The following is a 121896-nucleotide window of genomic DNA, read 5'->3' on the forward strand; positions in this document are numbered from 1 at the left end:
GCGTTAATACTTTGTAGCGCCACCTTTTGCTCCAATTACAGCTGCAAGTCGCTTGGGGTATGTTTCTATCAGTTTTGCACATCGAGAGACTGACATTCTTGCCCATTCTTCCTTGCAAAACAGCTCGAGCTCAGTGAGGTTGGATGGAGAGTGTTTGTGAACAGCAGTCTTCAGCTCTTTCCACAGATTCTCGATTGGATTCAGGTCTGGACTTTGACTTGGCCATTCTAACACCTGGATACGTTTATTTTTGAACCATTCCATTGTAGATTTGGCTTTGTTTTGGATCATTGTCCTGTTGGAAGATAAATCTCTGTCCCAGTCTCAGGTCTTGTGCAGATACCAACAGGTTTTCTTCCAGAATGTTCCTGTATTTGGCTGCATCCATCTTCCCGTCAATTTTAACCATCTTCCCTGTCCCTGCTGAAGAAAAGCAGGCCCAAACCATGATGCAGCCACCACCATGTTTGACAGTGGGGATGGTGTGTTCAGGGTGATGAGCTGTGTTGCTTTTACGCCAAACATATCGTTTTGCATTGTGGCCAAAAACTTCAATTTTGGTTTCATCTGACCAGAGCACCTTCTTCCACATGTTTGGTGTGTCTCCCAGGTGGCTTGTGGCAAACTTTAAACGAGACTTTTTATGGATATCTTTGAGAAATGGCTTTCTTCTTGCCACTCTTCCATAAAGGCCAGATTTGTGCAGTGTGATTGTTGTCCTTTGGACAGACTCTTCCACCTCAGCTGTAGATCTCTGCAGTTCATCCAGAGTGATCATGGGCCTCTTGGCTGCATCTCTGATCAGTTTTCTCCTTGTTTGAGAAGAAAGTTTGGAAGGACAGCCGGGTCTTGGTAGATTTGCAGTGGTCTGATGCTCCTTCCATTTCAATATGATGGCTTGCACAGTGCTCCTTGAGATGTTTAAAGCTTGGGAAATCTTTATGTATCCAAATCCGGCTTTAAACTTCTCCACAACAGTATCTCGGACCTGCCTGGTGTGTTCCTTGGTTTTCATAATGCTCTCTGCACTTTAAACAGAACCCTGAGACTATCACAGAGCAGGTGCATTTATACGGAGACTTGATTACACACAGGTGGATTCTATTTATCATCATCGGTCATTTAGGACAACATTGGATCATTCAGACATCCTCACTGAACTTCTGGAGTGAGTTTGCTGCACTGAAAGTAAAGGGGCCAAATAATATTGCACGCCCCACTTTTCAGTTTTTTATTTGTTAAAAAAGTTTAAATTATCCAATAAATGTTGTTCCATTTCACGATTGTGTCCCACTTGTTGTTGATTCTTGACAAAAAAATTAAATTTCATATCTTTATGTTTGAAGCCTGAAATGTGGCGAAAGGTTGCAAGATTCAAGGGGGCCGAATACTTTTGCAAGGCACTGTAGTTCCCATGCGCTGTACTCCCTTTTGTAGCCAGGGTTTCAGATATTAATGGCTATATTTTGAGTTATGTAATGACATTTTGGAGGGTAAATGACAAACAGTACTCAATTTGGACATTTAGGGATGTACGTAGTTCCCATGCGGTGTACTCACTTTTGTTGCCAGGGGTTTAGATATCAATGGCTATATTTTGAGTTATTTTGATGGGAAAGTTAATTAACTCTATTAAATAAGCTGCACACAGCCTACTTTTGATTGTGTCAAAGTGTCATTTTGTCAGTGTTGTCCCATGAAAAGGTATACTCAAATATCTGCAGAAATGTGAGGGGTGCATTCACTTATATTTCCGCAGTAAGGTAATTTTATTGCCCTCCCACAAAAGTCAAACTCTGCCTATGCTTTCAACCCTCCCAGTTCTGATGGATTGGACGTCTACAAGTGACAGTTATTTAAATTTATGGCAGAAGTATAAAAGGAGCCACAGTTTGATGGCCTCATTGTCAAGAATACAGAAAGAGTTTTACATAATGTGTCTCCTTTAAAAAACAAACAAACAAACATTATGACGGATGCACCATGTATGGTGTTGCATGTCTTAAGAGCTTATTTTGTACTACCTTACTTAATGAAGCTCTGTTTTGAAGTGATTTAACACATTTCCCCAATTAGTCGAGAAAAAATTGTGTGAGGTAATCTGTACTGTGGTGCCTTATCTGTTTACCCAATTTGCATTTCTGTCACACACAATTTAATGAAAAGTATCAAGTGCCTTTACTAAATTTAATTTATTCTGTTCATTGAAGTGAAACTACATTTGTGAAGCTTCAGCCATTGTTTTGTACAATGATTACACATTCCAAAGAAGAACAACGGTGATATATCATTGACATGACTTTTGACACTTACAGAAACTTGGCTTTGCAATTTTAGTATAATCTTCAATCCTGGCTCGAAATCAACACTGATGGGAAAAAAAAAAAAAAAAAAATATATATATATATATATATATATATATATATATATATATATATATATCTGTGTGATTTTATTTTTCTTCATGTGCCTTAAAACATTTTATCTATCTTTTTGTCCTTCACGAGAGAAGATCAATTCCAAGAAAGTTTACTTTTTGTGCTGATGCCAAACGTGTCAAGAGTGCCATCATGTGGACAACAACTTTCAGTTTCTGAGGGTTTTGTTTTCTACAAATGTGAAATATGCCCTCAAAAATAAATGAAATGAACATCCTTTTTGTTGCTGATTGGAGAAAGTGTGTAATTTGACATCCAATGCCCAATTAAAATGTGTTGATTAGGGAAATAAAGCATTTTGAATTAAGATTTTATTTTATGACCATTATTAGACAAAGACCAAGCTACAATGTAAAGTGTGACAATTAAAAAAATGTGTTTGGTGTCTTATGTGGTTTTGGCAGACTGATAATAGTTTTAAGAGAGTAAATTAGTTGTTAATTAGACACCAGGGAACATAACCTGATAGACTGTTGGATCTATTTGGTTCATTAGTGCTGTTTCTAAAGGCACTATAAGTGCCTTTTTCAAAGTTACCTCATTAACACAATAATGGTGACTCCTGTTGCTGTGAATTGCAACCTCAGAATATATAACGGTAACAAAATATCAATATTTTATTCAAGGCAACAGAGGAATTAGTTTTTTAAATTATACATTTATTCACCCTGCATGTAGTGTTGGTAATCTTACTTTAAAAAATAATTATTTACGGTTACAAATTACTTTTCCCCAAAAAGTAATTGAGCTAGTAACCCAGTTACCTCATTGTAAGAGTAATTAGTTCCTCAGCAAAGTAACTGAAATTACTTTTCATCTTCTTAATGTTATTACATTATACATTCGATAACATCTTTCAAATCAAAGATGCATATAAGTAACTGATTGAAGATTAGAAATACCATATACATTATTTTAGAACATTTGGTATTTATTTCGATGAAATATATTACAGTCTGTTAAGAAAACACAAATGTAAACTCATCATTAACCAGTGCAAATTTCTTAAACTGTATTTTAGACCTATTGCACAATAAGCAGAACGCTGTCCTTAAATATTCCACAAACTAACAATATTAAATATAATTCAAGTTTGAGAACGCTAACAATAAAATTCCCTGTCCCTTTGCCCTTACCACTGTCTTTTTGTGTTTGCCAGAGCATGCACTGAAGCAGGGCATGATCAGCCCACCTAGCCAATCATCAGCAGCAGTCAGCTGATTTGTGACAAAACCAGACAACTCGCGCTTTATGCAACGTAATTGTTGTAACGCGCCCCTTTAGTAAGTAATTAAAAGTAACTAAATTACACACTACTGAAAAAAATAACGCCTTTAGAAACACTGTTATTAACACACTGCCTACAAGAGCTTCACATTCTGAGGTCCTGTGGAATATATCAGTTTAATGACACTTTTTTTTTTTTTTAAACATCTCATTTTTCTCATAAAAAAAAAAAAAAAAAAAAAAAACACAGAAACTTGTCATTCGGAAAGGGGTGTGTAGAATTTATGTGTCATGCAACAATTTCTAACATGATTTTGCCTTTAGCCTTGAGACGTCATTTAGGTTTTCGGCCTTCGACATGGACGGACACGAGTTTATTTATAAGGCTAAGTAGAAGTAGACTTTACCCAAGGCTACATCTCCATGAAAATGCCGCCACAGAAGGATTGCGACATTCCCCTCTAAAACGACCGCGGCCTGATGAAGTGAACTGTCTGACCATGTTTGTCATCTTTAACGATACATACTGTAGGCTTTATTGGGTTATTTGTCACATTCACACAAGGGGATAAATGTGAGATTTTTTTTAGAGTGCTATGGTGATTTGTTTTTGGTGCTCTCATATGTATATTGTTTAATTAAAAATAAATGTGCCTTATGATCTATACTGATGTGGGAATTTATTTCCCATCAGATCATAGTCAACCAGACCAACAGATGAATAATATTATATTAATATGTAATATTAAGAATTAATAATCATCAACAACATCATCATCATAATCATGATCCGTTGTTATATTTATTTTCTTCAAGGGCATTGGTTTGGTCTCAACATTAGTAGGGATGATATAACAACATAGCCTGCATGTACACTTTTTGCTGGGGATAAGACATTAATAAGACCAAACAAATTTGGTAAACGGGGGTCAGGGCTACATTTCCCACGAATATGAACCAAATTAATTGATAGGCTAAATGATCAATGCAAAATAAATCTGTATTGACTTATACAAACTTTCATGTGTATTGGTTCAGGTGATACACAATTCGATTAAAACCATTGTTTTCAAAAACTACAAAAGAAGAAGAAGTGAGAAGGAGACAAAATTAAGACATACAAAGGCAATAAGAGAACAAGCACAACAGGAACATCACAAGTCAGCCATCACCAATCACAACAAAAGCGAAAAACACATTATGGACTGGAAAAAGGCCAGAGTCATTCGCACCGAGGAAAACAAACATCAGCGCTGGATCAGGGAAGCCAATGAGATCCACAAGCAGGAACCGAGGACCATCACCAGGGACGAGGGGGCTTGCACGCATCACACCAACACCAATGACCCTCTGATCAAGGTGGAAGTGTTCGCCGAAACATGTCAGAAAACTAAAACAACCTAAACTTTTGTCTGAGATAAAAGAAAAAGAAACACTAATACAAAAGAATCATTTTGAAAACTTCCAGAATAAAATTTCGGATTTTATTAGCAAATTTAAATTGCAATATTTGAACATAAATCATATTAACATCCAGAACAAATACAAACTTATTAATGATCTCTTAACTATCCAGGAATGCAAAAAAATAAACATTTGTCATAAGACCACTCAACATTGTCTGTGTAAATAAATAAATTAAATACTGACAAGTTTCCTGAGCGAATTATGGGCGGCGCCATCTTGGAAAATGGCTGCCTCGAATTTCCGGTTCAGAAAAAACAAGAATTACGGTTGCAGTAAGCAGTGTTTTGACAAAGTTAAAACTGCAAAATTAAAGCAGGGTAACTCAAGGAATCTCCATAAATTGATTCAGCACGACGTAGATGAGACGTAGATGAGATTGTATGATTGTTCTTATCACTTTGATGATCATTTGTGGACAAAACTTTGACAACCTGTCAGCCTGTATTGACGTGAGGTATATATTGATACGCTGACCATGTGAGTGACCAAAATGAGATGAAATTACACATTATATTATGTTTGCCAAATGCAGAGGGGCTGACACGGATTTTGTTGTTACAAGGAGATACTACAAGGTATGTACCTATAAACAAAAATAGTAAGTCATTCTTTTTTATTGCAGATATTAATCGATATAAAAAACATTTGGACAACATGATTCCATTTCTTGTTTTATTTAAAACGATTGGTGCATGTGCAAAACAGGTCAATAAATCACAATTTATAAAATGATTAGAAAAATATAAACAAAGGTTGAGCTTATGAGGAACGTGTTATCAGACAGCAGAGCTTAAGGGAGCTTCTCCAAACTTTAACCCGACATCACGGAGACCCTCGGTGGTATCCAGATGGACTTTATCTGCTTTATGTCCTCGGTAATTCCAGCTATGCAAATCAACACCCTTGATTTTCTTGATAAATTATTCGATCGGGGGTCAGCAACCCGCAGCTCTAGAGCTGCATGCGGGTCTTTCACGCTGCCCTGAAGCTTTTTCAAAAATGTTTGAAAATGGAAAAAGATGGGGGAGGGAAACATATTTTTTAATTTTAATTTGGTTTATCAAGGAGGAAAAACATAACACAAACATTCTTCTAATTCATTAATATTGTAATGAAGTTAATCTTGAGGCGTCATCGCACAACAGAATAGTCACATGGTGCACCATTCTCTATAGGATTCACTGCAGAGAAAGTATAAGGCGCAGTGGTCGTAGTAGTTGTAGTAGTAGCAGTAGTAGTGGTGGTAGTGGCTGGCAGTGTGTTATGCATCCACAAGGTGGAGCTGAGCTAAACCAAATTTCAAGCCATTATTAACTAATATTGATCCATACTGTATATGAGGCACAACGGATTATAAGGCGCACTGTTGGCATTTGAGAAAATTGAAGGCTTTCAAGTGCGCCTTATAGTGCAGAAAATACGGTAATCATGAAGGCTGCATTTGTAGGCAATTTAGTCATTTTGATAGTGACTAATATACAGGGGTGAAAGTGGGCCAGAACGGTCAGGAACGCAGTTCCGGTAAAAGATTCAGGGCCGGAACGCACTTCCGGTATATGGTGCTTTGATTCTGAAAATATGACGGCAACTGTTAAAATGCTATTTAAAAAAAATTAAAAATACCAAGCTGCCACACATGCATTTCATCTCCAAGAAGAAAACAATCTACCAACATCAGATTTACATACACAAGTGTTAACAACAAGCATAATAAAGTGCTTGTGTGGCGTAATCCTTTTCCACTGATATTTTTTATTCAACGGACGGCATGGAGGTTTCCGCAGCTGCTGCAGTTATCTGAGTCTGACGAGGACGAGTCACGTCAATGTGCGAATGCCCGTAGATAAGCAAAACACCTGGACTCATTTATCCGTTCAATTGCCTGACATACTCACCTGTGATCACCAGAGATAGTTAGCTCTGATTGGTTCAAATGTGCATGTTTTCTGAAACAGCAACAAAAAAAAAAAAAAAAAGGGCAATGCAACAGAAAATTGATCCAATTTTTAAGAGCAAGGAAAGAGTTAAGGAGGCTTATTTATCATATTTAGTTTTATTTGCTCTGAAGAGGAGGTTCAGAACATCTTAGCAGTGAATGTGCACTTTGGACCTCGATTTATTCATTTATGTTGGGCTACTTATTTCCTTATGATTTAAAGAAAGTCAATGTTTGCGCGATCTTCAAAATATATTCCATTTCACTCTGCATAATATAAGTCATTTGCACTTATTTTTCTGAATGTATGTTACTTATATCTTTATGTTAAAAAAACAACAAAAAGTAAATGTTTACATTATCTTCAATTTTAATATACTGTACATCCTATGTTCTTAAGTAGTTAAAATTGAGATTTGGCATTTAGTATGGGAGGAAATGAGGGGAAATAAAAATTAGGAGATGGAGGTTGGGGTTGTAGCTGTTTTATTGTTAACTTTTATTTTGCAAATCATTGAAAAAATACAATTTTGAATGAAAATCAGTTTTTGTATGTGTTATAGTAATGACTGACCAAAACAGTTTCTTTGCATTTCAGTAGTCCCCCCCCCCCCTCAAAAAATAAATAAATGAAAATAAATAACATTTCTGGCTCCGTGGCAACCTTCATGTCGGGGAGTTCGAGCAAGAAATTCTAACCACTTTCACCCCTGCTAATATACAGTAGCTAATATAGATACATACAGTATGTGTTGCCTTGTATAAGACTTTCAATTTTCTGGGGCTCTAGACATTTTGGTTGTTTTGTTTTGTTTTTGTTTTTTTTTTTGCTCCAATATGGCTTTTTCATCATTTTGGTTGGTGACCCACTTGATAGATGATAGATTGATATATGACAAAGATGAACGCGAGGGGCAGCATATTGTATTCGGAGCTTCCAAATTCGCAAACGAAGAAGACAGAAGCCGCAGCATTATAACATAGCAAGGAATTCATCATATTTGCCCATTATACAGTTATTAACTTTTCCAAGGGAGGGATGTCGAATGAAAAAAAGAATAGCGGATCTTCCCCTTTCTGAGAGTGTGCACGGTGTAGGTATGATCACTTCTTTTATTAATAGAAAAACGGAACATAGTACACTGCAGCAGACGCAGCTCCATGCTTGCTAACATAGCTAACTGCGCCGCTGAGTTCAATTGCTAACTTTGTATTGCACCGATTTCCAATAAACACACTCGCACACATCACAACTACCGTGTTGTGTCATTTGAAAATATGTGATCATCGATGAAGAGTTCATGAAAGGTTAGTGATAAATTCATGAGCATCATCAACACGAGGATAACGTGAAGTGGCAGTCATTGTCAAGCCTCTGGTGTCATTTTTGTACATTATGTATATTTTGCTGCATAAATATTTTGTAGATTTATCTAAAAATGTTATGGCAGGGAAATATCTGAAATTTTAATATTTCATACAATCAGTCAGTGATGAGGCGTCATTCAAAAACATGCTTCTTAAGTTCATTGACAACTTGTGGATTGTTTTTTGTGTGTGCGACCCCTCTTGAGCGCATCCTGCCTCACACCATCATGCTCTCATACCATGTGCCGTTTTATTTATGTGCTACAACCTTTAAAATTTTTGAACGTGACTGTTCCCAGACTCTGAGGGCAGCCTGCCATCATGTACGCTGTACACAGGCAGGCCCACACGCCCACCGCTGTGGAGTTCTCGGTCTACTGCAACTTCATTTCCGGCAAGGAGAAGAATCTAGTTGTAGCGGGGACATCGCAGCTTTTTGTCTACAGGATTATCCATGATGTCGAGGTAATTTGTGGAGTTTGTCTTAAAAGAACGAGAAGTTTCATATAATGTGTCATTTGTTTTGGTTTCAGAGTACGTCAAAATCTGAAAAGTCTTCAGGTATGTCTACACAATCTATTCAGAGTACCTTTTTTGAAAGTGATTTATGGTTTTGGTAATGTATCTTAGATGCCAAAGCTCGCAAGGAGAAGCTGGAACAGGTGGCCTGCTTTTCGCTCTTTGGTAACATAATGTCCATGGCCAGCGTGCAGCTCATAGGATCCAGCAGGGATGCATTACTACTCAGTTTTAAAGATGCTAAGGTCAGTGCACAATCAAATGCCATGTAAAAAGCAAGAAGAACTCCTTATCATTTTTTCTCTTACCAGCTGTCTGTCGTGGAGTATGACCCGGGTACACATGACCTGAAGACCTTGTCTCTTCACTACTTTGAAGAGCCAGAGCTCAGAGTACGTAAAAAATGGGCTCTGTCCCTATTCGTGTGATTGCCAGTTCACTTTTACGTCATCCTTCCTTTCAATTTCAGGATGGTTTCGTACAGAACGTCCACATTCCCATTGTTCGCGTGGATCCGGAAAATCGCTGCGCTGTTATGCTGATCTATGGCACCAAGCTGGTGGTGCTTCCTTTCCGTAAAGACACACTGGCTGACGAGCAGGAGGGTGGAGTGGGAGATGGGTAAGTGAGCTGTTTTGCCAATTAAGTGTCCACACAGGTATCTTTTTATTTAGTTAAGGAAAGGCCAGTGTCTAAATACTCCCTGTTTCCCTGCAGACCCAAATCAAGCTTCCTACCAAGTTACATCATCGACGTTCGGGAGCTGGATGAGAAGCTGCTCAACATCATTGACATGAAGTTTCTCCACGGCTACTATGAGCCCACTTTGCTCATCCTGTTTGAGCCTAACCAAACATGGCCCGGGTTAGTTTTACCACCCCTTACTCACTGACTAAAATGGCAATAAAATATGATGCGTAGGCTTTTAAATTCTACTCTGTTCATCCAGGCGTGTCGCCGTGCGACAGGACACATGCAGCATTGTCGCCATCTCTCTGAACATCATGCAAAAGGTTCACCCGGTCATCTGGTCACTCATGAACCTTCCATTTGACTGTACGCAGGTTATGGCGGTTCCCAAGCCCATTGGTGAGTTCGGACTAATTCCTACCCTTTGTACACTACTGTTTCATAGACTTCACTATCAGTCGAAGGGGCTCGGGGCCTTTCCGTAGGGGGACTATTTTCAAAAACTTAAAATTCAAATATTTTGAAAACCAAAGCTGCTAGCGACCTAAAACCAAAACAGGCACCTCCCTTAGGCATATAGGAGTCTCCGTAAGCAGCGACATAAAAAAATTCAGTCGTTCCCTAATAAAATCCCGATTCATTATTTTTTTAATACAAGTATAACAAAACTTAAAATGGCTATAACATTCTCAAATCTTATGATAGATGTACAAAAATCACCAAACACAGAGATAATCACCTATATTTTCAGGCTTAATGGCAATATTTAACATTTAATCATATAGCCGAAAATAGCAACTTAATTGTTTTTTAATTTAGTGCAAATTTTCAACAGCTAATAAATCACTCAATTGTTACATCATAAACTTAGTAGTTGAGAAAAGCATGCAGAATCATCTTAATTTTACTCAACAAAAGCAAAACTTGCATTTTTCTATATACAATCACAATTTATTTAGGTTGAATTCCGATGTTACTATTGCCTCAGCATGGGGGCACATCCTACCAGCAATCTGGCCCTTGTCATTTTAAGATTGAAATGTTATATAAAATAAAACAAGTAAAAAGGCGAATTTTTTTGTATGGATTGGACGCAAAATGTCTATAAATTACTACTTTTTTGCCAAAAAAAAACCGAGCAATTGGCCGAAAAAATGTAAACTTACGCTACTGTGTACAGATACAACATGGCGGCCGTCACAAAACAAAGCTTTTTAAATTGAAAATTTATTGTAAATAAATGCTTAGATTGCGGAATGTCTATAAATATGAACGTAAAACAGTGTAGATTCTTGGTTAAAAGCAAAAAACGGGCAGTTATCGTTCATTTTACGTAAATATTTCAAACAAAAGTTACGGTATAGTGTAATTCAACATGGCGGCAGTCACAAAACAAAGAGCTTCTTAAGTTAAAAATTCTTGTAAATAAACGCTTAAATCGCGGAATTTTTATAGATATTAACTAGGGCTGTCAAAATTATCGCGTTAACGCGCGGTAATTAATTTTTTAAATTAATCACGTTAAAATATTTGACGCAATTAACGCACATGTCCCGCTCAGACAGTAGTCTGCCTTTTGGTAAGTTTACAGCAAGGCTTTTGTGCTGTCTAACAGCGAACTCTTGTGGTCGCTTTGCGACATGGTTTATTTTTTTTCTTGCCAGTTCAATATTACTGCACGTCTTCGGGCTGACGCCTAAGTTGTAATGTTGCGCTTATATGATCCTTGGACAAGATTTGTCCGTAAGTATGGTTGTTGTAAAGAATGTACATATTATGTTAGTAAGCGAAATGTTCTATTTTTTTGTATGAGACGCTTTTTGTTTATGTTTAGTGAACCTGTATAGCGTGCTAAGCTAACGTTGTTGCTAATGCAATGCTTGTGTACTTTTATTTTTGTAGTTTTATGACGGTCTAAAGAGGACAATGGTTTGAGGCTATTTTATTAATAAATCAGATGAAAAAGGAAGAAGTCTGATTATTAAGGCGTCGTTCACTAGCTGTCCAGCTTTGGAAAAAGTAGACACTTCGGAGTGAGGACAGCATAGACAGATTTAAATGACAGTAGAGTGAAATGCCCACTACAGTCCTTATGTACCGTATGTTGAATGTACAGTGGGGAGAACAAGTATTTGATACACTGCCATTGGGAAAACCCATTGGCAGTGTATCAAATACTTGTTCTCCCCACTGTATATATCCATCTTGTGTCTTATCTTTCCATTCCAACAATTTATTTTACAGAATATATATAATATACAGAAAAATATGGCATATTGTATAGATGGTTTGAATTACGATTAATTGCGATTAATTACGATTAATGAATTTTTAAGCTGTAATTAACTCGATTAAAAATTTTAATCGTTTGACAGCCCTAATATTAACGTAAAACAGTAGGTTCTTGGTTGAAAGCAAAATACGGGCAGATGTCGTTAATTTTACTTCAATATTTCAATCAAAAGTTACAATATTGTGTAATCCAACATGGCGGCCGTCACAATTAAAGAGCTTTTTAAGTTGAAAATTCTTTTATACTTTTATAGATATGAACGTAAAAACAGTCGAGGTTCTTGGTTAAAAGCAAAAAAATGGGCCGTCATCATTCATTTTAAATAAATATTTCAAGCAAAAGTTACACAATTGTGTAATTCTACATGGCAGCCATCACAAAACAAAGAGCTTCTTAAGTTAAAAATTCTTGTAAATAAACCCTTAAATCGCGGAATTTTTATAGATATGAACGTAAAACAGTAGGTTCTTGGTTGAAAGCAAAAACGGGCAGGTATCGTTCATTTTCCGTAAATATTTCAAGCAAAAGTTACCATATTGTGTAATTCAACATGGCGGCCGTCACAAAACAAAGAGCTTTTTAAGTTGAAAATTGGTGTAAATAAATGCTTAAATCGCGGAATTTCCATAGATATGAACGTAAAACAGCCTAGGTTCTTGGTTAGAAGCAAAAAAACGGGCAGGTATCGTTCATTTTACATAAATATTTCAAGCCAAAGTTACACTAATTTTATCCATTTTTTTCACAACCTTTCAAAGTGCACGCATGGTGCTATTTCAGATATTAATTACCTTGAATCCTCAACCAAATCACTCTTGAGACACTCATGCCTGCTTTTATGTCGTAAAACCTTCGTCTTATTTCCACCTAAATCCGGCGTAAGAACGCAGCATGTGTTTGAGTTTATCACAGTGAAGCGCCAACTCAACGCTCTGCCTGGGTCGGCCCCCTCCAGGAAGGCATGGCGTAATGTCCGTCGGAGCTGTCTTGTCAACTGATGGTGGAGGCTATGACTGTTTAAAAAAAAATTCAACTTGATATCAATACTCAAAAAATACTGGACATCCAATCATGTGGCTCTTTAAAACTAAAAACCCTTTAAGTGAGTTTATCATAAGTAGACTTTCAATCCATTTGAAGTAAGAGGAAGGCAGCCAATGAGCACTCGGTATTCTTTTCTCGATGTGTAATTTTTTATACTTTTGACAACTGTACCGTACGCTTATTCAAGAATGTCGTTCCAGTTTTTTAGCTAATCCTAATCAAACTCTGATTGCCTCTAGGTGGCGTGGTGGTTTTTGCGGTGAACTCGCTGCTATATCTAAACCAGAGTGTTCCACCGTATGGAGTTTCCCTTAATTCCCAAACAAACGGAACCACGGCATTCCCTCTACGTAAGAACTAAACACAATACAATGCACACACACATGCCCTTGTGATTTTTTGTACTGTATCACAATACACTTTGTGTTTTTTTTAGGCATACAAGAGGAGGTAAAGATCACCCTGGACTGTGCCCAGGCTGACTTTATTGCCAATGACAAGATGGTCATCTCTTTAAAAGGAGGAGAAATGTGAGTCACTCTCTTTAAATTCCCAAAATGTACTCAAGCCTATGTTCATTCAAAAATTAGATAAGTCAGACTTGATCATTTGGATGCGGATATGAATAAAATATGTGTCTTGCTACAGTTATGTGTTGACCCTCATCACTGATGGCATGAGGAGCGTGCGGGACTTTCATTTTGACAAAGCAGCAGCCAGCGTCCTGACAACTTGTGTAAGTAGGACTCGTTTTATAGTGGTACCTTGTTTACAAGTTTAATTCATAAAATCAATAATCTTGTATAGGGCTGCAGCTATTGATTATTTTAGTAGTTGATTAATCGATGAACTAGTTTTCTCAAATAATTGAAAAATTAAAATACCTGAGCTGAGCCTCAAACGGTATAAAAAAACATATAAATGAATGAGGAGCTAAGTACAACAAAAGAACAATTGGCTAACTTACATAGCCAAAGTCCGCTAGCTTAAATGCTATAAAATGCTAATGTTTTTTTTTTCTTTTTTTACAATGCTCCGAACAAATAGTTCAAACATTTTCCCACCCAAAAAAATAGCTTAACTCATTTGCTCCCAAAAACATATAAATACGTTCTATCTTTAATTGCTTCAGTGTCCCAAAAAGGTATTTATACGTCTTTTGCGTTTTTTTTTTTTGACAAGCTGCATCTATAGGTTCCCATGTATCTAAGATAGAATGCACAAAGCTCAAAACCCATTTTAAAGCAATAAAACTGGCCACTGGAGGGCAGTAGCGCATTTGGTAAGACCCCCAACCCGATTCAACCGGTACAGCGTAGTTGAGTCCGTGCTCACCGCTCGCGTCCCCCGCACCCACCATTGTCCCGCACGGAAACGTACACGGCCAAGCCAGTTCCCCCCCAGGAACACAAGTTCCCCAGGCGAACGAGGCAGCGGTCATCACAAAAGAAAGACTAAAAAAAATACATCTTTACGAGTCAGGCGGTGATGAGGGAAAAGTTTAACCCCCTGTCGCGGCCACCAAGCGTCATCTCTCAGTTAGTTATGTGTAAATAAATTGTTACTTTGCTATCAAAAGCCCTATTTGTCTGGTTGTTTATGTTGTTTTGTAAAAGGAAAACTTTATTCAGATGTTACAACCGTAAAATCAATCACGAATGCATTAAAAAAAAAACTTAGCCCAAACAAAACCTTATGTTGGTCTTAACGGTGAGCAGCTGGATTCAGCCATATGAAATGGGTTATGTCATATTCACTGTTGCCACTAGAGGACAGTGTATCCAACCAAATCAATATAACTAAATCCCAACACTTTTAAAACAAAGCATTACAACTAGAGATGACCGATCACGTCATTTTCAAAGTATCGGAATCGGCCTTTTTTTAATATATATATATATTTTTAATTAAATCGTTTCCTAGCTGTATTTAACGTTAGATATAGTATGTTACACTCATCCAGAGTCTTTAGTTTAGGCTTAAGGTAGGGTTATCAAATTCATCATGTTAACAGCTGTAATAAATTTTTTAAAAATTCATCACGTTAAAATATTTAACGCAATTAACGCATGCGCTGCACGACCCACTCACGCATTGTCGCGTTCAATCTATAATGGCGCTGTTTTACCTATATATAGAGCTAAAAGGCAGCGTTAAATGAGTAGAGTGAATTTTGGCAGCCTTTGGAGCCTTTTTTTAATTGGCTAAAGCCTTACAATCCCTCTCCCACTGATTAGAAATATCGTGGGACGCAATTTGGGGACGAAAGGTAGTAAATGATCTTTTTCTTAACACCCTATGTTATTTCCCAACGCAGAGAAGATATATCAATTGGTACCACTACGCACAGTCATGGTTGCACTTCCCATCATGTATTTGGGCAGAATAGTTAAATGGCTACAGTATCATTTACTGAAAGTTCAACAAATACACTTGATGGCAATATTTAGTCACAATATACAAAGCCACATTTATCCTTTAAGAATTACAAGTCTTTCTATCCGTGGATCCCTCTCACAGAAAGAATGTTAATAATGTAAATGCCATCTTGAGGATTTATTGTCATAATAAACAAATACAGTACTTATGTACTGTATGTTGAATGTATATATTCGCTCGAGTTTTATTCATTTTTTTCTTAATGCATTGCCAAAATGTACTGTATATGATCGGGAAAAATTACTGGGAATGATTGGAATTGAATCGGGAGCAAAAAAAAAGCAATCGGATCGGGAAATATCGGGATCGGCAGATACTCAAAGTAAAACGATCGGGATCGGATCGGGAGCAAAAAAACATGATCGGAACAACCCTAATTCCAACATCACTTTAATTAAATGAATACTTGAAGCTAAATTTAATTTGAGTCTTTTTTTTTTTTTCCCAATCGAATTACTTGAGTTAATCGATTTATTGTTGCAGCACTAATCTTGTACCTCTTCCATTTGCTGTATGGAGCTATTTGTGACCTTTTGCCAATAAAATTCATGTTGGCTTTCCCCCTCAGATGGTCACTATGGAGCTTGGCTTCCTCTTCCTGGGCTCCCGCCTGGGCAACTCACTGCTGCTTAAGTACACAGAGAAGCTTCAGGAGGTGCTTCCAGACGAGGTCAAAGAAAAACAGGACAAAGAGACAGAGAAAGACAAGGTGAAATTGCGTAATGATCATCCATAGAAATGATCCAATTGCACTTTCTTTTTACCTAACAAATTCTTATTAAATGCTAGGAGGAGCCACCAAGCAAAAAGAAAAGAGTAGAGTCCTCCACCAACTGGACTGGTATGTTTCAAATTCTGTTTGAAAATGTGGTCTCTGCCATGTTTGTTTCATTTCTGTGCTTCATGTCTTTTTTACAGATGAGGTGGATGAGATCGAAGTGTATGGAAGCGAGGCGCAGTCGGGCACGCAGCTTGCAACGTACTCCTTTGAGGTTGAAAAAGAAAATGACTTCACAAAGCAGAACCTTCCAGTTTCTAGAACTCTGGATGACTTCCAATTTTTTGGATTTTTTAAAACTTTTTACTTTTGCAGGTGTGTGACAGCATACTGAACATTGGGCCGTGTGCTAACGCTTCCATGGGTGAACCTGCATTCTTATCAGAAGAGGTAAAGACATTTGAAATCCGGATTAGTTGGGTCACCATATTTGGACTTTAACAGAAACTTTTTCGACTCGTAGTTCCAGGCCAACACGGAACCTGACCTGGAAGTTGTCGTGTGCTCTGGCTTCGGAAAAAACGGGGCGTTGTCTGTACTTCAGGTGAACGGACTGTTTCTGATTGTTGTGTACGTGAGTGTGTGTGCGCGCTTATTTCAAATGCAACTTTTGTCATGATGTTGCAACAGTGAATACAGAGTAAATAATCAAATCACACTTTATTCAGGCCTGACGCAATAACAAATTTTTGTAGGCGATATAATCTCTCATACATTATTTCCGATATGCAATTTTATTGTCAATTTTTTTTCAATTCATCCACTAATGTTGTGACAATACATTCTAATCAATCACCCATTCAAATGCAATAAGATGTTATTGTTGAATTAAAAAAAAAAAAACTCCATTAAAATTAATATTAAAAAAAATACACAATGCATATTGAATCGTTTGAAAGCTAGCTAAGTGCAGAAAATCAAATAGGGGACAAACCAACGCCATTTTTTATCTCAGCCAATTAGAGCCCATTAAAAGTGTTTTTGATCCAAAACGACAATCATCTTGTCTTGCAACGTGCACATTTTGGCAATTTTAAAGCCATAATATTCATTGCCAATAAGATTTTTCATAATAGGTGTCATTTTAAAGCTATTCTTAGTGTCGAATCTGAAGTATGTGAGATTAACCCCAGAAATCTTTATTTACATGTGAAACATGACGTGCTTTTAATTTGAATTGTTCACTGGAGGTACGTTCGTTAAGCCGCGAACCAAAAGCTTTACACAGTATTTTTCACAATTTTCGTTGTGTGTAGTGTCATGAATAGATTTTTTTTTTTTTAATTTTCCGCATCGTTTGCAAATGCTGTAAACCAGTGAATTTTCACATTTAAATTGTCACCTTTTAACTGCAAGTTTGTGTTTTGGAGAAGACTGCCAACGTATTTTAGCAGGCTAAAATGGTTTGTACATTGTCTTTTTTCCATTAGCCTCAATGCAGCAATGCTAACATTGTTTAATATAGATGTGTTTCCTTATTTTGTATGTCTTAACTTTAATTCTACCATGTGTTAATGACCAGTAAACATCTGTAAAAAGAACTGGAGTGTCATATCCATTCAACACTCACGAGTGCATGTAGCACACACAAACACAAGCATGCAGAAAACTATGCACGCACGTCCACTCGGGGCGATAATTCGCAGCCGTGAAAGATACTGACCTCACTTTTATTTACTGTGCGATTATTGACTTATTGCATATCGCGACGGGCTTATCTTTAATGTGTTTGCAGTAGTTGTACATGGGAATAAAACCTTCTCACCTCCTCCCGTTGTGTTATTTAGAGGAGCATCAGACCCCAAGTTGTCACTACGTTCGAGTTGCCAGGTTGCCATGACATGTGGACCGTGATATCAAGTGAGGTGAAGGAAAAGGTACTATTTTTTTTTATAACCCGAAGGCAAGTTTCAAACTATTTTTCTGTTGTTTTGAAAATTTGTTCTCTTTCCAGATAGGGATTAGTGAGGGGTCAAATGATGGGGGTGAGAATGAAAAGCCTGAGGATAAGGAAGAAGAAGAAAAGGATAAAGAGGAGGGGAAAAAGGAGGAAGAGGAGAAAAAGGATCAACCTCTAGAGGATGACGCCAAGAAGCATGGGTTCCTCATTTTGAGCCGAGAGGATTCCACTATGGTTGGGAATATGTTTTTCAATTTGATCCATGTTTTTTAAATTGGTACTTATAATTAAATGTAACATGTCACTGTAGATTCTGCAGACAGGACAAGAGATAATGGAGCTGGACACGAGTGGTTTTGCCACTCAAGGAACTACAGTCTTTGCGGGGAACATCGGTGACAACAAATACATTATCCAGGTCTCCCCCATGGGCATCAGACTGCTGGAAGGAGGTAAAACAAATTAAACCAGGAAATATTTCACAATAAAGATGAAACTACATTTTTTTAAAACTTTTTTCTCCAGTGAGTCAACTCCACTTCATCCCAGTGGACCTTGGCTCTCCCATAGTGCATTGCTCCGTGGCGGACCCCTACGTGGTCATCATGACCGCCGAGGGAGTGGTCACCATGTTTCTGCTGAAGACAGACTCGTACATGGGGAAGACGCAGAGACTCTCTCTAAGGAAACCTCAGATTTCCACAGTGAGTGACAGTGCCCCCACCACCCTCACAGATTCAAGGAATGTTTGAGTTTAATGGAGATTTCCAAATGTTCTTCCATCAAGCAATCACGGGTGATAGCGCTTTGCGCGTACCGAGACGTCAGCGGAATGTTCACCACAGAGAACAGAGTGAGCTGTGCTGTTATGGAGGATATAAACATGCAGAATAAGTCTGAAGTGGAGACGGTCATCCAGGATCTCAGGTAGAAGTTGATACTTTTCCCCCTCTTATTTATTTTTCCCCAATGGGGTGAAGTAGTGCTGTGCGATTCAGAAAATAATCTATTAAGATAAGGGCCATTTTATATCATGATATCTATTTGCCACAACCTCTGTGAAGTTGACCCCCCAGTCAGATGGAAATTTATATAAAAATGCTGTCATTCATTTGTGCTATATTTGTGCTGTAGAAGGTGTCATTTGTGCTGCTATCGTTTTTGAGATACAGTGGTATGAAAAAGTATCTGAACCTTTTGGCATTTCTCACATTTCTGCATAAAATCCCCATCGAATGTAATCTGATCTTTGTCAAAATCACACAGATGTAAAAACACCTTTAACTAAAACCACCCAAACATTTATAGGTTTTCATATTTTAATGAGGATAGCATGCAAACAATGACAGAAGCGGGAAAAATAAGTAAGTTAGCCCTCTTCCTAAGGAGACATAAAGAGCAATTGAAACCAATTATTACCAATTTAAGTCAGGTGTGTGTCCAATCACTGATGAGTGATTTAAAGCTGCCCTGCCCACTATAAAACACACACCTGGTAAGAATTGTCTCGATGAGAAGCATTGTCTGATGTGCATCATGCCTCAGTCTGTGTGATTTTGACAAAGATCAGATCACATTTGATGGTTATTTTATGCAGAAATGACAGAAAATCTAAAAGGTTCAGATACTTTTTGATACCGCTGTATTTACAATTCTTTTATAGGTCAATCTGAGGTCAACCATCCCCCCATTTTGATCAAAAATGGCTATGAATGGTGTCAATCGTTTATGCTTGGTTTGTGCTGTAAAAATCTTTGTTTGTGCTACTAGCCCTCCATTTACTGCAAAATGGCCCCGATTGTGTGCCATTCGTTCGTGCTATGTTTGCGCTATTTTTTTTTAGACACCCCACTGTTATTGAAAGTTGGTACACTCCGTCAGCCACGACGGAGGGGCTGCGATTGTTATCATGAAATTAATATCTCAATATCTCTAAAATGATAGCTGCACAAAATAAGTTTTTTCCAGCACAAACCTAGTGCAAATGAATGGCACCATTGTGGCATTCTGCCGTAGATGGGGGGTGGCGTGACCTCATCGCTCTAAATTAATATCTCAAAAACAATGGCACAAACGACTGACATCATTTTTATTTGAATTTGCGTCTGATGTGGCGCCAACTTCACGATGGTTTTGCCGCTATGTAATCCATTTGAATAATTAACAGTGCAAATTGGGGGACATCGGGTGGCCAAAATCTGCATTGCAGGAACAGGTCTCTTCATGGAGATAATCACGATAGACATGTAGAATAACGTTAGTTTTATATCATTTTGGCGATGCATATCGTACTGATGGGAAAATATTGTACAGTAATACAGTGGATGATGAGGAGGAAATGCTGTATGGAGACTCGGGCACAAGTACAGCACCCCTAAAGGATGATCTGAATCGCACTCCAGTACAAGTGGGCCCCTCTGGAAATGAGGCTAACCCAGTTAAAGCTGATCCCACCCACTGGTGTATGCTGGTCCGGGAAAATGGTGTCATGGAGGTACTACCGTTTATGCCTAATGTCTTCACAAATTGTTATGTCATTTATTATGTATCGATTTGGCTTTCCTTTCTATTTTTAAAAAAAAAAGATTTACCAGCTCCCAGAGTGGCGATTAGTATTCCTGGTTAAGAACTTCCCTGTCGGTCAGAGAGTGCTAGTGGACAGCAGCTCTGGCCAATCAGCATCACAGGGAGAGGGGAAGAAGGAGGAAGTGACGCGTCAGGGAGACATGCCATTAGTCAAGGAGGTGACTTTGGTGTCGCTCGGGAATAATCGCAGCCGACCGTATTTACTTGTAAGTAGCTTTGTCAAAGTTGATTCATGTTGATTTTCCTTGAGGATTTTTCTACATTTCTCCATGTTGCATCCAAGGTCCACGTGGAACAGGAGCTTCTCATCTATGAAGCCTTCCCCTATGATCAGCAGCAACCGCAAAATAACCTCAAAGTGCGCTTTAAAAAAGTAAGATGGATGCATGTGGGATTGTTTCACATTTGTAAGATATTCATCTTGCTTTCTAAACTTTGTCCCGCATTAGGTTCCTCACAACATCAACTTCCGAGAGAAGAAATCCAAACTTAAGAGGGATAAGAAGGCGGAAGGAGGAGTCGGCGATGACACGACTGTCAAAAGTCGAATTGCGAGGTTTAGATACTTCGAGGACATCTCTGGATACTCCGGGGTAAAAGGAACAAAAGAGATGTAACATGTTCACTAGCATATTTTATTGTGATTAATCCTTTACACGACAAGGCACACATTTTATTCACTGGTTGCACTGAACGTCCACCGTCAATAGCATTGAAACATGACAATTCACAGGCAGTCCTTCTTGTTTACATTAAAAAAATTAAATGATGTAAAAGTGTTTTTTTTTTTATTACCAAAAATAGTCACTTGGCATATAAAAGGTTAAATTGGCTTGCTTTACTCAGGTGTTCATCTGCGGACCCTCTCCTCACTGGATGTTGGTCACGGCTCGGGGTGCCTTGAGACTCCACCCCATGTCCATTGATGGCACTATTGAGTCCTTCTCCCCATTCCACAATATCAACTGTCCTAAAGGTTTTCTGTACTTCAACAAGCAGGTATGCATGAATGAGTCGCACATTTAAGACAACTGATTAAGAAGTTCTGCAACACTTTAGCATATTTGTTCATGCCCGACCTCAGGGGGAGCTGAGAATCAGTGTCCTGCCCACCTACTTATCCTATGACGCCCCGTGGCCAGTGAGAAAGATCCCACTGAGGTGCACCGTCCACTATGTCTCATACCATGTGGAGACTAAGGCAAGTTTCCTCCTCTCATGCCCTGATGAGATGCTGGAAATGTGTTGCATCATTTCATTATGGTCTCTTTAGGTATATGCGGTGTGTACCAGTGTGAAAGAGCCATGTACACGCATCCCTAGGATGACAGGAGAGGAGAAGGAGTATGAACTCATCGAAGGAGGTTAATATCTAAATGCACACTTGCTAGCTACCATAACTTAACATTTCAAGTTCTGCTTACTCGGAAATGTAAGCTCTGCCCCAACACTTGATATTTCAAGTTAGCACAACTCAGCTTATCGAGTTAACTAATACACAGAATAACAAGTTACTGACAAAAACTTCAACATTTTACTTTCGCTTTCTTAAATTTAGAAGTTTTATTTTTTACATTGCAGTTACCTTTTCAAAGATTTCTCCTTTACATCTGTGATAATACACACTGTTTGAAGTTGTGACTATATTCGTATCCGCAGTAGTGTCTTAAAGGGAACCCGGACTTAAAGACTTGTAGGCTCTTATAAGCCACAAGTGTTGTCTTTTACTAGAATATGTTGTTAGAAACACAAAAAATATTGCCATTGATTAAAAAAATCTATGATACAGTGGGGCAAGTAATTATTTAGTCAACTACCAATTGTGCAAGTTCTCCTACTTGAAAAGATTAGAGAGGCCTGTAATTGTCAACATGGGTAAACCTCAACCATGAGAGACAGAATGAGGGGAAAAAAACAGAAAATCACATTCCAAATTAGAGTGGAAAATAAGTATTTAGTCACCTACAAACAAGCAGGATTTCTGGCTGTCAAAGAGGTCTTACTTCTTTTAACGAGGTCTGATGAGGCTCCACTCGTTACCTGTATTAGTGGCACCTGTTTTAACTCAGTATCAGTATAAAAGACATCTGTCCACAACCTCAGTCAGTCACACTCCAAACTCCACTATGGCCAAGACCAAAGAGCTGTCGAAGGACACCAGAGACAAAATTGTAGAGCTGCACCAGGCTGGGAAGACTGAATCTGCAATAGATAAAACGCTTGGTGTAAAGAAATCAACTGTGGGAGCAATTATTAGAAAATTGAAAACATACAAGACAACTGATAATCTCCCTCGATCTGGGGCTGCATGCAAGATCTCACCCCGTGGCGTCAAAATGATAACAAGAACGGTGAGCAAAAATCCCAGCACCACACGGGGGGACCTAGTGAATGACCTACAGAGAGCTGGGACCACAGTAACAAAGGCTCAAATCCTGCACTGCCAGACGTGTCCCCCTGCTGAAGCCAGTACACGTCCAGGCCCGTCTGTGGTTCGCTAGAGAGCATTTGGATGATCCATAATTGTCATGGTCAGATGAAACCAAAATAGAACTTTTTGGTAGAAACACAGGTTCTCGTGTTTAGAGGAGAAAGAATACTGAATTGGATCCGAAGAACACCATACCCACTGTGAAGCATGGGGGCGGAAACATCATGCTTTGAGGCTGTTTTTCTGCAAAGGGACCAGGACGACTGATCTGTGTAAAGGAAAGAATGAATGGGGCCATGCATCGAGAGATTTTGAGTGAAAATCTCCTTCCATCAGCAAGGGCATTGAAGATGAGACGTGGCTGGGTCTTTCAGCATGACAATGATCCCAAACACACAGCCAGGGCAACAAAGGAGTGGCTTCATAAGAAGCATTTCAAGGTCCTGAAGTGGCCTAGCCAGTCTCCAGATCTCAACCCCATAGAAAATCTTTGGAGGGAGTTGAAAGTCCGTGTTGCCCAACGACAGCCCCAAAACATCACTGCTCTAGAGGAGATCTGCATGGAGGAATGGGCCAAAATGCCAGCAACAGTGTGTGAAAAGCTTGTGAAGAGTTACAGACAACGTTTGGCCTCCTTTATTGCCAACAAAGGGTACATAACAAAGTACTGAAATGGGGGGGGGGGGGGGCAGCCCATCCCTCTTCCCGCTGCCCAGCAAAGGGGCCATCGTCACACCTGCGGGATCCAGGGTGGTTCCCCCGGGCCACCCGCGCCCCCATCAACCAGCCTTCAGGGATGGAAAGAGGGAACGCACCAGCAACCCCATTATTTTAACTCATAATAACGTTATCTTTTAAGAACTGCAAGTCTTTCTATTCGTGGATCCCTTTAAGTATCGTCATTTGTCAATTTGCAGACGAACGCTACATTAACCCGCAGCAGGAGAGGTTTTCTATCCAGCTCATCTCGCCGGTCAGTTGGGAGGCCATTCCCAACACACGGTAAGATTGGGCAAAATCATTCAACAGATTTGTGATATCACTAGAAATAGTATTGTAGTAAGGCAGAATACATTTTTCCAAGCCCTGAACCACTTCATGATGTTGACTTGTTTCCTGTCTCTCCACAAGGGTTGATTTGGAGGAGTTTGAACACGTGACTTGCATGAAGACAGTGGCGCTCCGGAGTCAGGAGACTGTGTCGGGCCTGAAAGGCTACATTGCCGCCGGGACCTGTGTCATGCAGGGGGAGGAGGTCACCTGCAGGGGCAGAGTGAGCAACACGCAACCAAAAACGTGTCTTGCTTACTTTCTTCAAAAACAAACCACATGACTTCTATTTTTTAAAAGATTTTGATCCTGGATGTAATTGAAGTTGTGCCCGAACCGGGTCAACCCCTCACAAAGAACAAGTTTAAAATGCTCTACGAGAAGGAGCAGAAAGGACCCGTGACAGCACTATGTCACTGTAACGGATATTTGGTGTCAGCCATTGGACAAAAGGTTTTATTTCAGATTTTGACACTTTAAAACATTACTGTAGACTTTTTAACTAATGTATGGTTGTTCTGTCCCTGCAGATTTTCCTGTGGGTCCTAAAAGACAATGACCTGACAGGCATGGCTTTTATCGACACTCAGCTCTACATCCATCAGATGTTCAGCATCAAGAATTTTATCTTGGCTGCCGACCTGATGAAGAGCATCTCACTGCTGCGCTACCAGGAGAAGAGCAAGACTCTTTCACTTGTTAGCAGGGTGAGGCACATACGGCAAGCTGTTAAGTTGCAAAAAACTCAATAACCGTATCTTTTTAATAATGAAATTGATTTATCACCCAGGCATAGTGAATATGAATATTTTACTTGTAATATCTGTAAAAAAAAAAAAAAAAGTAGCTGTCAAATCGTCATGATACTAAAAGCAAACATTTTATTAAATTGCAAAACTGTAAAGGCAAGACCATTGAGAATCAATGAATCCAAATATGTCTGGACATGTCACAAAAGACTGCAATGTTTAAACAAAATTAATATTATTTCGAAGTAGTCCAGCGGAAAATTATTGCCATCTTACATCATTATTGCATGTGTTTAAAAGAAAGTTCATTCAGAGATATGTTGTCCTGCTTGGTGGCATTGAGTTCTTTTCATCTTGTTTTGGGAACAGGATGCTAAGCCCTTGGAGGTTTACAGCATTGAGTTCATGGTGGATAATAACCAGCTTGGATTTCTGGGTAAATATAAAGATACACTGGTAGGAAGAAAACAACTTTCTTACATTAATTCACATTTTCTTGCAGTGTCGGATCGTGACAAGAACCTCTACGTCTATATGTATTTACCTGAAGGTAAGTCGTGCTGCAGCTATTGATTATTTTACTGGTTGATTAATTGATGGACTAGTTAGGTCGAATAATCGAGTAATCGGATAAGGAACATACAAAATTAAAATACCTGAGTTGAGCCTCAAACGGTATAAAATAAATAAATGAGGATCTAAGTACAACAAAAGAACAATTGGCTAACTTACATAGCAAAAGTCTAGTGCTAGCTTAAATGCTATAAAATGCTTTTTTTTTTTTTTTTTTTAACAATGCTCTTAACAAATGGTTCAAACACATATTCCCACAAAAAAACAGCTAAATATACCAATAAACTAAATTACGAATGCATTAAAAAAAAAAAAAAAAAAAAAACATTAGCTCAAATAAAAACTTAGCTTATGTTGGTCTTAACAGGGAACAGCTGGATTTAGCCATGTGAAATGAGTTATGTCATATTCAATGTTGCCACTAGGGGGCACTGTATCCACCCAAATCAATAAAACTAAATGCAAACCTTTCAAAACAATGCCACTTTTAATTAAACGAATACTCGAAGCCACAAAATTTAACGTGAATATTTTGTCTAATCGAATTACTCGAGTTAATCGATTAATCGTTGCAACACTAAAGGTAGGTCACATTGTCATTTACGTAGTGTTATACACAGGGGTGAAAATGGCTAGAATTTCTTGCCAGAACTCCCTGACATAAAGATCGCCACAGAGCCAGAATTTTTTTATTAATTTGTTTTACACATGCATTAAGCTGGTGCATGTAACAAGGCATACACAAGAAACTGATTTTCACTCAAAATTGTATTTTTTCAATTGTGTGCAAATGGCATAAACCTCTCCTAATATCATTTTTAGAGGTCGACCGATATAGGATTTTCAAATGCTGATTGCTAATACCGAGATCTAAAAACATTTTCAGCCGCTTGCAGATATCCAAAGCTGATTTAGTAGGCTGATATTTGAGGCCGATATACGTTTTTAGATTATGAAAGGCATTTTTTTTTAAAAAAATGCTTCAACAGCTTCAAATTTGCAATGACCTGGCACTTCAAGGATTAATTCGGTCTAGTGCAACCAAACCAACGAATACAGCACTTCTTTTTAGGATTACAAACACTCAGCAAGAACAGTACATTATTTTCAAATAATTAAAACCACCAGGACATCACGACAAAATGTAAACAAGTGAGAGTTTAAGAGGAGGCTCACTATGCTAAAGCTAATGCTAGGAGTTACATTTATGTGATTTTTATGATCTTCATGTGATGTAAAGCACTTTGAATTGCCTTGTGTTGAATTGTGCTATATAAATAAATTTGCCTTGTCTTGCCTTGCCATTTAGACTGTAAGGATCACTCGGTAAACACCTTAAAAGGCTACAGCAACATTGCCTATACTGTAATGCAAGAGACCGTCGGTTAGCGGCGGCCAAAATTGTCCACACTGCCTGAAAAAAAATCCTTTTTTATCGGCTAATTTTTTTGTTATTTGGCTGATGTTGGAAAAAAAAGTCCATATATCGGCCGGTCTCTAACTGTTTTCCCTCATATTTAAATGCAAAACCTGCGTTTGAACTACTTTAGAACATCAGTTAAGAACATAGGATGTACTTTAAAATTGAATATAAACATTGACTTACTTAAAAAATAAAATCAATAAAGTAACATAAGTAAAATACATTAATACAAATACTGTAACTTTTATCATGCACATTGAAATGTTTTAAAATTATATGTATTTATATAAATGTATGAATGTTTTAAATGAGCGCTAAAATCGATTTTTTTTTTTATTATAGGGAAATAAATAAGTAGCCTAACATAAATGAACAAAAATGAAAATCTGTACATCAACATGGAACGTGTTCTAAACCTCCCCATCAGAGCAAATAAAATAAAAGCCTCTTCAACTCAACAAACACTGACCCTTTTACTTAAAGATCTGATCAATTTTTTGTTGCATTGTCCTTTTTTATCGCATTAATTCAAGTTTGTTCGCTCTTTTTTTTTTTGTTGTTGTTCCAGAAAATTCATGTGCAATTTCAACCAATCAGAGCTAACTATCCATGATGATCACATATCTGTCTGTCAACCAATTGAACAGACAACTGAGTCAAGGGTGGTTTGCTTGCGTGTGTGCGCACCTCAACATGACTCGTCAGACTAGACTTCTGTTAGCACTTGTGTATGTAAATCTGACGTTAGTAGATTCTTTTCTTCTTGGAGATGTGTGTGTGGTAGCCAGGCAGTTTTTTTTTTTTTTTAGCATTGGGTTTTGACAGTTGTCATATATTCAGGATCAAAGTACCGTTCCGACCCCGAATCTTTTACTGGAACAGTGTACCGGACAGTTCGGCCCCACTTTCACCTGTGGTCTCACACAAAACTCAACTAATATTATTTGTGCATGCAGCTAAGGAGAGCTTGGGAGGAATGCGTCTGCTCAGGCGAGCCGACTTCAACGTGGGCGCCCACGTGAACACGTTTTGGCGAATGCCGTGCAGAGGAACGATGGATACAAGCAGCAAAAAGGCTCTGACGTGGGACAACAAGCACATCACATGGTTCGGTGAGTGAACCCGTTTTCTTTTGCGAGGTGAATGCGCAAGTGCCCTTCATGTTGTCTTTCCATAGCAACACTGGACGGAGGCATCGGGTTGCTTCTCCCCATGCAGGAGAAGACGTATCGTCGACTTCTCATGTTGCAGAATGCACTCAACACCGTGATGCCTCATCACGCTGGTCTAAACCCAAAAGCTTTCAGGTTTCCTTCTGCTCACAGTGCCGCATTTATTTATTAGAAGGCGGGATACCTATTTTTCATCCCGTTTTGCAGGATGATGCACTTTGAACGACGAGGCCTACAGAATGCCGTGCGAAACATTTTGGATGGGGAACTTCTCAATAAGTTCTTATATCTCAGCATGATGGAGCGCAGCGAGCTTGCTAAAAAGATCGGTACCACTCAAGACATCGTAAGTAACAATCCCATAAATACAGTTTGTTCCATGTTGTGATCAATACTGTATTGGCCCGAATACAAGACGGGTTTTTTTGCATTGAAATTAGATTGAAAAAGAGGGGGTTCGTCTTATATTCGCGGTCTAGACGTTATACCCATTCACGACACTAGATGGCGCCAGATATCAATGAAGCGATGTTCAGTCATGACTAGAGCTGAAATGAATACTCGAGCAACTCGAGTTTAAAAACTGATCCGAGTAATTTTATTCACCTTGAGGAATCGTTTAATTTTGCTAGCTCTAAGCATCACGTTTTGCCCAGACTACTTTTAATGCAGGACAACCCGCTGACGTCACGTGCGTAGAAGAAGCAATAAATATTTTTTTAAATAACTTACTGCAGCCGACAGCCGCTACAAACTACGCCGACGTTGCTAAAAATTACGCCCGCATGATGCTAGTGTAGTTGCAGCTAATGTCCGAGGCGTCTCATAGATATAGCATGCATTTAGAACTAGATGCGAAATGACCAGTGACGTGCGGTGAGGTTCATGGTTGGTGAGGCACTGACTCCTTTAGTGTCAGATTTCCAAATATATAAACCAAAAAGGGCAGCTTATTCAATTGGCTACTGGTTATTTCATATCTCATCAGCATTCTTCACAAAACACGCACACACGGTACATATTATCGATACGTAAAAGTAAGAAAATAACATGCATTTGCTCTACACCCTGGTGTACAAAACCACAGAATTCAATTCTGACCTTTAGTGAAATATTCAGTTGTTTTTAAAACTTTTAATTCTGAAACTTTAATCAATTTATTACATATTGCTAAACAAAAAGTGTGAAAAGAAAAACAAAGAATTAGAATTACTTTTTAAATATTCTATTGTATTTTTCTTGGTCTAAGCTCTTTTTTTTTTTTTTTTTTTTTAAATAAGATTGAAATGAAAACTGTTTGTGGTCTTGCGCCTGTCCTTCACCACAAAAACCGGCGTTACTTTGGAAGGGCATAGGTTTGGTCTCAACATTCGTAGGGACGATATAACAGCATAACCTGCATGTAGGTACACTTTTTGCTGGGGACGGGACATTAATTAGACCAAACAGATTGGATGAAGGGGGCAAAGGGCCACATTTCTCATGTATATGAACCTAATTAATTAATAGGCAAAATGATCAATGCAAAATAAATCCTTATCTACTGATAATAACTTTTACGTGCATTGGTTCAGATGATACTGTTCGATTCAAACCTTTGTTTTCAAAAAATACTAAAGAAACATTTTGAAAACTTCCTGAATAAATGTCTGGTTTTTATTAGCAAACATAAACATAGTGAAAATAATTCACTTAATAATGGTAGGGTCAATTCTATCCTTACAACATATGGAACTATTGAAAGATCTAAATTCTCTATATAACTGAACATTGTATCATGCAAAAAAGGTAAGGTTGCTTAAAAGTTGGTAAGGACAATTTTAGCATGCTGAAAAGTTGGTAGTGTTATGTCCCTCCCGTCCCTATGCAAACCTACGCCCTTTTAGTAAAAGTCCTCCTTATTTTCCTTTACTTTAAAAAAAATCTCTCCGCCTCAATGGAGAGGATTGCTTCAATTAGATCGTTCTGTGTTCTATTTGACAAGCCAGAAAACACAGTGGATGTGTCCAAATGTCTAGCTAACCTTTCATCTTTCGCAGCAAAACCATGTAATCGTTCTACATATATGCCACGTTTAGAAGAGCTACACGCTCATCGTTACCACGAAATGTTAACTCCTGTTTAGCTAGGATGCAGGTTGCATTAATGAGGTCTTTCAAACTCTTTTGTTACCTTAGCTTTGAGGATGCTACCGTTGAGCTTCCGCTGTTCGTCAAAGCCAAATCGATCCTTGAGCTTCCAAAAGTTTTTAAAGCAAACAGGCTTTGAATGTGAGTGGTCGAGCTCTCATGTTTGCTGAGGCTTCGTGGTAGTTTTTTAATGTCACAATATCTCGTGTTAGTCCAGACATTGGCACAAGTTGAGAAGAAAAGGCAGGGAAAGCAGCAAAGGCGATTTTTCGAAGGACAGCCACATTGCCAGTCTTTTCGGGTGTACCAGTCCGTTTGAAAAGCGCGAGTTATCCCCTGTCCCGTAGTTTGAAGCAAACCTTTTAGCTCCGGCGTTGTGTTAACCGCGTCCACTTTTAACGGAAAGTCCAGTTTCACGTATGCCCCCTTGCAGTGCGGCAGAGTACTATCTGCCGCAACCTGCGCCTTTTCACTGCGGTTTTATTTCCCATAAGCAAAACTAAATATGTCGCTAACAAACATTAAACTTTAAGGGTTAAAGACATTAACCAGACTGAGGAAAATCAGGTCAAATAAACGTATCTGGAAACATTATAATGGCGACATGCAGATGTACGGCAACCAGCACGCTCCAATTCCATGTATCAACCCAGTTTGTTAAGGATTGCGCAATCAGAGGTGAGGCTTTACTCGGTGCTGCCGCACCTCTCGTTTCATTTCTTTATTTGAACAGGAAATGGGCAAATTCAGCGATTTTGACTATAGAAAATGTTTGAAATGAGTCATACATAAAGAGCAATGGACAAATATTAATATAAATTTGATGCTATAATTATTTTTTTGTCATGATGACAGGTGAGGCTCTGCCTCACCTGCCTCCCCTGACCGCACGTCACTGGAAATGACAGACTCGGCCGTGTCTGGGCAGCGTTAGTAAACAGCCGTCATCTTTAAGCAGTAGACTTCTCAGCGCTAATAAATATAACATTACTGTCACTCGCTCACGTGACATTAGCCCTTCGGAGGGCTAGGTTCCTATTGATTATGACCACTGTCAATGCGTGGCTAACGTGTTTTACATACAGGCTTTATTTAATCTGTAAAAACAGCGCTGTAGAGTGATGAGGGTGTAAAATTAAGTAGTCATTGCTGAATAAAACACCAAGTAGCACTGGTCCCTAATGTGCTCCAATACAGCAGGTATCATACATTTATTTTGAACACTGCAAAAACTCAAAATCCTATCAGTACTTACAGTTTAGACTAACTTAAAACTTAACTAGAACTTTAAAATAGCTTGACACAAATGGAAATTGAATTGAAACACGTGGGAAAAACACGTAGCTTTCAAGTGATGTGTGTTATCAAGCATAATTACATTTTTAGGTAAGAAATATGTTTTTTTTTTTTAAGAAGATCGAGAAGTTTTTTTGAGTGAAAGCAATGAATTTTTTTTCTAGTCACATCCACGATGCAATTTTTGGCTGTTTTCAACAATGTAAATCGAAAATAAAGACATTGATTGACTGAAAATAGTTCAATATTGGATTAAATGTCTTTTTTTCTCATGTGTATTTATAATTGCTCTTTACCTAAAAAAAAAAAAAGTTTTATCCGATCGATAGAATTTTCAGTCGATTAGTCGATTACTAAAATATTCGATAGCTGCAGCCCTAGTCATGACAGATCTCAGCTACTCTCAAGTTTAACCAGTTTGCATTATTTTATTGCAATGTTTTTCCTTATTCAGATTTGTTTCAAGACTACAGTTATAGTTAAGACTTCACTTTGATGGTTACTGCAATTATTGCAATTTTGTTGTTTTATCACAATAGATTGGTTTATTTACATTTCTAAAACCAGAAGACTTTCATTGACGAATGTTATTGCACTTTAGATTACGTATTTAAATGTTCAGATATTAAGATTTGAATGAGGCAAAATAACATGCTTATTCTCTCAAATATATTGTTATAATCATTTGTTTCGGATATACTGTAATTATTTTCTGTATAAAAATTAATTTGGTGTTCAAAAAGTCTTTTTTTTCAAACTTGAGTCTTGAAAAAGAGGGTGTCGTCTTATAATCAGAGCCGTCTTATATTCGGGCCAATACGGTACATCATATAGTAATTTTAATCCCCTTGGTTTCTTTTCAGATTTTGGATGACCTTCAAGAAATCGACAGAGTAACAGCTCATTTCTAAGAGCCACATTCCCGTGTTTTATCCACTTGATGTTGTTTTTTACCGGATGGAGAAAATCTTTTGATCATGGCCAATTTTGATTGTTTTTCTAGCTATTCAAGAGTTGTTTTTGTTAAAAAAAAAAAAAAAAGTCAGTAAAAGTCATACAAAAAAAGATCAGTTTATATGGTCATTTTTTTTCATCAACTTATTTTTAACAAACGCTGAAAACAAGAGGTAGAATAATTCATTAAACCTAAACATTTTGGTTGTTGCGTTAACCATGGAAGTTCAAAGAGAAAAATCTTGTCATACACACGTTAAATCACAAAGGAACACAATTCAACAAACTAGCATAATCATAATAAAGCAGTGATTCTTAATTTTGAATACAACACATTGACTAATGTATAACACTGCATATTAAAGCTGCTTAAGATGCATGCTGACAATTTATTTTGAAATAGCAGCAGTTTCAAATCTTAAAACCATTATAATGGGCTCTTAAAATATTCCAATTTCTTTAAGCTGTCTAGCACAGTGCAAGTAGTGTAAGCAGACTTTGGCACCCACTGCAATATTAGAGTCCACCCACCCTTCCCGCAGTTCATTGTGACTGGGAAGACTATTTTAGCTAGCTTGGAAGAGTGGCTTCAAAAAAAGTGATGAATAAGGTCCCCATTGCCAGGTGGTTGGCTGCATAGCTTTTGAAGAAAAAAATGATCTACGCCATGAGGTAGGAAAGCCGAGCGCTATCTTAGGTACTCATACATTTCAGAATCCAGAGAGATGACACCCAAGTAGGTCAGCAGGTTAACGAAGGAGCGGGTCACGCTCATCAACGCCATCTCTGATCTGGAAACGGAAGTCATTTTTAGTGTAGGAATTATGAAAAATGTGATGCAAACTTACCTTAAAGCCAGCTCGAACTTGAGGCCTTCCCATCTAGTCCACAACCAGCGGACTACCCAGAATCTATGCAGCATACTGGTTTTCTCTGCATGGATCTTTCCCCAAGATCGCACCGCACTGAAAGCCAAATAATGATCATTTATAGATTAAGTCTTCCTAAACAGGTGCACTTGCACATTAGATTTAAAAATACCAACCTTTTGGCCATCACGAAGTAGCGGTCAACAGGCGCTCCCAGCGTGATGTTGATGCTCCGAACCGTGTTGATGTTCCGGAAGACCAACAACATGGGCCGGGGCATGGATTTGAGCACTTCCATGATGCTGTTGAAGCGGTGGACAGCCATTTGGCGCATGTAGGCCGTCTCCTCTCCACTCAGGATATTGCACAGGCGCAACTCGCGCATGTTGATGGGCCGCTGTAGCAGCATCTCGCAGAAGAGGAAGTATTCTGCAAAGGTGAGATTGTGACTTACTCCTGGTGTTAGTAGGTGAAGGGGTAGTTAAATTCAACCTTACCTTTGACACCTAACGCTTTGGAGTACATTTCCATAGCAGCTTCATCTCGCAGGATGATAGATCTCCATAATTTACACAAAGCCACACGGTCACTAAAAGGTGAAGAGAATGTGTGAAATGAAATGTCAATTGAATGTATACAAGGTTATTCAAAAAGAATGCGCCAAAATCACACATTTATTCATTTTAGAATAATTGAAATAGACTGAATTAGCGATCATTTGATACAGGAATTAACCTTGTTTAACTGGATGTCAATTTCAATTTGTCAGAAAATCATTCGGTTATTTACGCTCAAAATCACAACTCCTCAGCAGAGGGCGTTTTGTGTGCTTGAGTTTGCGCGTATCCTGAAGCGCGTTTTGGAATCCTTTTTAATATCGGCTTGATGTTGTCCGTGCCGCTTGTGACGGTCACATTGAGCACTTGTAAAGCATGAAATAAAAACCTGTTATATACTGTACAATATTTGTATCCAGCTACTTATTGTTTTGTTTTTTTAATACACTGCAAAGGTTTTGGCACATTCTTTTTGAATCACCTTGTATTTTTACATTGTGACTTACTGTTGGCTGAGGTATTCGTACAAGCCATGATCCAAAAGCACCAACTCTGCCTTGTTGTCGGGACCTCGCCTCACAAGAACTGGGAAAAAAAATAATAATAAACCATTAAAAAAAAAACAAGCAGGAGCATGTATTCATTCATTCACTACAAACAGGAGTAATCCAGGAGGACCATTTGTACAAATAACGTTTTTATACTGCAAAGATTGTACCTTCCACAAGCAGTGGTGGATGTACTCTTTTTTTTTTTTTTTACTAAAAGTACAGACACACGTCCAAAAAATTACTTAGTATAAGTACAAGTATCTAAGAAAAAAAATACTCAAAAGTACAAAAAGTACAAAGGTTCTTGTATCTAAGAAAAAAAACACTCAAAAGCACAAAAAGTACAAAAGTACTTGCTTTATAACGTTTGAACCGTAGTGTACATAATGAAAAATCCCATATGATATACTACGATTCAAAAACTTGGGGTCGCTCAGACCCCAAACCTTTGAACGGTAGTGTATATATATTTTTAATATACATACATACAGAGATCTGAGTCAATATTCAAAGTATGAACCAGAAAATTAATTGACTGCTCAGTTTTATTTACAACTGTGAACAGTGAAAAATACAGTAACATTTACTGCACAGTAAACAGAAGCTTAACAAGCTCAAAAACTTCAAAACTTAATGACACATTGCAAACAACGATCAGGTGCATACCGCCACCTACTGTACATGAGTGTGCAGCACCCATCTCAGTGCGCTGCTCTCACTGTTGGTTTTATTGGTCAATATCTTGTCCACCTGCCTAATCTTGCTTGTACACGTGTTGCTGCTTCTAATGCTCAGTTACGGGATTGTTGCATGGGACTTATGGATTGGGGCGGAAGCATGAAAACGACACTCGGTTCACAATGAGAAAAAAATAAAAGCAGCATGTTACGCAGGTGACGATTTGAAAAGTAGTGGAGTAAAAAAGTACAGATACATGCGGTAAAATGTAGTGAAGTAAATGTAAAAAGTACCACTTCACATTTGTACTCAAGTAAAGTACAGCTACACAAAAATGTACTTAAGTACAATAACGAACTACTGTTACTTCATTACATTCCACTGCTGCCCATGAATAGCAGAAATCTTAACATAATTGACACCCTGCCTGTTATTGTAATTGCCGATAGATGCCACAAGATAGACATGAAAGTAATAAACTTACCAATAAACACAAAGCTATGAATGTAAAGCAAGCAAAAAATATTTAGTATTAAAGCACACTTCATTAAAGAATGTACTCCTGTAATTCATTTGTTCACTGACTCACCATTTCCAGGATGTGGATCAGCATGGATAAAACCCGTGTAGAATATTTGCTCAGCAAATGCTCGGATCAGCTTGTCGGCGGCCTGTGAATTATTATCCCCCTGTCAGACTTCTAAACTATGGATATTTCAAGATTCTGGAGTGGACAACTCACATCTTTCAAGCTCAGTCCTTGTCTTTTAATTTCTTCCACATTGTTGATCTTACAACCTTTGCAAAACTCGGCCGTCAACACCCTCTTGAAACGAGAATGAGAAGCTTTTAAATAGATGAGTGTCATCATGTATAGCGTGCTTAACCTCACCTTACTGGTTTGCTCCCAGAACACTTTTGGCACCACAATAAATTTGAAGTGTTTCAGCTCGTCGGCGCACCTCTCCGAGTTCCTGGCCTCGTTCTCGAAGTCGAGCTCTTGTGCCAGAGTCCCCTTCAGATCCTAAATGGCCATTTAGTCAGCATATCATGCTCAGTCTTTATTACAGGAAATTGTCTTTATAATAGATTCTCTACAAATAGCTGTGTCTTTCAAGTGCCTGCCCACGCATGAAGTTAAATTCAAACAACTAAGTTAAGGTTAATGATGCAGGCTTTCTGACCTTGAGTACCCATCGGAATCCAAAGCTCGGGTGCATGAATTTGACAATATCCAGCAGTACCTCCAATGTCCTGATGTCACCATCAAAGCGGTCCCTGAGATCAATGTACTGCACCTAAAATGATGAAATTAGGTTGACTGAATTTGTCTTCAGCTTTGATTTAATATGTGCTCACCTTCACAGCGACGGAAGTTCCATCTAAGAGTTCTGCCTTGTGAACCTGAGCCAAGCTGGCAGCAGCTATAGGCTCATAATCAAAGCTTTTAAACATCTCCTGTGGGCTTTTGTTGAAGTCTTCTTGGAAAAGAGCATCCACCTGACCCAATGACATCAAAATAATCCTGACAAATCTATTCATGTACAGTGGGACAAATAAGTATGTAGTCAACCACTAATTGTGCAAGTTCTCCCACTTGAAAATATTAGAGAGGCCTGTAATTGTCAACACGGGTAAACCTCAAACATGAGAAACAGAATGTGGAAAAAAAAAAAAAAAACAGAAAATTACATTGTTTGATTTTTTAAAAAGAATTTATTTCCAAATTAGAGTGGAAAATAAGTATTTGGTCACCTACAAACAAGCAAGATTTCTGGTTGTCAAAGAGGTCTAACTTCTAACAAGGCTCCACTTGTTACCTGTATTAATGGCACCTGTTTTAACTCATTATCGGTATAAAAGACACCTGTCCACAAGCTCAGTCAGTCACACTCCAAACTCCACTATGGCCAAGACCAAAGAGCTGTCGAAGGACACCAGAGACAAAATTGTAGACCTACACCAGGCTGGGAAGACTGAATCTGCGATAGGTAAAACGCTTGGTGTAAAGAAATCAACTGTGGGAGCAATTATTAGAAAATGGAAGACATACAGGACCACTGATAATCTCCCTCGATCTGGGGCTCCATGCAAGATCTCACCCTGTGGCGTCAAAATGATAACAAGAACAGTGAGCAAAAATCCCAAAACCACACGGGGGGACCTAGTGAATGACCTACAGAGAGCTGGGATCACAGTAACAAAGGCTACTATCAGTAACACAATGCACCGCCAGGGACTCAAATTCTGCACTGCCAGACGTGTCCCCCTGCTGAAGAAAGTACACAACCAGGCCCGTCTGCGTTTGTTAGAGAGCATTTGGATGATACAGAAGACGACTGGGAGAATGTGTTATGGTCAGATGAAACCAAAATAGAACTTTTTGGTAGAAACACTGGTTGTCGTGTTTGGAGGAGAAAGAATACTGAATTGCATCCGAAGAACACCATACCCACTGTGAAGCATGGGGGTGGAAACATGCTTTGGGGCTGTTTTTCTGCAAAGGGACCAGGACGACTGATCAGTGTAAAGGAAAGAATGAATGGGGCCATGTATCGAGAGATTTTGAGTGAAAATCTCCTTCCATCAGCAAGGGCATTGAAGATGAGACGTGGCTGCGTCTTTCAGCATGACAATGATCCCAAACACACAGCCAGGGCAACGAAGGAGTGGCTTCGTAAGAAGCATTTCAAGGTCCTGGAGTTGCCTAGCCAATCTCCAGATCTCAACCCCAAAGAAAATCTGTGGAGGGAGTTGAAAGTCCGTGTTGCCCAACGACAGCCCCAAAACATCACTGCTCTAGAGGAGATCTGCATGGAGGAATGGGCCAAAATACCAGCAACAGTTTGTGAAAAGCTTGTGAAGAGTTACAGAAAGCGTTTGGCCTCTGTTATTGCCAACAAAGGGTACATAACAAAGTATTGAGATGAACTTTTGGTATTGACCAAATACTTATTTTCCACCATGATTTGCAAATAAATTCTTTAAAAATCAAACAGTGTTATTTTCTGGGGGGGTTTTCCACATTTTGCCTCTCATGGTTGAGGTTTACCCATGTTGACAATTACAGGCCTCTCTAATATTTTCAAGTGGGAGAACTTGCACAATTAGTGGTTGACTAAAAACTTATTTGCCCCACTGTATTCTTTGTTTAACTTTTGTTGTCCTTGTCCTCTGCTGTCCTCACCTCTTTGTATCGCCTATTCAAGGCTCTATCTTCCAGGACTTGCAAGGTACGGATGTATTCAGGCGGCAGGAGATGGTTAAAAGAGCACAGACCTTGGCCCAGTTTGATGTATAAGCCCCCATTTTTTATGGCACCCTCCACCATGCTCTCTGCCGCTCTTTGGTGGCAAGCTGATATTGCCGAAGTGTAGGATGGGCTGCTCTAGCAAGTAACACATTAAATAACAAAGAAATGGACTTTTAATAAAGTGTCAAATAGAAAGTCATATTTTTAAGTCTTATTTGAACTGTTGGTTGCAGACTTTTCATTTTTAGAAGACTATTGTTCTATATACTGGTATGATTTACTAAACCTCATAATTATCTTTACCATTCATGAAGCTTACCTCATCCAAACCCCGAAGAGACACATTGGTGGTCCACCAGTAGTCCACTGATATCACGAGTCCCACATAGAGAGATCTAAAATGTGCAAAGTCACAACATATTTTCAGATGCTCTAAAAACAAATCTAAGCCCTAAAGCACAGTTGGGGAAAGGTATAAATAAGCACAATGCCCATATTCGATTAAACAAAATTATGTTTGTTTTTGTTTGATTTATTTGGGTTACTGTAATTTTTGGACTATAAGCCGCTACTTTTTTCCTTCATTTTGAATCCTGCAGCTTATAGTCCAATGCGGTTTATTTGTTGATTTATTTGTGTTAATAGGTAATGCTTTATTTGACAGTGGCGTCATAAGACTGTCATAAGACCTTTATAATTATGACATGACACTATCATGGACATTACTGAATGCTTATGACACATGTCATTCAGTGTCATCCGGCAAATTATGGCACTAACTCCATTTCTGTCCAGCTCGGATCTTTTACATCCATTCAAAATTATTTGAATGGATAATTTCCCAGATGACATTAAATAACATCTGTTATAAGCATTCATTAAGGCACATGACAGTGTCATGTCCTAATTATGATTGTCTTATGACAGTCTTATGGCGCCACTGTAAAATAAAGTTTTACCAAATACTAGCAATTAATGAAACAACTGGAAAAGTAACTGAACAAATAATTAGTACAGAACATGCATTTTGATTGTTATTTACATCTATAGTGCTGCAATGCATGCTGGGAGGCATGATGGATGACAACAGTGTTGACAGCAGGTGGCAGCAGAGGTGGACTGCCACCCCCAAGGGAGCAATGACGGCCAAATGAAGCTTTGCAGCTAATTGGTTCAAAGCTTAATTGGTTGGTTCATTTGATGTTCTGACAGTCTTATGATTTCGCTATCAAATACAGTGTTACCAGTTAATATCTTTTGGTGTAAATATCCCATAATACAGTGAGGACAGCTGCGGTTTATAGTCCAGTGCGTCTTACCTATCAACAAATGTCATTTTCGTGTCAAATGTGGTGGAAGGTGGCTTATAGTCAGGTGTACCTTATAGTCTGAAAATTATGGTAATTGGTAACACTTTATTTGAAAGTGACGTCATAAGGCCGTCATAATTATGACATAACACTATCATGGGCAATAATGAATGCTTATGACAGATGTCATTAAGTGTCATCCGGCAAATTTTGTAACTCACTCTATTAATGTCCAGCTCGGATCTTTTGCATCCATTCAAAAGTGAGATAATTTGCCGGAAGACACGAAGTAACATCTGGCATAAGCATTCATTAATGCACAGGACAGTGTCATGTCATAGTTATGACTGTCTTATGACGCTGCTGTCAAAGTGTTACCGGTTATTATCTTGTAAATTTCCAATTATATATTGAGGACAGCTGCGGCTTATAGTCTGGTGTGGCTTATCTATGAACAAATGCCGATTTCGTGTGAAATTTGGTGGGTGATGGCTTACAGTCTGAAAATTACAATATTTTCATTCTTTTAAGCTACATGAGAGGGCCAGAATACAGTAATTATGATATACTGTACCAGTAATTACAGTAAAAACATCATGATTTCTGTACTATTTATTAGTATGCAAAAACTGTGACATTGTACCCAAAAACATTCCCAAACCTGCAGAACCGACCAAATCCTTCAGTCACTATCCTCATCTTCCTCCGCTCTCTCTTGTCCGACACGGCATATTTCACGCCCGCCGCCACTGGCACACCCACTGCGATGGTGGCAAGTGTCTTCCGTAACAACCCCCTACGCTTTCCTTCCCTAGGAGGAGGTAGAAGAGACCAAATGATAAAAGTGTGTAGTGTAGTCACTTTTATGGTATATGTATGGCTTGTATTTGGCACCTGAGTGAACTAAAGCTTCTGGAGCACTGCAGTGATGAACCAGGATTCCTTTGGAGAAGAGCGACATGATGCAGACACAATGTACACTAGTGGGGAGGAAGAAATCACAATAAATATAAAAATAATAACGTGCATTGAGGATAACGTGTGACCAGGAAGCAGGGCTAAGAATCCAGTGAACTGTGGACTTTAAACGCAGCATCCCAAGCTCAGAGTGTTGGCTGATATTTAAACAGGAATGTGCTTAACTGAATAAGTCTATTTGGTGATATAGTACACACGGAAAAGTCCATTCGAGTTCTGGAAATGATGATAAACATAATAAACATTTAATATGGCCCTCAACGGTATGTGTGCTGAGAGAGGAAAAAGTGGGAAGAGGGGTGGGGGTTTAGTATTTTAAGCCAAGGCCAACGTGTCCAACTCAGGACATGTTGAGGGTTGTTTTTGTTTTGGATGTCTGCATGTGAGGGACACAGTGTCTCAAAATGATGCAGAGTTGTCAGGGACTTGACAGTTCAAGTGTCAAACTGTTAGCCACACATAGTCACAAATATTAGGACTGATCCCATTACCAAAGAGCACTACTTGTTTTATGATGTAATAAATCACATTACTTAGATAGTAGTGAATGGGTATTAACTTAGCTTTAACTAACGAAGAAGATTGCGACGTGCTTAAACACACAAAATTAGGATTGGCATTTGAATGCCAAATGCACGATTTGACATATTTAGTTGCTAAAGCAACCACTATTACATTGTAATAAAATCGTGTTAGCTACTACTACTAATCTATTAGCTAGCGTTCGCTAAGAAGACTTAACTGTTAAGCTACAAGCTATTACGATATAATACAAGAGTAACATACAGCTCCTTGGATCTTCTTCGTCATGTTTTCTTAGTAAATAGAGGTCGGCGCCAGGGTGATTTGAGTCCTAAGTGACTTTCTTTACATCAAATGGTAACGTCCTCTGTGAGCTTGCATTTACAACTACATTTTTTTCCCACAGAGCGCTTGCTATTGGTTTAAAATAGACAAAGAGTACATACAACATAAGATGACTCTCTGTAAATACTTTCGTTTTTGTTACTCACGTGCAACGTTGTGCGGAGTAGTTACTATTTACACGTCTTCCCGTGTTTGCAAATCTTAAATACTTTAATAGTGATTTATTATGTTACAAATAGATAATACATAAATAAACAATGTTTAGATTCGTTGCATTCGAACAATCATCAACTCAACTTTAAGTTTTATTTGAATTGGTTCATATTAGGTTAAAAAAAAAAGTGTCCATTATGAACTTGTGATTATATGCGTTTCGTGTTTATTTATGTATTTGTTTAATTGTGCGTTTACATTACATTAGTTTATTAGGTTTTTAGTTCAACTCTACAGGAAGTTGTCATCGCGAACTGCGCGTCTGCAGTGTTGCCACTTCCTGTTTACGGGCGGGAAGAGTGAACGGAGCTGGCTGTCGAAGCTAGCAGGTTTAAATCCCACCATTGCTGTTATAACAAGCCTTTGCTCCTTTTAATGATTTGGGCGTTACATCTGTAGCGGATACGATTCAAACGGAATATTGCAAAAGGGTTTTTTTTGCAGATGGAGGACCCTCCCGCTGATTCTGGCGGCGGCGATGCATCAACGCTGGGCCCCGCGCTGCAAGTGTCAGATATCTGCTGTACAATTGGGACTTTCCCCTGTCGTCTCGTGGAGTGGAAAGTCAAGCCGGGGTCTTACGTCAACGTGGACTCCGTGTTAGCGCTCTGCGTCCCCATACCCCCGGAGAAGGTGGAAGGGACACCCAGACTACATGAGAGGAAGGTGAAGTCGGACCGCGCGGGAGTCGTTCAGGAACTGTGCTGTCAACCCGGACAGGTCATACCTCCAGGGTGAGTAATTTCTTAGAAGCCTTTATGGTTCACTCGCGAATATGAACTGAATCGTATCAGTATTATGCTATCTACCTTACGGGTTAACTTTGCTGAAGCATGGGCGCTAATGTGAAGGCTAGCTTGTTTGGTAGTTGTCTCGTTACGCGCAATCAAGTTAGCTAAAAGACGGTGTTATGATGTTTGACCTAGACTTTTAAAGTTAAGTACTTGTCTTTCAGTGGAGCACATAAATGGCTTTTATTCCACAGTAAAGCGAATTATAAGTCATACATTATTAAATTTTACCGTTTAATGACTCTTTATATTTGTATTAACGTGTTGTTTGGGTTTACATGCGCAACGTGTGGTTGCTTTTATTTTGAAAGCGGAAGTTGCGCGTTGTTTAGCGGTGTTGACCTTGACGACGCAAATGCCGCGTGCTTGAAATGTTTTCTTGAATGTTATTGTAACTCGTTTTCAGATGAATCATGTACATATCGGATTATTTATGTCAAACAAAATAAGATATAGTGATTTCTATGTTATTGCAATTCAATGACTTTATTACAATCATTATCTCTAATATCAAGTGCAATTCCCTTGTAGATGAATAAACTATGTCTATCAGAACGAGATATCAGTAATGAATCAACAACTGACAGAAAATCAAATCATGAGAATCACTGGTGAATTAAACCTAATTACTATGTTTCAAGTATTTAATGTTTACGAAATCACTTGATTGAAATACCTTGTATATTAAGTGAAACTATTAATTTCTTCATTGAATCACCTTGTATATTAAGTGAAACTATTAATTTCTTCATTTGTCTCTTTATTCCGTCAGAGGCGTCATTGTCAGAATTGCAGGATGCAGCCACCCGATCGTAATGAAAGGCTTGTGTGCCGAATGTGGCCAGGACCTGACTCAGTAAGGGCATGCAAAAAAATGTTGACATTGTCAAGATGATTGAAAACTCACTCGCACTCATTTATGTGTCCGCTACCCACATTTATGTATCATACATGTTCTATGCCTTGTTAATTAACAAAAAAAAAAAAAAAAAAACAAGCATCGTAATAACTCTAGTGTTTGTGGTGCCATCATTTCAGTGGCAAAAGCCAACACAGTGCAAGTTTGAGACTACAGTTTTGATTAATCATTTATGTTCCCTTTCACTCTGTGTCAGTTTCATTGAAACCAACCCATTGTAAATTTCCTAGAAATCAAAACACTTATCTATTAATAGCATCTTCTCGAAAGCGCTTTTTTTAAAAGTCAGCATGTACTCAAATACGTGCATAGCAACCATTCGTTAATTCACCCTCCTTCACTCTCTTCTTTCATTCTCTCACAGGCTGCAGAGCACAAATGGAAACCAGCAAACTCCCATCTCCACGGCAACCGTCTCCATGGTGCACAGTGTACCCGAGTTGATGGTCAGCTCTGAGGTGAGCCGTGTAATGCCTTTAAGTACAGCGTTGCATGTATTGTATGTAAAATTTAACACACATTAATCACAAGCAATAGTTCATAATAATTTCTTTGTTCGTGGTTTTTGTTTTCAAATTTTAATGACCTGTCCTCCATCTCAACAGCAAGCAGAGCAGTTAGGCCGAGAGGACCAGCAGAGGCTTCACCGCAACAAAAAGCTGGTCCTGATGGTGGATCTTGACCAGACGCTTATCCATACCACTGATCAACACTGCCAGAAAATGTCCAATAAGGTACTTTTCACAGCATACAATATATTTTAACTGACTATCCCTACACCAGTGTTCGATTTACAGTGAATACCCACACATCATGATCTGACCGTGACTCTTTTTTTCATTTGGAAAAACTTTTTATCTTTTCTTGTTGCTGTTTTTATGCTCAGGCCAAAGCAATAAAATATTACCTTGACTCCATCTAGTGGTATCTCTGTTGTGATCATAGAATAAATTTACTGTCCTTTTGATTGCAGTCCTTGAATGCACCCTGTGCAATGTCAAAAATAAAACTGAAATGGCGTACCGCAAGCAATAAGTCACTTTTTGCCCATCAGTGTTCATGACGTGAGCAATTAGTTCTAGGCGGGTCAACCTCCCGTTTGTCCCTAATAGTAAATGCATGGAAATAGTGTACGAACGAGATGTTCACTGAGCTAAACCTACCAATTCTGTCCAAAAATGATGTCCCTGGTGCCAAATTCACTGGTAAAGATGTGGAAAAACATACAAATGTTCAGTTAAAGACATAGCTTGAGTGTCGAGGGCTCATGATTTTTTATTTTTTTATTCTATTCGTGATTAAATGCAATTTTTATGTATAATTTTATTTCCTGTTTCGATTGTCTTTGTTTTTACGTTCTATTGACTTAATGTAATTTTTATGGTATTCATGTGATGTTAAGCAATTTGAATTGCCTTGTGTTGAATTGTGCTATATAAATACATTTGCCTTGCCTCAAAACGACAGCAAAAAGAGCCGACCTGATCCAGAATGAGCTTTTTTATCAACACCTTTTCCTTGTGTGCATTGCCTTACGCCACTGACAATGACATTCTCCTGTCTCAACAATCTATCCTTTACCACCATATGCCCTGACTTTCTTATATATTATATCCTCTGGTTTTCTTACGTCTCTGACTGGTTTTGGGGGCAATTTACATTGCTGTTTTTGTGTAGCAATCGCAAATGCTACTCAGTTAAAACCAACACTTTAAATTTTTTTATGAATAGCAAATCTTAATTCTAGAATTTATTTACACTTCCCCCATACTAAAGTTGTTTTTTTTTTTTTTTTTTTTACAAAAGAAAAGGTAACGGTGGCAGTCAGATACCATTTTAATTTTTTTCAGGTCATCATTGTCCGACAAAAGCAACACGGCAAAACCCCACACTAAAAAAAAAAAAAAGTAAAAATATCAAAATGGCTTACCTCTTCGTCCTCTGTTGGACCATGGCCCACAACAAATGTTTAATGCCAATTTTCTAACTTCTTAAAATTTATTTTCTTTTAGGGGATTTTTCACTTCCAGCTGGGTCGAGGAGAGCCGATGCTCCACACGCGACTACGGCCGCACTGCAAAGAATTTCTGGAGAAAATTGCCAAATTGTATGAGTTGCACGTCTTCACGTTCGGGAGCCGCCTTTATGCACACACTATTGCGGGTAATTTGGTAACACTTTTCTTTTATTTCTTTCATAGATTAATGTCCATTTGCAGTAAAACGTGTATAGTGCCAGTTGTAATTCCACCTTACATCCACAAAGGGGCGCTATCCGCCAATATACCGTTTCAAATCATAACATTGATAGACTTTTTGTATTTTTTATTTTAACCTTGACATTATGAATACCAAAGAGAATAAACGACATCAGGATGTGCATTTTTTAGTTCTCCCTTCAGCAGTCTTAAGTTACATACTCGTACTCATCCATGGAAGCCCAGTGATGAAAAAATGTCATCTGTCCTCTCAGCAGAATTTTGATTGAGCGTTGGATGAAATTGAGCTAGTCTGATAAAGGCCATCCCTTATTCTGCCTGCAGTCTTCCATCACGCCAAGTGGTATATAACCCTTGCAAGGCACTGTTTTGCAGCCATGCGATGAATGTTTAATGCATTTGGAATTGAAATTTACTACCTCTGATGAGTTGAGGCCAGCCCAGGTCTCCAGCTGCAGTATATTTCCTGTCAAGAAAGCAAGAGGGGTTGTGAAATTATTTGAATGGAATGCTTGATTTGAAAAAGGAACAAAAATATGATCATGTTTTCTCTTATTTTGTTTTGTTAGGCTTTCTGGACCCGGAAACGAAGCTGTTCTCACATCGCATCCTGTCTAGAGATGAATGCATTGACCCCTTCTCAAAGACGGGGAATCTTAGGTGGGATTTAATATGTGCTATAAATACCAAATTTTGTCAATATATACTCCACTAATAATTGATAGCTCATTTGGAGTTTTAATGCAAATTTGACTTTAATGTAGGCATGTGCCGGTATGAAATTTTGACTGTATGATAACCTTAAGCCAAAATACCGCGATTTCACGGTATTGCAATTATAGGCAAGGCAAGGCAAGGCAAATTTATTTATATAGCACAATTCAACACAAGGTAATTCAAAGTGCTTTACATCACATGAAGACCATAAAAATCACATTTAAATCAACACAACGTAAAAACCAAGACAAAAGATCGCATTTAATCACAGAATAAAAATAAATAAATAAAAATAAAACAAAAATAAAAATAAAGCAAAAACTACTACTACTAATAATCATTGAAATCAGCAATGGAGATAAGCACAAGAGGAATAGAAGGCAGGTAGGTTGAAATATATAGACAGTTATGGATATGCAGTGCCAAACGAAAGCGTTTTTAGCCCTGATTTAAAGGAGCTAACAGTTTGAGCATACTTCAGACGTTCGGGTAACTTGTTCCAGAGGTGAGGAGCATAATAACTAAATGCTGCCTCACCCTGCTTGGTTCTTGTTCTTGGAACATGCAGAAGACCCGTTCCAGACGACCTTAGGGGTCTAGATGTCACATAGGAATCTAACAAGTCAAGCATGTATTTTGGTCCAAGGTCATTAAGTGTTTTGTAGACGAGCAGTAGTATTTTATAGTCTATCCTTTGACTCACTGGAAGCCAGTGTAGCGATTTCAAAACCGGTGTAATGTGGTCCAGCTTCCTTGTATTTGTGAGGACTCTGGCTGCAGCATTCTGTACTAGCTGCAGCTTCCTGACTGATTTTTTATCAAGACCTGTAAATATACCGTTGCAGTAGTCCAATCTGCTGAAAATGAATGCATGCATAAGTTTTTCCATGTCTTGTTGAGTCAGAAGCCCCTTAATTCTGGTTATATTTTTTAGATGGTAATAAGCGGATATAGTGACGGACTTTAGATGGCTATCAAATTTTAGGTCTGAGTCAATAATTACGCCAAGGTTTCTGACTTGATTTGTAGCTGTAAGTGACATTGTGCTAAGTTGGCTGCTTATCTTTGACCTTTCCTTTTTTGGCCCAAAAATGATCACCTCTGTCTTCTCCACATTTAACTGGAGAAAATTCTGGCACATCCATTCATTGATTTGATGAATGCATTTACTCAGGGAGACTAAGGGACTATAATCATGTGGGGACACAGAAATGTACAGTTGTGTGTCATCTGCATAGGCGTGATAGGAGATGTCATACTGTTCCATTATCTGAGCTAACAGAAGCATATAGATGTTAAATAAGAGTGGTCCAAGAATTGACCCTTGAGGGACTCCACACGTGAATTTGGTTCGTTCTGACTGATAGTTTCCAATTGACACAAAGAAATCCCTATCATGTAAATAGGATGTGAACCACTGAAGAATAGTGTCAGTAAGCCCTACCCACTGTTCCAATCTGCTGAGTAGTATGTTGTGATCAACCGAAAATGTGTTATTTGTAGATGTATGGGTAAAAAAAAAAATCTATTGAGGAGGATTTTTGTTTTATTTTTCACAACATATTTGGAAATTGTTACATCAACATGACTATAATGTTAAAATATATAAAACGGCAAAAAATAAATAACTGAAATATTTTAAATCAAATTGATATGAATAGAATTTATAGACTAAACCCACAGCCACAGCTCAAGTTGCTCAATATGAGAACAAGAACAAAAAAAAAGCAACTGGACTTAAACAATATGTGATCAAATTGATTTTATGTAAAACACATACATCTACTATTATTGATATCAGTTAGTTGAAAATTAATGGAGAGCGAGAGCAAGAGACAGTGTGCGTGTGTGTATGACTCGTATCATTATTTACACATTATACACACACACACACACACACACACACACACACCAAACCTCTCTCAACACAGAAAGTCGGCAGAGAGAAAAAACACCACAAGCTGTATTATGAAAATGTTATTTAGAACAGATTTTTACAATGGTAGGAGACTTCACAAAAGCAGGCTAATGGTAGAGAGGAAACTAGTTAGCCGTTTGGCATGCTAACTAGCCGTGTTATCTGCCTCAATAACAACAATGTGACATAAAAATACAATGATCCCTTAGTTTTTCGCAGTTAATGGGGACCAGAACCCACTGCGATGAGTGAAAAACCGTGAAGTAGCGACCCCCCCCCCCAAAAAAAAACAAAGATTTTTTTTTTTTTTTTTTTTTTTTTTTTAAACCTGTCCTATTCAGCTGCTTGGATACAGAAGAATTTTATTTTATGTATATTACATTCTTTATATATCTTTTTGTGTATACAGTACACTAGTTAGAAAAGTTAATGCAATAACTTGCATAAGATGAATAAAATGTACTCACCACACTGATGATCTTGATAAATGAAGAAAAAAACTGTAGAACAATGGGTATGAAGGTAAAGATGATTTATTGAGAAGCTTGAGAGTCACGCGATCTTTGTGGGCCTTAAAGCCACACTTCACTTCTTCCTTGAAAAGGAACGTCCTGGATGGCATCCTCTTCCAAAAAAGGCCAGTCTCGTCCATGTTAAACACCTACTCCGGGAGATAGCCACCCTCTTCAATTAATTTGGGAAATTGGTCCTCAACTTAACGAACAGCTGCGTCATGGTCCACCGAGGAGGCCTCCGCATGCAATGTAACGCTGCAAAGTCCAAACCTCTTTTTGAATTTTTCGAACCAGCCCTTGCTGGCAACAAAACCACAATTTTCTTCACTTGAAGCACTGGTACTAGGCTGTGGTTCATCCTCGTCGTAGTCGGCATCACCGCCACCTTCATTCAACTCTCCTTCAGGAATGAGGCTATCATACAGCGCTTTGGCTTTTGCCTGAATCATGTTTGTGTCAAGACTCACATTCTTTTCGCGACAGTCTTATATCCACACTGTTAGTGCATTTTCCATTTTTACAATCGTCTTGTTGCGAGGAGTCACCACTTGCTTAGTGCCCCTGGAAAACGACATTGAGGCAGTCTTTCGGATTCTCGCCTCGTCTTTTTCTATGTAACGAACGGTTGATTCGTTAGTCCGTAATGGCGTGCAACAGACACATAGCTGTGGCCAACTTTAAGCACGTCCAGTAATTGAACTTTCTCGTGCACCGTCATCATTTTTCTTTTCTTCTTGGGTTCGCTAGAGGATTGAGCAGGCTGAGGACGCTTTGGAGCCATTTTCCTTCGATAGCAGCAAGGTTAAACATCTCGGCCAATCAGCTTGCGATATTCCCGAGTGATGCTGGCCAGCGAATCAGAGCGGTGGAATATGAGTTGGGCGGGCTCTCCTTGCCTTCTGTTAGGGAACGGGCAGATTTTACACCATATTTTCTCTATTATTTTAATGTTTTATTCATGTATATATATTTTTTTGACTGAAAAAAATCCGCGATAGACTGAAACCGCGAAATTCGAAGCGCGAAGTAGTGAGGGATCACTGTAGTTAATACCGTACTAAGGTTTGACAGAAATTTTTGTGGTTTTGAAACCGTGACGTTTTCATACCACGGTAAACCTTGAAACTGGTAACTGGCACATGCCTACTTTAATGTTTTAATTAGTTGGGTCTCTTTAGTGATCATTCACAGGAATCCACCAGTCAAAATGGGGAAGAAAAAAAAAGGTTTCCAACAATTTCGAATGAACATTGACAGACGTGCACATGATTGTAGTCTTCAAGGACATCGCCATCTTCGTGATTATTTTCATTTAATCAAACTCACCTGGACGCCAAGAAAGTTCTCCAAGAGTTTAAGACGACATTCACCTTGCTAGATGCTAATGCTATGCTAAGGTTACATTTAGTGTGTGATGATCACTGAGCATAGATCTTTATAGGCTAAAGCAATATGGCATATCTTGTCACATTATGAGCTTATTACGGAAACGATGGCGAATTTTAATCTCCTTTTCCTCTCATCAGACAAAAACTGGCATTTGTCTCTTTTTGTTTTAGTCTCCCAAGACATGTTTTTAGCTCGTCATTGTCATTAAACAATTGTTATTAGACAAAAAGCGCTGTAAATAGCAGGGAATGAGTTCATTTATGGGAGAATATGTCAACAAGCTTTATGTCCTTGGTTGTTCTAACAGGTATCTTTTCCCCTGTGGGGACTCAATGGTGTGCATCATCGATGACCGTGAAGATGTGTGGAAGTTTGCTCCCAACCTCATCACTGTGAAAAAGTACATTTACTTCGAGGGCATCGGGGACATGAACGCGCCGCCAGGCTCACAAGAAGCTCTGATGGCCAAGAAAGGTACAGAAGCAAGATTTTCTTTATTCTTCTTGGGAAACTGTCCTTGTCCATCGAGTTTAGTGCGCGTTCAATTCAATGCTATGTTCAAGGATTTGTTTCCAGTTCCTTGCACAGTCATTTCGAGGAGCCAGTTTTAAGATAACAAGCAAGTTCTCTGGCGAAACTCTTGTTAGGTCATTGTTCGAATGGCGTCTTGAGTTTTAAATGAAGACACGGGAGTGTAGCCTCTTTTCTTTGATCTGCGATTTACAATGACACAAGTGTACCAGTGGACCAAATTCTTCAACAATTATCGGTCTGTTTAACTGGAATTAAAAATTTGTTCAGATATTTCTTGAGAGATTTTTTTTTTGTGTAAAAAAAGGAGTCAATAGATAATACCAAGAAAAACACCAATGTAGATTACAAATGAATATATGGATTAAAAATGTTGCGTCTGTATTAGTATTTCATTAATGAAAAAAAAAAAAAACATTTGCGCTCCCATGATTAGAAGCTAAATTGTGAAATTATGAGAAAAAATTCATAATATTTGGTATTTTTTTCTTTTTTAATGATATTAAATTCAATTTGATGATTAGTAATACATGAGTAATATGTTCTACCTCGACATACGATTACTTCGACACACGATCTTTTCGACATCCGACGTAAAATATGACCCGCCATTTGTTTCTACATCCTGCGAAATGCTCGAAATATGACGATTTATGACAGCGTCGCAAATTCATCCGCCGTATGTTTAGGTACCACTGTATTACAATAACAGGCTTTATGCAGGTCATTAAAAAGCATTAAAAGTCATTAAATGGATTTTGTCAAAATTCAGGCCTTAAAAAGCATTAAATGTTTGAAGCCCTTAAAATTGTATAAACTTGGCAGTTAAAATGTTTTTTATTAGAATTGTCTGATGATATCAGATAGCTGGGATAAGAGAACGTAAGATAAGATCATTACGGGATAATAGAGTCGATACTATCGGCTATCCGATAACAACGGCCGATAAACCTATTTTAAAATGACATCGGATAATATCGAAATCTGTTTTTCTTTATTGGTTTTGGGCCAATATGTATGTTGCCTTCAAAGTGACTGTAGAAGCCTTCTGCCTTTGTATAAGGACTGTTTACAGCTTAGCTCAGCAGTTATGCTTATTGACCATTAGATGTCTCTAAACTAAGATGTTTGGAATTTTTTATGTTAGCAGACCATTTGCACTCATGGTGCAAAAATTAAATAAACAATAATAAATTCATTACATACCTCATCACTGTACTGAAACTGTGTACCTTTGTTGTTATTTTGAGCCAAAAGCACTGTGTGAGCCATATGTGGTATGTGAGTGCCTTATTGGCACTTTGCATTTGCACTTGCACTTCATTCAAAAAACTGATGTTTCCACTATTGTAATTTCGACAACAAATATAGTGGCGCAATATAGGCACTTTTTCCATAACTTCATCTTGTTTTTCACAGAATGCTTATTGGAAAACTTTGAAGTTGTTACATTTATCATTATAAAAGTATCCAGAGGGCAATCACAGTACAATTAGTAATAATATGTCCATGACCGGACATATAGGTATCGGTTTGATCAGATTTTTGGAGTTGGACATTATCGGGATATTGGTTAAAAAGTAGGGCTGTCAATTTTTTTTAAATTAATCACGTTAAAATATTTGACGCAATTAACGCATGCGCGGAATGACCCATTCATGCGTTGCCTTAAACAGTTTACAATGACGTCGTTTTAGCACATTGAGAACAAAAAGGCAGAGAAATGCGAGTGGCGTTCATTGGACCGCACTTTTTATTGGCTTAAGCTTGGCAGCCACTACTAACGATCATGGTTGCCCAACTTCCCATCATGCATTTGGGCGGCGCACGAGACAATCTTTTTCTTAACACGCCTAATTGAACACAATGCAGTACATACTGTGACCATAGGCAGCTACCACAGAAAGTCATGGCTGCCCAACTTCCCATCATGCATTTGGGCGGCGCACGAGACAATCTTTTTCTTAACACGCCTAATTGAACACAATGCAGTACATACTGTGACCATATGCAGCTACCACAGAAAGTCATGGTTGCCCAACTTCCCATCATGCATTTGGGCAGAGCAGGAGACATTCTTTTTCTTAACACGCCTAATTGAACATAACGCAGAACATGCTGTATACTATTTGCGGCCACCACTGACAGTTATGGTTGCCCAACTTCCCATCATGCATTTGGGCGGATCAGGAGACGTTCTTTTTCTTAATATAAAATTACTATAACTTGTACTCAAATTTATCTTTTAAGAACTACGTCTTTCTATCTGTGGATCCCTTTAACAGACAGAATGTTAATAATGTAAATGCCATCATGTGGATTTATTGTTATAATAAACAAATACAGTACATATGTACAGTATGTTGAATGTTTATGTCCCTCTTGTGTCTTATCTTTCCATTCCAACAATAATTTACAGGAAAATATGGCATATTTTAGAAATGGTTTGAATGGCGATTAATTACGATTAATTAATTTTTAAGCTGTGATTAACTCGATTAAAATTTTTAATCATTTGACAGCCCTATTAAAAAGTAATTATCGTACAACTCGACTTACAATTTGTGTGTGTGAAACTATCTGCAGTTGGACATGGGCATTAAATTAGTTAAAAGTGGCATTAAAAAGCATTAAATGAGATTTGTTGATACCTGTAGAAACCCTGAATAAAAAAATATGTGAAATTGTGAATTAATGTTAAAATCCTCCCACAAATCAAGACTAGCTGTCTTGACTTGACAACATTCTCGATAGTTGTTATTTTAAATATTAAAAATAAATCTTGAAAATAACTAATTTTTACTCTAATGTTGAAATAGTTATTATTTTTTTTGTCATGATATTACATCATTATTGTGACCTTGCTAACATTATGTTACACCTTTTTCAATTGTAAATTTGTCTGCACTAATTATTAGAACTTTTATTGTTATCTGTTTTCATTCCAGTCATTACAAATTATATCTCGATTTCTTGACTTGGCGCCTTCTGTCAGTCGTTTCAGTACTCTTGAATATAAATTGATTCTTGTGCCGTGTTCGCCCTCAGGAAACCCACCAGGTCGTCCTGCTGAAAACACAGAGGCGTCTGAGAATCTCTGCGCGGATGAGCAAAATAACGGCCTCAGGAAAAAGCCGGTAAAAGATGGGTCTGCGGCTTCCCACTGCTCTCAGGGCATCCCGGCAAATGAACGGACACATCCCGCCGCGTCTGTGCAGGGTGAAGTTCTGACAGAAAAACATTCAGAGCCTGATGAGGAGGCCGCAGTGAAAAAAACTCAGGGGGTTGATAGTCAAGAAAATAGTAAAGAAAGTATTAGCAGGACAGAGGAGGCGCTGGACAGTTTGAACTCTTTAAAACCGAACAATGAGTCCAATAATTTGGACTTTGACCTTTCCAGTGACAGCGACAGTGAATCTGTTAGAGATAAAACGCCCTTAGTGGATGGTGGCAACCAGACAAAGAAGTCAGAGCATGAAGTTGCTTCTCTAGAAGACAGTGACGAGGCAAAGGAAAGCAGCGGGAAAGTCCAAAGTTCTGATTCGGCAGAAACTTCAGACATTCTCCTCCCAGAGCTTGGGAACGGCTGCTCGGACAGGAGGGAACCTGAAACCGAATCACAAAATAGTGAACAATCTGGGGTTACCATGGGGGAGGAGCTCCTGGACCAGAGCATGGAGGACGAAGAGGAAGAAGAAGTGGATAATGACAAGGACGATCACCTTATTTATCTGGAGGAGGTGCTGGAACGGATTCACGGCGAATACTATGCCCGTTACGAGGCTTTTCTAAAGACGGAAGTACCCGACACGCCGGACATTCGCAAGATCGTCCCGGAGCTAAAGAGTAAAACGTTAGACGGCACGACGTTAGTGTTCAGCGGCTTGTACCCGACCAACTACCCGATAGAAAGGACTCGTGAGTACTACCATGCGAAGGCACTGGGGGCCAAGATTGGCAAGAATTTGGTTCTAAGCTCACAAGAATCCAATGGGACCACACACCTCATTGCTGCAAAATCTGGTATGTAATTTCAATTTGAATATGTTTAATTTCTGTTTTACGGTGTTACAGAAATGTGTTTTTACATTAACCCCTTGATGCTTGAATTTGCATTTAAAAAAACTACAGTGGTACCTCTAACTTACGAAGCTAATTCATTCCAGGACCTTGTTTGTAAGTCAAAATGGTCGTATGTCGAGCAGGATTTTCCCATAAGAATACATTATAATTCCATTAGTTCGTTCCAAAGCCTGAAAACCGACACTAAATCCCTAATAAATGCTACCGATACTATTGCAAATAGCAATTACACAGAGCAAAATAAATAAATTATGAATAAAAATCTGAGTAATAATAATAATACCTGTAATAATTTAACAAATCAGGTTCTAATGTGGCAGATGTGTTTTGAGTGGTGTACCTGAACGTACCGCGTGGCTGACTTGACAAAGAGAGAGGACTTTTTACTTTCACTTTGTTCAGCTGCGGTGAACAGTAGGCTTGCTGTGTTGCCCAGGTTCTGAAATAAATTATTAAAAACCTTACGAAGCTGGCGATTTTTTGGCAATGTTACCTCAATAATACCGTAATTGTCACCTTAACTTATAAAGACCGGCGAACTGAGATCGGATGAGGACTGTCGACATCGTTGACATTTGCACGGCCGTAATCTCGTGCCAGTTCACGGACGCACACACCACGCTCATATTTTTCTATTGTTTCCATCTTCATTTCAATGTCAGTGTTAAACGTCACTTTTTTCCCTTTCTCACCACCTGCACTAACATTCTCGGAACCCATGTTGAACTCTCTCACAAGAAAATCCGCTGGGCGTCTGTCTTGTGGGAAAACAAAGAAACTTTAGCGCTGTCATAAATTGTTGTATTTCGAGCATGTCGTTGGATGTAGTCATAAATAGCGAGTCAAATTTTACCCCGGATGTCGAAAAGATCGTGTGCCGAAGCGATCGTATGTCGAGGTACTCACGCAATTAATTGGTTCTGGAAGTAGTTTCGTAAACGAAAAATTTCGTAAGTAGAGACGCGTTTTTCGTGTAAATGCCCTAATCCGCTCCAAGCACCCCGAAATTCAGACATGAATTTTTTATAAAACATAAAAAAAAGCATCAAAACATAACAAATACATGTTACATTTAGATTATTGCACAATAAACATAAAAAGAGAGTTGTGCATAATAATGTAATAATAAAAAAAGAGCAAAGAATAAAACTTAATACACTCATGTAAAGCTGTCGAACCACCCGTGGGGGCGAATGAAGAGGACACTGGGATACACACATACAGATAAAATAAGGTCCCTCTTAGCCAATTGGATGCCAGGAAGATGCTAGGCAATATCCAATGGGAGAGCAGCTGTTACGTTCAGTAAACTCTAGGACAGGAGTGCCCAAGTCTGGTCCTCGAGAGCCCCTATCCTGCTTGTTTTCCATGTCCCCCTCCTCCAACACACCTGAATCAAATAATCAGGATCGTTAGCAGCAGGGCCATGTATAAAGAGGGTTGCGACACTCCCATGGGGATCCATTATATGATTTTACTTCCGGGTTTTCCGGGTAGTTGAGCCTCGGGTAGTTCCAAAGATCGCTTCGACGAGGGTGGACCGCATTCATACAAATGGCTGGCTGTCTAGTATATTCGAAGGTAAGTTGATGAAAAAAACGATCCCTTTTGAATTTTCAACAGTCTGTGTTCTATCAGAGGTGCTTTATCATGTATATGTTGAGCTTTATTTGTATGTGCGTGGCGTAATTATTACGGCTGTCAAACGATTAAAATTTTAATCGAGTTAATCACAGCTTAAAATTTAATTAATCGTAATTAATCGCAACTCAAACCATCTCTAAAATAGGCCATATTTTTCTGTAAATTATTGTTGGAATGGAAAGATAAGACACAAGACGGATATATACATACAACATACTGTACATAAGTACTGTATTTGTTTATTATAACAATAAATCCATAAATGGCATTATTAACATTCTTTCTGTTAAAGGGATCCACGGATAGAAAGACCTGTAGTTCTTAAAAGATAAATGTTATAGTTACAAGTTATAGTAATTTTATATTAAAACCCCTCTTCATATTTTCGTTTTAATAAAATTTGTAAAATTTTCAATCAAAAGTAGAGTTAATATAATAAGAATAAGAATAAAAATAACAATAACAATAATAATAGAGTGACCAAAGTCTGAGTAAGTTTTATGTGTATTTTGCATAGCTATTTTGATTGGGGATGCCGGTTCACTTTGCATTGTTGTTTAACTGTGTGAGAAGAGGGCCTCATTATTACAGACTGAAGTGCTTTTCTTTTTGTGAACATTTTTTTTTTTTTTTTGAGCAATAGGAATATTTTTTTGTTTTGCTTTCACTAAATGATACTTATGTTTGTTGTGAAGGAGTTGCCGAAGCTTATGCCAATAAATGGCACGGTCCAATGAAGGCCTGTTTCCACTCGCCTTTATAACATATATATCTCTGTACATATCTTACCCAAAATACAACAAGACACATAATTGCCACTAAAAGAAAACCTACAGAAATATGTGTGGAGCACATATTGCACAATGCAACAGCTTAAACGTCTCACAACTACTAATTCTCCCACTATTAGAAGGAATAAAATTAGTATGGAATGGCACTGCCCCCAAGTGGCCGGTGGCATTCTCTTCACTCTTGATATGCATAAACGGCGTCATTGTAATCTGTTTGAAGCAATGCGTCAGCGGGTCATTCAGTGCATGCGTTAATTGCGTCAAATATTTTAACTAGGGCTGTCAAACGATTAAAATTTTTAATCGAGTTAATTACAGCTTAAAAATTAATTAATCGTAATTAATCGCAATTAATCGCAATTCAAACCATCTATAAAATATGCCATATTTTTCTGTAAATTATATATATATTCTGTAAAATAAATTGTTGGAATGGAAAGATAAGACACAAGATGGATATATATATATTCAACATACGGTATATAAGGACTGTAGTGGGCATTTCACTCTGCTGTCATTTAAATCTGTCTATGCTGTCCTCACTCCGAAGCGTCTACTTTTTCCAAAGCTAGACAGCTAGTGAACGACGTCTTAATAATTAGACTTCTTCCTTTTTCATCTGATTTATTAATAAAATGGCCTCAAACCATTGTCCTCTTTAGACCGTCGTAAAACTACAAAATAAAAGTACACAAGCATTGCATTAGCAACAACGTTAGCTTAGCACGCTATACAGGTTCACTAAACATAAACAAAAAGCGTCTCATACAAAAAATATAACATTTCGCTTACTAACATAATATGTACATTCTTTACAACAACCATACTTACGGACAAATCTTGTCCAAGGATCATATAAGCACAACATTATCAGCCCGAGACGTCGTGCAGCCATAATGAAGAAAGAAAAGAAGAAAATAATAAACCATGTCGCAAAGCGACCACAAGAGTTCGCTGTTGGACAGCACAAAAGCCTTGCTGTAAAACTTACCAAAAGGCAGAATACTTTCTGAGCGGGACATGTGCGTTAATTGCGTCAAATATTTTAACGTGATTAATTTAAAAAATTAATTACCGCGCGTTAACGCGATAATTTTGACAGCCCTAATTTTAACGTGATTAATTTTAAAAATTAATTACTGCCCGTTAACGCGATAAATTTGGCAGCCCTTGTATTTATACATATATTTTGTCTTGGTTGACGTGCAATCTTATCTTACTTTTTAAGCTGACTCTGCTAACTGGGAATGTATCGCCAGCGATAAATTGATTAAGTCACTACCTCTTTTAAATTGTCAACTCTGTCAGAGGCCCTTTGTGACGTACACTCTCATCTGTATTTGTGAGTATTGGTAGACGACAGGCTTTCACATGCTTATTAGCTCAATTTTGTAAGCTTAGAACTAAGGTATCACCCTCATGGAAGAGTACCAAGTCAATGCATGACAACCTGTATTACATTATACACATTATACTACATTATATTGTAGAGATGTGTATAGATTGAAAAGTGATGTCAACAAATATTAGACACAAATTTATCATAGAAAACAAATTTAATGTATATATATTTTTTTAGGTTACATTTTCATGATCCACATTATGCTGCTGCTTCTGCTGGTGACAGCTGCTAGTGCCTGCTGATGGTGACTGCTGGCTGTGGGCACCAAGCCCATTTTTAAATAGCAACAAACAAACAAACAAAAAAGCCTTTTATTCCATGTTTTGACGGGTGACCATTGCCATCCATTTTTTTCTGCTGCTCTTGGTCCTTGGGGAAACCATGCTGCTCAACCAACCATCACAGGCCACTGATCTATAAAATGTTAGGTGTAAACAATGAACATGACACCAATTTCACCAATTGGTCAATAGAAAATATGATTTCAAAGGGTAATAAGTTGTTATTCTTTTACATTACACCATGTTGATGAAAATAAATAAAATTTTGTTCCGGTCTTGTAATCATTTTGTGTTGCTTGGGTCCAAATTAAATGAAAAATGCATCTAAAAGGTACAGGTTTGGTTTTGCTAAAATTAGAGGCTCAAAATTTAGTTAAGTTATGCAGGAAATATTTGTTAAATGTAATTTCTTTGTGTTTCAGGTCAAACTAAGTTTATAAAATGAAAAGTAAAATGTACACACATATATAAGCATTAGAAAGTGCAACAGCAAAGAAAATGGAAAATAGAATTTAAAAGTGACCACAAACCCAAACTTTTTGGGTAACAAAAGTGTTTTTATATGTCAATGCGACAAAACAAACTAGGAACTACCACTTAGAACTTGGGAACAAAATATGTTATACATGGCGTTATCTTTAATATATTACCAAAGGTTAGGTAAATCAAGGAAATCTAGACATTCTCTGAGAAAACGGTATTCTAGTTGTGAAAAAAGAAAAACCTAAATCATCTTGCATTTCAATTTAAAAGTCGATTTCCCGTGCTAATGCTAACACAACATTACTGTATACTTTCACTCCACAACATAGGAAAGTTCCCTTCTGCGTAACAGTTTACATAGTATTCAGTTGTCGCCTTACTACTCCAAATGTAAAACTAGCATTTACATATATGTTATAATGCAATGACATAATCAAGTACTTAGATACGTGATTTAATCCATTTTTCCATAAATGTCGCAATTACCGCTGTCAGTTCCATTGAAAACCCCTACAGCGCTGCTTGTGCTTGGAACTACTCACGCCCTTCATGAACCACGTGACCACCCGCTGCGAGATCAAAGAGTGTTGCAACCCTCTTTACATGGCCCTGATTAGCAGGCTCCTGCAGAGCTTGCTGATGAGCTGATCATTTGATTCAGGGGTGTTAAAGGAGGGAGACATGGAAAACAAGCTGGATAGGGGCTCTCAAGGACCGGACTTGGGCACCCCTACTCTACGAGCTGCGAGTAGCAGCCCATACTGTATTTTTGCCTTTTCTATCCAGAAATTTCTTTCGTAATAAGAGGGTATATTTTCCCGTTGAGGCGTGTTGTAACCTGAAAATTCTGTATGTAGAGACGTTCGTAAGTAGAGGTACCACTGTATACATAAAGTATTGGAGAAATACATAACGACATACAGTTAGTATCAATAAAAAATACTAAATAGGAATTGAATTAAAAAAAAATGTGAGAAACTCTTATAATAACAAAAAAATAAAAATACAAAATTGGCTGCCATTGACGGCGAAAGACGTCCAGTCCATTTAGATTGTGTCCACTCAGTCCCTCCCGGTCTGAAAGGACATGAATTGCCGTCAATTGCACTAAAATACGATCATTCACTGCCAGCCTTCCAGGATAAAATTTACTTTTGTTGCCATCATTGGCAGTTAATAAAGTTTTTAAAAAAAAAGTTTAAAAAAACAGCAAATTCCAAATTAAATAAAATGATTTTTTTCTTATTTAATTTTTTTTTTTTTTAATGTTTTCCTTATTTTTATTTTCAATTTCAATTTTGCTTTTTGTTTTTAATTTTTCTATATTTTGTTCTATTTAGTAAAAAAAAAAAAAAAAAACATTTTGGGGATTTTTTAAATTTAGGATTTTCTAATTAATTTGTTCTAGTTTTAATTTTCTACTTACAGGTATAGTATTTTTTTCATGTACTTATGTATTTTCCAAATGTCTTTACATTTGTTAAATTTAATTCAGGCATCAAGGGATTAATTTCATGTACATTATAGATGGCAGACATCTTGGAGCTCATGCACTAGTTTGCATAAAACTGAAACTAAAATTTAAAAGGCCTCACAAGTGAAATTAGGAGCATTTTTTGTGCTTTTTCTGACCTCCACATCAGTCAGTTGGGACGTGTCTATTAGCAACGTGCTGGAACCATTCTGAAGTGATAGAAGCTTTTCTTTGCTTAATGAGGCCGGAATCCAAGAAGGGTCATCCAAGGCTTGTTTAAATGTCAAGCTTAACTCTCATACTGGCAGCGGCGTGTATCTGAGCTTTGTCAAAATTGTTCTTCAGAGAAAATGGAGGATTGAGTTAGTTGGCGGTTTCACTAATGAGAATGCAAATTTAGTGGCATATGCTCGGCGTGCACTAGCAAAGTGCTTACTGTCGGCTGAAAAATCTCGGGAAATAATACTCATTCAAAATGAGACTCACACTTTTGAGTGCAACCAATTGAATTTAGCCTCTGAAAAGAAGCAAGCACGGGAAATGGCTTGTTGTCTTGGGAGCTGGCCGCATTGTAAAATACGCTTGGCAATGACTCTCATTCTCAAGCAGCACGAGAAGATGATGAACGATGGTGTAAGGGGGAGCAAAAAGGAAAACAGGACTTTGCAAAGTTTGATTTATTTGGCTAGAACCCTAAAATATTAAATGTTATTGTGTTGAAAGTATAATGCTGCAGTAATTAGACAGTGATTAATTTAGTCCGTTTAACCAAAACGGCTAGCCAATTTGTACCCTGACCATTTCCTTCTTTTTAAACATAGTTTAACCTGTTTTAGTGAACAATTTCCTCTCCCAGCTACAGGAGGAAATTAGAAATAATCTCTGGGACCCTAACTTCATAACTACATCGTATATTGTCCTAATAAAGACATACATGAAGACCATTATTTTGAGTGACTAGGGATGTCCTGATCACATATTTTAAGAATCTGCTGATACTGAGTCCCGATCCAATAATGTTTTTCTTTGAAATAAAGTTCCAAACATGTTACAGTACTGTACTTATTATTGTATTTCCTCTTCTACTTTTTCCAGGAGTGTTGCGGAGTATAAAACTAGTGTTGCACGCACCAATACCATTTTTTGGCCCCGATACCATTCCGATACCACTCCGTTTGAAAAATATATATTTATATATACTGTTTATATGAACAGCTACATACTTGGATGTCAAATCGTTGCTATCATGGCTTTGTCAAGGTTGCTGTTTACCTTTGTGAAACAGGAAAAAGACTAATAAAAAGTGAATCCAGTACAACCTTTCATTGCATTTCTGGTATGAGTGACAATAATAATAATTTAATAATCGTTGATCACAGCATCCTATCTCTTTATTAGCCTCCTTCTTTGTGCAACCAGCAGCAACATAACAACTCCATCTTTATAGCAAACCACAAATGCAAGCAGCGCACGAGTGAGTCTCTCTCTGACACGCACAACATAGCCGCTTAGCTTACTTTCCTCATTTCTACAGCACTTTTGAATAGGCTTGCCACCCGTCCCATGAAATACTGAATCGTTCCAAATTGGGAATTAAAAGTTGTGTTCCGTATTGGAAACAATACGGAATATATATATAAATATATTAATATATATATTAATATAATATATATAAATAGATACAGTTTTGGGGCCCTTTTTTTCGCCGCCTGTACTGTTTTGGGCACAAAGGGGGCATCCCTTTTTTCTATTTCTGAAAGGTGGCAAGCAACCATACTTTTGACACGGGGACTACCTGTATATATTTTTTTAATTCAAAACCCGATCCTCTTCACCGGATTCCGATCCTCCGGCCCGATTTCCGATCACGTGACCAGATCAGGACATCCCTATGTGAGACACAAAAAAACCCTGTCATTTTAATTTCCAAGTTTCCCTTGCGCTTACATGATTTTCCCGATTTTTCTTGCTAAATGAAGCCTGATCAAGCCTAAAAAAATAACCCCCGTTTTTTAATCCCATACGCCAAGCATCTACTTGTGTGTCTGTTGTGTCAAACATCAATAAGTGTTACTCTCTGTGGATTTCAAGATGCTATTGAGTTGCCTGAAAAGTGAAACGACAACGGCTGGAAGAGAAATCTTCCCTGTTATCTTTGTGCAAGTATCGACCTGGCAATTATTTTCTCTTTTACTTTCCCAAAGTGTGACATTTCCTCTAAATTACTCAAAGAGTCAGTGTATTTACTTATAGGTTATAATCGGACGGTTGAAGTTGCCCGATCATTGTCACCCTTCGCTTTGTTTGCACAACAGGCACAGAGAAGGTCCGTCAGGCGCAGGAGTGCAAGAACCTCCATGTGGTCAACCCTGACTGGCTGTGGAGTTGTCTGGAGCGCTGGGAAAGGGTTGAAGAGAAGCTTTTCCCACTCAAGGAAGACTACACCAAGCAGCCGTGGTAAGTTGTGACATTGAAACTAGAGCTGAAACGAATACTCGAGCAACTCGAGTAACTCGAGTTTAAAAACTGATCCGAGTAATTTTATTCACCTCGAGTAATCGTTTATTTTGACAGCTCTAAGCATCACGTTTTGCTCGGACTACTTTTAATGCGGGACAACGCGCTGATGTCACGTGCGTAGAGGAAGAAGCAAAAAAAAAAAACTTACTGCAGCCGACAACCGCTACAAACGACGCCGACGTTGCTAAATACTAGCCCGCTCATGCTACTTTAGTTGCAGGTGGCGTCCAGTGAGTCTCATAGAGATCACATGTATGTTGAACTAGATGCGCAATGACAGACTAGGCCGCGTCTGGGCAGCGTTAGCAAACAGCCGCCATCTTAAAGCAGTAGAGCGCTAAGCGCTAATAAAGAGCGCTAAACGCTAATATACTGTATAAGATTAACGTTACTGTCACTACTAGCTCACCTTACGTTAGCACTGCGGAGGGCTAGGTTTCAATTAATTAAGACCGCTTTCGATGCGTGGCTAACGTGTCTTACATACAGGCTATAACATAACATAGCGTTGTGGAGTGATGAGCATGTCAAATAAAAACTCAACAATGCTAACTATCAATTTTAGCTCAGTAATCATTGCTGGATAAAACACCAAGTAGCACTAGTCCCTGATGTGCTCCAATACAGCCTGTATCATACATTTATTCTGAACAGTGCAAAAACTTAAATCCTATCAGGACTTACAGTTTAGACTAACTTAAAACTTAACTAGAACTTAAAAATGGCTTGACACAAATAGAAATTTAATTGAAAAACGTAGGAAAAAATCCTAACTTTTAAGTGATGTGTGTTATCAAGCGTAAAGGCATTTTTAGGTGTGTTTATATATATATATATAATTAAGATCTAAAGGTTTTTTGAGTGAAAGCAGTGAATTAGTCATTTTTTAAAATTCTAGTTACATCTGAGATGCAATTGTTGGCTGTTTTCAACAATATACATCAAAAATAAAGACATTGATTGACTGAAAATGATAAAATGTCTTGTTTTCTCATGTATATCTATAATTGCTCTTCACCTAAAAATATATTTGTTTTATCCGATTACTCGATTAATCGATAGAATTTTCAGTCGATTACTCGATTACTAAAATATTCGATAGCTGCAGCCCTAATTGAAACCATTCTTAATTGGAATTACACTAGGCTGAAGATGGTTGTATCCAGTGCTGTTAATAATATACTAACGGCGTTATTTTCTTCAGTAGTGAGTAATCTAATTAATTACTTTTCTTGTCTTGGCATCGCCGTTACTGTTGCTGAGGCGGGAAAGGCGTGCGTTACTATGTTGGTTGACTGACGCGACAAAAATCTGAGAAATATGGACTCACGGAGATGAGAGAGCAGAGCAGGAGTGGGGAGGAGGCAAGGGAGGGTGACGCCGTTGCAAACGCGATGCTACTATGCTAGGTGGCTCCAATAGACCCTGCTCACCAACGTCACAGAATGACGTGTCGCTGTATCCGGCCGCCATATTGTCCGTCTCTGTTTAGCCCTATTCTCAATGGTTTCAATTAGTCGTTCAGTTTATAGAGCAATTCATGGAAGCCCCGGTGCTTTCATACGCTGTAAACTCATTGGATGCGTTGCATAAAAGGCGTTACATGGAAAAGCTTAAGTCTATCCATTCGCCAGATCCATATTTGATGCCTAAATCGATATTTTTCGACCCGCTGTCTTCGCCCTCTCTGCCTGACATCTGCTACCCTGATATCTACAACTATCTTGTCCACACAAAATCGGCCTATTCTCACGAAAGTTTGAAAAACTTTAAGAGCAGCACTCTAAGCAACATTACCCTGTGTGATTTCTAAAATGGCGACAATCAAAAAAAAAAAAAGTTGACTGCAATGGCCGACGCTTCAAGGATAGGTGGATATTGGACTATTTCTTCAATAAAACACGCAACAACTGTGTCTGCTTCATTTGCAAAGAGACAGTCGCTGTTTTCAAAGAGTTCGATGTGACGCAATATTACAAAACAAGACACGCTGACATGTACGACAACATTACAGGGAAGATACGCAGCGAGAAATTACAGCAACTTGAAGCTAGTTTATTTTTTCACAGCAGCAGTATTTCGCAAGAGTCCGAGTGTCGAAAGAGAAAGCCACAAAGACGAGACTGTTGAAATTATGAATTAAAAAAAGTAATAAAGCAAATGTGACACACAGAAGGGCTTGCTAAAATTTGTTTAAATATATTGTTCTATGTAAATCAGCCAAGGTAGCCCCCCGCATTTTTAACACACCAAATCTGGCCCCCTTTGCAAAAGGTTTGGACACACCTGTTTAACTGATGATCCGTAGACGAGGCCAGCTTCTTTCACTTGGTACCAGCTAAATATTATTCAAAATGTAATGATGGTGGAAGAAATAAGCATCTTGAATTTGAAACTGTATGTTGTCGGCGATTAGCCTCGCAATGATCTTAATTGTGGTTGTCAGCCCAAAACCCTCTAAATATATATTAAATGCATCTTACCAGATATAAAATGACTACTACATAATCCGTGGTAATCGTTTGGAGCCCAGTTTTCTCGTCGAATTGCAGCAGTCCATCTCGCTCTCCTCTCCGGGTCTCTCAGAATACGGTAGAACTTCAAGTCTCTCCGTCTATCTTCTCTGTTATTGCAACCAACCGCCACACACGCCTTCACCATTTTGATTATTAATGTTAACGAGCAGAAAAACACGCCATAATAGGAGGAATTTAAAGAACGGTAATGCATCAACACGACGAGTAGATGGACAATATGGCGCGGAGGCGTGGTTGTGACGTCATGTGAGTAGGGTCTATAATAACTGACTGTAGCCGATAGCCGACAAACTACGCCCACATGATGCTTCGGTAGATATCACGTATATACAGAACTAGATGCAAATGACAGACACGGCTGCATTAGCAACATGTATAATAAAGAACTAGATGCGTTAGTGAACAGCGGCCATCTTAAAGCAGTAAACGTCTCAGGAAGGCTATGTTGAAGAGAACCTTCCTAGCAAACCTAAGTAACTTTTTATCTAAAATGCTCCTAAATTGGCAAAATCTTGAATTAAATCTATCTTTAAATGATGAAATAGTTTTAAAACTTACATATGTCAAAAGTAGACAGAAGGGAACTAATGCAATAACGGGAGCAATTTTAACAACTTTAACGGTTGATTCACAACATTAAATGACTTCCACACATAGCAAAAGTTACTATCTTGTTATCGCAATATCCGCAATACCCTTGTGTCTAGTTAAAATTTAGGGTAAAGAATTGGGCTAGGGCCAATTGTCCCAAAAACCCTTTAAACTTCACATTGTGTGACCTTTTTTTTTTTTTTTTTTTTTTTTTTTTTTTTTTTTTTTTAAAAACATAAAAATTATCACCAGTCACTTTGCCAAGTAACTAATTACTCTAACATTCAGGTAACCGAGTTGCTAAAGCAATTGCTTTTTGGGGGAAGTAATATGTAACTGTAATTGATTACTTTTTAAAAGTAAGATTAACAACACTGGTTGTATCAATAGTTTAGTCCACTGGACTGTTCGTAAAGCCAGTAAGCTTGTATTCAGGAAGTAGAGATTTCTTCGATGAACAATGGGGAAAATTAATATAAATTAATCTTCCTTCCCCGGTTCAAGGAGCAACAGCCCAGCAGCCTTTATTGACAAGCAAGGCTCCCGCCAGAAGCCTGTTTTACAAAACCCACCTCCCATCCAGCACAGACCTCCACCAGCACTCCCCGAGGTTCGAACCTACGACCCTGTTACTGGCAAGTTGATCCGCAAGGTCCCTCAGGCGTCGCTGCAGGTGCCTTTCCTTCAGGCTTCTGATCAGCAGGAGCAGTCATGTCTCAGGTACTGAGCCGAGACAAATTTATGATAACATACTTGTGCAATAAAATTTCAACAGTTGCTTCCATGGGTAATAATGGATAATATCCAATGCTTCATAATCCTTTCCCTGTAATTTTCTGCTAACATTTGCATGCTCACAAAGTAACATCAATAGAAATTTTTTGTGTTTTCAATCAAAACCTTGGTTCCGCTATTGGTGCAGTATATTACATGACTCATTTATCATACATCTTAAACACTGTACATGGTTTGTCCATTGGGCCACGTTTACTTCCATCCCATTCTCCTTCAGCTACCTTACTCTGCAACTACCGTGCTTCCTAGATGACTCCCAAGCGTGACATGTATTTCCTTAGCTACTCAGTAGAACAATAAAAACTCACGCTTTAGTGGTTATTTGTTGCATTTCATATTGTCAGCATTCAATTTCCCACCAGTGCAAGGTTTTATTCATTATTCTATGGAACACACTTGTGTAACATATTATAATTTCCTGAGTATAATATGCCGTCACGTATAATAAATATGAAGAAAAATTGGGATTAAGAAAACGATAAAGCAGATTTGCATAAACTTTGATTTTCATAATCAAAGATTTAATTAAGTTGAAACTTCCTCTTCCCACTTATACATATAATGTGGGCCTTTACCTACTTTTTCAGTCACTGAAGTGAAACAAACACGACATTGATCTAGTATTTATTTGAGTAACTTTTTTCATTGTTCAGGGGAGTGCCAAATTGTCAGCAAGATGTGGCGGCAGGAACCAGCCAGGATGACGAGTCGCTAGGGCCGGCGCGTCGGAAGCGCCAGCCGAGCATGTCAGAAACTATGCCGTTGTACACTCTTTGCAAGGAGGACCTCGAGAGCATGGATAAAGAGGTAAAGTACCCAACTGCTATTTGTATGTGATGTGTCCTCATCCCGTTTAAACAGCATAACCATTACTGGAGAAGTGGTATTAGTGGTGGAAAAGTTTTGAAATTATTTAAAGTGGTATGAAAAAGTATCCGAACCTTTTGGAATTTCTCACATTCCTGCATAAAATCACCATCAAATGTAATCTTATCTTTGTCAAAATTACACAGATGAAAAAACAGTGTTTGCTTTAACTAAAACCACCCAAACATGAGGATAGTATGCAAACAATGACAGAAGGGGGGAAAATAAATTAGCGAACCATCACATTTAATATTTTGTGGGCCCCCCTTTGGCAGCAGTAACTTCAACCAGACACTTTCTGTAGCTGCAGATCAGTCTGGCACATCAATCAGGACTAATCTTGGCCCATTCTTCTCTACAAAACTGCTGTAGTTCAGTCAGATTCCTAGGATGTCTGGCATGAATCACTGTCTTTAGGTCATGCCACAGCATCTCAATGGGGTTCATGTCTGGACTTGGCCACTCCAGAACGTGTATTATGTTCTTCTGAAACCATTCTGAAGTTGATGTACTACTGTTTTTAGGTCATTGTCTTGTTGCAGCATCCATCCTCTTCTAAGCTTCAACTGTCTGACAGACGGCCACAGGTTTTCCTACAAAACATTCTGATAAACTTTTCAATTCATTCTTCCAATAAAGACAAGTTGTCCATGCCATGAGGCAGCAAAACCGCCCCAAATCATGAGGCTCCCTCCACCGAGCTTCACGGTGGGGATGAGGTGTTGATGTTGGTGAGCTGTTCCATTTTTCCCCCACACATGACATTGTGTGTTACTCCCAAACAATTCAATTTTGGTTCCATCAGTCCAAAAAATATTTTGCCAAAATGTCTGTGGAGTGTCCAAGTGCCTTTTTGCAAACATTAAATGAGCAACAATGTTTTTTTTCGACAGCAGTGGCTTGCTCCGTGGAGTCCTCCCATTAACACCATTCTTGGCCATAGTTTTACATATAGTTGATGTGTGCACAGAGATATCTTTAGCAAACACGCTAGTTTTTTTTTTGTTTTGTTTTTTTACCTGAGTATTCTGTGCTGAACTCTTGGTGTCATCTTTGGTGAACAGCCACTCCTTGGGAGAGAAGCAACAGTGCCAAACTCTATCCATTTGTAGATAACTTCCCTGACTGTCAATTAATGAACATCCAGACTTTTAGAGATGGTTTTGTCAGCTTTATACAAATCAACAATCCTTGATCGCCGATCTTCAGACAGCTCTTTTGACCAAGCCATGATGCACATCAGAAATGCTTCCCATCAAGACATTTCTTACCAGGTGTGTGTTTTATAGTGGGCAGGGCAGCTTTAAACCACTCATGAGTGATTGGGCACATACCTAACTTAAATTGTTTGGTAAAAATTGGTTTCAGTTGCTCTTGAAGTCTCCTTAGGCATAGGGGTTCACTTACTTAATTTTCCCCCTTCTGTCATTATTTGCATGGTATCCGCATTAAAATATGAAAACCTATAAATGTTTGGGTGGTTTTCATTAAAGCAGAAACTGTATTTTTATCTGTGTGATTTTGACAATGATCAGATCACATTTGGTGATTTTATGCAGAAATGTGAGAAATTCCAAATGGTTCAAATACTTTTCATACCGCTGTATATCACAAAAACGTGATGTGAACTAGGAGGTGCAAAGATGTTTTATATATTTCCACCCACTGTATGTTGAGCCCAGTCTGAGGTTGCTCGGAAATGAGACTTGGTTAAATGAAATGTGCCCCCAAGGACCTGGACGTCATTGTAATTGGTCATGCTTTCAGTGAATACCAAACAGCAAACACAGTTAACTCATTTAAAGTTGGTCTGTAATTCAGTTAGGAAACTGCAGTACTGTTCCTTTCCTTCTTATTTATTTATTTATTTTTGGGGGTCTGTGACAGTTTCAAGATACAGGCTCCTGAATTGAAAGACTGGATGCGAATTTAAAAAAAAAAAAAAAAAAGGTTTTGCATGAATGGAGCCACATTCAAGAAAAAAATAGCACATTCCTTTAAATAATATACATAATGACACTGGATGAGAAGTAATACAATAAAATGCAATAGGTTTTCTACTGTTTTTTAAAGAGTACTGGGTAGGCCTGTAGCGATAACAAATTTTAGTTGGCGAAATATTGTCTCATGAATTATTGCAGATAAGCGATAAAATTGTCTATTTCAACCACTCATGTAGTGACAATACATCCTAATAATCACATATTCAAATGCAATGAATTGATATCCTTATATAAAACACATTCTATCTTAAAATGTTTGTTTATTTGATCTAAAATGACTTATCTTATCCTGCAAAGTGCACATTAGCAAATTTGAAGCCAAATTATTCATTGCCAATTAGATTTTTCATAATGGCTGTCATTTTACAGCTATTCTTAGTGTGCAATCTGAAATATGTTAGATTAATTCCAGAAATCTTTAATTACTTTTTGAACATAACGTGTTTTTTTATTTTAAAATGTTAAAATGTTCGGGAGCACATTTGCTAAGCAGCTAACCGTAAGCGTTACACTCCATAAAAAAAGGGGGGGGGTCTATTTTTGTCATGCATGTGATGTCAGTGATATTCTTTTTTTCCCCATATCGTTTACAAATTCTGTAAACCAGTGAGTTTTCATGTTTGAAGTGTCACATTTTAACCACGGTTTTGCATTTTGGGGAAGACTGCCAATGTTTTATAGTAGGGCCAATGTTTTATAGCAGGCTAAAAAAAGAAAAATACCGCCCTAATTTTTATTTAGCGTGCGATAAATTGACTTATTGCCTGTTGCGAGATTCGCGACAGGTTTAAAATTGGGTGGTAGAAAAGTCAATGTTGTCATTGGCAATAGTACTCTTCAGTAGGGTATTAAAAAAAAAACCTAATCAAGCAAATTAAAGCAATGGATTGTATAGTGAAATAGAACTGCCAATTTAAAACTAGCATTGTCAACATTAATTTCCTGAAGGCAAAAAGGTTGAAAGAAACGTATTGTCCACGATGCCTGTACTTGATTGCTTAAAAAAGGTTAAAATAGATAGGCAAATTGCTTTTCCTCGGTATTGTTACTCTGCAAATGTCTTCTTGTTGCAATTGATATTAAGATGAATGCCAGGGAGACTTGGTGTGTTTGTGTTTTTTTTTTGTCTTGTAATGAAAGTCTGATAACTGTAATAGCCTCTGAGGATGTTGCTATGGCAAGACTCGGCCCGGCTGTGAAAATGATGTCACTAATGCTGTTCCATTATGTCCTTCCACTGAGATATCTGCTGGATAATCTGTCCAATAATTGTCGCTCCGTGTACACGGAAATTGCAACCGCAGCTGCTGGAAGTACAGTCACTTTCATTCTTATTTATCTTTGAGGCCCAAAGACCTGCTCTTTCTTTTCTTTTTCCCACTGCCACGGCTGTTATTAATTAGTACCATTGTGTACATTGCCACGCTGTGATGGACATAATTAATTTTCGTCGTAATTAAATGCCAGCCTAATTTAAATGCAGCGCAAGTTGAAGATCGAGTTGGTTAATGAGGTGTTCAGTGTTCACACAGTGTATTGTTACTGAAACGCCACATTGCACTTGTGTAAATTTGACTTTTTACATGACCGTAAAGCCAGTCTTGTTCATCTATGAGTGTTAATGATGTTGTTATTGGTCTCCTTTAATGATGTTGTTATTAGCCTCCTCCAAAGATCTTTTAAGACATGATAGCCTTTGTTTGAGTTTTGTTGTACCAAATGCTTCACATAGTGGTCAGGACTAGCACTTGAAAGTATTTGGTTTTCCACATATCTTCTGTAATACAGTGATTCCAGGCGCGATAAGTGGAAAAACCACGAAGTAGCTCAATGTATTGTTCAATGTATTTTTTTCAGATTTAGCATTGGAAAGAGATCGCTTTAAAACATGCATTTTTCATTTTATCCCCAAAGTATAATTAAAAAAAAAAATGTATATTTTAATAAATGGTTTTAGCACTTCAAATTTAATAATTATGATAAGTTTTAAACATGTTACTGTCCCACCATGTTATTTCTAAACATAAATGAAGTACTGTAGTAGAAAAATGCTTGGCTTTATTAAATGCTTCATTGAGTGAGTCCACTCAACTCGGCGCCATCTCACTTACACAAAATGAGTTGCCACAGCAACTGTTTAACAGGTTAAACGATGATTGTCGCATGCGGCGTGTTTGAAGTTCGTGACTGGCAAGATCAGACACAAACATCTGTCGACATTATTAACTTTAAAAAGCAACTCCAGTGACGCCTGACGCCTGACGAACAAAGAGCAGGGAGAGGGAGGGAGGTTGCGAGAGTGAGACTACACGTTGGCTCGGGACAGCTCATCTGTATTTTTTTTTCTTTTAATTGAAAAAAAAAATCTGCGATGGACTGAGGGCACGAAGTTTGAAGTAGCGAGCAATCACTGTAATTACATAAAGATTCTCTTGAATACAATGCTTAGCCTTTTTTTGTAGGGGCACTAGGGGCACAGGTGAACTGCATGCTTCTTTAGGCTAATCGTTGTTGAACATTGGGTAAGAATATTTTACAGAGTGACCCAAGTACTTTTGCTGAAGCATTGCATTTCAAATGTCATCCAAAGGGCAGGCTGTGACATTCGTAAACGTTCTCCAACTTGAAGGTACCAGAAAAGAGAGCAGGTCTTTAATTGAGTGACTCTATGTACAAATCTGAGTCTGGTAAATGTCACCGGTGGTGACGTGTTTTTTTTTTTTTTTTTGGCAAAGGTGTGACGCACTGCTTGACCCTGCTAAGGAATTGCTGCAATGATTAAGGCAGTGCAAGAGATGTGCCTTTCTCTGATAGTTCTCTCAAATGTTTGCACCTGTTGATTTTGCTGCATCGTTGAATAGATTTTAAAATTCCTCAAACGTTGTTATTGTACATTTTAACATCTCATGCCGAAGTTTAATTATGAACACTTAATTTGAGTATTACCGTAATTTTCGGACTATAAGCCGCTACTTTTTTCCCTCATTTTGAATCCTGCAGTTTACAGCCCAGTGCGGCTTATTTATTGATTTATTTTGGTTAATACTTAATTTGACAGCGGCATCATAAGACTGTCATAACACCGTCATAGTAATGACATGACACTATCATGGGCATTAATGAATGCATGTGACAAATGTCATTAAGTTTCATCCGGAAAAATTATGTCACTAACTCCATTTATGTTCTGCTTGGATATTTTACATCCCTTCAAAGGTGAGATAATTTGCCGGATGACACAAAATGACATCTTTCATAGCATTCATTAATGCTCATGGCCGTGTCATGTCATAATTATCAGATTCAAATTGCCTTTTATTGTCGTTGCACACACAAAGAAAAAAAAAAACACCGCTTTGATGATGGTCTTATATATATATGGTCTTATAGACCCTACCCACCTGACGTCACAACTCCGCTCTCCTGAATGGTACCGCCCAATTGTCCGTCAAAACATAGTGTTAACCTGTTACGGCTACGTACATTCCTCCTATTTACGGCGTGTTTTTCTGCTCCTTAACATTAATAATCAAAATGGTGAAGGCGTGTGTGGCTGTTGGTTGCACTAACAGAGAAGATGGAAGGAGAGACTTGAAGTTTTACCGTATTCCGAGGGATCCAAAGAGGAGAGCGAAATGGATGGCTGCAATTCGACGTGAAAACTGGGCACCAAAAAATCACCACAGACTATGTAGTAGTCATTTTATATCCGGTAAGATGCATTTAAGATATACTTAGAGGGTTTTGGGCTGACAAATAACCACAATTAAGATCATTGCTAGGCTAATCGCCGACAACATACACGTATGTATGTAGTGAGAGTGCTATCGATAAACCATATAAACCTAAAAAGCCCTAACTGCATTGACAAATGACATGAAATAAATTAGACTTGACAGTGGATGTTAGCGAGAATAAAAGATTTTGAATTGAAAATTTCGTAACTCACCTTTCCAAGCACAAGATAGATTCCTGCCGAATTTTCGTGGACGAGGACCTGTTTCACCCAACCAGCAACGAAGTATTTATAAGCCTCCAAGCTCTTGAAGTTTTTCAAATTTTCGTGAGAATAGGCTGATTTTGTGTGGACAAGATAGTTGTAAATATCAGCGTAGCAGATGTCAGGCAGACAGGGCGAAGACAGTGGGTCGAAAAACATCGATTTGGGCATCAAATATGGATCTGGCGACTGTATAGAACGAAGCTTTTCCACATAACGCCTTTTATGCAACACATCCAGTGAGTTTACGGCATCCGAAAGCACCGGGTCTTCCATGAAATGCATTTTAAATTCCTCGATCAATTGAAACCAATGCTAATACAGAGACAAAATGACGGACAAGGGGGCGGAACCATACAGCGAGCACGTGGTCTTGTGACGTCGGTGGGTAGGGTCTATAGTGCCACTGTCAAATAAAGTATTACCAGATACCATAACTAGCAATTAAGGAAACAACTGGAACAGTAACTGACAAAATAATTAGACAAAAGACTTTTGATTGTTATTTGCATCTGTAGCACTGCAATGCATGCTAAGAGGCATTTTGGACGAAGACAGTGTTGACAGCAGGTGGCAGCAGAAGTTGACTGTTTCCCCCAAGGGAGCAGTGATGGCCAAATGAGTCTTCTTGAAGTAATGAACCTTTGCAGTCAATTGGTTCAAAGCTTCATGGTGGTTCATTTGGTCTTATGACAGTCTCATGATGCCACTGCAAAATAAGGTGTTACCGATTAATATCTTTTGGTGTAAAAATCCCATGGTACAGTGAGGACAGCTGCGGCTTATAGTTCGGTGCGGCTTATCTATGAATATATGCCGTTTTTGTGTCAAATTTGGTAGGTAGCGGCTTATAGTGAAGTGCTCCATATAGTTAGGAAATTACAGTAATGTAAAAAGTATCATTCTATAGTACTCTATTAACTCATTTGCTGCCATTGATAGCAATAGACATCCAATCCATTTGAACTAGGAGAGCGAACAAATCTTCATTCGCCGTTAACCCTTCCAGTTCAGTTCAAATGGATTGGACGTCTCCTAGTGTCAAATTCAAATTCACAGCAGGAGTAGGAGTGGGAACCTCTTGGTACCTCACGATACGATATGATTTGCAATACAAAGCTCACGATAACGATGATCTGACGATATGGCGATATGGTATTGGTCAGGAAATCATTCTAGGACTTTCTACAAACAACTAATAAACAGAAAAACAAGTTTCTGATGGGAATTGGAATGCGTTTATCACGAGTAGACGTCCAATCCATTTGAACTGGGAGGATGGCAGTGAATGAATTAATTCGCTGCCATCCTTCCCACTTCAAACGGGTTGAACGTCTATGGCCGTCAGTGGCAGCCAATCCCAGGCAATGAGGTAATTCTGGGCCATTTAAGGTCATTTACCTGTTGATTTTGGGGTATTTTATGCATCACTTCCTGTTTATTTTGAGTTACAGAACAGGAACTAACCTGGGAATCACCCAAATGAATAGGCAGTGACTCAAACTCAACAGGAAATGACCTGTAAATGCCCTAAAATGAACAACAAGTGACCTGTAAATGCACCGAAAATCGGACCGAGTGACTGTGAATGCTCTGGTTTTGAATGAACGAACTTTCCCAGTCTAAATGTTGGGCGTCGAGCACCGTCAATGGCAGCCTTAGTTAACTGAGACATTATTATGGTGGAAGAGTTTGGTAGCAACTTGATGGTTCCTTCGATTCTTGTCAGCAGCATATTGATAACCTTTTGGGATACAAAGTATCACGATATATCACCATTTCGATATTTTGTCACACCCCTAAGCAGGAGGATAAAAACAGCCACAGTACTGGTTGACAATCATCGTCAATGGCACTGAAAGATTTAAACTGGTTCATTTTCATGTGTTCCAATTTTAAATACAGTAAAGTAAAAGGTTAAATGGAACACGACTCCCCATAGGAAATATGTCCATTTAAAAATCTCGACCAAAAAGTTGAGTGCAGAAGGTAGGCTGTGTTTACTGACAGGATCACCAGAATCAGTGATATTGAACTTGCATGAATTAATGGAGTGTTAGACACTACACATCAGTGTTTGTATGACACTATAGAAACCCCTCAGAGTACTGACTCATTAAGCCCTTTATCATAGGAGAAGGAAGCCTAGTCATCACTCACGCTAATCCTAGCCCTTACAGATATTGATCTCAGGCATCCATACTGAGGTTTTGTCCTTGTTAGACACAAGAGAGGACACTCTTCTCCATAAGTCTGCGGGTTGCTCTTCGGGAAAAGCATCCATTATAAACCAGCAATAAATTATTTTTGGACCTCCTGAGAAAGGTACAAACAAGCCATGAACCAATATTGACGTTTTATCGTTGTTCTTGTTAACAGGTATTTGTAAAATTGTCCATCATGCAAGAGCAAATGATGTATTTAACTAAGTATCTTAGCAGTTTTAAACTCGAGTTCCTCAAAGGAATGTCAAACTAGTGACTACAGGTTAATGAGTAAGAGTGGCGTCAAGAATTATAGTCAAGAATTTTATAAATATCCTCCTGCCCCATAGCGTCCAATTATAAGTGGTTCTGTCACAAGTTCTGGGTAGCTGACCAGTTTCATTCATCCAATGTGTCAACACAACCGGCTATTCTTGTTGTGTGTCCTTAAACTTGGAATGCTGTGACTATTCCCTGTGCTCTCATTTCCATTTGCACAATTCTTGGCAGCCGTTTTTCAGTCGACTGGCTGGCAAGTTGTCTAGGTTTGTCGCTCGCTTGAAGTATGTGCTGTGGGATTCAGGTTTTTTTTAAAAATGTTTTTGCTTCAGATGAAACATCTTATTTGGTGTTCATTCACATCTCACTTTTTAATTCTGTCGGTACTTTGCAGCAGGAGCAGTCTGTACTCAGATTTGAGTTAGATTATCATGCAGTCAATGTAATGAACTATGTTTCATGCACCTGGACAAAGTCTTGCCGCAACAGAAAAAGGTCTGTTCCGACGACATTGGAAGCAAGTCCAAAAGGTCTTACAATGTCTTAAATAATGAGTCAGGAGGGACAGAGGCAATCCCTGATTTAGCATAAAATCATATTTGCTTTGATTCCGCATCATCCAGTAAGTCTGAGATAACATTTTCAGTCTCTGCAGAGTTCTTGTGCTCAGACATCATTGTACTCAAATGTTTCCATTCTCCGGTTGTCCTTGATGTTGTAACATGCAGCTGTTGGTTAACATCTCAGTGAGCCTTCTTTTCCCCACACAAGGTAGCAGCATGGCCTTGAGTTCACCCCAAGCTCATGAACAACTAAGGTGTATGTTTTATCATCTGCCTCTCCACTTGTACATTTGATTCATCCAACATTCCTCTAGGCATCAGATGAGCTATCCTTTATTAGCGCCCTTCCTCTGCAGCCCCATTAAACGACTCTTTGTGATCTTCCAGTTCATCGGCTGACCTGTTACCAACCCTTGACACCTATTCGCAAACTAAGTTAGTATTTCAAACTGGGGAATAAAGGCAGCATCATAATAAGTGTTTAGCAGGCATTTGTAAAAATATTGACTTGTTTTGTTTAGTGGGCACATGGTAAAACAAAGTTAGAAAGGACCCCAATCGGCCTGCTTTATGGAAGGGTCTTGAACTGCTTCTGCAACTTTGAATGTTCTCATTAAACATTCTTTTCCTGAAAATGATTTTTTGGGAGGCTGAAAACTGAAGGATTCAAATTTGATCTCAAAGTTAATATGTTAACTACCGTAATTTTTGGACTATAAACCGCTACTTTTTTCCCTAATTTCAAATCCTGCAGATTATAGTCCAGTCCGGTTTATTTGTTGATTTATTTGGGTTAATAGGTAACGCTTTATTTGACAGTGGCATTATAAGACAATCATAATTATGACATGACACCGTCATGAGCATTAGTGAATGCTTATGACAGATGTCATTAAGTGTCATCCAGCAAATTATGGCACTAACTTCATTTATGTCCAGCTCGAATCTTTTACATCCAATCAAAAGTAGGATAATTTGCTGGATGACAATAAATAATATTTGTTGTAAGCATTCATTAATGCTTATGACAGTGGAATGTCATAATTATGGTTGTCTTTTGACAGTCATATGGCGCCACTGTCAATTAAAGTGTTACCAAATACAATAACTAGCAATTAATGCAACAACTGGAACAGTAACTGAAGAAATAATTAGCACAGAACATGAATTTTGATTGTTATTTACAGTGCTGCTCAAAAGTTTGTGAACCCCCTCAACATTTTGGAATTTTCTATTATTTCAACCTGATTTCCTAATCAATCAATTCAGTAGTTTTTTTTTGTTTTTTTAACAGTTGTGTTGTCGAGACTAAATTAAAAAGAGTTTTCATCAACTGATGTAGGTGCAAAATCGAACTGTTTGGTCACAACCAAAACCGCCATGTCTGGCGAAAAGTCAACACTGCATACCACCAAAAGAACCTTCTCCCAACAGTGAAGCATGGAGGTGGGAATGTCAAGATCTGGGCTTGCTTTTCATCCTCAGGACCTGGACAACTCCACATAGTCCAGGGAATCATGAATTCTGAGGAATATTGTCAAATCCTAGAACATAACCTGACGCCATCTGTTTTGAAGTTAAAGCTTGGCAGAAGGTGGATCATGCAACATGATAATGATCCAAAGCATTCCAGCAATACAACCAAGGAATGGCTGAAAAAGAAGAAGATTCGTGTTCTGGACTGGCCCAGTCAAAGTCCTGACCTAAATCCCATTGAAATGCTGTGGCGGGATCTGAAGCGAGCAGTTCATGCCAGACGCCCATCAAACCTCTCTCAACTGACTGCGTTCTGCAAGGAAGAATGGGCAAAAATCCCCCAAAGTAGATGTGAGAGGCTGATTAGTCACTACAGAAACCGTTTGGTTGAGGTAATCTCTGCAAAAGGAGGCGCAATATCCTATTAACTGAAGGGGTTCACATACTTTTGCACACATGATATCTGAGTTTTTCTTAAATCAACCACTTTTGTTAAATAAAGAATGACAATATAACTATTTCTTTTGTTTCAGTCCATTATTTGGAATGTCAGTATTGTGGATTTGGGTATAACTTAACATTTAATAAGGTTATTTTAGTTTTTTTTACAAAAAATCTGACCATCGCTGTGGGGTTCACAAACTTTCGAGCAGCACTGTACATCTGCAGCGCTGCAATGCATGCTAGGAGGCATGTTGGACGACAACAGAGTAGACAGAAGGTGGCAGCAGAGGTTGACTGTCTCCCCCAAGGGAGCCGAGATGGCCAAATGAAGCTTCTTGAAGCAATGAGGCTTTGCAGCCATTTGGTTCAAAGCTTCATGGTGGTTCATTTGGTCTTATGACAGTCCTATGACGCCTCTGTCAAATAAAGTGTTACCAGTTAATATCTTTTGGTGTAAATATCCCATAATACACGGAGGACAGCTGCAGCTTATAGTCCAGTGCGGCTTATCTATGAACAAATGTGGTTTTCGTGTCAAATTTGGTGGGTGGCGGCCTATAGTCAGGTGCGCTTTATGGTCCGAAACAATGGACGGAGGGGACAAACAAAACAGCTTGCTTGTTTCTGCTAGGCCAGTTTTCAGAAACAATATAACTAGTGAGATATAGCCTACAGTATATTAGTTTGTTTCACACTTCATAGGTTGGCAGGCAATCCCAACACAAACGCAGCTATTTGTATACAAGCAATACAATGTCAGTAAAACTAACTCACTCCATGAAAGCTTACTGTTGGAAAGTTGCCTCAAGTAATTTCTCAACTAGATTACATGTTACTATAAGATTAATCTTGTACGGTCCCTTCTCAATTTCCTTTGCGAGAGAGGGCAAGAAGAGCAGGGAGTAAAGAAATCAGTGCCTTTTCATCTTCCCACAACTCAACAAAATATATCCACAGCCTTGGAATCACACTTCGACTGCAGTGCATTTACAGCCAGACACCACCAGCCTCTAAACCAGCTTTGGAGGGAGGGAGGGGCTTTGAAAAGCCTTCTGTGCACTTTGCGTGGCCTTTGATTACTGTCAGGAAATGGATGTTGTGGGAACTTTGCGCTTTATCTCGCAATTTGTGAGTACCTCCATTTCCAGCAGAGGTCAAATGAGCCATGGCAGTTTTTCAAATTGTGGCGATCCAGAGCACTGACTGCATTCTACATTTACTGCTCAAATATGTTGCTGAGCCTGAATGTTTCTAAATCACAACTAAGGAATAGGACAGTGGTGTTCATTTACTGTATTGGGATAACATGTCAAGAGATTCAGAATGTTACATTTCCTCATGCTTTTTAGTATCCGCACATTCCTTTCTTCATTGTTCAACTACAAAATACTTTTATGACACAGCCTCAGTTTTCTGTATTATACATTTTTCAAAAAGAACATTAAAGTTAAATGGTAATGTGCCTTCAAATCCTGTGTTTCACTAGAGCACATTAAAGACTCATAAAGGCACCGGATGACATTTGTTTGAATGAAGAAACTCTTTTCTTTTTCATTAAAAGCTATTTGGAATTAGCCAGCAGCTGATTTAGTGACTTCCTACTGGGACTTTTAAATGGCTTACTTACCATAAAATTTAGATACAATATTACATTTTGAAGCTATTGAACTAAACTTAATAACACAACGTGCAATGGCACATTTATTCCCCGCCCATGTTGATATAGCACTTAATTCCAATCTATCTTTTATGTTCAGGGTCACGTCTTGCATCTGGAACCTTTGCCAGCTAGCTTTGGATGAAAATTGCTGCCCAGTCAATCACAGGTTGATTGTCAATAGAGCACTAAGTGTGAATTGATCGCACACTAGCTATCCAATTGAACTTGGAGCACTTACTATAAAGGTTTAACCTGATTAAGCAAGGCAATTAAACCAATCAAATATAATAGATTTGTTTTCTCACAAACAAAAAGATTAACAATGCTGTTGATGACTTGGTTTTGTCCAAATACAGTCACTGTCAGTACTGATTCCCTTGTGTCACACCTTCTTCGATAGGTGGATGACATCCTGGGTGAGGAAAGCGATAACGAGAGTGAAGGGCGAGGTAAAGAGAAAGCCGGTAATGAAGAGGCAGAGGAAGAGGAAGAACAGCAACAGCAAGATGAACAGCATCATCGGAAAGGAGAGGGACCACTGACAGGAGGAGGGTTAGGTCCTCAGGCACTTAAGACGCACGATCCGGTCCAGACGATATGTGACGAGGCCAATCTGTTGTCTACTGTGTCCAGGTAAGGCACATGTTGTTCAGTGGTAGTGAGTCAAACATTAATATCGGAAGCCTTTAAAAAAGACTTGGTATTTTGAATGCTACCAGTATCACACTTTCACATTATTGCCACTACATGTGAATATGGAGCGGTAAGAGCTCATTTATCAAAAGTGCAGTCAATCTTATATTTGCCTATTTTGTAAAATGCGCTAGAGCACATTTTTCACTGTTACATACATACTAACTGCTCCCACATCAAGTTTCTCCACCACTCACCCAAGGAAGTGAACTTGCCCTGTCATAACCTAATCTGACCTGTCGTCCTGTCTTGTTGGTTGTTAGGTGTTTGCCCTGCTCACATGGTACCTTAGATCGCAATGAGTTTTATCACTACTCATAGGTAGGCAGCATACTAATTTAATCATGTTTTTGTATCACAATTCCCACTACACCAGGGGTCGGCAACCTTTAACACAAAAAGAGCCATTTTGGTTTGGTTTCCAAGGAAAAGACAACACAGGGAGCCCTAAGCCTGTCGCGATATACAATAATTCCATTTAGCGCACGGTAAATAAAAATGAAGGCGGTAATTTTCCCGCTGCGATATATCGCCTCACGTGCACGTGCTTGCGTGCGCGCGTGCGGCAGACGTGCTGTTTAAAAGTTCGGCTTCCTTGTTACCAACTATGCAATATGCTGCGACGAGGACTCAGGGCTCAAATACACTGGAGCGAGGTGGAAAGTCACTAAGTGATTTACGATGCAGCAGATCATTATTATAAGAACAGCATTCAAAAGGAAGCTGCAAGGTCTGCTATTATGTGTGTTTTTCTGGCAATTATATCACACACGACGTGCTGACAACTTTGTTTGTATTAACACACGGCGCTAACAACACTTCCTCAATCTGTGGCTCTCGTTAGACCGTCTCTTTCTCACTCCCGCATTATATGAACAAAACAACATCACCGTAGCGTGCACTTCAGTGTGCCTCGGAAAACATCCAATCAGGATATTAGTCATGGAACGCCATAGCAGAAGCTATGAGGATTGCCGGGGAGTTTTTATGCAAGTTATGTAATTTAAAACAGTAATTAAATAGTGTCGGAAACTCATGATTGAAGTAAAAAAAAAATCGGGGGGAAAAAATGTTTAGTCAAATAAAGTCCACCTCTCTCTCTCTCTTTGCTTCTCTGATGAGTACAGACTCCGTGTGTTTGTCTTTGTTTTGAATGCCACATTATGACGGAACAGAGTTAGCCGTACACAGCCAGTATATTTTGCCTATTTTTGAGGTACTGCGGGGAACCCAGTCAACTTAGAGCCGTGCCGGACCCGAACGAAGACGCATCTTTGTGCTGACAACTTTGTTTTTTTATGAACACACGGCGCTAACAACACTTCCTCAACATGTGGCTTTCGGCAGGCTGTGTCTGTGTCTCTCACTGCCGCGTCATATGAACAAAACAACGTGACCGTTGAGTGCGCTTCAGGGTGCCTCGGAAAACATCCAATCAGAATATTACACATGGAACGCCATAGGAGAAGCTATGAGGGGAAAAGTTTTCATTTGCCTAAATGCTTAAGTTATTAAGTGCAATTGTTTTTTTTTTTTTCTTGAAAAAGACATTTGATTTATTCTGTGTTTATGTGCGGTTGTCTTTTACTTAAAAGAGGCATGGTCTATTGTTTTTAGTTATGATTTCTTAAAAAGTGTTTTTGAATTTAAGAGTAAACATTTATTGTGTTTAAATGGGTGTACTTGATCTATTAATATATACTGTATTCTCACTGTGTTATTGTAAATTGGTTTAATTTGGGGGGGGGGCGCAATAAAATCGCATATCGCTATAATTTATGAGATAAATAATCGCCTACTAAAATTTGTTATCGCGACAGGCCTTGGAGCCGCACACACTTTTTGCCATCTCAAATTAAGATGTTAGCCAAGGGGGTTGGGAACCAGTCAGGCTCATGCTTTATGCACCTTTAATCAGATAACACTAAGGCAGGTAATTATTTCCTCAACTATGTAAAATCACGGTGTCATTTGGAATGTAACACTATGATTTTTCATAGTTGTTGAATTAATGACCTGTGTGTGTGTTCTATTTACAAAGAAAATAAGCCTGACCTGTTCTGCTCACTACAGCAATGCTTAATTACTTTGTTAAATCTCATAAGCACCACAATATGTCTTAATCAAATACTCATGTTTTATTTTTTAAACTGAGCCGCATTTGAGGGATCCAAGAGCCGCAGGTTTCTGACCCCTGCACTACACAATAAAATACGACCACAATAGGAGTATTCCAAACTCCCCTGTGGCACATTAAAACAATTTCAGCTTTTAAAAACATTCAAAGTCACCATCCTGCATGTCCAAGCAGTTGAATAGGACAGGTCCCCAAAAAATATTAATCTCCACAGTTGTCTTGATCAGCTCAGCTGCGTGACCATCAGAGCCTCTTTCACGTTAATTCGGAGCACTGAGTGAATTAATGATGTCATGGCATCACCAAATGATCGAAACGCTTGCAAAGTATCCAATCAGCACTCAGTCGGCGAGGAGTGTGTTATGAGAATTGCTGTGCTGTGACTACCACTGCTTCATCGTTGAAATATCTTGATAAAGCTATGTGAATGTTCTGTCCTATAAATACTTTATTCATCAGTAATGTTACAGATGCCCTCGTTCAATTTACCCTCATCAATCATTTACATTTGTGCTGAAAACACCTTAGATTGTCCAAAGAAGGACCACGGCTGCAAATATTACTTGGATTGAGTGGCCCGCTGCCAGGGCTGAAGGATCATTCTAAGTTCATTTTCAGCCTGAATGAATCCAGTGTTTTCTGATCGGATTTATTTTGTCTGTGTTGGATACATAAATTGTGGAATGCATTCATTCAAATGAGGTTTTTCGCAGGTATTGTAATAATTTTAATGTTTTAACATAATGAACAATACATATGCCACATAATCCTTTTGAATACAAGGCTCATTGATTTCGAGTTCCTATATTATCATTGGATGTTTACCACTTTCCAGACCCCCAAAATATTCAGCCATTAAATCAACTCATACTTCTCAATACACATGTGCCGATTACCGGTTTCAAGGTGTACCATGGCATGAAAGCGTCACGGTTTCAAAACTGCAAAAATTTTCTGTCATACCGTCCCAAAATGTCCCAAAAATGCAGGGAGAAATCTCTCGTTTGCAGCTGCAAGGCTAAACCCTACCCCACCAGTTGTTGCTCAGTGTCAGGGAGTCAGCTGTGCTACACGATGGCTGAATGAGGTGAAACTCCTGACTTTTTCCCCCATCGAAGAAAACTAAATCGCTGTCATGGGAATACTTCGGCTACAGAAAAGTTACAGACGGCCACGGCTTAGAGGAGGAGGGCCAACCGACAAAACATGTTTGCGAAGGGTGGCTGCCGAGGAGACAATAACTCCAACAAAATATCGCACTCATACAAAATTAAAGGTTAGTAAACGCTGTCATGAACGTTTTCCACCAGCTACAAGAGTTAACTCCAGCGTGTTAGCGTGTTTAGCATGTCTAGCGATGGTAAAACGTGTTATTTTCTCTCTGGCAACTTTTCTTTTATGGGAAATAATTCGATTATTTTTTTTCTGATGGTAATAATGTTGAGCTGTGGCTGTGGGTTTAGGCTCACCTAAAGGACTGCATTTATTTTAATTTTATTTAGAATATTTCAGTTTTTTTTTTTTCCCTAATTCATTTTAACTTAACGTCATTCATATGTTCCAATTTGCTATTTTTTTTTTGAAAAATACAAACCCTGCTCAACAGGAAAAAGTGTTTTTTTTTTTTTTCTTTTTTCTTTTTTAATGACTCAGATATCGCAAAGTTACACAATTTAAAGCCATAATTGCAATACTGTGATACCGTGAAACCGTGATATTTTGGCTTAAGGTTATCATACCGTCAGAATCTCATACTGGCACATGCCTACTTCTCAACAAGGTGTGGATGGTTCTGTCTGTGTATTTATGCTTCTGCGCACCAATACAGACATGCATCTGTTGCTAAGATACAGGAGTAATGCATGTTTTCCGACCACACTGTCTGCCTGCTCCTGATGATGACAATTTTGCTGTCATTCTCTCCACTTTAACCTTTTTGGGTAGCTGTTTTGGTGATGTGTTGTTGAAAATTTATGTATAATTAGCTTAATTACAGTAGATTTTCTGTCAGAGAATGGCCTCTGGGCTGATTCAGGCCATTGATTATTTACTGCATAATTTCCTCAATCCCCTTGTGTGACTATGAAGCATGCCAGTTCATTTTGAAATATTAAAATCCATCTGGCAGGCAACGATTTAAATCTGTTTACCTTTAAAGCATAATATATCACTTATTACCCTTAAAAGTGTGACTCATGGGATGTTGCAATGAAGTAACTCATCCTTTTTGAGGCTGGTCTAATTGATATGTCTTTTAAAACTTAGCGAAATACAGTGATCCCTCGCTACTTCGCGCTTCAAACATCGTGCCCTCAGTCCATCGCGGATATTTTTCAATTGAAAAAAAAAAGGCTGGATTTTATAGAGATCTTATAGAGATCTTATAGATTTTATAGAGGCCAAAACATACCGGCTGCGCACAGCTGCTTTCCAGCAACTCCATCCCGTCGTGAACTCTCGCGTGATAATGTGGCATTAAAAACAACGACAAACACACAGTTTCTGTACTCACTAGAGAAGCAGAGAGAGAGGTGGACATGATTAGAGTGAACGTTTTTTCCCAAATTTTTTTCTGCTTTTACCATGGGTTTGTGACACCCCGACCACGTCAACAACCTGTTCTCTAGTATTTTATTACTGTTTTAAAAATTATATAACTTGCATTAATTCACCGTCCATCCTCATAGCTTCTGCTTTGGCGTTCCATGCAGATTCCTTTTTAAACTTTGTGACTTTCCACCTCCATAATGAATCATTCATACTCCATGTTCGTTGGTGTTTAAACCATGAATAAGCACCTGGCCTGTTGACCGCAGGTGTGGCTCCGCCCATTTTGACGGTCTCCGGCAAAAATAGAAAATAGCCCAAACCATCCGGTGGGCTGCGGCCCGTCGGAGCTGTTCTGCAGTCAATCCGTAGCGCATATGCGACTGGTATTATTTTAACAGTATGATAGAATGGAAGCGGATTGGCTCTGCAGCAGTATTATGGCAGATCCATACCGCAGACACGTCCGGGATAATTTGGCCTTCACTCTCCCTACTGATGCGTTTCTTTCTCGCCAGGCAGCTTCAGCTTTTTAAAGTTAACAGTGAGTGACAAGGGGGCTGCTTTGAACTTGCCAGAGAAGCTTGAGAGTACTACCTTTCAAACGTGCCGACTCGTGTACTTGTTTGTTAAACATTGGCTGTCGTGTGCTATGGCAACTCGTTGTGTTGTGCTGGGTTGTGTGCCGTTCTCAGCAGCATGAGTTGATATGAAAGGACTCACTCAATAAAGCATTTGATAAAGAATTATACTTTAGGGGAAAAAAGTGGGTAAAAAACATGTCTTATATGTATCTTTTTCCAATGTTAAATCTGACGAAATACATTGAACACACCAAAAATACGGGTAAACTCCTACATTACTGTTTTCGATTACTGGAATTTTGATGTGACAGTGAAGAAAATTATTTCTTGTTGGATCGACAAACATAATTGGACCCCCTCGCTGCTGTTGACAGGCCCTGTCTCATTTAATTTCCTGTCCCTGTGGCCGCGCATTCATTCAGAATGATGCCCGGTCGCCCCCTCTCGCATCATCATGGTTGTCACGGGTGTATCTACAACCGATGCGAGGTGTGAAATGCCAAGCCATCGTGCCATTCTAACCTTTCAGCAGCATGAAGGTGATGAAGGTGGGCAGCGGTTCGTTAGGGTCCGTGCTCAGGTTGTCAGACGGCCAAGTGTGAAATTCAAAAATGTGTTTCATCTGTCCTCAGTGCTCCTTGTTTAAAAGAAAGAAGAAAAAAGATTGAATTTTGTGTCTGTTGTGGGGATGTAAACCCCTCTAGCTTACCTTGGGCTGCCTCTACTATCACTGAGCTCTCTGATGGCTTTGAGGGAAGATAAACAACCAGAACCTACCTGCATTATACATTCTCTCTACTAATATTCCCCTCGGGTGAACCGAGTGTATTTTTTACACTGCCGAACTGCAGTGTAACAAAGCCTGAATGGGGCTTTGCTGAAACCTTACTTGCTTGTCAAGTTTGTCATCCCTGATCTTTACATTGCATGCTCACCTTATCCTCAACAACCATCCAATTCTTCGATGGACATTGGATTGACGCTAAAATTTCTCTAAGCGTTCATCAGGTGTACCCTTTACTATTTCAGACAAAGGTTTCGCCATTACAGCACAATTTTGAGAGTCCATAAAGTACCAGTAAGATCCATTTCCTAGGAATGTCCCGATCAAATATTTTTGCACTGGAGTCCGAGTCACCTGATTTTGAGATCTGCCGATACCGAGTCCCAATCCAATACCAAAAATTATTTATTTAGTTGTTTTCATTTGAACAAAAGTTCCAAACATGTTACAGTACTGTACTGTTTAAAGTACTTCCTCTTCCGCTTTTTCCGGGAGTAATGCGGAGTATAAAACGTATATACAGTCATGTGAAATAATTAGGACACCCCGTTAAATATTAGGTCTTTATTAAGAAATGTTCACATATCAATGTGTGATCGTGTTTTTATTTATGTCTGGAAAAGAAAGGGATTTAATTGCAGGTAAACAACAAAAATTAACATTGTTTTACTCACTAAACCAAATTTATAAACAAAAAGGCATATTCTAACTGAGGAAAAAGTTCTGACACCTTACCACCTAATAGCTAGTGTTACGCCCTTTGGCTGAAATAACTTCAGTGAGACGCTTTTTCGGAAGTAAGTTTGCCCCACTCCTTAACGCAGAATACTTTCATCAGTGACTGACCGTTGAAGTGAGTGAAAACACCATGGTGAGATCAAAGGAGCTGTCTGAGGCCTTCAGAAAGAAGATTGTAAAAGCTTATGAGTCTGGTAAGGGATTTCAAAAGATCTTAAAAGAATATAAAATCAGCCATTCCACTGTCCGGAAAATTGTCTACAAGTGAAGGACATTCAAAACAACTGCCAACATACCCAGGTGTGGCCGTCCAAGCAAGTTCACCCCGAGAGCAGACCGCAAGATGCTAAAAGATATTTCCAAAACTCTAAAATGTCATCACGGGACCTACAGCAGACTCTTGCTACTTGTTAATGTGAAAGTGCATACCTCTGCAATCAGAAAGAAACTACACAAATTTAACATTCATGGAAAGTATGCAAGGAGGAAACATTTGCTCTCCATAGAACATGAAAACCAGGACTTCTGGAATAATGTTCTTTGGATAGATGAATCTAAAATGGAATTATTTGGACACCAAAACGGATAATATGTTTGGTGCGAACCCAATGAAGCATTCCAGGAAAAGAACCTCATACCAACTGTGAAGCATGGCATTGGAAGTGTCATGGTTTAGGGATGCTTTGCTACAGCAGGACCTAGCCAGCTCACCATCATAAAATTCACCTTGAATTCTATCGTTTATCAGAGGGTGCTTAACCCATTCACTCCCAGCCATTTTCACCAGAGCAAGGCCCTTCGCTCCCGGCCGTTTTTCTGAATTTTGACTGATTTTGCAATTCTGTTGTATTTCTATATAAACATGGAACCCACCAAAAGAAAGACTAGACATTCTTCTTTCAGCAGAAAAAAGTAAGTTCATATCTTTTTTCCATTCTTTAGAAATCAGCATTAGAAAATAGCTTAGTTTGAGCAGTTTTCCTATTTCTGATGAAAAAAATGAGAAAATGAGCTTTTTGTAAACGCATACATTTCAAACATAACTTTGACTTTAAAACAGCTATTTTTTTGCATTAGTTACATCCCAAAGATCTGAATAATGTTTTCCTTTTACAAAATATCATAATGAACAAGACAAATACAGCTTTTGATAGCAAAGTAACAATTTGTTTACACATGACTACTGAGAGATGACGCTTGTTGTCGCTGCGTCTGCCGTGTAAACATTTCCCTCATCGTTTTCTGTCTCACAAAGATGGATTATTTTTTATTCTCTGCGGGGTCTGCTTGGCGAGCCCGCTGCACGATGGTCTAAGTCGTTTTGCTCCGTTGTCCAGCGCCTGGCATTCCAGGAGTCCTCTCGGTTATTTTGTTCGGTCGTCTGCCGCCTGGCATACTGCCGCCAGCGCTCCAACCGTGCTGCCCGGCCTTTCATTGCTGTTGAATCGGGTTGCGGGTCTTTACAAAATGCGCTACTGCCCTCCAGCGGCCAGTTTTATTTCTTTAAAATGGGTTTGGAGCCTTGTTTTTTGTTTCTCAGATGGATCGCAAGCTATAGATTCTTCTTGTAAAAAAAAAAAAAAAAAAACGCAAAAGACATATAAATACGTTTTTGGGACAATGAAGCATTTAAAAATAGAACGTATTTATACGTTTCTAGGGGCCAATGAGTTAAGGAACATGCGACATCATCGGTAAAAAAAAATAAAAACTGAAGCGAAACTGGACGCTGCAACATGACAATGACCCAAAATATACCAGTGAATCCACCAAGGACTGGCTTAAAAGAAACAGAGAGTCCTGAAATGGCCGAGTCAAAGCCCAGATATTAATCCCATTGAGATGTTGTGGGTGACTTGAAACGGGCTGTCCATGCAAAAAAACCCTCAAACATCTAACAGCTGAAAGTATTCTACGTTAAGGAGTGGGGCAAACTTTCTTCATCTCACTGACGTTATTTCAGCCAAAGGGGGCAACACTAGCTTTTAGTTGATAGGGTGTCCTAACTTTTTCCTCAAATAGAATATGCATTTCTATTGATAAATTTGGTTTAATGAGTAAAACAATGTTATTATTTTGTTGTTTATCTGCTATTAAATCTCTCTTTTCCAGAGATAAAGAAAAACAAGCTCAGACATTGATATGTGAACATTTCCTAATAAAGAACTAAATGTGTAATGGGGTGTCCTAATTTTTTCACATGACTGTATACATAGTTCTCGTGTGACATCAGCATCCGGGCACTTATAATTGCGTCCGCCATCTTGGATGGCAACGACACCTTGTCACTATATAAGTATAACACCAACACCAACGGTACAGTGGATAATTTGAATGAGAATCTATTTATAGTCGTCATGGTGCTTTCATGTTGGGCCAATGGTTGTAAAAATAGACACGATGACTCAGTCAAGCGTAGTTTCTTTCGATTTCCAAAAGTAATCGTCCACGAAGGAAAAGACACTCGGAAAATAAGCGAAGACCGTCGTCGAAAGTGGTTGGCGAATGTCGGTAGAAAGGATGTCCCATCACAGTACTCTCGCATATGTTCAGATCATTTTGTTACCGGTGTTCTGCCAAAATATCCTACATCGGCGAAACGTGCTACATTAGTCGAATTTGACACCTAAAGTACTACCGTGCGCTCTTAACTTGTTTTGTTTAGATGCATACAGGAATAAGGTACTAAAAAAATGCCTGCAGAAAATACTTAAATGTAGTTATATCAAATAAGGACGGTTTAAACACGCTACGTGACTAATGTGGTCAACTGCTTCAAAGCTAACACAAAAAAAAAACAATGGTTAAAAGTATGAGAGGGTAATACATGCAAAAAGTATCTTTGAGGCTGTGAAAAGGTTCTAAATAACTAAATAAAAACAAAAATAGTGAGTAATCACCGCCTCTAACCGATGTGCGCATGCGTGTGAATGCATGCGCAAGCGCCCTGAGCATTGTGTAGCACGTTTCGCCGCGTAGTAAGGAATGGCCGAACACCTGTAAATATTACATTGAAGTTTTTTTTTTTTTTTGTGTGCGAAATTTATTCATGAGTTGACCTTTCATGCTTGGACTATTGCACTCGTTTCGAATGATTTGGCTTTCTCGCCCGCCTCTACACAATCGTCTGTGCACAGGTGCCTGATAAGTGACCCCCATTCACCATATAGCCTATATAGCACACCTTCTCTTTTATATAAAGGAGAAGGTGTAGAGAAGCCTATATAGCACACCTTCTGTTTTATATAGGCTATATGGTGAATGGGGGTCACTTATCAGGCACCTGTGCGTCTGTGTACAATTTCTGAGTTGCGATGCAACGATGTACATGTATGTATGACCGTTATATTAAAGCCTATTTAAAAACATTTATATTAACGTAACATCGTCCATGAAATTACCTTAGTCAGAGACTAAGTTTAAGTATTAGTTCATTGCATATAATTATTTTCTCCTCATGGTTCTACTTCATGTTTATTTCTGCTTATGTATTACTCCTATTTATTTTGTCATCGAGTCTATCTATATATCTTTGCAGCAACGAAATGATGTTTAACTTAAGGTAATTATATGATAAAACATAGACACAATATCTGTATATATTCATTTCATCTGAAATCATGGAAGGAGACATTTTTGAAAAATATACATTGTACAAAGAAATATCTTCTCATTGCCACATACCCTGCCAGTTATCAACACTTTGTCGTTGCACTTCATAGTCATAACATCCTTGACCCAGCCGCTTCTGCACTGATTTAGAGCATCCATTGCTTTTAGGGAGTTCAAATCCTGCATTGTATAGGCACTCTTTGTGTGGATGAGGTAGTTGACAATGTCATAGTACGAAATCGCCGGGAGCGAATCCAGGTCGGTTGTCAAACTGTCTTTTTTCACCTCGTATGGATCAACGCCGATCAATTCAATCTTCTGTTCGTATCTGTTACATGATTCAGTATCCAATGTGTCAATATATCGTATTTTCTGCTTCGATAAAGCCATGTTTACACCTTAATTGCACGTTTTAATCACAGTAGTTTTTCAAAATATCGATTTCCGTTCGAATGCCAACCAAGATGGCGGACGTCGCAAAACCGCGCAAAGTATTATGGGAGTGTGGGAACTATGTATTGGTGTTTCTTTTGCCAATGCTATTGTATTTCTATTTTTTTACTTTTTACCCCTTAAAAAAAAAAAATATATATATATATATGTATGTATATATATATATATATTAGGGATGTCAAACGATTACAATTTTTAATCGAGTTAATTACAGCTTAAAAATTAATCGCAACTAATCGCAATTCAAACCATCTATAAAATATGCCATATTTTTCTGTAAATTCTTGTTGGAATGGAAATATAAGACACAAGATGGATATATACATTCAACATACAGTACATAAGTACTGTATTTCTTTATTATAACAATAAATCAACAAGATGGTATTATCATTATTAACATTCTGTTAAAGCGATCCATGGATAGAAAGACTTGTAGTTCTTGAAAGATAAATGTTAGTACAAGTTATAGAAATTTTATATCAAAACCCCTCTTCATGTTTTAGTTTTAATAAAATTTGTAAAATTTTCAATCAAAAAATAATCTAGTAGCCCGCCATTGTTGATGTCCATTATTACTTACACAATGCTCATGGGTCCTGAAGCCTATAAAATCAGTCGCACCCAAGAGACAGCAGATGCCGGCAAAACTCTGAAAAACACATCAAGTACACCTTTCACTGTGCTCTCATTTTAATCTGTTTGAGCGGGGCATTTGTGCGTTAATTGCATCAAATATTTTAACGGGATTAATTTAAAAAATTAATTACCGCTCGTCAACGCGATAATTTTGACAGCCCTAATATTATATATATATATATATATCCTTTTCACCCGATTCCAATCCTCTGAAAAATGGCCCGATCAGCCCAATTTCCGAGCGCGTGATCGGATCAGGGACATCCCTGGTATTTCCGTTTGTGCAATTGTAACTTGTAACTTCTCAAAGTTAAACTCTGGTTTGTAGTAAACTGCACATGATGACAAATGTGAACAGTACGCGATTCCTTCCACCCCACAGGCGTCTGCGAGCAGAGTTGTGATAAGTGCTTATTCAGCATTTTAGTTGTAAAGCAGAAAGAATGAATTATTAAATACATGAAAAATTATATTACCGTATAAGTATTCACGCACAGTCATGAAATTCCACTTCACCACATTTTCAAAGGCATGGTACATGTTTATTGTAGAAAATACCAAGAGCAAACCACCCAGGAATCACTTTTGCGTTAATATGATTTGTTTATCAATTTCTTAATCTCATGAGCAGCTAGCGCCCTTTTGTAACCTCTTGTTTTGTCAGCTATTTGAAATCCAGATTTGGTCTTTTCCTCCTCGCCACTCTTCTATTTCATGACCCTCATTCTGAGAGAAGTTCAATCTATTCTGCTGACTCCACGGGGCACCGGGTTCTTTGTCCTGTGTAAAGTGTGTTGTATTTTCTGAGGAAAAAAGTGTTTCATTTCTGTATTCCCAGACGTGTCCATAATAGTTCCAATATACGTCCTTGGTGGAGATTTAGTCCTGGGTTGCTGCTGAAACTACTCTGGTACCAATTTCTCGTCAGGTATTTGATGCAGTGGTCCTAGAAAAAAAATCAATTTACTTTTAGCGCTTGGGAATGACCATTTTCAAAGGGTCTGAAAAAGCATGTCCCTGCTTTATCTTTGATACCAAACTTTGAAACGAAAAGACTTTGTTAAACTGTTGTTTACGCTGACCAGTAGATGCAGCCAACAATGCTCAAATTCATGTTCATTTTCAGGATGTTTCACAAAGTAGAGCCAAGAGTGACTTAAAAGTTGTAAAGTATGAAACATTGGAATGAGAAACACAAACAAAAAACATCAAATTGGAGCCATTATTCTTTTTGTGTTTCATTCCACAAACTGCGTTTGAGACAATAAATATTCATCATGGCACAATCAATGCTACACAATAGCGGCTTCAAATCATCTGCTTGGCAGGCAACTATTATATCCGCATTGTAAGATTTACAAAATCAACATGAAACGAAACATAGATTACATTCAATTCTTTTATTGTTGTTGTCGGCTTATTATAAAAGTCAACTTACCCTCGTGTGTTACTTCCATACACCCCCATAAATTTCCTTTTTCTCGGGCTCATCAGCACATTTTCGATCCTTTTAGACACTCCCTGAGCCGAAGTCTCTCGAGCCAGGTTAATTCACTGCATTCAGTTTTTCACTGCAGTTGTTGGGTGATGATAACTGTGAATAAATCATCTCTTCTTGCAGATATTAATGTTCCAGGAAGGGTTGGTTACTCATTTATTTTAATGGGCAATTAGATTCCCTAGAATATGAATGTAAAACTGGAAACCCTATCACTGTTTGAATGTCAACCCTAAGCAGCAGGTCGATAGTAAATTGCCCGTCAGCTTTGTTTTCTTCTAATAGAATAATATACGTTCGCTTACTATAAATTTTCTTATCAATAAACATTGTAAATGTAGTTAATCTCTGTATTTTGCATTGCTCACTGCAAAAAAAGTACACTGCATATATATTTACATTTGTTGCATCTACTTTGTTCTTCTTGTGTAAGGATTACATAACATTGCATGTTTAGATAGAGACATACTTTAAACATGAGGCACTGTAATGTCATATTTTCACGGGCAAAGGAAAACATCATGATTATATTTAACTCATTCATTGCCATTGACGGTGATAGATATCCAATTCAACTTGACTTGGATTGATGCTAGCCCTCCCAGTCAAAATGGATTGGACGTCTAGCGCTGTCAATGGCACTAAAAGTCGGGCAATCACAGCCAGTCCTCCTAGTTTAAATTAATTGGACGTCTATTGTTGGCAATGGCAGCCAATGAGTTAAACACACTTGAATACTGCAGCACCTTGGGAAAAATTCAATTATTCAAATCTCCTCGCTTATCCGACTCGTCTGCAAGCAGCAGAGCACAAACACTCTTGGTCGGCTCGGTATTTGCATCCTTTTTGATCAGTGTTTGCTTTGACCCACATGAAAGATGAAAATAAAGACCCTCTCGCCATCTCCCCAACTTTTTCTTATTCACACAGCTTTAATTCTTCATTCGATTTGAATGTGTTCTTATGAAAACCCATGTTTGCCCATCATTCCTGCTTACCTTTCAACATTCCCATATTTTTTGTCATTATGTTCAATGAAAATAAACGTTCTTGTAGATTCCAAAATGCCAAAGAAGGCTGTTCTCAACAAGCCTCCCAGTTTGAACAAATTAAAATGTAAAAAGTATAAAAGAGGCTTCTTCAACTTGTGAAAACAGATGCTAATTCATCTAGCATTGTTACTTCCATGAAGTTGGTATGCCCCATCAGCCACGACGGATAGGCTGCGATTGACGTCATCACTCGAAATGAATACAGTGTTCCATTGTTTTTCACAGTTAATGGGGACCAGAACCCGCCTCGATAAGTGAAAAACCGCAAAGTTGTATTTTTTTTGTTTGTGTGTTTGTTTTCGTGTGTGTTCAATGTATTTACTCAGCTTTACCACTTGAAAGAGATACATATAAGACATGTTTTTCTCTTTTTTTTTCCCCCAAAGTAAAATTTAAAAAATATTAATAAATGTTTTTTAAGCACTTCAAATGTAATAAGTTTTAAACATGTTACTGTTATCGAATTATTTTTTAACAAGAATAAAGTATAAAAATGTCCACTCAAATCCGCTCCATCTTCTCACTCTTCTCACTTACACACATTGAATTGCCACAGCAACTGTTTAACTAGTTAAATGATGATTGACGCATAAGGCGCTTTGATGGTGAGGCATCCAGGGATCTGTGGCAAGATCAAACTGAAGACATCTATCAATCATCGTTTACTTTAATTAGCAACTGGGGTTTATTGTCTGAACAACAAAGAGGGTGCGTGAGACTACGCGATCCGCTCGGGACACCTAATCTGTATTTTTTTTTTTTAATTGAAAAAAAAATCCACGATGGATCGAAGGCGCAAAGTTTGATGCGCAAAGTAGCGAGGCATCACTGTATCTCAATATCTCAAAAACAATAGCACAAACGAAAATTTTTACAGCATAAACAATTGAAACCATTTTTAATCAAAACTGCGGACTGGTTGACCTCAGATTGACCTATGAAAAGAATTGTCAATATTTTAAAAACAAAAGCAGCAAAAAACAAACCTTTTTACAGCACAGACACGCACAACCGATTGACATCATTTTTATATAAATTTGCAACTTTAGGAAGGTAGCATAGTTTTGTCGTTTGAACTGCAAAAATACATTGAAGGTTCCACTCTAAAGTCTTTTTCAACCACTTTTCAAGAATTGGATGGTAAATGAATGTAAGGTAAATGAAGCCATTACCTCTTCATACATTAGACACCCCTAGAGTTTTCTAATTAGATCCACCCGAAGGCCCCTTTTGTGAGTAATTGTTTTTATAGATTTTCTCATACCTCAAAGACTGCTCTAATGGTGCCGCGTTTCCTGGATGTTTGTTCGAATGATTGCATTGGATTCATGATGGCTGTTTGCTTCTATCTAATTGACTGACAGGATTTTGTTGTTCTTTATGAATTCCGAACATTCATGCATACCCTTTGTTAAAAACACTCTTTCTCATCGAAAATGAATAATGTCTAGTGTGAAACTAAATCATGATTGTGACATGCAGGTTACGAGAGAAGCAAAATTGATTTTTTGTATGTCCCATAAAACATGCAGAAACACATCCAGTTGTATTGACTTTTGCTTTTCCCATGATGTGCTCGCTGTTCCAGTACACTCTGTAATTATGAGCTTAAGCCCAAACAAGGAACATAAGAGCGTAAAGCAACCATGTTCTCCTGCCATGCTTTCCAAAGGTTGCATTTGGACAGGCTGCCACTTGAAAGGAGAATTACAGCTATGTATTTTTTTCTTTTTTAAAGGTTGCCTGTCAGTGGAATTATGGGAATCATGTTAATGGTTTTCCTAGCAATCCTTTGCTAACTGGATGTTGTAGCTCTGACTGGTGAATCTTTTGACAGGCTAAGAAATAGCAATTAGCAGCATGTCCTACAGGGACTACACAGTTTGTGTACACTGAGACTCTTCCAAATGAAATCTACACAGTGAGGGTCAAATCAAGTAATATTATGGTAATGTTAGGAAATTTTAAACTGTGGGACTGTAGTCTGTGAGAAAAAATAAGTGCCTGTTGTTTTTTTTGAAGAGTCGTTAAGTAGTCGAACTAGTGAAATGAGCAAAAAACAATAATACATAAAAATATGTCATACAGAGGTCAGATGGTGCAAGTAGTACATAAAAAGACACTTCCCCTGTTTTTGGTAACGTTGCAGGGTTTATGCGCGTCAAAAAGCTTGAAAATCATTAAATGGATTGTATCAAAATTCAGGCCTTAAAAACCATTAAGAAGTATTAAACAAAATGGTCTAGGCATTAAAAACTAAATAAGCTTGATGGTCAAAAAAACATTTTTACATAATTTATTAGCTACCCGAAAATATTGTCCGATAAAAGCATTTTAAAATATTGACATCAGTTTTTCATTATCAGTTTTGGGCCCATTTACTTGTTGTCTTCAAAGTCAATGTAAAGGCCTTCTGCCTTTGTACAAGGGCTGGTCACAACTTGGCACAGCAGTTATGCTTATTGACCATTAAATGTCTCCAAAATAAAGATGCTTCAGATTGGTTATGTGAGCAGACCATTTTAGAGGTGTAACATAAAATTTGTCTGAAATTTTCTAAAATTACATGATTGGTTTTTGGTTTTGAAGGCAAGTTCACCAGGTATGAGGGAAAATTTTTGCGGTTATGAAACGGTGACATTTTCTTACCAGGTATTCTTTGAAATTGGCAATCGGCACATGTCTAGATATCGGTTATCATTTAAAAAGCAATTATCGGAAAACTTACAATTTGTGTTGTGTGAAATTACCTGAACTGGGCATTGGCATTAAATTAGTTTAAAGTGGCATCAAAAAGCATCAAATGACATTTGCTGGTACCTGTAGAAACCCTGCAATTTTTAGCCCATTCAGTGCCTTTGACAGTGATAGAAATCGCATCCACTTGAACTGTGATGACTGCCATTGAGTCATCACATTTCAATACCATTGACGGCGATAGAAATCCAATCCATTTTGACTGAAGGGAAAATTGCAATGGACGCCACTTGCATTTACATGGAACCTCCTGTTGATTTTGGGACATTTACAGGTCACAACATGTTGATTTTGAGTCAAATCCTATTCATTTTCAGTGACCCAAAATTCTTTTAAAAGAATTTTACCAGAAATTCTTGTAAATGTCTTGCTACAAGATTTTGGTAGCAATCTGCTGGTTCTTTTTTTAATGATTTAAACATTGATACCTTTTTTAAAACTATATATAGATTTTTGGTGGGAGCATATCGATAACCTCCTGGGCTACAAAGTATCGCGATATATCATCCATCCATCGATTTTCCATGCGGCTTTTTCCTCACGAGTGTCGCGGAGATGGCGATATATCACCTTTTCCATATATTGTCACACTCATAGTTTGCAGTGATCATCCTGTTGATGTATGCATGGAAAATGAAATATTATCTTAAGGATGAAAATATTTTTAAAAAGCTCTTCTGCATCCTGTTGTATTAATCGTTACAGAATTATACTTTTGATGGTTGTTTAATAAATTCCAGCACTGTGTGTGATACTCTAAAAACCTCTGCTATTCTATCCTTACAAGCACACTGTGAAACAGTAGCATCAAACCTGCCTCCTCTAGACGTTGCTCAGTCGTGCGAGCAGACAGCGAGGGAGAGAAATGCTTACCCAGGTGTTTATTGTATGAAAAGAGAAGGAAAGGGTAAATAAGTGAGCAGTAATATCAAAACTGCAAGTAATCTGACCCAGTTTTTCTTCCTTGCTTCTCGTGCTTGCCTCCAAGATGCTGGCTTAAGCGATTTTTCCTTATTGTTTAGTTATAGCTCAATATGACTCCCTAGGGAATGGCAGCCGATTTAGAGCGGTTGTTTATCGCTATACATGCAAAATGTACAAATGCATAACGCTCCCGCATGGAAAGTACAAAAGGTGTTTTAGCATAATGCATAACAAGGTTTAGTTTGAGATGTGTCAACTTTACAAAGACTATCTCCAGTGTAGTTGAATATCTTGGGTATTCCTTTGGGGAATCATGCTGCACTTGCTATCGGTTCTCGAATTTCGCCAACATTTTTGAGCAAAATTATGCTTTAAGACCTAGATAGAATAGAATAGAATAGCCCTTTATTGTCATTATACAGTTGTACAATGAAACAGCTAGTTGGGTGCAATTGACTATGCTAGGTGTCCAAACATCCTTTTGTTGTGAATTGAAATAGGTTTGTCACTAGTAGACGTCCAATCCATTTGAAGTGGAAAGGTGGCTGTTGTTCATTTGCTGCAGTATTGTTTTTGGCAGCCTTTTTAATTTTTGTCTTTTGGACGATAATACTTATTAGTCAAATTTTAGTCTTTATTTTATTTTATTTTTTAGTCATCTAGTTTTTGTTGATGCCAACTCAGACTTATTTCGTCTCGTTTTAGTCAACGTTTACTCAATGTTTTTATCTGTTAAATTCAAACGTTTTAGTCCAAAAATAAAGATTTCCAACTTTTTTCAAATGAACATTTTGTATGTAATGCACATATTGTAGCAACTAAAAATCTATCACCAACATGGTGATAATACAATAGATTAAACAATAGATTATTTTTAATCAATTATACCCACTTGGATGCCACAAACTGTATTTAAAAAGAATTTTAGCCGTTAGCATTAGCCTAATGCTAACGTGAATGCTATGCTAATGCTACAAGTTACATTTAGTGATGATCATTCAGCACAGACCTTTAAAGGCTAAACCAACGTTGCATAGTCTCTTGCCAAGATAGGAAAAATAAACTTTACCATGCATGCTTCAAAACAAGCTTTGGGGAGACTGAAAGGACACTGGTGAGCTGGGAGGGGAGTTCAGCGAGTGATACCACCAGACAATGCTACGATGCATGGTAACTGCACATAAAATGTCACACATTGTGAACGTGACAGAAACTATGGCACATTTTCGTCTCATCTCGTCAGAGAAAAACTGGCATTCATACGTAACAATATGTTTTAGTCTCCCAAGAGACGTCTTTAGCTCGTTATCATCTCATCATTGTCATTGAAAATTGGTAGTCGACGAAATGTTTTCGTTATAGTCATCATTGACTAAAACCACTGATTTGCAGTCGACCCTCTATCGCCATCAATGGCATCCAAAGAGTTAACACATACTGTATACATAAAGCTAAATAAATACTTTGACTCTTGAATGTACGATCAATATATGGGGACAACGGTGCTGGTGAGGACAATGAGGATGGTGGTGGTAGTGATGGCAGTAGTGACGACGATGATGGTGATAAATGATATTGAAAAGTGACTGTACTCCCATGAAAATTTTAAGGACTGAATAGGGGGTGGGACCCAAAAAAGCTCTGCTTGTTGAACTGCTTCCCACCCCTTTTCTAGCTATCCAAAGGGGCAAATAATTATTTAGTCAACCACCAATTGTGCGAGTTCTCCTAGTTGAAAAGATTAGAGAGGCCTGTAATTGTCAACATGGGTAAACCTCAACCATGAGAGACAGAATGTGGGGGAAAAAAACAGAAAATCACATTGTTTCATTTTTAAAGAATTTATTTCCAAATTAGAGTGGAAAATAAGTATTTGGTCACCTACAAACAAGCAAGATTTCTGGCTGTCAAAGAGGTCTAATTTCTTCTAACGAGGTCTAGCGAGGGACCCCTCGTTACCTGTATTAATGGCACCTGTTATAACTCATTATCGGTATAAAAGACACCTGTCCACAACCTCAGTCAGTCACACTCCAAACTCCACTATGGCCAAGACCAAAGAGCTGTCGAAGGACCCCAGAGACAAAATTGTAGCCCTGCACCTAGCTGCGAAGACTGAATCTTCAATAGGTAAAACGCTTGGTGTAAAGAAATCAACTGTGGGAGCAATTATTAGAAAATGGAAGACATACAAGACCACTGATAATCTCCCTCGATCTGGGGCTCCATGCAAGATCTCACCCCGTGGCATCAAAATGATAACAAGAACGGTGAGCAAAAATCCCAGAACCACACGGTGGGACCTAGTGAATGACCTACAGTACAGGGACCACAGTAACAAAGGCTACTATCAATTACACAATGTGCCGCCAGGGACTCAAATCCTGTACTGCCAGACGTGTCCCCCTGCTGAAGCCAGTACACGTCCAGGACCGTCTGCGGTTCGCTAGAGAGCATTTGGATGATCCAGAAGAGGACTGGGAGAATGTGTTATGGCCAGATGAAACCAAAATAGAACTTTGTGGTAGAAACACAGGTTCTCGTGTTTGGAAGAGAAAGAATACTGAATTGCATCCGGAGAACACCATACCCACTGTGAAGCATGGGGGTGGAAACATCATGCTTTGGGGCTGTTTTTCTGCAAGGGGACCAGGACAACTGATCCGTGTAAAGGAAAGAATGAATGGGGCCATGTATCAAGAGATTTTGAGTGAAAATCTCCTTCCATCAGCAAGGGCATTGAAGATGAGACGTGGCTGGGTCTTTCAGCATGACAATGATCCCAAACACACAGCCAAGGTAACAAAGGAGTGGCTTCGTAAGAAGCATTTCAAGGTCCTGGAGTGGCATTGCCAGTCTCCAGATCTCAACCCCATAGAAAATCGGTGGAGGGAGTTGAAAGTCCGTGTTTCCCAACGACAGCCCAAGCGTTGAAGGAATGCTTGTGTACAAAAAAAATTGTATTGATAAAAAAATAATGAATATAGAGAATTCATTTAGAAGAATACAACTAAAAACTATAAAAGAAAAAACATAATAAAAATAAATCACAAATAAATGTAAATGTAGAACATTTATTAAAATACAAAAATATATTATTAACAGGGGTGCACATAAGTGGTCCGCATGCGCGCATGCGTACCGGACGTAGACAAACGCGCTGGCCCTCAACGACTTCCATACGCTTTTGCGTACCGATGGCTGACCACCGTATTTGCAGCGGACACGAGAAAATAACTTCTCAAAATGTCAAAGAGGCAGGCCACACTGAGTAATTACTTCCGTGTTCCCCCACCCCCGTCAAAAGACAGACAGACGACAGAGACGTCACCGGAGCTACCGAAAAAAAGGACTTTTGCTGAAAAGTAGGAGGTACCATGGCTAGAAGCAAATGATGCTCGCACGGAAATGCGGTACAAAATGTGCTGTGAGAATCCCAATGTCGCCGATAAGAGCAGCGCATTTTATGTAGGGTCAAAGAATTTCAGCCATCCAAACTTTGAAAAGCACGAAAAAGACAGAGAGCATGTGGCAATTAAGCAAACTATCGATGTCAAACAGGACCCCGCTCGCCCTATGGACAAGTGGCGGAATAAAGGTAATGAACAGCGACATGCACTGACAAACGTGTTTTTGCTCTCATTTTACAAAGCTAAACATGCACGTTCAATAAGGTCTTATGAGGAGGACATCCCACTTAAAAAGGCTTGGAGTTAATGTGGGAGCCGCATAATGCCCTTTATTTTGAATTGGTGCTTTTTATTTCTTTACATTTCAAAGTAATGGCAATTTTGTTGTGCCAGTTGATGTTAATCAAGCATTAATTGTTAATATAATTAATTAAAGTTAATTGGCTCTAAGTAAAGCTTGTCATAAATTTATCGCATCAGGCGGGTTGGCTCTCAACCTCAATGAGGACAAAGTCACATCTCCAGGTCCTCCTCTGAGAACCTGGGCAAAAAAATTATGTGCACCCCTGATTATTAATCAAGTCCTATAAAGAAAGTATAGTTTTTTTTATATTTAAAAGGTTCTACATTGTCTTCTTTTTATATTCTGTATTTTAAATGTAGGATTTTCCAAATCCAATTTTTAGATTCATTTTTCTACATTTAATTTTATCTCACACTTATTTATGTATTCCCCAAATACTTTTTCATGTGTATTTGTTAAATGTAAATTCAGGTATCAAGGGGTTAAATATTTTCATATTTCAGATTAATCCGAGGCGTAAGTTATTAAAACAGCATCAAATGAACAATTTTTGCTTCGTCCGTGTCCTGTGGATTTTTAATTATCCTGTTTAATTGTAAACATACAACTCTTTTGTTGGCCAACTATGACTCTATATTGACTTTTAATCAACAGAGAGATGCTATCTTTTTAATTAATTAGCCATATCGCACCTCTGAGCAATATCGATTGGAAAGCCTACAATGCCGCCTGCGCTTGCCGCTCACTATTTAGACTCATATGACTATTACTCACAGTATGTCTGGAGAATTGCAGCATCGAATGAAGACTTCTCGTTAGGAGTACCTCATTAGCGGCCACCTTTTGGCGCCAGGGCAATTAGCGCGATGCGGAGGCTACGCTTTTAGCTCAGTTCTCTCCACCCACTCAAATGGCTGATGAGGAGGGCGTGAGGAGTGGGGAGGAAGGGTATCAAAGCAAGTTGTTCCGTGGATTTATTTTGAATATTTCATGTAAGGGGTCATGTTCAGAAACAGATTTCTCTTTTAATAAAAATTTCCAGATGAAGCCGTGGCCTTGTAAATGGGATTCACAGTGCATAATTTATATAGTACGTATTCTCATTTTCCTCATTAATTAAAATCCATCTTGAACATCTCTTGGCCTGGCCGTTCCAACTTTCAATTTCAAATGCGTGATGGATATATGTACATGTTTTTATAGTACTTGGAGTACATTTAAAGAGTGACCACAGATAATTGGATGGTTTGTTTGTTTTTAACTTGAAGATTTGCCACACTTATTTGCAAATAATTAAGAAGAAATACTTCCACAAATAGCCTCTCAACATATCCTTTGAACATGCACTGAAGTGCACTTAAAGCCTTAGCAACCAAGGTCAAACTAAGAAATAATGAATAGAAAGGAATTTCTCAGGGGAATCTTGCTTATATGTATTGATTATTTTTGATGACCTTCTCGCTGCAGGTGTAAGAGGAACCATGAGATCATGCAAACATCAGAATTTTGAATGCACCTTCTTTCACTGACTCATATATTTTGTCGCGCGTCACAATGTAGTTAGGGTTTCCCCTCGGAGGGCCATTATGTTGAACGAACCCATATAAATATTAAACTCATTTGGCTGCCATTGACGCCGCAAGACGTCCAATCCATTTGGACTAGGAGGGTGCAACTGGGCCTGCCACAATTAAATAGACTTACCAACAACTGTTTTGGTCGTCAAATTGTTTTGTGACCTTTTCCCAAATACTCCTCTTATGTTGTTTTTCTCATTTTCATGATCATTTTTTATAAAGGGGAACAGTAAATATTGTCTTATTTTAAAATATTTTTACATTAAAACATGAGAAAAATAAATATTTTCTTTTCATCTATGCATTCACTTATTTTTCATTTTTATCTTTTACGTACAGTACAGGCTAAGGGTTTGTACACACCTCATTCAATGCAACATTAATGAAGGCCCCAACCCCATTGATAAAGCAATAAATTCCACTAATTAACCCTGAAAAATCATACCTGTGAAGTGTAAAAAGTCAAAAACTACTTTAGGTGACTCCCTTTTGAAGCTCATCAAGAGAATGGCAAAAACGTCTGTGGAGTATCCAAGTGCCTTTTTGCGAACATTAAACGAGCAACAATGTGTTTTTTTAGACAGCAGTGGCTTCCTCCGTGAAGTCCTCCCATGAACACCATTTTTGGCCATAGTTTTACATATAGTTGATGTGTGCACAGAGATATTGGACTGTGCCAGTGATTTCTGTCTTTAGTAGACACTCTAGGGTTCTTTTTTTACCTATCTGAGTATTCTGCGCTCAACTCTTGGTGTCATCTTTGGTGGACAGCCACTCCTTGGGAAAGAAGCAATAGTGCCAAACTCCATTTGTAGGCAACTTATCTGACTGTCGATTGATGAACATCCAGACTTTTAGAGATGGTTTTGTATCCTTTCCCAGCTTGATACAAATCAACAATCCTTGATCACAGGTCTTCAGACAGCTCTTTTGACCGAGCCATGATGCACATCAGACAAAGACAAAATGTCTCATCAAGACATTTCTTACCAGTTGTGTGTTTTATAGTAGGCAGAACAGCTTTAAACCAATCATCAATGATTGGGCACACACCTGACTTAAATTGTTTGGTAAAAATTGGTTTCAATTCCTGTTTAAGTCTCCTTAGACAGAGGGTTCAGTTACTTATCCCCCCCCCCCCCCCTCCCTCTGTCATTGTTTGCATGCCATCCTCATTAAAATATGAAAACCTATAAATGTTTGGGTGGTTTTAGTTAAAGCAGACACTATTTTTTTCATCTGTGTGATTTTGACAAAGATCAGATCACATTTAATGGTGATTTTATGCAGAAATATGAGAAATTCCAAAAAGTTCAGATACTTTTTCATACCACTGTATTTCACCTTTTTTGCTAAGTACATAATTCTGCCTTCACAGTTTTATTACCTTCAGTAAGAATTTACAATGTAAATGGTCATAAAAACAAAGAAAATGCACGAATGAGAAGGTGTGTCCAAACGTTTTGCCTGTATTTACAAATTTTTCCTTAAAATTAAGAAAACATCCTCTCTTATTTTTTTTAAAATGTTTTTTTTAAGTGAAAAAGGAGGAGGAGATAATTAGTATTCCCCGATTTTTGGAGTATTGTAGCAAAAACCAGAAGTCAATGCAAATGACTTACTTTCGCGGGCCACACTAAATAACGTGCTGAATCTGGCCCCTGCACTGCCAGTTTGACACCTTTGACATTATGTTTTAATTTTTGTGAGCCCGTTCAAGCAAAAGCAAAATCTTTTACCTACATTGATCGGCCGCTTAACTTTGAAGGAAAATAGGACCTTACTTCAATATTCTTTGAGTGTAGTTGGTTGGCTTTTAAGTGGATTAAGCCGTTTTGGTTCAAAAGTCACCCAACCCAAAAAAAAAAAAACAACTAGTGGAAATCCTTTTTAAAAGTTTGAGAGCTTTCATGACCCATTCGAGTCACTTTGTGCTGTCATGTAACTTTTTGATTTTCTCAATTTTTACATTTTCTCCCAACTCTTCATGCTGTGAAATTTATTTCCTGTCAATCCCATAGTGAAACGTCTTGGTTTTTAGCATTTGGATACCAGCATAAAGCTGAATTTACGTTCTGAATGTTTCTTCCTGCCTACACCAATTTGTTGATGATATGTCTTTTTCAGCATTAATGCAGTCATGTCACAACCTATACTGTAAAACTAATGACTGAATGACAAATTGCAATGAGTATGGATGGATATGTCATGGCTGCCCATAGGTTGGGGCGTTAATATATAAGGATTTAGATTGGATGTAATGACTTGGGCCCAAAAGCAATTGGAAAAACTCATTGGCTTCACCCACGGTTGTCTTGATAGTTCATTGTTAGAAATGGTGGAATTGTACAGGTTCTTTTTTTGATTTATTTTATTTAAATTCGTTTCTGCATATTCACAATAATCTTAGCAGGTCCATTAAGCAGTCAAGATGAGGAAAAGCCTATTACTGAATGTAGCACTTTGGGATTTGCCTCATTTTCTTTGCACTTTGGCCAAATAAATAATCATTAATAGCTTGTTTCATTTGCGGGAGACCCTCGCATTAACCCCCTGATCACCCACTTCGAACTAGCGGCCCCGGAAATTACGATTTATGTTAATTCGAAAAAGACAACATGTTGTTGCGACATCAACCACTCCAAACCCACCCCCGCCCCTACAGGGTCCGCAGGGGTCCATCGAGGCTGTCACGTCGACAGGTCTCGTGGCTGATACGGGCCGGCATCTAACCTTTAATGAACACAAAACCGCAGTGCTGCTGTTGTGGGAGGCTTTTTGACAGTACTGCAGTCTTACAGTCTAATGAAGTGGGGGGCCTCTCAGCAGGGATGGTGTCAGAACCCCCCCCCCCCAATAAGGAGATGACCCGTACGTGCCTCATTAGCATCATGCAAAGTCCTTCTGCAGTGTGTGTTATGGAGAAACTCAAGTGGTGTTTGAAAGAAGAATAAAATAGAATAGTATCAGTTTTCGTCAACAATAAGGATAACGAAAATATTTTTTTCATGGCGATGACGTCACGATGACGAGCTAAAGACATGGCTTGGGAGACTATAACTTGACGAGACAAATGCCAGTTTTCGTCTGACGAGAGGAAAATGCGACATTGTTTCCGTCATATGGTCATACCTTTCAAGTTGTATGGTTTCGGCGTAATTTGTACAAGTGAGCGCGGATTTTTAAATGTGTATGCTGTACATTCAAAATCTGTACGTTTTTCGTGCATTAGGGTTTTTTTCTCCATTTGGATTTTGTGCACTACGTTGCATTACTACGTTGGTTGAATGACGCGAAAAAAGTCAGAGTCACTGGGCGAGAAGAGTGTTTGTTGTGACGCTGTAGCAAGCGCGATGCTAGGCTAGGTGGCTCCAATATTGACTGTAGCCGACAGCCTACAATCTACGCCTAGATATCGCATGCATATAGAACTACATGCGAAATGACAGACGGCGGCGTTATTAAACAGCCACCATTTTGAAGCAGTAGACTTCTCAGAAAGGCTTTGTTATAATGAACCTTCCTAGCGAACTTAAGTAACGTTTTATCTAAAATACTCCTAAATCGGCAAAATCTTGACTTGAATTTATATTTAAATGATGAAACAGTTTTAAAACTTTCAGATGTCGAAAGTAGACAGAAGAAAACTAATGCAAAAACGGTAGCAATTTTCACAACTTTAACAGTTGATCAACATTAAATGATTTCCAAACATAGCAAAGCTTACTGTTTTTTTTTTTTTTTTTTTTTTTTTTTTTTTTAATGAATAAAAACATGAAAGGTAACACCAGTTACTTTGCCAAGTAACTAATTATTCATACTTTCAGGTAACTGAGTTACTAACGCAATTACTTTTTGGGAGAAGTACTTTGTAACTGTAATTAATTACTTTTTTAAAGTAAGATTAACAACACTGGTCATAAAGATGAAGTCTGCAGAATAAAAAGTGACGAAAGCGGAGATTTTATTCTGCCAATTTGTTGCCGAACACAATTTGCCTGTAACTATTGCTGATCGCTTCTCAGAATCAGCAAAAAAAATGCTCCCTGACTAAAAGATTGCATCGGTAAGTTAATTTTATCAATTGACCTTTTTAATTTATAATTGGACACACTAACAAACTACCTTCAAGTTAAACTGAATTGTAAGCTGAAGTGCCATGAAGTGCAGCCATCAAGACATAGAAATTTCCAAAAGTGCTACATACAATTATAACAAAAGTCACTGTTAAATTTTAAAAATCATGATGTAGCTGAAGATATTGATTGATCTTTGATTGCTCAAGGTTATCTGTTACAATATTACCAATAAATTCATATTATTTTAAGAAATTAAGTTTTATTTTTGTTTCATATTGCACGCTATATACAACGTCGTAAGATTAGTCAACAATTTGTAAGGGCATACGTCACTACGGCCTCGGGTTAACAGGTTTGTTGTTGTACGTGTAGTATGTCAGCTTGCATCTTAGCAGCAGTTGAGTGGTCTCACTCATGTGAAACGTGTACGCCTCACTCTCTTCATCATAGTTTAGGTTGTGTCTAGAGCAGTGGTTCTTAACTGGGGTTCAATCGAACCCCAGGGGATGGGTGAGTAAGCCTCAGGGGTTCGGTGAAGGTTAGGAAACACTGAGCTGTATTTTGTACGCTGACAATCTCGACCAGGGGTCGGCAACCTTTTAGAAAGAGAGCGACAAAACCCAACATATTTTAAAATGTTTATATTTAAAATTCCACAAGATCCATATAGTGTGTGTCTATGTGTATTTATATATGTATGTATATATGTATGTATATAAACACAAACTGTATGTTCTATGTTCTTTTGCCAGCTTGTCCGAGTCCGTTTTGTAAGCACTGTTTCTTTCATGAACACATTTGAATGCATTACACGGGAGGGAGAGGGTGGTCACACTCTGCTTTTATAAGCAGTTGCCGAGTTGTGATTGAAATTAGAGCTGAAACGAATACTCGAGCAACTCGAGTAACTCGAGTTTAAAAACTGATCCAAGTAATTTTATTCACCTCGAGGAATCGTTTAATTTTGCCACCTCTAAGCATCACGTTTTGCCCGGACTACTTTTAATGCGGGACAACGCGCTTACGTTATGTGCGTAGAGGAAGAAGCAATTTAAAAAAAAAAAAAAAAAAAAAAACTTACTGCAGCCGACAGCCGCTACAAACTACGCCGACGTTGCTAAAAACTACGTCCGCATGATGCTAGTGTGGTAGCAGGTAGTGTCCGATGCGTCTCATAGATATCGCATGCATTTAGGACTAGATGCGAAATGACAGACTCGGCCGCGTCTGAGGAGCGTTAGTAAACAGCCGCCGTCTTTAAGCAGTAGACTTCTCATCGCTAATAAATATAACGTTACTGTCACTAGCTCACGTAACGTTAGCCCTTCGGAGGGCTAGGTTTCTAGTGATTATGACCACTGTCAATGCGTGGCTAACGTGTTTTACATACAGGCTTTATTTAATCTGTAAAAACACCACGCTGTAGAGTGATGAGGGTGTAAAATTAAAACATAATAATGCTAACTGTCAGTTTTAGCTCAGTTGTCATTGCTGAATAAAACAACAAGTAGCAGTGGTCCCTAATGTGCTCCAATACAGCAGGTATCATACATTTATTTTGAACACTGCAAAAACTCAAAATCCTATCACTACTTACAGTTTAGACTAACGTAAAACTTAACTAGAACTTAAAAACAGCTTGACACAAATGGAAAATAAATTGAAACACGTGGGAAAAACACGTAGCTTTCAAGTGATGTGTGTTATCAAGCGTAATTACATTTTTAGTTAAGAAATATGTTTTTTGGGGTTTATAAGATCTAGAAGTTTTTTTGAGTGAAAGCAGTGATTTTTTTGTTTCTAGTCACATCTGAGATGCAATTGTTGGCTGTTTTCATAAATGTACATCGAAAATAAAGACATTGATTGACTGAAAATGGTTCAATATTGGATTAAATGTCTTTTTTTTTCGCATGTATATTTATAATTGCTCTTTACTCTTCAAAAAAGGTTTATCAGATTACTCGATTAATCGGTATAATTTTCAGTCGATTACTCGATTACCAAAATATTCGATAGCTGCAGCCCTAATTGAAATAAATCTTGAGAAAACGACAAAGTCTAACATCGTTACTTGGGTCGTTACAATTGTTGCGCAGTTGTGCTCTCACCACAAGGTAAATAAAAAGTAGAAACATGTTGTGGCGCTGCGTATATTTCCTGGAATAGGAAACCACAATCTGGGACGACCAGGGTGACGTGTCAGTAACGGTGGCCGAGACAGGCAGAGCCTTTTGGGGCGGTCGTTTAATGAGTCTCGAGTCTGGAAGTGGTGAGAATTTGACAGTCCAAAAAGTTACGAAAGTGAAGTGCCTGTGTGACTTGGGGTACCACATAGTTCCCTTTCGTGGTTTGATTTTCCCCTAAGTATTTTTTAATATACAGTCCCTGACAAAAGTCTTGTAGCTTATCCATTTTGTAGAAATAATTGCTAATAACCTGACTTTTAATTATTCAATTGGTTTCAGAAATGGCTCATATGAAAGCTAAGACCCTCCCAAATGATGTTGAATGTACAAAAATATATTTGTTTCACTATCGCCTACAGAAAGTAGTGTGAAAATTGAACAAAAAATGTACTTAAAATCCAAAAATATGTTACATAACATAAGCGAATTAAGTAATGGTGCTGCGAGATCCAAATTTTAGTATTTTGTATGACTTCCATGGGCTTGAAGGACTGCATCCATGCGGTTCGGAAAGGATTCATACAATTTATTGATGAAGTCATCAGGAAAATCAAAGAAAGCAGTCTTGCATGCAGTTCATCAACACTCTTTGGGTTCGTCTTCCATGCTTCCTCTTTCATCCTACCCCGGACATGCTCAATGATGTTCATGTCTGGTGACTGGGTTGGCCAGTCCTGGAGGATCTTGATCTTCTTTGCCTTGAGGAACTTTGAGGTAGACATTGAAGTATGCGATGGAGCGCCATTCTGCTGCAGAATTTGTCCCTTTTTATGGTTAGGAATGTAGGAGGCAGCTAAGATTTATTGATAGTTCAGACTATTTATGTTGCCTATGTTGCGCATGAGTAATACTTCAACAGGCTCAATGGACAAAGGCAGTCTGAACGGGCACGCCAAAAAAACAGATACGACAAAAAAATCGGAATTATGCATTCTGACCTGCAGTATGAACCTGGCCTCAGAATAGCAAAAAAAAAAAAAAAAAAAAATCCCAGCCTTCCCAGTGTTAAACGCATTTTTTTTAAATATAGTGCGTGGCTTCCAGGTGGGTTCAATTAAAGTTAGCGTTGTCCTTGTAGTTGCTACAATATGTGCTGCTTTGTCTGTGTTCATTCAAAATTGTTGGAATAAACTTCATTTATTTTGGGACAAAAACTTTTGAATTTTACAGACGAGTTGAGCTCATAGGACTAGATGGTACAATCCCTCAGATTTATCAGCACTTGGTGTTGGTTGTGTGTGGGGGGGGTAAGGGGCAAAGGCTTCACTGGGGTCATCAGGTGGGCACCCTCCTTCATTGGTGTTTCATTGATAGGCCCACGACACCTGCAGAGGGCTCAACGGCGACATCTGGCGTCCCAGGTGTGCCCCCCTCCGCCTTTCCCCTGGATGTTATTTTGCAGCCCAGATGGGGTCCTTTCTTTTAATCCATATCCACCTGCTGCTTCGTTTCGCTGCATCTGACAACGATTTGACAGCCCGCCGGAAGGCCTGACCTCTCACCCCCATTCCTTTCAGAAGCTTGGTTGTGGACGAAGCAACGAAGCCTCTGCACTCAACTTCAACCAGAAGCACCCGGGCACGCCAGCCGCGTTGCTCTGCCTCGGCTGCAATGTCTGCGTACCTCAGTCGTTTGCGCTCATATGCTTCACCAACTGCTGCTTCCCATGGCACAGTTAATTCCAATAATGAGCACAGTTTTCTGGGAGGATGACCACAAGACCAGGTCCGGCCTGAAGCTGGTTGTAATGATCTCAGGCGGGAGGATGAGTTTTTGGTCTAAGTCAACCTGCATTTTCCAGTCTCGGGCAGAGTTCAGAAGGGTTGCCTTCACTGTTGCAGATGATTTTGCTGGGAGTTGTCCTGCTCTTACAAACGGAGTGGTGATTGAGTGATGAGGAATTGGTGGAGGGAGGGCATTGTTTTGATGAGGAATTGGTGGAGGTAGGCCATTGTTTGTTCTTCTCCTTTCTTCCAGGGTGATTGCCAGTTGTCTTAGGACCTGGTTGTGCCTCCAGGTGTAGCAGCCTTGAGACAAACTGGTTTTGCAGCCGGTAAGGATGTGACTCAGGTTTGCAGGGGTTTGACAGAGTGCACAAGAAGGATCTTCTCCAAACCATTGGTTTAGGTTCTTGGGTGTGGGAAGAACATCATAGGTGGCTCTGATGATGAAGCTGATTTGGCTTCCTTCCATTTCCCAAAGGTCCTTCCATCTGAGTTTCCGATGCTCCACGTTTTCCCAGCTAGCCCACTGTCCCTGTTTGGACTGTGCTACTGCTGTCGCACATCTGTCTGCTTCCTCTTGTTGCCAAACCTGATCAACAACCAGCCTTCTCCTCTGGGTTGATGTTGCTTTGTGCCATTTGGGATGACTAGCTCCAAGTCCAAACCCACCTCTTCCGTTCTGCAACTGTCCCACAATATTTCTATGTCTGAGAGCTGATTTGGCTTGCTGTATAGCCTCAAATGGAATCCATTTCCTCCCAGTTTCCAATTTGGGAGCCCCTGCTCGGATCACCTTATCTTGAGACTCTATCAAGGTCATGCTCAGCCTCACCTTGCTACATTTGAACTCCTCTTTGAGGCTAAAGATGGGCAATTGCAGGGCACCATGACCATATAGGCAGATGTTACTGAGGCACCGTGGGAGGCCTAGCCAGTTTTTGATGTATGCACTGATTGTTCTCTCCAGTTTCTCGACTTTGGTGAAGGGGATTTCATAGACTGTTAGTGGCCACATTAAATGGGGGAGCAACCCAAACTGCAGGCACCACAGTTTCAACTTGCCAGGAAGTAAGGTTTTGTCTATGCGGACACGACCTTTGATGGTTTCTTCCCTCAGTTGATTGTTCTGGTCCGAGTCTTCGAGACATGCATTGTATGATAGCCCTAGACTCTTGACTGGCAGCTCTGACACCAACAGAATGGAAGTATCCTCGTTGTAGAACCTCTGGTCCGTGAGTTTCCCCTTGACGATGGATATACTCCTGGACTTGCTTGATTTAAACTTCATCCGTGCCCGTGTAATATTGGCATGAAGCTTTCCCAGCAGATGTTTGGTGCATGCAACAGTTGAGGTCAACGTGGTCATGTCATCCATGTAGGCGCGGATGGGAGGTAGACGTTGTCCCCCTCTCAGACGTTCTCCACCCACAACCCATCTGGAAGCTCGTATTATCACTTCCATTGCCATGATGAAGGCAAGGGGGGAGCTGGTACATCCTGCCATTATTCCCACTTCCAAGAGTTGCCATGATGTTGTGTATTCTGTTGTTTTGACACAGAATTGCAGATCTTGGAAGTAGTTCCTCACCAGGTTTGTGATGGTATTTGGGATGTGGAAGAAGTTGATGGCTGTCCAGATGAGAGAATGAGGCACGGATCCAAAAGCGTTGGCTAGGTCCAGGAATAGGACGTGCAGGTCTCTTCCTTCCCTCTTGGCAGATTGGATTTGGTGCCATATCATGCTTGTATGCTCCAAGCAGCCTGAGAAACCAGGTATTCCTGCTTTTTGCATAGATGTATCAATCAAGCTGTTCAGATATGTTGTCATCCGTTTAGGAATGATGCTAAAGAAGATCTTCCCTACAACATTTAGCAGGTTGATTTGCCGGAATTGATCAATGTTCAAGGCATCTTTTTCCTTGGGTATTAACACGCCTCCAGTGCGTCGCCACACTTTTGGGATGGTTTGCTTTGTCCACATCACCTTCATCTGCCTCCACAGAAAGTGTAGTACATTTGGGGAGTTTTTGTAGAACCGATATGGAACTCCATTTGGTCCTGGGGCTGAAGCTGCCCTTGACCCTTGTGAAGAGGCCTTTCACAAATTAGAAGGGGTCCTTGTAGAAGGATGTTGTCCCCCTTTCCTTCCTCTTTCGTCGAGTCCGGAGGTTTTCAGCTCTCTGCAGTCTTCCCAGGCATCCCTCAAGGTCCGTTTGCAGGAGGTCAATGGCCACTCTATCGTCCACTGAGGCTCTCTTCCATTCCTTCCTCAACAACCTTGTCTCTTTGACCAGTTGCTGAATTTCCTTTTTTCTGGACTTTGGAGAAGTTGTTGATGGCATATCCTTTTCCCCTCTCTCATGTGCTCCAAATCTTTCTGCTCCATAGGAGTAGATCAGATCTCCCATTTTCTCCAGTTTCTGCTCTGCTGGTCCTTTGATTTCGTCCAGGATCTTCATCAGGTCTGCATTGATTATTCCCCACTCTTTCTTGCTGCTTGACTTTGGCCACTTCACATGAGGTCTGTGGCCTCGCATGTTCTTTTCCAAAGCTGATTGCAAGTGCAATCGTTCCAAAGTCTTTGGTGTAGCGCTTGAATTACTTTCAGCCTCTGGGGTACTGATGCTCGGTGGACTGTGGGTTAAATCCTGCCGCTGAGCTTCACTCGCCTGAGTTGACCGTTCTTTCAAAAGATAATGGTCAATGCGAGATCCCGGCGTCGTTTTCTTCAAGCACGAAAACATGATGAGTAACTGACGACTAAAACTACATAAAATGTGTATGAGATTTTGTCAACTAAAACTAGACAAAGACGAACAGATTTTGAAATCACTAAAATATAACTAATAAGTATTTTCGTCCAAAAGACGAAAACAAAAATTTAAAGGTCTGCCCAAAACAACACAGAATAGAATAGAATAGAATAGAATAGAAAAGCCTTTATTGTCATTGTACAGAGTACAACAAGATTTAGTTTCACCATAATATGCACTATATAAAACCTAAGAAAAAGTGCAAATAGGCTAATACATAAAGAAACCCAGACAGGTTCCACTTACAGTATACAGAGATTGGGGAAATAAGTGACTAAGTGACTAGCAGCAAGTATTAATGGTGTGTTTACAATCTTCTACAGAAGCTTACCTCACTGGTTGCCGTTGACAGCAATTGATTTAAACTCGAACAAATAAAGAGAAATGTTCACTAAGTTCATATGCGAAATGGATGCTTCATTTTTTTCTGTCAGAAGTCATTTTACTGCTTTTTTTCCGTGATGTTTCCGTCTCCTTGATCTTGGCATTCATAATTCCTGATGATGAGCAGCTCAGAATCCATTTGAACGTTTTCTTCTTTAGGCCACTAAGTGGATCCAGTCCATGTGGAGAACAAGCGCTTGTTAATTGCAATGAGAAACACTCAAGGGCCTTCGCTGTGCTCAGACCTGCAAATTATTTTCCTTTTCTTTACCCATATCTTTTGTTGTTGTTGTTTTGTTTTCCCCTCCGTCTCGGGCTATGTTGTATTCCCTTTTATATTTAACAAGATCTTTTCTCCTACTTCCTGCTTGTTGACCACATCGTAAGAGCTCACTTTCCCTTCAATGTTATTGAAAATGAATTCAGATAAGACTAGATTATTTTTGTTTTTTAAACAAATCCTTGACATCCTCCGTTAGGTTCACTTAGTGTTGGTGTTTTTTTTTCTTTTAACCATATCAGGGCGAGTGTTCACTCAATGCAAAAGAAGCCCCTTTCAGACATACAGTGGGGCAAATAAGTATTTAGTCAACCACTAATTGTGCAATTCTCCCACTTGAAAATATTAGAGAGGCCTGTAATTGTCAACATGGGTAAACCTCAACCATGAGAGACAGAATGTGGAAAAAAAACCCAGAAAATCACATTGTTTGATTTTTTAAAAAATGTATTTGCAAATCATGGTGGAAAATAAGTATTTGGTCAATGCCAAAAGTTCATCTCAGTACTTTGTTATGTACCCTTTGTTGGCAATAACGGAGGCCAAACGTTTTCTGTAACTCTTCACAAGCTTTTCACACACTGTTGCTGGTATTTTGGCCCATTCCTCCATGCAGATCTCCTCCAGAGCAGTGATGTTTTGGGGCTGTCGTTGGGCAACACGGACTTTCAACTCCCAACTCCCGATTAATAGGGGCCTGCATTGTTGGTGTGGCCGTCAAAGCTGACCGAGTGGAATCACAGACAATGAGCTTTATCTGTTAAGAATTCTTTTGAATAAATGCTTAAATCCCTTAATTCTTTATTGATATGGACGTAAAGCAATTTCAATTCTTGGTTAAAAGCAAAAAAATAAATAAATATAAATATTGCGAACTATGATGCTTGTCAGTTAGCAAATGTAGCGGCCGCCTTATGAAAACAGAGCTTTTCCGGTGAAAATTCTTGTGATTAAATGCTTAAATCCCTGAATTCTTTATAGATACGGACGTAAAACAGTCTTAATTCTTGGTTAAAACCAAAAAAAACGGACAGTTGGCATTTATTTTACGTAAATTTGTCGAAGAATGACGCCAATGCCATCGCGGTTAATTCCTACCTTTGATTTTTTTCACAACGTTTCAAAATGCATGCATTGTACGAAAAAAACAATAATTACTTTGAATCCTCGAACAAATCACTGCTGAGACAATCCTTCCTGTTTGTATGCGGTACAGCTTTCGTACTTTTTCAACCTAAATCCAGCGTTGGATCGCTGCATGTGTCGCTGCGACAGACTGCGAATAACTGAAGCGGAGTGTGGGATAGCCCCCTACTTGAAGGTGTGGCGTAGTGTATTTGAAGTGTGACCCGTCAATATAATTATGAACATGGTACCCGCGGGTTATTAAAAGTATTAAAAAAAGCATTGAATTTAGTTTTCCATGATTAAGGGTATTAAAAGTATTAAATTAGCCGTTGTAAGTCTGGAATTTTTTCACCGTGGTCTTTATTTTAACATCATCTCAGTGCAACCTAAATTATATCCGTGAAGAAGTTTTTTTTGTTTGTTTGTTTTTCTTTTTTTAATCCATAACGAAGATGACGCATAGAATTTTTACGATGCACTGCACTACAAATCGAACGTCATTTTTGGTTGGCATAGGCTGTCACAATGTTGGTCAGATTGCGTTTTGTTCCAGAGAGAGCGTTCCCGATGTCGTAACTGTCTTTTGTAACGAATTCTCGGTTGGCAGGGAAAAAAATGCAAATTTTCTTAGTGTTTAAATAGTCAACATATTTTTATGATCATTATAAATGCGTTTACACAATGAAAACGCTGGAAAAGTTTGTTCAACATAAAAAGCGGCATGGAAAATGAATGAATGAATGAATGTTGGTCAAATCGTGTTTTTTTCCGGAGGGAGAATTCCCGACGTCGTAACTGCAGCCAATTTAAGCTCATCAAGATTTAAAGATACAGGTAAAATCGGGCCTTAAAAAAAATCCAGCCCGACCCGACCCGGTCCACGGGTATTAAAGCGCGACTCGGCCCAAGCCCGATCCATTAACTTGATTTGCTGGCCCGAGCCTGGAAAAAAAACGAAATTCTATGCTTTATTAGTAGGCCCGTGCCCGAGAAAAAAAAACAAATTCTGTGTTTTCTTTTTGAGGACTCAGGAGAAGGAGAAAAGGAGAGGGATGCACCAGTCAGACCTGGCAGAGCACTGCTTGCTGCTTGAGAAAACAGACTGGTTGCATTTTGTGTGATCACATCTGTGACGATGTCTGCATAAAAGCCTGTCTTTTGTAATGAATTCTCGGTTGGCAGAAAAAACGTTTTCTTAGTGTTTAAATAGTCTACATATTTTTTATGATCATTATGAATGTATTTACGCAACGAAATAATGCTGGAAAAGTTTATTAAACCTAAATAAACAGATGCTGTTTTGCGGACCCACAGAGGGGAAGATTAAAAGGGCGTATGGCATGCTCTGGTTCTGCAATGACCATACAGCGCCTTCTTTTTTTTTTTTTTTAAATCCAAATTATTTTATAACAAGTATTCCTTATTTTAACATGCATACATCGTCCATATATATTTTAGAGCTGTCAAACGATTAAAATTTTTAATCGAGTTAATTACAGCTTAAAAATTAATTAATCGCAATTAATCACAATTCAAACCATCTATAAAATATGCCATATTTTTCTGTAAATTATATATATATTCTGTAAAATAAATTTTTGCAATGGAAAGATAAGACACAAGATGGATATATACATTCAACATACGGTACAAAAGGACTGTAGTGGGCATTTTATTCTACTGTCATTTAAATCTGTCTATGCTGTCCTCACTCCAAAGCGTCTACTTTTTCCAAAGCTAGACAGCTATTGAACGACGCCTTAATAATCAGACTTCTTCCTTTTTCATCTGATTTATTGATAAAATGGCCTCAAACCATTGTCCTCTTGAGACCTTCGTAAAACTACAAAAAAAAGTACACAAGCATTGCATTAGCAACAACGTTAGCTTAGCACGCTATACAGGTTCACTAAACATAAACAAAAAGCGTCTCATACAAAAAATATAACATTTCGCTTACTAACTTAATATGTACATTCTTTACAACAACCGTACTTACGGACAAATCTTGTCCAAGGATCATATAAGCACAAAATTACAACTTTGTGCAGCCATATTGAACTGGCAAGAAAACAATAAACCATGTCGCAAAGTGACCACAAGAGTTTGTTGTTAGACAGCACAAAAAGCCTTGCTGTAAAACTTACCAAAAGGCAGAATACTGTCTGAGCGGGACATGTGCGTTAATTGCGTCAAATATTTTAACGTGATTAATTTTAAAAATTCATTACCGCCCGTTAACGCGATAATTTTGACAGCCCTAATATATTTATTTAAAAAGGTAGCGTGAGAGAACCCTGGCCCGGTCCGACCCTTATGTAATAATTGACATTTTAATTTCGTAATGTTTTCAGTTTAATTTAGCTGTTTACAACTTGCTGTGTTTATAATTGCGATGCCTGCCTTCAGGCCGCAGGTTTAAGACCCCTGTTCTACATGAATGCAATAAAAAAAATAAATAAAAAAATTCTGAAAAAAAAGGCTAATTCGTGTATGAAAGGGTTATGGTTTTCTCTTCAATTTAAATTGCAGTTCTTAGTGCTTCTTTCCAAAATCATGAATCTACTAGTATTTAAGATGAGAATTGTCCGTGACTATTATTAGTACATATCCAATTTCACTCCTTTTTTTTAAATTTTTTTTTTATCCAAGCTGTCATGAATGGGCCACATGGGACGAAATCAGGAATCCGTCCAAATTTGGCAGCTCCCCAACAGATAGGGAGTCGGACTCTCTAAAAACCTGCTTTCTCGTCCACAGGGGCCACAAACGAAAGCATGAAGACGGCAAGGAAGACGACGATGATGTCGGCAAGGACGACGAGTCCTCCAAAGATGACGAAGAGGAGGAGGACGAAGAAGAGGGAAGCTCCTCGGAGGCGGACGAGATGGCCGCCGCGTTGGAGGCGGAGCTCAATGACTTTATGTGAAGTGGGACATGCACACACACACAAATTCACGCTGTATTTAAACAATGAATGTTCTGTACAGATATGAAACGTTGCTGTGTTTTGTAGCATTATTATTCCTGATAGCCTTTTTTGCTGGCCATCAAACAATTTGACATTATTTTATTGTGAGGAGAATCAAATGTAGGAAAGCAATTTGATACTTTTGGTTTTGTTTTGTTTTTCTATATCTTTTTGTATTTTAAAAGTGGCGATAAACCTTCCAAATGTGGCCGCTTATGCCAAAGAATTCAGTAGGTTTGCCAAGTCGTGCAGCTAAACATTGTTATTATTTGATTTGTGTCAAAACTGCAACACTGGTTCATCCCCCTACGCCGTGTTTGTATATAGGATGATATGTGATGTTGGAACTTTTGTGCACTTTGACCAATCCCATTCACTTTATCCCATTTTCTTCACAGCTTTTTCTAAATATTTACACTGGAGCCAGTCATACTTCATTTCGTAACACAAAAACGTGTTTCGCATCATCTCATGCAGCTCATACATCTAACTCGTTCACCGCCATTGGTGGCAAAAGATAACCTATGAAAACAAAAAAATGTTGATAATGTTTAGTACGTGATTATAACAAAAGTTGATTGGACCAATTTGAATGTGTTCAAAAAAAGTTTCAGTTCAGGAGTGTTGTAAGCTCACTTCGTGACGAACCAATCTCATGCATATATTGTAGATTATAAACATATTGTGATCAAAATGTGTATATTTTTTATATCAAACATATGGCTCCAGTATTAAAAAACAATAACCTCAACCATTTCACTTGCAGTCACCCCACTTGTTATGCTTGTATTTGTGCTTTTTAATCATTCTGATAGATGTTAGATTTTCCTACTCCACACTGACAGAGAAGATACTTTGACTAAATAAAGATGTTTAAAATGAATACCCTGCCATGGCTTTTCATTCTGATCGTCGAATGAAATGTTGCCGCTGCACGACAGCTGGGCCTTTAACGCCGCAAGACTCCAGCCAGCTACTTAATAGCTCCTTTGTCATGGAAACCGTCGGTGAGCCATTAGGCCGTGTTCCATCTCGCCACTTGGCTCCAGACAATTGGGGGTCATTAGATGGGCACTATTCATCTAAGGAAGAGATAACATGTTGTCGCCACTTTTAATGTATTTTTTTTATCAACAATGAGTCATGTTTTCCACACTTTTCCCAACCTGAGGTGGCGCCTAAAGTGACCGACATCTGCTTTGTCGTCCGATCAGGTGACATAATTGTTGGTCAGGTTGATTATACTCTAAGCAGCACTCAGAGTAGACATTTTCGGGACTCTGGGCCGATCCGTAAGGGGCCTATATTGAAAAACTTAAAATTCAAATATTTTCAAAACCAAAGCGGCTAGCAACCTAAAACCAAAACAGGCACCTCCCTGAGACATATGTATATGAGTTTCCATGAGCAGCGACATCAAAAAATTCAAAGTTGTTCCCTAATAAATTTCCGATTATTTATATATAAAGTATAACAAAACTTAAAATGGCTATAAAATTCTCAAATTTTACGCTACATGCACAAAAATAACCAAATGCAGAGATAATCACCTATAGTTTATGAATCCCAAAAAATTGCCCAAAATAGAAAAAACTTAATCCCGATCGATCGGGTCCGATCACGTCATTTTCAAAGTATCGGAATCGGCAAAAAAATATCGGCCATGCCTTTTAATATATATATATATATATATATATATATATATATATATATATATATATATATATATATATATATATATATATATATATTATTTTTTTTTTTCTTTTTTTTTTTTATTAAATCG

The 121896-nt window shown here is 38.6% G+C and overlaps 3 protein-coding genes across 4 annotated transcripts; 2 read left to right on the forward strand and 1 right to left on the reverse strand.

Moving 5' to 3' along the window:
• The first annotated feature begins 8022 nt into the window (after positions 1–8022).
• Positions 8023–32559, forward strand: cpsf1 (cleavage and polyadenylation specific factor 1). Its single transcript, XM_057828415.1, has 38 exons — positions 8023–8166; positions 8736–8901; positions 8970–8997; positions 9067–9200; positions 9267–9347; positions 9425–9576; positions 9673–9819; positions 9905–10044; positions 13222–13332; positions 13419–13512; positions 13631–13718; positions 15990–16130; positions 16211–16262; positions 16340–16413; positions 16515–16589; positions 16663–16743; positions 17987–18076; positions 18154–18333; positions 18410–18551; positions 18625–18803; positions 18887–19026; positions 20413–20593; positions 20685–20891; positions 20969–21058; positions 21135–21278; positions 21532–21684; positions 21770–21886; positions 21959–22049; positions 24034–24118; positions 24248–24389; positions 24467–24619; positions 24697–24873; positions 25285–25351; positions 25418–25465; positions 27868–28023; positions 28089–28218; positions 28291–28429; positions 32372–32559. Exons 2-38 carry the CDS (start codon positions 8758–8760, stop codon positions 32417–32419), a joined length of 4401 nt encoding a protein of 1466 aa, XP_057684398.1. The 5' UTR covers positions 8023–8166; positions 8736–8757; the 3' UTR covers positions 32420–32559.
• Positions 31256–41664, reverse strand: adck5 (aarF domain containing kinase 5). Of its 2 annotated transcripts, XM_057828416.1 has the most exons (15): positions 41445–41664; positions 40575–40660; positions 40342–40491; positions 38690–38765; positions 38305–38505; positions 36477–36617; positions 36302–36415; positions 36010–36141; positions 35860–35943; positions 35707–35788; positions 34395–34473; positions 33829–33920; positions 33508–33760; positions 33311–33427; positions 31256–33253 (listed from the first exon to the last, which is right to left on the reverse strand). In XM_057828416.1, the coding sequence occupies exons 1-15, from the start codon at positions 41466–41468 to the stop codon at positions 33151–33153; spliced, it is 1734 nt and encodes a 577-aa protein (XP_057684399.1). In that variant the 5' UTR covers positions 41469–41664; the 3' UTR covers positions 31256–33150. The 2 variants fall into 2 exon arrangements, with proteins under 2 accessions (XP_057684399.1, XP_057684400.1); XM_057828417.1 differs by lacking the exons at positions 40575–40660; positions 41445–41664 and having other exon boundaries at positions 38305–38500; positions 40342–40490.
• Positions 41665–42020: 356 nt separating this feature from the next.
• ctdp1 (CTD (carboxy-terminal domain, RNA polymerase II, polypeptide A) phosphatase, subunit 1) lies at positions 42021–121676 on the forward strand. The gene is made up of 13 exons (XM_057827913.1): positions 42021–42472; positions 43302–43385; positions 43813–43906; positions 44054–44182; positions 45461–45611; positions 46236–46326; positions 50513–50679; positions 53785–54759; positions 63210–63351; positions 67047–67262; positions 67991–68144; positions 81234–81466; positions 119900–121676. Exons 1-13 carry the CDS (start codon positions 42183–42185, stop codon positions 120066–120068), a joined length of 2895 nt encoding a protein of 964 aa, XP_057683896.1. The 5' UTR covers positions 42021–42182; the 3' UTR covers positions 120069–121676.
• The last annotated feature ends 220 nt before the right edge of the window (positions 121677–121896 follow it).

This window comes from Corythoichthys intestinalis, chromosome 22, assembly GCF_030265065.1.
Source record: "Corythoichthys intestinalis isolate RoL2023-P3 chromosome 22, ASM3026506v1, whole genome shotgun sequence".
Classification (NCBI taxonomy): Eukaryota; Metazoa; Chordata; class Actinopteri; order Syngnathiformes; family Syngnathidae; genus Corythoichthys; species Corythoichthys intestinalis.

Bases quoted from the DNA above. Each gene is read 5' to 3' on its own strand.
- cpsf1 (XM_057828415.1), top strand. From the start codon at position 8,758: ATGTACGCTGTACACAGGCAGGCCCACACGCCCACCGCTGTGGAGTTC. The intron at 16,263-16,339 runs GTATGTTTCAAA...TCTTTTTTACAG, and splicing joins GTCCTCCACCAACTGGACTG to ATGAGGTGGATGAGATCGAA. The intron at 25,466-27,867 runs GTAAGTCGTGCT...TTGTGCATGCAG, and splicing joins CTATATGTATTTACCTGAAG to CTAAGGAGAGCTTGGGAGGA.
- adck5 (XM_057828416.1), bottom strand. From the start codon at position 41,468: ATGACGAAGAAGATCCAAGGAGCT. The intron at 35,944-36,009 runs GTGAGGTTAAGC...TCTCGTTTCAAG, and splicing joins TCTGGGAGCAAACCAGTAAG to AGGGTGTTGACGGCCGAGTT. The intron at 35,789-35,859 runs GTGAGTTGTCCA...AATAATTCACAG, and splicing joins AAGGACTGAGCTTGAAAGAT to GCCGCCGACAAGCTGATCCG.
- ctdp1 (XM_057827913.1), top strand. From the start codon at position 42,183: ATGGAGGACCCTCCCGCTGATTCTGGCGGCGGCGATGCATCAACGCTG. The intron at 50,680-53,784 runs GTACAGAAGCAA...GTTCGCCCTCAG, and splicing joins AGCTCTGATGGCCAAGAAAG to GAAACCCACCAGGTCGTCCT. The intron at 67,263-67,990 runs GTACTGAGCCGA...TTCATTGTTCAG, and splicing joins CAGGAGCAGTCATGTCTCAG to GGGAGTGCCAAATTGTCAGC.